This window comes from Moschus berezovskii, chromosome 4, assembly GCF_049115385.1.
Source record: "Moschus berezovskii isolate FMDL1 chromosome 4, NW_MosBer_1.0, whole genome shotgun sequence".
Lineage (NCBI taxonomy): Eukaryota > Metazoa > Chordata > Mammalia > Artiodactyla > Moschidae > Moschus > Moschus berezovskii.
Window position 1 is genome coordinate 119,658,728 of NC_142463.1, and position 144,179 is coordinate 119,802,906.

The window sequence follows — 144,179 nt, forward strand, 5'->3', positions numbered from 1 at the left end:
GGAGTCATGCCACAGTCATTGATGGAAGATAGGTTGCAAATATAGAGCAATCTAGTCTAAACAAGAAACTTGCTATCAGAGGCAGGGGAAGTAGAAGTCAAAAGTGGAGACTGATGTCCTGGGCTAGGTGGGGACAGTCCAACTAATCCATACACTCACAGTGAGTTCTTTAATTTACATAGACAACCATAAACATTCTCATTATTCGTATCAGCCACCTCGGAACCTGTTTTATTCACTCTAATCATGCTTCCTAATTGATCTTGTTTCCACTGAACAGGAGTCATCTTCCTAGAGCTCTGAAAATTGTTTTAGTGTTTGGCTGGTATATCCTAGACTCTAGAGACAAAGGACTTCCCAGGTGACACTAGTGGTAGAGAACCTGGCTGCTAATGCAGGATATATAAGAGAAACAAATTCAATCCCTGGGTCAGGAAGCTCCCCTGGAGGAGGGCATGGAAACCCACTTCATTATTCTTGCCTTGGAGAATTCCATGGACAGAGGAGCCTGGTGGGCTACAGTCCATAAGGTCACAAAGAGTCGGATAGACTGTAGCAACTTAGCACAAGCAGCAGAAATCACATGAGAGGCACATGCTGTGGCTGATAAAAGAGCATGAAGCATGTCTTTAGCAATGATTATTAACGGATCTTAGAGATATCATTGCATGGTCAGCAAGAGTGGTCTACACTTCAATAGAGGTTCTTGGTCAATGCGTGAAGAGAGGAGAACCTAGAAAATGTTTTCCCCTGAAAGCTGATTCTTATTCAATGTGAGGAGATCACTGATAGAGCCTAAAGACTGGCTTAGTTTTAAATTTATTGATTATTTATGCTTTCTACCACCCTTTGGTTTAGATTGCCTTTGAATTTATAGCAATAAAGAGAAAAGCACCATAATATTAAATACAATAAGTACCCCAGATCTGGATGTCACTTATATTTATAATTATGAGTGAGACCTTTATATCTTAGTGTACATTTATACAGTTTTCTGGGGATTTTTTTTTTTTTTTTGTTACAAAGCTATGTTAAAGTTTCACTATATGCAAAGAGTTGGACACGACTGAGCGACTGAAAAAAATATGCAAATATATGTGGTGTGTATGGTGCATTTATTGTTTTAAATCCCACTGGGAGTCTGCTGATTTTCTGCTCTCTCTCTTTTTTTCACCTTTCTATTAATCTGTTGCTTGTGTGTTTTTTTTTTTGTTTTTGTTTTGTTTTTTTCTTCCTCCCTTCAGTATGTTTATGTATTCAGAGACGAGTCTTCTAGGAAAATAATGGAAGGGAAAAGCTTGTGATTTATCATTACACTGTAATGGGTGCCCTGCTTCCGTTGAAGGAGGTCAACGTCTCTTAGAGATACCACAGTCCCTCCTTATTAACGTTCTGTTCCCACTAATGGCTTGGGGTAGGGCAGCCAGGTCTTACAAGGAAGGCATTTAAGAAAAGCACTTTGTTTAATGGAAGCTGGGATGTTTTACGGGGACAAACACAGCACCAGGCTCTCTGGTGAGAGTGACACAATTCACAGATAAAGAACACCTTTTCCCCTCCCTGTGTGATAAAAGGAAAAACACAAAGAGGAATGGGCTTTTAAAAAGTCTGTGTGCCCTTTCCTCTCACTCCTGTATTCCGTTGTCTCCATGTCTCTCTGATTCTTATTCTGAAATACCGCTGCAATTATTTCTGCTTTCCATTTTCACCAGCCTTCATCATTTCAGGCTCTCCATCATCTCTCTTTTGTTTTATAATAAAATTCTTTCTCCAGTCTACTCTACTGCCAGTTCATGAGTCCTTGGCTTCATCACATCACTGCCATGTTTAAACCCTTTGCACTTATAATAATGTTTCACTTTCTTTAGTGAAGCCGTTTCCAGTCCCCGTCTTCCTTGAACTACCTGCTACCTCTTAAAACTGAAGTCCCAAAGATAAGAGCACAGTTGAAAAGTGTGAGGCAGAATAATCTAAAAAAAAAAAAAAAAAGCAGGATTAATTGTGTAAAATGGCAAAGAGAATAAATACTAGCTTGCTGTTTAGGAATGTTTTTTGAACTATGTGGAGATACAGACTATTTAAGAACTGTTAATCTTTATATGTGCACCCTTGACATGGTGATTGGCCCATAGTTAGCATTAAAAAACATATCTAGTGAATGACTGAGTGAATTAGTCAGTGAAATTTCAAGTTAAATAAGAATAAGAAAAGAATTGTGTAAGGAACCTTAATTTCAAAGTATAGAATCTAGGGATAAATAGTTGTTTTTTTATCTCAATCCTATGTAAGGTGTATAACAAGCTTCAGAAATTGGTGCCAATGACATTGTCCATTTAATATCATGCAACTTCATCTTATTATTCTCTTTAATATAAATGATGCATTATGAATGCAAACTGTGTTAAACGTCACACGGTGATGTTTATAAGATGATGTGATTTATTATCACTTTCCAGAAGGGAGTAGAAAGAGGCAAAGCCTCTCCAAGGTCACAAAGGAACTGTGCCAGTGTTTATAGACAGGAAGCAGAGTGATCATTTTTGAATTTTTTTTCCAATTATCAGCCTTAAATGTTGCAGTCAGTTGAATCACCTCTGTTGCTATCTTATTTGACTACTAGGGAAACAAAGAACATTAATTCTCTTGTTTTCACACTTGTGTTTATTATTACATGTGCTGTGCTGTGCTGTGCTTTTCGCTCAGTTGTGTCTGACTCTTTGCAACCCCATGAACTGCAGCCCACCAGGCTTCTCTGTCCATGGGGCTTCTCCAGGCAAGAATACTGGAGTGGGTTGCCATTCCCTCCTCCAGGGGATCTTCCCAACTCAGGGATCAAACCCCGGTCTCCCATCTTGCAGGCGGATTCTTCACTGTCTGAGCCACCAGGGAAGCCCTTATTATCACATAGCTCTGGCCTGTTATTTAGCAAACAGTGTCTGTACTGTCTGGCTCTCAATTCAGCATTGTGAATATTAAAAAAATTCAACTGGCTTGTATTACAAAAAAGCTGGAAACATTCTACGCATCAGTCATCTGCAAGTTAGTTAAATCAGTTCAGTTCAGTTTAGTCGCTCAGTCGTGTCCGACTCTCCGCGACCCCATGAATCACAGCACGCCAGGCCTCCCTGTCCATCACCAACTCCCGGAGTACACTCAAACCCATGTCCACAGAGTCGGTGATGCCATCCAGCCATCTCATTCTCGGTCATCCCCTTCTCCTCCCGCCCCCAACCTTTCCCAGCATCAGAGTCTTTTCGAGTGAGTCAACTCGTCGCATGAGGTGGCCAAAGTATTGCAGTTTCAGCTTTAGCATCAGTCCCTCCAATGAACATCCAGGATTGATCTCCCTTAGAATGGACTGGTTGGATCTCCTTGCAGTATAAGGGACTCTCAAGAGTCTTCTCCAACACCACAGTTCAAAAGCATCGATTCTTCGGCGATTAGCCTTCTTCACAGTCCAACTCTCACATCCATACATGACCACGGGAAAAACCATTGCCTTGACTAGACGGACCTTGGTTGGCAAAGTAATGTCTCTGCTTTTCAACATACCATCCAGGTTGGTCATAACTTTCCTTCCAAGGAGCAAGCGTCTTTTAATTTCATGGCTGCAATCAGCATCTGCAGTGATTTTGGAGCCCAGAAAAATAAAGTCTGACACTGTTTCCACTGTTTTTCCATCTATTTCCCATGAAGTGATGGGACCAGATGCCATGATCTTTGTTTTCTGAATGTTGAGCTTCAAGCCAACCTTTTCACTCTCCTCTTTCACTTTCATCAAGAGGCTTTTGAGTTCCTCTTCACTTTCTGCCATAAAGGTAGTGTCAGCAAATAAATGGTGCAAATTCAAAACAGAATATTATGCTGCTATTAAAAAGGTAGTTAAATAGGAAAGCTGCATTTCAGGATTTGAAAAAATTTCAGAATATCTTTATTGATAATTCTTTTGTGTAATTTATTTTTAAAATTTGACTGTACTGGGTCTTAGTGGCAACATGCAAATTCATCTGTGGCATGTGGAATCTAGCTCCCTGATAATGGATCAAACCTGGGCCCCCTGCATTGAGAGTACAGTGTCTTAGCCACTGGACTACCAGGGAAGTCCCATGTGTAAATTTTCTACAACTGCTTTTATAGCCTTCTCCTACCCCTGTCCTCCCCCAACTCCCCACTCCACTCCAAATTCAAGAATGCAGATTAAAAATTGTTAATCTGTACTTCTGGAGAGTAGGACTTGGTGAAGATACATTATCTCATTATAAAATATTATTCATATTTTGATTTCTTTTCAGGTGCAGTGTGTGCTCAGTGTGTTTCTGACTCTTTGTGACCCTCTGGACTGTAGTCCACCAGGCTCATCTGTCCATGGAATTTTCCAGGCAAGAATATTACAATGGGTTGCCAATTCCTACTGCAAGGGATCTTACCAATCCAGGTATCAAACTCACATCTCTGATGTCTTCTGCACTGACAGTTGGATTCTTTACCACTGTGACCAGTTGGGAAGCCCAAGAATACCCTTAATTTTACTCTGAAATATTAATTAAAAATTCAGAAGCTTTACAGAAGAAAATGAACTTAGGCCTATAAAATATGAAATTTGCATTTGGCCCTCATAATAATGGCAGGCATAGATAAAGAGGGTGTTTTGTCATATGACTAATGAAAGAATTCTAAGGAAGATTAATTCCTTAGGAAGATCGATCGTCTGTCTAATCTATCATATCTATATATGGTGGTGGTTTAGTTGCTAAGTTGTGTCCAACTCTTGAGACCCCATGGACTGTAGCCTGCCAGGCTCCTCTGTCCATGGGATTCTCCAGGGAAGAATAGTGGAGTGGGTTGCCATTTCCTTCCCCAGTAGCTATATATACATAGAGTTAATTTTCATCACATGATTAGAACTTGCTCCATCTGTACAGGGTTTGTGTTTACCTTCCACTCTTCCATTTATAATTTGCCTTCTTCTTCCTCCTATCTCTCTTTCTACTCTCTCCTCTAGGACATTTTCATCAGTCATACTTTGAGACTGTACTCACTGTACTGAGTGGAGAAGATTCTGTGGCAACCCTTCCTGCCAGAGGAGAGCATAGACCTCTGTCTGAGGTTTCTCCTCCCACATGGATGCACAGGCCTGTCCCACATGCATGACCATGCAGTGTACTGACAGCGCCAAGAGGAGATTCAGTCTTCACTTGGGAGACACTGCAGCTAGATGAATTTTAAGATCCAGTCCAATTCTAGTGTCCATGATTCTCTAAGGACTACTGTTATCAAGGGTAGAACCATTAGTGAAGAAAAGACGGAAAGTTTTCCCAACGTGGAAAAGGAGAATTTGTCCATGAAAATACTTCTTGTGACTGGGAAATGCTTAAGGGAATTATGTCTCAGCCTGTCTGGCTCATCAGTAATAATTAATTGCAAACCCCACTATTTATTAGCCTTCACCAGACTCACAAAGGAATTCAGGTTACATGTCATTCTCTTGCTTGCACCCCTACATGATGGGGAAGGACCCCTGCTTTACTGCACTGACAGAAGCCAGGCAGGGTTTATGTAATATTTTTCAAACCCCACCCCCACCACCCCCAGGGGGAAAAATGTTTACAGGCACAAAGCTGTATTCTAACCCATTTTTTTAAAATAAAAAATAAATTATTTTTAACAGACTATTGTTGTATATGATTTATTCATTTTCTTGATTTAATATGGATTTTTATCCCATGTAGTATTGCTTGCTGAGTGTGAAGTTCATCTATTACTTTTCAATCAGTTATTATCTTATTATTGAATAGAAAACAATTAGTTGGACACTTAAGTAATTTATTCAATCATTGTAGTTGCCAAAAAAACATAAACTATTCATCTTTGCATATAATTAATAACTGTATACAACAGAAAATAATTTGACATTATTAAGCAATTACCATTTAATTATTTCAGTTAGCAAAATCCATTAAGTGCCATTCAATTTTCCTACTATTATGTTATTTAGTAAATTATATTTAATTCACCTTAGAAATCAATGTGAATTTGAAAAATCAATTTTCCTAGCATAATCATAAAAAATTAAATAGTTAAATATGTTAACATTTTTTAAAGATTGGAACTTGAAATAAGGTAAAATTTGGCATTTAAAAAATTATAATTTCTGACAGATCTATGTCACTTTGCACTTTTCATATAGTAACCACAATAAAATATCAAATCTTCCTTGAAATGATGGTGTTTATGCATTTAAAAAATATTAACTTGAGCCAATTTCAATTAAGCTTTTCCAATTTTGATTTCTTCTATCTCTGCCACCCACAGAATTTGTCTTTTGCTCTACATTTTGGCACTGATTTCATTCAATTTAATATTTTATCATATAATACTCTAATTTTCTCATGTATACAAACCCTTCTATCAAAATGTTAACTTCCTTAAGAGCAGAAAACAGTGTGTGTGTGCGTGCGCACACAAGTATGTGTTTTCCATTTATTTGACAGATTATTGCCCATATGATAAGAACTGAATTTAGTGGAAACAAAATGAATTGGGTTGATTGTTGGCATGGAGTTTTGGCAAAGGCTTCAGTCAGTTTAATTCAGTCACTCAGTCGTATCCGACTCTTTGTGACCCCATGGACTGCAGCATGCCAGTCTTCCCTGTCCATCACGAACTCCCAGAGCTTACTCCAACTCATGTCCTTCGAGTCGATGATGCCATCCAACCATCTCATTCTCTGTCATCCCCTTCTCCTCCCAACTTCAATCTTTCCCAGCAAGATTGAAGACAAGGCTTAGGGAGTTCTTTCTGAAACAGCTAAATCTTAATGATCCTTTAATAAAGATTATAAAAGCAACTATATTCTACTTTTTGGATTAGTTGTTCAATCAGATCTCTGCCTCCAAAGTCTATTTTATTTTTTAAGAAGAAAGTAATTGAAAATTGAAATAGTCAATCCTGCCATTTAAGTCCCTTGAAAGGATCTATGAATGGCTTGTAGTTAGATATAATAAAATAAACAACTTGGAAAAGAAAGGAATCAAGTCATGATCCTTTTGGTTGAGTTTAATAAGCCTGTCTTTTGCATTACCCCTTTTAGTTCTTTCAGTGATTTTACTTTTAAACTTTATTTTTGTTTGTTTGTTTTTCTCCTTCCTTTTATTTATTTATTTTTAAAATTTTCTTTCTTTCTTTTTTTTTTGAGAGTTCTTTTTTTTTAACTTTTTTTTTAATATTATTTTACAATATTATATTGGTTGGTTTTGCCATACATTGACACGAATCCGCCCCGCAAAGTACCTCAGTCTGCTTTTCTCTCTCCATCAGGTCCAACAGTTCAAATTTTACATTTTTTTTTTTTTTTTTTTTAAGATCTAGCTCCACTGTTTGGTCCTTTTGAGGTTTTTATAACCTACTTCAGAGGAATTTTTCATCTCCATGCTAGAGGGGATCACTTTCTGTCACTCTTTACTGAAGCATTTATCACTTGGAAGGGCAATTTATAAGGTAGACGTCTCTCACTTCTCAAATGCAAGTTCTTTCAGAAGAACAAACACTTTCTATTTTATCCATAACATAAACATACTAAATACTTGGTATTTGCCGGATGAATTTAAGTAACACCTCAAGGACTGAAAAATAGTAAATGTAGAGCAATAACTACACCCTCGTGGACACAGTGAAGCCTCATCTCAGCCTCTTATTGGCTACTGTCTCTTCATACATAATTGATAAAAATGGGAGTAAGCATGGAGGTGGGATCCAGTGAAGCGGAGCAGAGTGCCCCAGTCTCTCCATCTTTTACATCATTCCTTCCCATTGCTCTCCTAAAACTCAGATTGCCACAGCCGGTATACCCAGCTCTGATCCTGGCTCTGTTGCTCTGGAGTGCATCATCTCAGATTTCAAAATCTCTCTGTCTTTTCCCAACACCCCACCCATCCCAATTTGATGAAGTCAGGTTTAGAATTTGTCCACAGCTGTGCAGATCTGAAGAGTGCCAGTGGCCCTCCTTGTTTCAATCTGAAAACTTCTTTTGTTTTTCAGTGCACGTGTTGACTTGTCAACATTGATGGGGTTGGTTTGCTTCCCGCTCTTCATTCAGCTAGCCAGGAGCTGCAAGTGAGTTGTAGCTGTAGGCTAGTTCCTCTTGCCATTTCTAAGACTGTTGTAAGGTACTCTGATTACCACTGGAGTCAAAACTCAATAATTGGCAAAAACTGAAATAAAACTCTCTCTACCCCACTAATCGTCCTTTCTAAGTTGAAAGGAAAGGAGGTTTCAACCCATTTGCATTTTAAATTCAAAATTTGTATTTAAAGCACTTAACAGGGTCCTTTGCATGTTAACAGCTTCCTTTTTAACTTACCTTTCCTCTACTGGGCTCTGTAATGTGTTGTGTCTTAATTTGCAGAATATGTGCACTGGCATAATGTTTAATTAGGCTTTGGAGTCAACTTTAAATCTAATACCATCAGCATCTAATGGAAAACCAGAAGCACTTGGCTTCTGCATGACAGAAATCTTGCAAGAAACCTACTTCCTCTGACTGAATCACAAAAAGAAAATGGGAGCAGGGAGGGCAGCCAACAAGAATAAGTGAATAAGTGAACACAGTATCAAAGATGAGATGCTCCTATGGTCATAGTCACAAAACAGAAGAATATAGAGTGGAGATGACTATTAGGGGAAATCAGATGCACTTTCTCTTATGTAATGAGCACATTCTGAACAGATGGGTGTGGATTAAATTTCTACATATAAAATTATTTTCTCATTGGCTAACATCATGGTTTCAGGTGGGTTTCATTTTTAATTTCATTTGAATTTAGAGACTCTGATAAGAAGTGGTTGGAATACAGGAGGTTAAGATACAAACTTTGCCTTCAAGAAGGCTACAACCTAATCATTGGGGTAAGACAGATACAAAAATAAATAAATAAATAAAACCAGAAATGTTATTATCTGTTGGCCTTGGGGAAGTTTCCTAGCTTTTATTAACCTCGTTACCTCTTTTATAAAATGTTAAGAGCACTAATGTCAATGCTGAGGCTTTATCAGGCAGATAAATAGTAATAATCATATGTAAATATTATACTTAATTTAGTGCCTGGCACACAGTAAGTGCTCAATATAGTTTAGATATTATTCTAAATTACCTGTTGGTAATTTTTAAGAGAGTAAAAATTGATGAAGCCAGTATATATATGTTTCCTACTGATGCTGGGCAATTTGTCACATACGTGGTGACTTAACACAAACTTATCTTACAGTTTTTGAGTTTAGCAGAGCAAAGTCAGTTTCACTGGGCTAAAGGCAAAGTATTGGCAGTTCTTGTTCTTTCTTAAGGGTCTGGGGGATTTCCATTTCCTTGCATTTCTAGAGTCTGGAAACTGCCTATATTCCTTGATTTCTGGTCTTTTCCTTACATCACTCCAACCTCTTGCTTCCTTTGTCATCACATATCCAACTTTCTTTTAAAGACATTCAGGGTCCATCCAAATCATCCAGGGTATTGTGTCTATATCAAAATTCATAACTTAATCATACTTGAAAATTTCTTTTGTAATATAAGGTAATATTCACGGGTTTCAGAAATTGTTTCCTGTTATTTGTGGGGTTATTATTCATTTTATCATATAGTTATAATTAAGGAAGATTAAATGGGAGGTGGTGTGCAACTCTACTTCACATACAAACCTACTCAACCTCATGTAATTTCTTAGGAGTTTCCCAGGTGCCCTGGTCTTTTCAGAGCAGTTCATTTCTTAAAGATAAAGTTCACTGACATGTTAGAGAAATAACTGAAGCAGGTAGAATTTCATAGACCTTATCTATCACATGGGCTTCCCTTATAGCTCAGTCAGTAATCTGCCTGCAATGCAGAAGACCTTGGTTCAATTTCTGGATTGGGGAGATCCCGGGGAGAAGGAAATGGCAACTCACTCCAATATTCTTGCCTAGAGAATACCCACAGCAGAGGGGACTGGAAGGCTACAGTTCATGGGGTCGAAAGAGTCGGGCATGACTTAGCGACTAAGCCATCACCACCACCACCTATCACACAGTGTAAGTTTAGAGAGCAGGGATGCCCTTGCCACAGGTTCAGTTCAGTTCAGTTCATTTCAGTTGCTCAGTTGTGTCCTACTCTTTGCGACCCCATGAATCACAGCACGCCAGGACTCCCTGTCCATCACCAACCCCCAGAGTTCACTCAAACTCATGTCCATCGAGTCGGTGATGCCATCCAGCCATCTCATTCTCTGTCATCCCCTTCTCCTCCCGCCCCCAATCCCTCCCAGCATCAGAGTCTTTTCCAGTGAGTCAACTCTTCGCATGAGGTGGCCAAAGTATTGGAGTTTCAGCTTTAGCATCAGTCCTTCCAATGAACACCCAGGATTGATCTCCTTTAGAATGGACTGGTTGGATCTCCTTGCAGTCCAACGGACTCTCAAGAGTCTTCTCCAACACTCACAGTTCAAAAGCATCAATTCTTTGGCGCTCAGCTTTCTTCACAGTCCAAATCTCACATCCATACATGACCACTGGAAAAACCATAGCCTTGACTAGACGGACCTTTGATGGCAAAGTACTGTCTCTGCTTTTTAATATGCTATCTAGGTTGATCATAACTTTCCTTCCAAGGAGTAAAAGTCTTTCAATTTCATGGCTGCAATCAGCATCCACAGTGATTTTGGAGTCCAAAAAAAACAGTCTGACACTGTTTCCCCATCTATTTCCCATGAAGTGATGGGACCAGATGGCATGATCTTAGTTTTCTGAATGTTGAGCTTTAAGCCAACCTTTTCACTCTCCTCTTTCACTTTCATTAAGAGGCTCTTTAGTTCCTCTTTACTTTCTGCCATAAGGGTGGTGTCATCTGCATATCTGAGGTTATTGCTATTTCTCCTGGCAATCTTGATTCCAGCTTGTGCTGCTTCCAGCCCAGCGTTCCTCATGATGTACTCTGCATATAAGTTAAATAAGCAGGGTGACAATATACAGCCTTGACATACTCCTTTTCCTATTTGGAACCAGTCTGTTGTTCTGTCCAGTTCTAACTGTTTCTTCCTGACCTGCATATAGGTTTCTCAAGAGGCAGGTTCAAGTGGTCTGGTATTCCCATATCTTTCAGAATTTTCCATAGTTTATTGTTGGTTTTGGGTTTATATGATCCAAATGAGATCATCGATATTGTTTGGAAAGAATAGAGATAATTCACAGGACTCTGGGTGTTGTTCCAGTAATTCAGTGTTTACTAATATAACTTATATCTCTAAATCCTAGATCTTAAGAGAACCTATAATGATTATAAAGTTTATTTTTCTTTCTTATCTTTAGACCCCATCCAAAGCAACTGGTATTCTCTTTCCTCCAAAGTTGTACAATTTTAGGTGTATTATGCATTTTTATGCAAGATGAATTTATTTGGATAAAAGTAGATTTTCCTACTTAATTCATGAGAGCTATTCTTATTTCACCAGAGAAGATTCCTTACTGGATTTCACATGTAAAATAGAGTTTACCAACCTGTGTTCTATAAATGAGTTGCTGAATTATAAATGCTTCAAGAGTCTGGATGACAAGGAGAGCCTTTAACATCTGATCCTTGCAACAATCATTATAATCCTATTTTACAGATAAGGAAATGCAGGCTCAGAGAAGTTAAGTGATTAATGCAAGTCTGGGCTACAGAAGAATAGGAACTTAAATTTTGGTATTTCACTTTTTTGGTTATATCTTATGTATCATAAATATATTTAGATACTCAAAAATCACCTTTTTTCCCCTGAGAGTTTGAGAATCAGGATACAATATTTCAATTCTGATGCATGTATTTAAACATGCTGAGAGAAAACTAACAAATCAACTTAATATTGGTAAAGGAGTGGCATACGGACTAATATGTCTCCTTCAGCCTGGATACTATACGGAAATTAAACGGAGCTATGATCAGCTGTTAAAATTATAACTCTCTGGTCCCTCAGGAGTCCCTGCAGCAGCAACAGTCAGGACGGTGCCACTTTGCCAGTTATTTGGGGTTGCTCTTATTCTTGGTGAGCACGTGCATGCACACACACAGACACACACACAGACACACATACACAGACACACACACACAGACACACACACACACACACACCCTCTGTTCAGTTTCTGGCAGGTTCCTAGTGCTCTCATGCACCATGCTACAGGACTCACCCTAAATGTTCAGCCCATCTGCTCAGGGAATGATGCCTTCACCACAATGATCTAATCATGTTACAGAAAATATAATATACAACATGAATGACAAGGGTGAGGCTGCTCAACTGAAAGGAAACAGGAGGATTCGGCACAGGCTTCATGCCAAACAAGTGTCCTAAGTGTAAAATACACAACATATATCTATGGAAAGCAATGGAAGAATAATAAAAACCAATATAAAAATGGATCTCACATCCTCATTTACTGAGAAACATCTTAGTTCTGAAAAGAAAAAATGTACAAGATAAGCAGGTGTCTTGGGGAATAACCATGGATATGTAATTGCCTCAAATTTACAAAGCACAGATTGCAAACTGGTGACCCACTTTTTTTTTTTTTTCTGTCCAGTGCAACCCAGTGTATTAGAAACTGAATTTGAATGTCTTTAGACAGGGCATGCTCTTTCTGTTTGCCGGTAACTATCTTTATCCTGTTATATCAGCTCTCTCCTACATTTGGGTTGACTTCCTGGAACCTGGATATATGTGTTTGCAACTGCAGTTCCAATCTATACTGTATCTTCTGTTGCCCTGTTATTTATCATCTGTGAACTTGAACAGCTTCTATGATCATTCCCAACTGTTGTCTCACCAGGGAGAGGCCAGACTGGGTCAAGTCACCCTCCAATCTCTCAGCTGCAAAAGATTCATGCAGTGTGTCAGACAGGACAGACGACATGATTTACAGGGCTTAGGACAAAATGAAAATATGGGATTCCTTGTCCAAAAATTATTAAGAATTTCAACAGAGCATTAAATGAAGTAGTGGGTGCTTCTAACTGTGGGAAACTATCTCTCCACATTTAAAACCCATGAAGTTCGTCTTGATGCCCAGGGCTAAGAGAACATTCTCAGCTTACACTTTCCAGCAAACCGAGACTTCTCTACCACCTAGTCACTCCAGCTCAAATGGAGTGTCCATAGAAGGGGAGAAAATTGGTGCTGTTATGCATATTTTATCTACCCAGAAGACTGCACAAATGTGGTGAACTGAGGTTTCACTTGCTGGGGAAAACAAGAGCAGCAGTCTTTATTTTCAATGATTTCTGGCAAACCTCCTGATTTGTTGAGACAAAAACCCTAAACAGATTATCATCATCTAAAAGACAAAGTGTGTAATACATCACTTATTTTTGTCATTTCAGTGGCAACATTTTAAAAAAGCCTTAATTCCATGGATCTCATATTTTATATTTGTTATAATAATTGGGATCTGAAATAAGTCAGAGAACAGTGAGCTGTGCTATGAAAAGAGATTCAGCATGGTAGAAGAGCTCAGTAGCCTTTCACATTATCAGAAATCTCAACAACAACAACAACAACAACAACAACAAAACTCTACCATGGAAAACAGATAAAAGGATCTCCAAGTAAAGCTGGAATATGGATTGCAGATGATTTCTGTTCCCTCGTGAAACTTTGCTGTAATTCTATGGAATGATTTTTAATAAGATATGTTGATAAATTCAAAAGAAGAGAGAGGATGGTAGCAGATAGAGATAGCATTTTGGAAAAGAGAATGGATATGGACTGTATGTAACTTAACAGAGCAAAAATATCCAAACCCAAGCCTTCAGAGCAAGGACCAAGGAGAAGCAACCTAATTCAAGTTTTAGAACTCTGGAAAGGCACCTGATATCTCTGAAGAGGGGAAGAGGAAGGGATGCAAAGGGACTGAGGCAGGAAGGTTGCCTGAAAGAATATTTGAAGTCCCGCTGATCCCCCATGCTCTCTTCTACCCTGTTAGGTAGGTGATGGCATTCTCCCCATGTTGCAGGATATAAGACAGAAGTCATTTTCCAAATATAGATATTGGTCTCTTCCTCACTGGGCTCATCCCCATTAGGTCCATAGTAGCTTGACAGGGTACCAGTGAGAAAGTCAATAGAATTGCTAACATGGGCACTGAAATCATATTGGGTGCATGCATGATCAATCAGTTCAGTTATGTCCAATTCCTTGTGACCCCATGGACTGTAGCCCACCAGGCTCCTCTCTCCATGAAATTCTCCAGGCAAGAATACTGGAGTGACTTTCCATTCCCTCCTCCAGGTGATCTTCCCAATCCAGGGATCGAACCTGCGGGTCCTGCATTGCAGATGGATTCTTTATCCACTAAGCCACCTCGGAAGTCCACGACCAAGATATATGGTCACCCTATTTAGGTTATCTTTATATTGACTATTTTTAGATTAACATCAAAATAATAGCATAAACATATTTTAAAATTCTTGTGGAAGATTCTTACAGAAAATCTACATTTGGCAAACAGCATTATAGAGGTTATTGCAGCATTAAAGAAAAGTGGATGAGAAATTTTGAGATTTAATTATCTTGTGAGTGAAAAATAGAAAGCAATTGAATAAGTTTAGGAGCACAATTTTTAAGAATATACTCAGCTAAGATATGGTGTTCATGATAGCATTTTCCTCAATACATCCAGTGATTTGTACAAATAATTCCATGTCTATATCTGGGTGTTGGGCTGAGGTCAAGACCTCTTCCTTCTCCTCCGGCCCTTGATTCTCCACTATATATTGTTCTTTTTCATGACCTTTCATCTTTGTTTAAAGGATCAGTTTACTCTCCCCCACCAAGCCCACTTCCTGCATAAAGCTGGGACCCAAGGGCTGCAGAAGGGCCAGCACCTCCTAACAGGCCGGTTGAAGGGGCTGCCAGGTGATGAATGGATGCACGCAGAGCGAGGTAATAAACCAGCACCCCAGTCATGTAATCTTCCATTAAAATGAAATGCATACCAGGCATGCGGCGTTTCTGCAGCTTGTACCCTCTCCCATAGAAGATCATGAATAAAAGAGGGAAGTGTACTGCTGACAGATGCCAGCATGCATAAAGGACACTTCCTATAAAGGAAAAGCTCCGGCTAACAGATGGACTAAAGATGTGAGATGCAGAAAGATTTACCAATCTAAATAATTCAAGACAATGTCGTATGGCAAGCTAGCGCTTTTCAGAGGGAGCCAGCAGAAGGTGCAGATGGAAAGGCAGGCCAAGCCTTTCCCATAAACCCATTAAGAACAGTCCTTGTCTGAGCGACAGTATGTCGCAGAAGGCCCAGGGAGAGGACAGAAAATGAGAAATTTGCTTCCAGAGTTTGTCCCGCAAGGTCAAGAGCATATTTAATAGTGAAGGTTGTGGCATTTAATGAGAGTGAAAAAGGGGTGTTGAATGTTTCACTGCTTGTCCTCCTGCCATCTTCAAAACTCCCCCATTCCTGAGTTCTTTGTCTTGTCAGAACTAAAACGGTGGAGAGTAAAGACGCCCTGGTGAGAGGTCCAGCAGGCTCCACCTTCTTAGTGCTCAGACGGCCAGATGCACATTCTGGGCCTAAAAGCCAAATCTTCAATAGCAATACTTCTCCCTATAAATGTTTTTTCAGAAACACACAACTATTCCATATCCCCATGCCCTGTTGATACTTGCTGTCTGCCTACTCATGATGTGTTCAGCCCTCTGTTGTCACACATTGTTAGGTTTATTTTCATGCACTTGACCTCACTTCCAGACTGCATCATGCTCAACTGGAAAGAAAAAAAAATACGACGAAAAAAACTTAAAACTTCTTCCTCTCTTCTGAGATTTGCTCTGAGCAGGTACCCAATAAATACTTCTTGATAGTGAAACCCTTTTAACTGAAAGGAGTCCTTTCTTAAGAGCCCCCACATCCTGCATAGCTGTGCCAAAATGTTAGAATCTCAGGCAAAGAGATGAGTGATAGGAACACTGTACAGTGCATTGGCCAGGAGAGCTGACTGAAACTCCATTCAAGCCGCAGTTCACTAGCTACCCTAGGCCAGACAAACTTTACTTTCTTAACTATAAAACGAATAGTTTAGCAAAGCAATTTCTGAGTCCATTTCTAGTTCCAGTACTTACTTATATCAGGATCAAACAGACTTTCAGGTATCTGGTAATGTCTGGATCAGTAGTTCACGAGCTTTCCCCAATAACCATTGCTGTAATATGCACAAATGTTAACCTGCATGTCCCAAGATGAAAAACCTAAAGACTGTGGGTTAAAATCTTTGTTTTAATTTATTTTAAGCTAATAGAGGACTGCCTTTTATTTGAGACTGTACTTATTTTTTTCATATTTCGTTATATGAAATGAAATAAATTATTAAGATGGTACATTTGGCTTTGTTTAAAGTCTCCATTGTGAAAAAAGGAAAATTGGTGATCCTGTGTCTGCTCCCGCTACCCACCTGCACACAAATCTTTTCTTGCTAGCTGTCTTAATTTTATTATGATTATGAAATTTAAAAGTGTTAGAACTTGGTGTAAACGAAGGAAGAAAACAAGGATTTCCTTTCTTCTGACAAAATATCATTCATGTTCACAACGGATAACCTTTGAGAAATAAATACTGATTTTACGTGCTTTTTGTGAATGTAGTTTGCCAATTACAAAATATCATCTTTTTTAAATGTCACTTAAAAATCAAATTATTGAGACTTCTTTTGTGGTCCAATGGCTAAGACCTCACAGTCCCAATGCAGGGGGTCTAGGTTTGATCCCTGGTCAAGGAATTGGGTTCCACGTGCCACAACTAAAGATCCTATATGATACAACTTAGAACTGGCATAGCTAAATAAGTACATAGAAACAACTGTTTTTAAAAAGTCAAATTGTTGCCAATGTGTTCTGTTTCCAAGTTTCCTATTCCTAAATTATCTATTCAAACTGTTTTTTTTTTTATTTTTTTTTATTAATCTCCACCTGGCAGTAGCTGCCCATTCTCTTCTTCCCTCAAACCCAGCTCTGTAACAATTGCATCCATTAATAATCTAAAACATGTCACAAGCCTTAAGAAAAGCAACCCAAGAAAGGAGTTTCAAGACTGATCCTTCTGTAAGGCAGAGAATCTTTTTAAGTCATCTTTCATTTGTTCACTTTGGTTATAAATATCAGTTACCTTGTAGAAAGCTCCTTTATTTTGGATTATATTTGAAATCAGTTGTTAGTTTGCCTGTTAACGCCTGTGCCACTTACCTTGAATTCTTTCTCTGTTAACACTAAGGTATGTATATGTGTGTATGTGTGTGTGTGTCCAGCACTGATCTGGGAAAGTTTTTTATTTTTTTTTTCCATTTATTCATGTATTTTAATCCTTTTTGACCTTGACCAATTTAGAGTATATTCCACTGGCGACAGAGACGCAAGGTTTACAGCTTTGAAGTCAGGGTCATAGTCACCCTCTCTGTATCCTTGGCATTGGGAATGGCACAATAACTCCATCCATCTCTGATGTGGTGTATTGCCACTTTGGTGACCAACAGTGCTTGTGTTTTATGGTGTCAGTATGAGTTGATATCCAACTGTTCATCACATTCCACAAAGAGATTCTTACTGGCAACAAGGTACAATGTTCAATTTTTTAAATGCTCTGACAGTTCTTAGTATTATAAAAGGCTTTTATTCCAACTTCATCAAATCTTCTACCAGTTCTCATTACTTGATACCCTAATGAAGGCAGAAATGGCAGATATCAATCTCAGGACAGCTGTTACGGGTGAAAAGGGAGTTCATTTCTCATTTTTTAAGAAAATCAGGGCACTCTCTGTTTGAAGTCACAAGGGCAGCTCCATTTAATAAATTACTAGAATTAGAACTCTGAGTGGTCTAAACTCTGAAGACTCCTGCGTACTGAAGAAGGTGCTGCATTTTTGTTTGTTTTCTTTTCTCCTGCCATCACCAAGGCACCAGGAAATAGATGTGCAATTATAAGTGAGTTACCTGAGTATAACCTGTCCTGGACTCATGGAAGTCCCCCACGTTTTGGTTATTTTAAGAATCTTGAAAGTATTGCTTCACATTAGCTTCCATAAATCAAATGAGAACCTGTGAAGACAAAAAACGACTAGTTATCTCATGTAAGAATTCAGTTGTTACTGCCTTATAAGGAGCACTTTTTGCTAAGTTTCTGTCATGAAGATTATGACAGATTATAACTTTTCCAGTTTTGCATTTAGATATTTCCAATGAAAATCTCAAAACCAAATATATAAAGACCTATTACTTTTAAGTGTGAGAGTAAAAATTAAACAACAAAAATACATTATTTATAGATGCCAACTTTGTTTTATTTTCAAGGACTCTGTAGAGTTTCTGAGGAAATGAAGGCAAGAAATGAGACATGGAGGACTCCCTTCTGAAGACATGCACCAGGGCCACAACCAATAGCACCTCTGTGAGGGCCACAAGTCTATCAGCTTTATCCACAAACAGATTTTTTTTGTATGCCCGTCTTGAAAATGAATGGCTCAGCAGAATCCAGAATCACTAGACATTTGAGGAAAGCCCTTAACAGGAAAGTTAGTGACCAGTACATACAAACAGGAAAGAAAGACAAAAGAAGAAAGGAAGAGAGGAAGGAAACAAGGGAGGGAGAGACGGAGAAAGAAACTTGGAGGAAAACGGGGAAAACCACAGCGGACAGAAGAAGAAAATACTGTAATTCATATCCAAATAGATAACAATTCTGTGAATAATGTAAGAACAGGATTTTACTTACAGGAACTTTCAAAGAATAAAAAGCCCCCAAAATACAAAATAAATTAAAATGTCGAATAAAAATCAGAGAATTTATCAAATTTGAAGATCAATACCTAGAATCTAATATCTGAATAATACGAGTTGTAGAAAGAGAACAAGAGAAAAAGAAGACATCACCAAAATTCTAATATAATATAGCTCCCCAAAGTCAAGGCGATAAGTTTAAACTTTGAAAGAGCTAATTAGGAACGCATCACAGGAGAAGGAAACAGATTTCCATCAATGTCCACTATGCTGCAGCTGAGAACACCAGAAATGACCCTACAGTTTCTGGAGAGACAAAAATGGGTCTCATACAAGAGGTTGAGAATGAAGGTGGCATTTTATATCCTACTGAAAGTCAGATCCCAGTGGAGAAGTTAGAAGACAAAAGAGAAATGCCCTTAAACATCCACCTAGACTTCTCACTCAGCTGAACTGATAAGCTGCTAAGGAAGAATAAAGAGCCTGTTATGAGCAGAAGGTCTCAGTATTTTATTTCCCATATACACTTTCTCAGAAGCTTCTGGAAGATACCCTACTCCCCCCACAAGAGGGAAACTAAGAAAGAAGATATGACAACCAAGGAAATGGGCATTTAACACAGGGCAGGAAGCAATCTGAGGTGATGCTGGTGTGCTAGTCCAGGAGAGTAATCATTCTATGGGGACTGGGGGTGGCATGTCTTAGTAAGAATGTCCCCCAAACAAACAAGATAAAACAAATCAGAATATATAGGCTACTTGTGGCATTTGACCATTCTGGGGGTAGTTTTAACAGTCTGTCAGAGGTTTCAAGACAAATCTGTCATACGATCATAGATGAAAAATAAGGCAATGCTCATTAAGAATAAAAATACTATACCAAACCAAAGTGTATCCACAAGGCAATCTGTGGCTGAGCAGTAATTAAATCATCTTCATAAACACTTCCAATAGATTTTACTAGAATTGTGAAATGCTCACTTTAGGAAAGATGGAGAATGGGCTCTAGGTATGTGAATGTGGGGTCTAAGCAAGTGGGGTCAGTCTCCACTTTATACACAATGTGCATGAATGTGTCCTCAGTCATGTTCAATTCTTTGCAACCTCATGGACTGTAGCTTTCCAGGCTCCGCTGTCCGTGAAATTTTCCAGGTAAGAACACTGGAGTGGGTTGCCATTTCCTCCTCCACAGGTTCTTCCTGACTCAGGGGTCAAACTGGTATCTCTTGTGTCTCCTGCATTGGCAGGCAGATTCTTTATCACTGGCGCCGCCTGGGAAACCCACACACGATGAAGTCACAGGTAATGCCTAAAAGTGGGAAAAAAAAAAAAGGAAAAGAAATACCAGTACAAGTAGGCTATTGACTGAATGGAAATCAGTTCCAAAAGAAATTGCTAAGAAGTTGAAAGTCATTGCTTCTTGGATGTAGTCTTGGATTGGGACTGTGCTGTATGATACTGCTGTCTTTCATCAGATCTTATAGAAATAAATATCAGCTTAAATCATGAATTTTACACGTAAGGAGTATATATTTTGGGATCTATAGGCACACACTGATATGTTTAAAATAGATAACCAACAAAGACCTACTGCATAGCACAAGGAACTCTGGTCTGTGTTATGTGGTGACCTGGATAGGAGGGAAGTTTGGGGGGGAACGGTTACGTGTGTATGTATGGCTGAGTTGCTCTGCTGTGCACCTGAACCTATCATAACATTGTCAATCGGCTGTACACCAGTATAAAACGAAACATTTAAATTTAAAAAGGAGCATTTATTTCAGCATATATACTGCAGTTTATTACACATCATGTGTAGGTCAATATGTTTCACTGTGAAAAACAAGAAAATAATGAGAAATAAGAAAAGCTTATTTTTCAAACATGTAGCGTAAAAACAGAATGGTTCACATTGTAATTTTCAGTGAAGGGACACAGTGAAAAATGTATAAATGACCATGTAAATTTAATTTGCCTGAGAAGCATTAAGATGCATCTCTATCTTATACACAAATGTGATAATAAATACTTGTATTAAACACAGATGCCACTCCCTCACATACACGCAAATGCCTTTTAGTGCACATATTTAAGTAAAACCAAGTAAAGAACTGAGGTTGGCAAGTGACTCACACATATATATTTATTTTTTATTATTTATTCTTGAAGCACAGTTGTACAATTTTTATGTTGTGGGTGTACAAAATAGTAACTCATTTTTTAAAGATTACTCACTTTTGTATTTTATCCATTTCTTCACCCAAAAAAAAAATTATCAAGCAAAGACTCTGTGCTTGGCATGGCACTGCATATTTGAAATTCCAAGATAAAAGAATACTTTCTACAAAGTCTTGATATGAAGAAAAAAATAAAGATGAGAGTCTATCACTGTTTCAAATTCATTTCCAAACCTGTCTGAAGAGGTGTAGAATTTCAGTTTTCCAGAGCACACACTGCAAATGAATGTTGTCTCTGTTGTTAGGGAAGAGAATTGGAAAAGCTTAAATCAGTGCTTACTTTAAAAATTAGAACTAATTTTTTTTTCATGATTTAATTTAAGTCTACTCTCCTGTGACCCCTATTTTTGTTTGTGGAGGAAGGAACACAGTGAGCATTTTAAACGGCTCATAAAAGTTGAGCCTCACCTGTAACTGACAGAGTGAGCACACTTCCTATGTCCTGAATGTCCTTCTAAATTGTCCTTCAGCAATCGGCCCTCACCTTTGCTAGGCTACTGTCCACATTTGGCCTGACAGAGGACAAGCCAGCTCTCTGACAGCATTCTTCTTGGAGCCTTCAGCTGTCAGGCAGCCTGAACCTGAACTGGTCCTTAGGCTAGCATAAGGGGCCCTTCTTAGGCTTCAAAGAACCTCAATCTGTGCTCCAGCTTTTCACTGGCAGTGTTAAAGATATTGGAATCTCAAGCTCTCGTGACAGCAGATGAGAGGTTTTCAGACCCTGCTTCCCCACAGTGAGATTCTACCCAATTACAATGGACACTACTTCATGCTTTGTGATAACAAAAGTGTTGTTCCTCCATTAAATTTCAACTTTTCATGAAGCTTGTTAAAATTCCCTGCATCCCAAACTATTGGAGCAGTGTTGGGAGGCTTCAGACTACAATGCACAATGAAAAAACGTGTATGTCCTGTGCACCATGAACAAAAATCATTGCTGACATCATTCTTCCTAAGATTGAGATTCTCCTCTGGAATTTCTTGATGTGTATGGGGACAGAAAGGTGAAGAGACAGGGACACAAAGCAAACAATGTTACAGTCACTTCCAAATAACTGTTACTCAGTTTTAATTATTTAACAGAATTCTGTGACTTTAGGGCATATGTTCCAAATCTACATAGGAGTGGAATTATATAATAGGAGAGTTTTTGTGGAATACGCAAGTTCCAGTGAAATTCTACTACAGCTCAGTTCCCACCCACTCACAGATTAATCCATTGATCTACCATAGTTACATGACAGAGAACATGACATTTTTGTTAAAGGTTCGTAATAGGGCCAGTTTATTTTTAAATTGTTTTTTAATTTTTTAGGGTTTCTATAAATTTTTTATTTTTTAACTGGAGTACAATTGTTTTACAATGTGGTCTTAGTTTTTGCTGTACAACAATGTGAATCAGCTATGGTTGGTTGGTGGTTTTAGTCGCTAAGTCATGTCCAACTCTTGTGACCCTATGGACTGCAACCTGCCAGGCTCCTCTGTCCATGGGATTCTCTGGGCAAGAATACTGGAGTGGGTTGCCCTTTCCTTCTCCAGGAGATCTTCCTGACCCAGGGCTCAGACCCGGGTGTCCTGTGTTGCAGGCAGATTCTTTACGAACTGAGCTACGAGGGAAGCTCCCTCACAGGGGAATCAGCTATATGTATATGTATTTCTCCTCCTTCTTTAGCCTCCCTCCCACCGCATCCTTGTCCCACCTCTTTAGGTCTTCACTGAGCATCAAGCTGATCCCCCTGTGTTATACAGCAGCTTCCCACTAGCATCTATTTTCCACATGGTAATGTGTATACGTTAATGCTACTGTCTCAATTCATCCCTCACTCTCCTTCCCTTCCTGTGTCCACAAGTCCATTCTCTGATGAAGAAAGTTGTGTCCAGTCTAAGGATTTCATCCAGGGAAGTTTGTGGTAAACTTATCAACAGTTTGTAAAAAGGAATCATTTGGTGCCTGGTTGACAGTGGGAGAGCTTTAAGATTTTATTTTTTTCTCCTGTCTGCTCAGGTTTACCTGGTTAAAAAGAAGCCTCCAAATGTACAACAGCAGGAACACAATTGGGAACTTTACCTTCCCCTCACCCAGACACCACGTCACTGTGTTAACCTCAAAATCTATGCAGAATATTTAAATGCAAACATTATTAAATATGGCAGTTCCTTTGCACTAGTCATCCTTTCTCTTAAAACAAAAAACCACTAGGGAAATTATATGCAAAAAGCTATGTTAATAAAGCACACTCAGATACAAATTTATACTTAAAAAAATTTTAGGAGATACAAAGCCTGAGAGACTCTTAGTCACGTACAAGCCACCATATTTCTCATATTCTATATAAAGCTGTTTTAAAAGCTTAATGAGTAATCTAAAAAAATTATGTACAGTGTAAGTGAATAAATGTTACTGGAAAAATGTTAAGCTTTGATATTTCCAAAGTTTTTCATGCTTCCATCCATTAGCTAAATGTGACAGGCTCAGCTTTTTGGGACCATGTGTATTACAGCAATCTCCTATCCACAGGCTGTAAGATCATATTTCCTCATCAAAGGCAAATGTCCTTCATTTTCCCTTCTAGGCTTACATTTGAGGTAGATTCTCAAACACATTGAGACAGTTCCTCCCACCGGGCTATCTTTACAGTGGGTGGGGTCAGCAGTATAAACAAGGCTGCTTGATGTGAGCTTATAAGAAACCAGCACCTTCAATAGCCTTTTGGCCTGTTGGACCAGTGTCTGAAAAGTCAGTCTTTGATTTAGAATTATTTGTTTCAGCTGGGAAAGGTTGGGGGCGGGAGGAGAAGGGGACGACCGAGAATGAGATGGCTGGATGGCATCACCGACTCTATGGACATGAGTTTGAGTGAACTCCGGGAGTTGGTGATGGACAGGGAGGCCTGGCGTGCTGTGATTCATGGGGTCGCGGAGAGTCGGACACAACTGAGCGCCTGAACTGAACTGAACAGCATTTATAAATCCAATATCCCAGAGAGGGCAACACTTGAAGACATTTCACTTTTTTGTAAATCAGGCCATTCAAAACTCTTGCAGTTATAACCACATGTATAGAAATTCACATCTAGGTAAAGTGAAAAATGAATAATAAAAGTACATAGAGAGGAACCTACCTATAGTGTCCAACTTGAATCAAGTGCTTATGGCAGTGTTCTTGCCTGGACAATCCCAGGGACGGGGAGCCTGGTAGGCTTCCATCTCCGGGGTCGCACAGAGTCGGACACAACTGAAGCGACTTAGCAGCAGCAGCAGACTTATAGATGGAGAAGTTGATGGCACCCCACTCCAATACTCTTGCCTGGAAAATCCCATGGATGGAGGAGCCTGGTGGGCTGCAATCCATGGGGTCGCTAAGAGTTAGACACGACTGAGCGACTTCACTTTCACTTTTCACTTTCATGCATTGGAGAAGGAAATGGCAAGCCACTCCAGTGTTCTTGCCTGGAGAATCCCAGGGACGGGGGAGCCTGGTGGGCTGCCGTCTATGGGGTTGCACAGAGTCGGACATGACTGAAGCAACTTAGCAGCAGCAGTTGTTTTTAGCTTAGTTTTTCTTTTTTTGTCAGCCATTGTTTGTAGTGCTCGTAGTTCCATGATTTAATTTTAGTGAAGTCAAATTTGAATCGACCAAAGTCATATAATTAATGACATTATGTTTCAATTACAGTCACTAATTGATCCTAGCCTGCTCAGAGGACCTCTGGTGGCAAGCAGTCACACTGCAATTTGGGCAGATGGAGGTCCTGCCCGTTTGCTAATTTGTTTGGCCAGCTAGTATATATTACTGTAGCATCTTAGGTAGTTGGCAGTACCTCAAAAATGTGCAGGTCACATTTCCTTACACACCACCATGTTGGGTGTCATGGAGTAAAAATGAGGACCTTGAGGGGAGGTTGCATAGGGAGATGCTCATTAGGTACAGCATAGGGAAGAAGGATCCCTATCAATGGATATATATGGGAAAAGATTCTGAAAAGCTGGACTATGACTGTTTGTTAGGTCATACCTTTGTGTTAGATGACATTCTTGGTCACAATTTACTTATTTTTGATATTCGGTCAACTTGGTTAGTAGCACTTCTTTCCCTGAAAAGTAATTCTAAATTTTCCAAGCTATAAAGGCTAGGCCACAGGCCTCACATGCATTTATAAATGTAGAAGAATGGCAGGTCTAGGAAGCTATTAGGGGAACTGGTTCTCAAAGTGGGATTTCCAGACCAGCAGGATCTGGATCACCTGGAAGCTTATTAGAAATGCAAATTTTTGGACCCCATTCTAGACTTACTGAATCAGAAACTCTGGGAATGGAAGCAAAAGTTTGCATTTTCACAAATTTTCCTGGTGATTCTGATTTGTGATAAAGGCATATGTAAAGCCAGGAATCAAACAAAAGTATCAGAGTCTAGAGTTCTTGCTCTGGGCCACCACTACTCAAGGAGTTGTGAAGGTATCATCTCCCAAATGATGGGAGACACAATAAACACAACTTTCCAAAATCCAAGTGGCTAAAATGGAAACATCATTCCAAAGTTTAACAAAGCTAGAGCAAACATGAAGGAAATAGCCTTCCTCCAAATATACTCCCATCCAAAGGAAGTTAAAATCTCCAGAACTTGAGATACCTGGAAATACAACTCCTGTTTTATATTGTGTGTGTGGTTTTGTATAATCCTGTTCATAGATTTCATTTTTGTCCATGGAAGGACACTTTCCTCTTCATTGCCCTTGTCTATGGGGATGTGGTGGGAAAAGCTATAACTTACCCCCATTGCTTTCAAATCTGCTCTCCTGTACCTCCCTTACAAACCCCCAGAGTGTTCCTACTCAAGACTCCATACCTAAAGACTAGCTTGGTATATAAGTAAGACAAAAAGGGGACTGAAGATGGGAAGGAAGAGAGAGAGAACCAACAATGACAAAGATGAACTGGGGTGGGGAGAGGATTATAAAAGAAAAGAAATAAAAAGGAGAGAGGGAGAAAGGTAATTGAGTTAGAAAAGAAAGGAGAGAAAGAGAATGAGAGAGACACCAGGAGTAAGGAATCTGAGGCAAGAGTAGGGAGGGTGGAGGAGACAGGAACACCCAGCAGCTGTTTGGAATAGATTGCGTGCACCATCCATTCTGAGTGGACTCTTTCCTGTGTTCATCAGCCATCTGCAATGTGGTGATTAATCATTCATGTCAGAATCCCTAATCCTATTCAATGGAAAACAAATGCCATGGCACCCAGCCCTTTGCTTATCCCATGCACTCTGCATGCTTGCCTGGGCAAGGCTGTCTGGGACAAAGATGGTTTTCTGGGGACCCTCAATGTGAATTCTTGGCAACTCCACATGTTGAAGATGTCCTATGATCTCAAGGGCCTTGCCTTTTATGAGAAGAAAAGAAATTCACTAGCAAGAAAGGTCAAGTTGTACTAGTTAAGCAAATGATCAACATTCATTTAACTCTCTTTTAGAGAAAAAAGTAGCCTCGGTTATTTATAAAACTCCATTTTCTAAGGAACACAGAGCAACTCACACCAGTTACTTCATCAGTCCTCCTGGCAGGGGTTAACTCTGTTGTCTCATTTTGCAAATTCTTTCTGAGGTTGTGTAATCTTTTGTCCTACCCATTTGTCTTCTGGTTTCACTTTCTTCATCACTATTTATTTCTTTATCCATATAAACTTTCCATTGGAAGGAATAATGTAGAAAAATAATGTCTTAAGTGGTATTAATACAAACTGCCTTGGAAAATGCCATTTGCACTGTGCAATTAGGATTGGATCAAAACACTTAGGCTCTAGAATCAGAAAGGCTAAGCTTCAAATCCCAGTCCACCACCTGAGTAGCTTTATAGCTCATGGCACAATGATTACATCCATAAGCATCCATTTCTTCATGTGCTAAGACTGGGATACTGGTAAGATGCAAATGAAACAATGCATAATATACAGGAAGTACTCAATACCTGTTGTCTGGTAAGTCAGAGAACTTTCATCACCACTGTCACACTTTTCTTGAGGAAGAATCTGAGCAGGTAGAGATGTGTTTGGGAAAGAGTATTACTTTTTAACACTTAATTGCAAGGCAAAGTTTCTATTACCTCTAGTTTTTGTAACCTACTTCGTGTAGATAAATAAGGAAAGAGGCAGATGAACCAAGTACATGGGAAGCTCAAGAAGATTCAGTCATAAAAATTAGGATTCTTTAGTCCAAGTTCATCAATAAAAAAGAAACTTCAGAGAAGTTGTAACACTGAGTCATTTGGCACACTCATGCAAGGTCAGACATTTTTGAAGTGTTTTCTTGCTTTCCACATTCATGGGAGTACAAGACTGTATGATGTGGGACTGAGATAGAAAGATAAATGGATGGTTGGAGAGCATCTATATGGGTGCCCAAGAAATATTTATTAGATGGACATGTGTTTGCAAAACAACTGAGCATCAGGTGGGCCTTTTGGAGAAAATGCTCTCCTGGGCCTTGAAATCAACAGAGGGCCCAAAACATCCAAGTTTGGGGATTGTAGCAGAGAGGGTAAGGAAAAATTGTGAAATACCAGAGGAAACTACAGGAAGCCTTTAAAAAAATATATAGAAGTTACCTGCCCCCTAACTCCCTCTTGATCTTCTGAAGTGTGAAATCGCAAACACTGACTTTAATTTTCACATAAAATATGCTTTATTAAAATGAATACATATTTAATGACATAGAATGCAAAATTCAGATCAATTATAAACATAAAACATATATCCCTCTCTGAAAATAGTACCAAATTTGAGGGGGGAGGGTCACTATCTTATTCAAGCGCTTCAGTGGAAATGTTGAGAAATAATGGATCAAAACAAGAAAAAGTGAAAAGCAAAGATAAAAAGCAGCAATAAATCCACAATCAGTGGAGTAGTGATGGGTTATACTTTACTTAATGGGGAGAGAAGCTCATAATCTTAATTTTATTGTTATTCTTTCACTCAAATGAAGGACTGCAAGGAAGGCCACCCTATGAAATATAAACAGACTAAATGGAAAACCTAAGAGGACACCAAAGCAGAATTCAATATATATATATATGTTCAAGAGGCGAGACCATTTAAATAATGCTGGTTCATAGTTGGAATTTAAGAAATGCTAGTTGAGTAAAAAGAGGTGAAGTGTGGTAGTGAGAAGTCTGGAATGAAGAGTTGCATTTATTATATGCTTATGCTGTTCTGAGTTCTGGGAAGAAGCAGTGAAAGTCTTGCTGACAAAGAGCTGCCAATGAGGTTGATCAGGAGGAAAGCAGGCCTTTGATGATTGCCCTCAGTGACCCCTCCTTGGTTGTCAGGGACTCTTCTGTCAACAGAGAGCACGTTAGGTGGCCCAAGGGGTGAAGAAGAGATTCAAACATCAGGTGTTTTTGGTCCCTTCCATCCATACTTCTAAGAATGCTTGTCATTCAGTGGTTTAGAATTAAGTTTCCAGAGAACTCTTTTTGTGGTTTGATTCTAATTCAGCATTTTGTTAACGTTAGAATCTAAGATCTATGAGCCAGGTCTTTACTCCTACGCTAAGAATAAGAAAACATCATGGTTATTGTGGGTTTGTTTCCCAGTATAGGTGAATTCTACTTCTTTCCTCAGTCCCTCCCTCAGCGGCCTAACAGGAGTCTGGGCTGTGAATTTATTCCTCTCAGAACTGCAGTTTATCATCACTGAGTGCTCTCTAAATCCACTTTTAATTCACTCTTGTGTCTCAGAGGGTGTGGCTGCATGCCTAAAATGTCCTCCCCCGGAGAAACGAACAAAAGCAACATGCTTAGCCCTGATGGTGTATGGCCACTTGACCCTGATTGTCAGACATTTTCTTTGGGTTCCAGAGGAACAGGAAAATGAATGATAAGAAATCTAAACCATTTAATTCCCCTCCCATATTCCTGAAGGAGTTTAATCTTTAAGCATAGAAGCAGCAGAATTTCATCTTAATCTTCTCTTATAAGAAAATGTAATGACTCTTATTTGGACATCTAAATTCCAGAAACATTCAGAGTGGCAAAAATGGGGGCTCAGTAAATGTGTGGGATTGGTAAACTATAATAGGTATAACCATTTGATTTGGTATTTCGTTTATTCCAGCTAAATTCTCATGGTCACTGCCTTACCAACACTTTTAATTACTTTTCTTCCATTGTCTATTGTTTCTCATCCAAAAGATGAGAATTTCCTTTTTCTTATACTAGTAATGTTCTTTCAAAGAGATAAACACTTAAATACAGACTGAAGTAAGTTAGAAAGAGGGAAATAAATATTGTATATTAGCACGTATGTGTAATCTAGACAAATGGTACAGATAAACCTATTTGCAGCGCAGGTATAGAGACTCAGATGTAGAGAAGAGTTGTGTGGATACAAGGGGTAGGAAGGAGGGTGTGGGATGAACTAGGAGACTGGAACTGACATATATACAATACCATGTGTAGAATAGTTGGTGGAAATCTGCTACAAAGCAGAGAAAGCTCAGTTAGGTGCTCTGTGATGATCTAAGGGGTGGGACAAAGTTCCAAGAGGAAGGGGATATATGCATACGCAAAGCTGATTCACTTCATTGTACAGCAGAAACTACACACTATTGTAAAGCAACTATATGCCAATTAAAAAAAAATGTTTGAATAATCCTCTTATTTTTTCTGCTTTTAGGCAGAACTAAATAAAACTACAGTGTTTGGTTTTTCTGTTAGTTTCCTGTATGGACACCAGAACAAAAAATGAGCAAACATTCTTTGCAGTTATTTCTTGGCTCCATGTTCACTGTGTGGGAACAAAAGTGTATTAGTTATTGTGTCTGTAACATAACAAAAGGAGATTCATCTCACTGTGACTCAAATTATTTATTGAATACCTACTATGTTCTAGGTATTTTGCTAGTGATAAAATAGTGAACAGAATTGACACAATCCTTGTGTTTATAAAATTAATATATTAGTGGGGATCAGAGGTGAGTAAATAATGTAATAAATGTTGCAATAAGGTCAAAGCACAAAAGAGAAATATCTAATTCACACCTAGAGGTCCACTGAAACTTTTAAATGAAAGTATCTGACATCTAAACTGAAAGTTGGAGAAGAGTGATAAAGAGAAAAGAACAACAATGTATTAAGGAAGAAGGTGAGAAGGAAAGCGGGAAGTGTTACAGGCCCAGAGACCACTATGAACAAACACCCAGAATCAAATCACTGAGGGGGAGGGGAATGGCAAAACGTAAAACTGAGCAAGTAATCACATGACAAATCAAGGAATATTTTTTAAGTCACATTAATGGGTTTATGGAACTACTGAGGTTTGAAGCAGATTTGCATTTTACACAAAGCTTTCTAGTTACACATTGATATGGGATTAAAGGGTGATGAGAGTGAAGGATTTAGAAGGTTCTTATCATCATCTCAACCACGGTGGAGGTAATGAAGATAATGGTGACCTCCTTCAAAAGATCCCATGCATGTACTGCTACACTCAGTGCCCCCAACCCTGCAGCAGGCCACCGCTGACCCACGACTCTGCTGGAGACTCCTGGACACTCACAGGAGCGGCCGAGAGGAGTTATCCCATGTCCGAGGTCAGGGGTGGTGGCTGAGAGGAGCTACCCCATGTCCGAGGTCAGGGCGGCAGCCGAGAGGAGCAACCCGACGTCCAAGGAATGGCGGCTGTGTGGGAGCAGGAGGGCCGAGAGGAGCTACTCCACGTTCAAGGTCAGGAGGGGCGACCTAGTCCAAGGTAAGGAGCAGTGGCTGTGCTTTGCTGGAGCAGCTGTGAAGAGATACCCCACATCCACGGTAAGAGAAACCCAAGTAAGATGGTAGGTGTTGTGAGAGGGCATCAGAGGGCAGACACACTGAAACCATAATCACAGAAAACTAGCCAATCTGATCACATGGACCACAGCCTTGTCTAACTCAATGAAACCAATCCATGCCGTGTGGGGCCACCCAAGACGGACGGGTCATGGTGGAGAGGTCTGACAGAATATGGTCCAATGGAGAAGGGAATGGCAAACCACTTCAGTATTCTTGCCTTGAGAACCCCATGAACAGTATGAAAAGGCAAAATGATAGGATACTGAAAGAGGAACTCCCCAGGTCAGAAGATGCCCAATATGCTACTGGAGATCAGTGGAGAAATAACTCCACAAAGAATGAAGGGATGGAGCCAAAGCAAAAAAAAACACAAAACCCAGTTTTGGATGGGACTGGTGATAGAAGCCGGAGAAGGCAATGGCAAGCCACTCCAGTACTCTTGCATAGAAAATCCCAGGGACGGGGGAGCCTGGTGGGCTTCCGTCTGTGGGGTCACACAGAGTCGAACACGACTGAAGTGACTTAGCAGCAGCAGCAGCGGTGATAGAAGCAAGGTCCGATGCTGGAAACAGCAATATTGCATAGGAATCTGGAATGTTAGGTCCATAAATCAAGGCAAATTGGAAGTGGTCAAAAAGGAGATGCAAGCGCGAACATCGACATTCTAGGAAACAGAGAACTGAAATGGGCTGGAATGGGTGAATTTAACTCAGATTACCATTATATCTACTACTGTAGGCAAGAATCCCTTAGAAGAAATGGAGTAGCCATCATGGTCAACAAAAGAGTCTGAAATGCAGTACTTGGATGCAATCTCAAAAATAACAGAACGATTTCTGTTCATTTCCAAGGCAAATCATTCAATATCATGGTAATCCAATTGTATGCCCCAACCAGTAATGCTGAAGAAGCTGAAGTTGAACGGTCCTATGTATTGGAGTTTCAGCTTTAGCATCAGTCCTTCCAATGAACACCCAGGATTGATCTCCTCTAGAATGGACTGGTTGGATCTCCTTGCAGTCCAAGGGACTCTCAAGAATCTTCTCCAACACCACAGTTCAAAAGAATCAATTCTTCGGCAATCAGCTTTCTTCACAGTCCAACTTTCACATCCATACATGACCACTGGAAAAACCATAGCCTTGACTAGATGGACCGTTGTTGGCAAAGTACTGTCTCTGCTTTTTAATATGCTATCTAGGTTGGTCATAACTTTCCTTCCAAGGAGTAAGCGTCTTTTAATTTCATGGCTGCAATCAGAATCCGCAGTGATTTTGGAGCCCCAAAAAATAAAGTCTGACACTGTTTCCACTGTTTCCCCATCTATTTCCCATGAAGTGATGGGACCAGATGCCATAATCTTTGTTTCCTGAATGTTGAGCTTCAAGCCAACCTTTTCACTCTCCTCTTTCACTTTCATCAAGAGGCTTTTGAGTTCCTCTTCATTTTCTGCCATAAGGGTGTGTCATCTGCATATCTGAGGTTACTGATATTTCCCCTGGCAATCTTGATTCCAGCTTGTGCTTCTTCCAGCCTGGCGTTCCTCATGATGCACTCTGCATAGAAGTTAAATAAGCAAGGTGACAATATACAACCTTGACGTACACCTTTTCCTATTTGGAACCAGTCTGTTGTTCCATGTCCAGTTCTAACTGTTACTTCCTGACCTGCATACAGGTTTCTCAAGAGGCAGGTCAGGTGGTCTGGTATTCCCACCTCTTTCAGAATGTTCCACAGTTTATTGTGATCCACACAGTCAAAGGCTTTTGCATAGTCAATGAAAAAGAAATAGATGTTTTTCTGGAACTCTAAATGTATGAATTCTTAAATCTCCCCCCAACCCCACCTTCTCCAGTGAGACTCTAATTTAATTGATTAGTGTATAACCCAGAATAAGAATATTTTAAAGATCCCTACTGTCCACTCCAGGTGATTCTAAAACACTGCCATTGTTGAGAGCTCCTGGTCTAAGAAGAAAGTAAGATGATACAAGGATAATAAGACAGCCTTATCTTTATTGAAAGTCTTTGACTATCAGCTTTCGCAGCATGAAGATAATTCCACAAGTCTGTTCAAAATTCAGTGTAGCACTCTTATCTCATCACTCCATTATCTCTTACACAGCATCGGTCTCTTAAACAGCAGCAGACCTTTTTACATTGTCAGTCTCCAAAACCTTCTGTCAATGGTAAAATTCACAAATTCAAAATCTGAATCATCTTTGAGTCTCTTCTTGCTTTATTTTCAATCAGTAACCAAATCCCACTAGTTTTCTCTTCACAATTCACTTATAAATATATATTTTTTATTTCCCCAATTTCACCATCCTAATCCTCCCGGCTGGCTTATTCTGAAGTCCTGCTAATGGGCATCTCCCCTTCAAGCTTGCCCACCCACCCCTTGCCACTGCTTCCTTTTCCCATGTCATGATCTTTCTAAAATATAATTTCCATCATGTCACTTTCCTGATCAGTTTTTTTTTTTCTTCACCTGATATTCATATCCTGGAAATACCTTTCGAGGTTATTATTTAACTAATTACTTTCAAAACAATTGGCTTCAGCAAATCTGGGCCTATTCATTACTTATATATGAAACAGTCCTTCTTTCTCTGCAGTTTTGACATGTTTCTCGTGCTTCTCTATCCATTCAGTTTCAACCCATTCATTAAAGCCTGCTGAATACTCACCTTCTCAACATAGCCTTCCCTAATCATTCCAAAGTGTAATCTTCCCATGAACTCATAGCAATTATTGTTTATACCACTCATTTGCTACTTAAGGTTAAATCCCTCTGTGAAATTTCTCTTAATTTATGCTGCAATTTAATGTCTCATTTTCCCAAATAGCTTATAAGCTGTCGGTATAAGGATAAAACATGGCTCCTATAAGGTTCCTTGAACATAATAAGTATTCAAATTTATTATTTAAAGAAATGAATAAATGAATGAATAATGATCTGGTCTTTACATATTACAGTGACTATGTGTCTTACTTTTGATACCAATGGAAAGACTTATCTTCATCTTCCTCTCCAGATCAAGATTCCTTATACCTATAATTTTTTGAGGGTTGCCATGTTACCCCAGATACATTATCACAGTGCATGATTGTAAGACAGTCACGTGCACACACCAAACCCAAAGATAATGCAGTGGAGTCCACTACTTTTTCCTTCAATTTTCATTTCAGTCCATGTTGACAATACTTGAGGTGTGAATCGGAGTGTCCCTTCTCTCTGGCCTCCTATCCTTCTCTTTCCTTCCCTCAATGTTTTTATTTTATTTTTTTGTTTTTTAAACTCCTCCACCTCTTTCAGACTCAGTCTTCGAGTCTGCTTTGACCTCCTCTCAAACTCTGATCTAGATTTTCCTTTAATGAAGCTGACAGGAAGTGAGGGAGCCTCAGATTCTGTGCTGGATGTAGGGTGGAAGAAGAACCAAAAATAGGCCCCTTCCCAGAGCACACTCTGTGGCCAAAACAAAGTGTGTTATTATGCTCAAGGAATGGCTGTCTGTTTTCTTGGACTTACAAAAGAACCTACTTTATTTATCTTAGTTTGGTAGGAGTCTAGATGCTAGAAGCAGTGGGAGGGACATGTGGTTTGTCCCCAGGAAAAAGAGGGAAGGAAAATGTGGAAGAAGTGATTCTGTACTTGAGAAAGTGTCTTGAGGTACACTGACCACCATTTTCTGCCCCATGTGAAGCAAAACGTTCTCTCCTTAGCTGGCACAGAATAGTGTTTCTCAGGAAGGATGTCATAGCTTTTTCCAAATTGTGTCTCCTTTTTAATCCCAAAAACCATCTGGAACAACCTGGTAGGTAGTCCGGTGCCAAGAAATATGAATGAGTCAGATATCTAAAAGGGGCCATGAATATATTCTCTGGATCAAAATGGTAGGCAGTAAGTGGAAGCTCAATTTAGGGAAAAAACTAAAATGTGTAGCTTTACAAAAATAGAATGGTTTCTCTCCCTCACTGAATGAATTTTCTGTGATGGAATTCAGCCAGCTGAGTTGTCCACATGGTGAGACTGTCCTAGAGTAGTTTATGCACTGGTTGAGCCATTGGACTCCATGGCTGGTAAGGTTGTTTTCAACACAGGGATTCTGCATGTACTGTAGTTAGTGGAAGCTTCTGAGTTGTGGTTGGGAAAACCCAGGATTTGGCCTTAGAAGACCCAACCTCTAGTCTCAGCCTGAATCAGCTCCCCTATTCCTCATGTTTGAACCAAGTAAGTCCTAAGAGCCTGGCAACTGTGGACATACTACCTTTGTGACCGCCAAACTATAAATAACATCAAGCAGAGACTATTTCACAGCCTGAAAGACTGACAGCACCTCTGAAAATGATTTATTTTGATCCACTTAGTTTACAGATGAGAGAACTGAGGTTCAGAGAAGTTGAGTTTTATGCAGCATTTTTGGTTCCCACAGTACTTATATATCATAGGTACTATATATACATATAATGATTCTTAAATTAAGCTGAATTTTCAAAAGATTGGCTTTATTTTCATGAGGATCAGATGGTTATTTGAAATCAGTCTGATATTTTTGGTTCCTGTACCCTCCCAGATTTTTTCCTCATATGCTCAGATAGCCAGCCCCTATTTCTTTCCCATATGGCAGCATTTGATTGTGAGTCTGCTGTTGGGCTCAGTCAAGCATGGCTTGTGATATCTGCAGCCACTCCTGCTGTAGTTCCTAGCTCCCAAGTCTTCCGAGAGACACCCAGGTGCTGGGCCGTCAGGGGAGACATCTCCCTACCTTTCCTTGGCATAGTCCATACATGAAGGAGGCCAGCAGGTACAATAACACCTTCCCCCAAATCCCACTCTCTGCCCTCTCAAACCAGACCCCACATCCACAGGATAGAATTCTGTAATAAATACTAGACTTGAAGTCAGAAAACATGAATGCCAGTCTTGGTTTGTTCAGCAATAGTCTGGGTAGCATGGTCAGACTAAGCTGGGAGTTTGATCAGGGAAATTCAAAGGAAAAAAAAAGAGGTAAAATATTTGAAAATGCTTTATATAATAAATGTTACATACATTTGTCTCTTATCCTTGTACTATTTTTTCTGCTTCTTTTTGTTTGTCAACTAAATACTTCTCTCTATCAGTTCAGTTCAGTTCATTTCAGTCACTCAGTCATGTCCGACTCTTTGCGACCCCATGAATCACAGCACGCCAGGCCTCCCTGTCCATCACCAACTCCCGGAGTTCACTCAAACTCACGTCCATTGAGTCGGTGATGCCATCCAGCCATCTCATTCTCTGTCGTCCCCTTCTCCTACCGCCCCCAGTCCCTCCCAGCATCAGAGTCTTTTCCAGTGAGTCAACACTTCGCATGAGGTGGCCAAAGTATTGGAGTTTCAGCTTTAGCATCAGTCCTTCCAATGAACACCCAGGACTGATCTCCTTTGGTGACATGGAAATGGCTCTGACCTTGTCAATTATTTATGGTGCATGTTCTTGGGCAAGTACTTGACCTTTCTAAACATCAATGTCTTCATTTTTAAGTGAGGTATTACCTTGTGGCTCAACTTACTTCAGAGTTACTGTGAAAATCAAAGGAGATGTTTTGTCACAATGCTTCGTAACCTAAAATTTAGAAAGTTTCTTAATACATGATGACTACTTTTATTGCTCATTCATTTCCCTTATAATTTTTCTATATCATGCCGTCTCAGTTCTGTTTTCTGCCTCTTAACTAAATTCTCTTCTTGATGTAAAATTTTCTTCTACTGCCAGTAAGGAACTTTTGGTCCCACATAGGCATTTGAAGTGAAGTAATCAATTAAAAAATGTGGGGGAAAAAAATCCATCCATGTCTCCAAAACACATTCACATAATCCATGTTTGAGAATGAACTTGCAGTTACCAAGTGTTCAGTTCAGTTCAGTTCAGTCGCTCAGTCGTGTCTGACTCTCCGCGACCCCATGAATCACAGCACGCCAGGCCTCCCTGTCCATCACCAACTCCCAGAGTACACTCAAACTCATGTCCACAGAGTCGGTGATGCCATCCAGCCATCTCATTCTCTGTCGTCCCCTTCTTCCCCCCCCCCCCAACCTTTCCCAGCATCAGAGTCTTTTCCAGTGAGTCAACTCGTCGCATGAGGTGGCCAAAGTATTGGAGTTTCAGCTTTAGCATCAGTCCCTCCAATGAACATCCAGGATTGATCTCCTTTAGAATGGACTGGTTGGATCTCCTTGCAGTATAAGGAACTCTCAAGAGTCTTCTCCAACACCACAGTTCAAAAGCATCAATTCTTCGGCGATCAGCTTTCTTCACAGTCCAACTCTCACATCCATACATGACCACGGGAAAAACCATTGCCTTGACTAGACAGACCTTGGTTGGCAAAGTAATGTCTCTGCTTTTTAATATACTATCAAGGTTGGTCATAACTTTCCTTCCAAGGAGCAAGCGTCTTTTAATATCATGGCTGCAATCAGCATCTGCAGTGATTTTGGAGCCCAAAAATATAAAGTCTGACACTGTTTCCACTGTCTTTCCATCTATTTCCCATGAAGTGATGGGACCAGATGCCATGATCTTTGTTTTCTGAATGTTGAGCTTCAAGCCAACCTTTTCACTCTCCTCTTTCACTTTCATCAAGAGGCTTTTGAGTTCCTCTTCACTTTCTGCCATAAGGGTAGTGTCATCTGCATATCTGAGGTTATTGATATTTCTCCCAGCAATCTTGATTCCAGCTTGTGCTTCTTCCAGCCCAGCGTTCCTCATGATGTACTCTGCATAGAAGTTAAATAAGCAAGGTGACAATATACAACCTTGACGTACACCTTTTCCTATTTGGAACCAGTCTGTTATTCCATGTCCAGTTCTAACTGTTGCTTCCTGACCTGCATACAGGTTTCTCAAGAGGCAGGTCAGGTGGTCTGGGATTCCCATCTCTTTCAGAATGTTCCACAGTTTATTGTGATCCATGCAGTCAAAGGCTTTGGCATAGTCAATGAAGCAGAAATAGATGTTTTTCTGGAACTCTCTTGCTTTCTCCATGATCCAGTGGATGTTGGCAATTTGATCTCTGGTTCCTCTGCCTTTTCTAAAACCTGCTTGAACATCTGGGAGTTCACGGTTTACATACTGCCGAAGCCTGGCTTGGAGAATTTTGAGCATGACTTTACTAGCGTGTGAGATGAGTGCAATTGTGCGGTAGTTTGAGCATTCTTTGGCATTGCCTTTCTTTGGGAATGGAATGAAGACTGACCTCTTCCAGTCCTGTGGCCACTGCTGAGTTTTCCATATCTGCTGGCATATTGAGTGCAGCACTTTCATAGCATCATCTTTCAAGACTTGAAATAGCTCCACTGGAATTCCATCACCTCCACTAGCTTTGTTAGTAGTGATGCTTTCTAAGGCCCACTTGACTTCACATTCCAAGATGTCTGGCTCTAGGTCAATGATCACGTTATCATGACTATCTTGGTCGTGAAGATCTTTTTTGTACAGTTCTTCTGTGTATTCCTGCCACCTCTTCTTAATATCTTCTGCTTCTGTTAGGTCTATACCATTTCTGTCCTTTATCGAGCCCATCTTTGCATGTAATGTTCCCTTGGAATCTCTAATTTTCTTGAAGAGGTCTCTTGTTTTTCCCATTCTGTTGTTTTCCTCTATTTCTTTGCATTGATCACTGAGGAAGGCTTTCTTATCTCTCCTTGCTATTCCTTGGAACTCTGCATTCAGATGCTTATATCTTTCCCTTTCTCCTTTGCTTTTCGCCTCTCTTCTTTTCACAGCTATTTGTAAGGCCTCCTCAGACAGCCATTTCGCTCTTTTGCATTTCTTTTCCATGGGGATGGTCTTGGTCCCTGTCTCCTGTACAATGTCACGAACCTCCGTCCAGAGTTCATCAGGCACTCTATCAATCAGATCTAGTCCCTTAAATCTATTTCTCACTTCCACTGTATAATCATAAGGGATTTGATTGAGGTCATATCTGAATGGTCTAGTGGTTTTCCCTACTTTCTTCAATTTAAGTCTGAATTTTGCAATAAGGATTTCATGATCTGAGCCACAGTCAGCTCCTGGTCTTGTTTTTGCTAACTGTATACAGCTTCTCCATCTTTGGCTGCAAAGAATATAATCAATCTGATTTCGGTGTTGACCATCTGGTGATGTCCATGTGTAGAGTCTTCTCTTGTGTTGTTGGAAGAGGGTGTTTGCTATGACCAGTGCATTCTCTTGGCAAAACTCTATTAGCCTTTGCCCTGCTTCATTCCGTGCTCCAAGGCCAAATTTGCCTGTTACTCCAGGTGTTTCTTGATTTCCTACTTTTGCATTCCAGTCCCCGATAATGAAAAGGACATCTTTTCTGGGTGTTAGTTCTAAAAGGTCTTGTAGATCTTCATAGAACCGATTAACTTCGGCTTCTTCAGCATTACTGGTTGGGGCATAGGCCTGGATTACTGTAATATTGAATGGTTTGCCTTGGAAACGAACAGAAATCATTCTATCATTTTTAAGATTGCATCCAAGTACTGCACTTCGGACTCTTTTGTTGACCATCATGGCTACTCCATTTCTTCTAAGGGATTCCTGCCCACAGTAGTAGATATAATGGTCATCCGAGTTAAATTCACCTATTCCAGTCCATTTTAATTCACTGATTCCTAGAATGTCGATATTCACTCTTGCCATCTCCTGTTTGACCACTTCCAATTTGCCTTGATTCATGGACCTAACATTCCACGTTCCTATGCAATATTACTCTTACAGCACCGGACCTTGCTTCTATCACTGGTCACATCCACAGCTGGGTATTGGTTTTGCTTTTGCTCCATCCCTTTATTCCTTCTATAGTTATTTCTCCACTGAGCTCCAGTAGCATACTGTGCACCTACCGACCTGGGGAATTCCTCATCTAGTATCCTATCATCTTGCCCTTTGTTACTGTTCATGGGGTTCTCAAGGCAAGTATACTGAAGTGGTTTGCCATTCCCTTCTCCAGTGGACCACATTCGGCTGTGGTCCATGTGATCAGATCGGCTAGTTTCCTGTGATTATGATTTCAGTTTGTCTGCCCTCTGATGCCCCCTAGCAATACCTACCGTCTTATTTGGGTTTCTCTTACCTTGGTGGTTGAAAATCTCTTCACAGCCGCTCCAGCAAAGTGCAGCCGCTCCAGCAAAGTGCAGCCGCTCTACCTTACCTTGGACGAGGGGTATCTCCTCAAGGCCGCCCCTCCTGACCTTGAACGCGGAGTAGCTCCTCTCGGTCCTCCTGCGCCCACGCAGCCACCGCCTGTTGGACGTGGGGTAGCTCCTCACGGCCGCCCTCTTTGCGTGGTTCGTTGCGCCGGGGCCGGCGTCTCTCGCGTCGCATCTGCGCCGCTGGGGCCGGCGTCTCTCGCGTTACTTTATATGTTTAAAATCTTTTGTTTTGGAACAGTTTCCCCTTCATGTCTTCATCTGACTCTCAGTAAAAACCAAGGAAGTAGGGGAGGAATCCGTAAACACACTGTGGAAATAGGAACGAAGCCTTGTGGAAGAGATAGCTCCAGGTCACTTAGCAGATAACGTGCTGACTCTAAATCCAGGGATTTGTGTTCAGTCTTTCTCACTATTTACTCATTAACTATGTGAGTTTGAACATACAGGGCTCTGCATTGTTTGATTTTGTTTCTTCTCCTAAACATGGGAATAAACATATCTATTTTATGGATTTTTCCTAAGATGGAAATAAAAAACGACAAGCAATGCTAACCACAATGCCTTTTGCACATGGTAAATACTGAACAATAGTAATTGTTCTTATTAATAAGACCCTGAGTGTTCCATTTTTAAAGCTTTTTCCCATTCAGCGAGGTCCTGATTTTTTTTTTTTTTTAACAGTACAGGCATTTTTACCTCATACATTGTTTAGCTCTAAATTATCTCTGGCACACTAAAACTGGACTTCTTTACCTTAGGTAAGAGTTGATTATTTTGAATGACTATGCAATCAGCCTGCCAAGATTTCAACTTTAGCTGTATAGCTATCTTTGTCTAAAAATGCATTGTATTTGAACATTCCCTTTGTGTTTTTCTTTTATTATTTTATGAAAATGAGAGGGAAACAGAAAAATGAATGTGCTCATACTTGTAGCAAGAAACACAGGTCCCATAAATTTACTGTGGTTGAGACAAAGATGGCAGTCCCTAGACAGTCTAGAATTGATGAATCTGTGTTGAAGCCTTAAGCTGATCAACTGGGCATAGACTTGCAAAGGAAAAGAATACAAGAATGAATAGAGCCCTGGAAATGCATCTTTATAATTCCATATAACCAGTATGGTATATTTTGGAATTATTTTTATGATTTTTAAACTTTTTAGAGACAAGAAAATCACTCTAATCTTTAAGTCAATTCTTTGAATTTCTCATAGTTGATTTCCATGTGAGAAGGGTTAAAAAGTCAGTATCTAAGAAAATGGAGACCTGCTTCCAGAAAGGTCAATGTATAAAACTTATTGATATTAATAATACGCTCCCCTCAGAGTAGCTTTGTTCTAAGCTTCAGGAAAATACAGAGAAAATCCAAAATTGCAAGATAATTTTTGTAAGAAAACAAAAACAAAACAGCAATTCAAACATTGCTGATTGCAGAGGACCTTAATAATATAGCTCTTAAGCATATCTGTTAGTATATTAAGAGAACATTTGTAAGGAAAAACATAATTCTTGTCTCTGCTACACTCAAGGAAGCTGGATACTGCTGACTGGTGTCTGCCCTGACAATAGATGGAACTGGAGATCTATTTCTTTGAAGCTGTATAAGAAGTGTCTATTGAAACCTTTGTGCGTTTCTGGATGACAAAAAACAAAGTATATTTTCTTTAATAGTCTTTGCCTCACTCATTTTTTAATAAAGATGTTTAAGTTAGGTCACTGGAGAAGCTCGAAACTCAGGCCATGTTCCTTTAAACAAAATGACATTTCTTAGTAAAGAGGTTCTTGGTGTCCCCTGCAGAAATGTATCTGATTTCAGAAAAGGATTGATTCAAATAAAAATGTGTTTGTATAAGAAAAATTATTTCTGCTGAGAAAACACATAGTTTGGGGTAAATTTATAGTTCTGGCTAGGTCATTAATATCTGGTTGTCAAAAAGTATTGGTTTGAACAAAAATATGTTGTAATAAAAATGCATTGTTTTGAAGAAATTTATTGGCCCCATGAAAACCTATTCGATTCTGAAAGATATGTTGATTTCAATGAAAAATCTATTTGTTTTAGGGGAGATAGTGCTGGACTTTCAGCTTTTCTATGGGAAATCCTCTCGTGACATTGATATTCACTTAGAAAAATGAAACATAGGCATAATTAGTGGGAAGACTGTGAAGAGAGAGTAGAAGTCCCACTTAATCAATAATACTTAACACAGACATAATGACCTTCCATCTTCTGGGCATATTGACAAACATTTGCCAGTGAATCCTTCCAAACAGCTCAAAGAGCGGTGTGACTGGCTGTGATTTTAGAGGATGAACACACACTGTAAGACAAGTGTCAGGAAGATGGAAAAAGAGTCCCAAGTTGAACCCCAGACATAGTGAGCCTCAAGCAAACCACTGATTTGTTAGATGCCTACAGGAACTCAGCCTACCGACTGGTCTTTCTCTCCTGTCCCTGTCTGTGGTAGAGATAGAGTCTTGAAACACGTAAGAACCAAGTTGTCAGATCCTTTTCTCTCAAAAAATATATTCACTTTTGAAAAAGAGACATATGAAAATGGCATCATCATTGGGCTTGCTCAGGGTGGGCAAAGCAGTCTGTATCTTTTCTCTAAAACAAAAGCCTGTCTTAAAAATATTGATGAAAATCAGTTCAGTTCAGTTCAGTTCAATTCAGTCGCTCAGTCGTGTCCGACTCTCTGCGACCCCATGAATCACAGCACGCCAGACCTCCCTGTCCATCACCAACTCCCGGAGTTCACTCAAACTCATGTCCACAGAGTCGGTGATGCCATCCAGCCATCTCATTCTCCGTCGTCCCCTTCTCCTCCCGCCCCCAACCTTTCCCAGCATCAGAGTCTTTTCCAGTGAGTCAACTCGTCTCATGAGGTGGCCAAAGTATTGGAGCTTCAGCTTTAGCATCAGTCCCTCCAATGAACATCCACGATTGATCTCCTTTAGAATGGACTGGTTGGATCTCCTTGCAGTATAAGGGACTCTCAAGAGTCTTCTCCAACACCACAGTTCAAAAGCATCGATTCTTCTGCAATCAGCTTTCTTCACAGTCCAACTCTCACATCCATACATGACCACTGGAAAAACCATAGCCTTGACTAGGCGGACCTTGGTTGGCAAAATAATGTCTCTGCATTTTAATATACTATCTAGGTTGGTCATAACTGTCCTTCCAATGAGTAAGCGTCTTTTAATTTCATGGCTGCAATCAGCATCCGAAGTGATTTTGGAGCCAAAAAAAATAAAGTCTGACACTGTTTCCACTGTTTCCCCATCTATTTCCCATGAAGTGATGGGACCAGATGCCACGATCTTCGTTTTCTGAATGTTGAGCTTCAACCCAAACTTTTCACTCACCTCTTTCACTTTCATCAGAGGCTTTTGAGTTCCTCTTCACTTTCTGCCATAAGGGTGGTGTCATCTGCATATCTGAGGTTATTGATATTTCTCCCAGCAATCTTGATTTCATCCTGTGCTTCTTCCAGCCCAGCATTCCTCATGATGTACTCTGCATATAAGTTAAATAAACAGGGTGACAATATACAACCTTGACGTACTCCTTTTCCTATTTGGAACCAGTCTGTTGTTCCATGTCCAGTTCTAACTGTTGCTTCCTGACCTGCATACAGGTTTCTCAAGAGGCAGGTCAGGTGTTCTGGTATTCCCATCTCTTTCAGAATTTTCCACAGTTTATTGTGATCCACGCAGTCAAAAGCTTTGGCGTAGTCAATGAAGCAGAAATAGATGTTTTTCTGGAACTCTCTTGCTTTCTCCATGATCCAGTGGATGTTGGCAATTTGATCTCTGGTGACTCTGCCTTTTCTAAAACCAGCTTGAACATCTGGAAGTTCACAGTTCACATATTGCTGAAGCCTGGCTTGGAGAATTTTGAGCATGACTTTACTAGCGTGTGAGATGAATGCAATTGTGCGGTAGTTTGAGCATTCTTTGGCATTCCCTTTCATTGGGATTGGAATGAAGACTGACCTCTTCCAGTCCTGTGGCCAGTGCTGTTTTCCAAATCTGCTGGCATATTCAGTGAATCAAAAAAATCAGTTCTGATATCTTTAGCTATTTGTTTAAAGCAGGAGTTGACAAAATTTTCCTGTTAAAATACAGATAATGAATATTTTAGGCTTTGCATGGGGTAATTTCTCCATTGCTGCTATGAGCCAATGTAGTGTAAACTCAATTGTAGACAATAAGTAAATGAATGAACATGACTGTGATTCAATAAAACTGAATCTACAAAAACAGATAGTGGTGAGATAAGGCCCACAGACCTTAATATGCTTAAAGAATCAACTTTACTTCATAGCTTACCCAAGTAGGTGTGCAGAAATACGTCATTAAGAAAGCTAGCATGCAGGGAGCAAACATGGATAACCTATGAAAAATGACACATGGACAATTCCCAAGAGAAGTGGACTGATGCAGAGAATCCAAAGAGGACAATGTCTTGAAGGAGGAAGATTCTACAGTAGCTTCAAGGAATAAAATGTAATATCAGAACCCTGTCTCATTCCTTCATACTAGATAAAGCTTTATTGTTTAGCATCCTTTTCTTTCAGTATTTGTCAAAAATAAACAATAAGAATAGGATTTAGTTGTGAGCTTCCTTTTTGTAAAATTCTAGAGGTAAGTGAAACAGATTTTTTTTTTTTTTTTATTCTAACTGTGGGCTGCTGTTGGATGTGGTTCTAGGTATGTTATTGGAAAGTGGAGCTCATGGTCAGGTCTCCTTTGCCTTAAAATAGTTGCCTTGGTCAAATGTGGTTTTACTCAGGATTCTATGACAATAATCTAAACATTCTAGAAGTTCTCTGATAGTCATACTGCCTGAAGCTGTACAGGCAGAATGGGCAAAGCCATACCCAGAATGTTGTTGATTTCTGTCAAGATAAATAAAATTCATCACTTCTCTGGTGAAAGAAGTAAAATGTAGTCAATTTGCTGCCAGGTGACCAATTTTCCCTTTGAGAGATGCTGCTATGTGAATGGATGAGCATTAATTTTTGTGTGGTGATTGTCAACAACCACCGGTAGCAATACCTACATCAGCCTTGGTAAGCGGGAGCCCGTGACCTTTGAACATGCATTACCTCCATTCCTGACATCATGGCTACTCCATTTATGTACCTACTGTGTTATCACTGGGATGACCAAGGATACAAACTGACAGAGGGCAGCTATCAGAGTCATTCTGTCTACTTTTATTTAGTGTCTCTTCTGCGTTAAATGTTCTTTAGTGAGTGTTCATATATGACTTGAAGATATTCACACATTTTACCCATTACCAGAGGTCCCACAGAGACTGAGCCATACCTGCCTTTGAATGTTTGAGTGTCTCCTGTGGAGGCATGGATCATCAGTGACCTGCTGTGGGGACAGGGACTCAGGCTACAGCAGACCTGGGTCATCCAGCATGTGGCATAAGCCCTCTTGGTGGACATCACCATTAGTCCCACCATCGAGCCACCAAGCACATGGCCCACAAACTACAGAACAATTATACCAAAGAAATGCTCACACTGTTAAGAAAGTTCTCGGACCCAAAATAGATTTCCCAATCTGGGGACCCAGCAAAGGGACTGAAAACTCGCGGGGAATTTGACTTTGAAGGCCAGTGGAAGACAGCCATAATTTCCTGTGAGTGCTCAAGAGTCTCTGGTGGAGGCATGGGTCAACAGTTTGGCCTCAGACCAAACTGTTTGATGGGAAATTGATGGAAAAAAACCCCATCAATGAACAGAAAATTGGATTAAAGATTTACTGAACATTGCCCTGCCCATGAGAAGAAGACCCAGTTTCCCCCACAGTCAGTCTCTCCCATCAGGATGCTTTCTCAAGCCTCTTATCCTTATTCAGAGGGCAGACAAAATGAAAACCACATTCAAAGCAAACTAACCAAATTGATCCCATGGATAAAAGCCCTGTCTAACTCAGTGAAATTATGAGCCATTCCACGTAGGGCCACCCAAGACAGATGGGTCATGGTGGAGAGTTCTGACAAAATGTGGTCCAACGGAAAAGGGAATGACAAGCCACTTCAGTATTCTTGCCTTGAGAACCCCATGAACAGTATGAAAAGGCAAAAAGATATGACACTGAAATATGAACTTCCCAGATTGGTAGATGCTCAATATACTATTGGAGAAGAGTGAAGAATTAAGTCCAAAAATAATGAAGAGACAGAGCCAAAGTGAAAACAGGGCCCAGTGGTGAATGTGACTGGTGATGGAAGCAAAGTCCAATGCTATAAAGAACAATATTGCAAAGGAACCTGGAATATTAGGTCCATATTCAAGGCAAATTGGAAGTGGTCAAAGGGAGATGACAAAAGCGGACATTGACATTTTAGGAATTAGTGAACTAAAATAGACTGGAATGGTGAATTTAATTCAGATAACCTTTTTACCTACTACTGTGGGCAAGAATCCCTTAGAAGAAATGGAGTAGTCCTCATAGTCAGCAAAAGAGTCTAAAATGTAGCACTTGAGTACAATCTCAAAAATGACAGAATGATCTCTGTTCATTTCCAAGGCAAGCCAGTCAATATCACAGTAATCCAAGTCTATACCCCAATCACTTATGCTGAAGAAGCTGAAGTTGAATGATGACCAAAAAAACCATCTAGAACTAACACCAGAAAAAGATATCCTTTTCATTGTAGGGGATTGGAATGCAAAAGTAAGAAGTTGAGAGATACCTGCAATAACAAGAAAGTTGGGCCTTGAAGCAGGGCAAAGACTGACAGAGTTTTGCAAAGAGAGGGAACTGGTCACAACAAATACCCTCTTCAAACAACACAAGAGACGACTCTACACATAGACATGATCAGATGGTCAATACTGAATTCAGATTGGTTATATTCTTTGCAGGCGAAGATGGAAAAGTTCTATACAGTCAGCAAAACAAGACCGGGAGCTGACTGTGACTCAGATCATGAAATCCTTATAGCCAAATTCAGACTTAAATTGAAGAAAGCAGTGAAAACCGAGCATTCAAGTATGACCTAAATAAAATCTCTTACAATTTTACAATGGAAGTGACAAATAGATTCCAGGGATTAGATCTGATAGATTGAGTGCCTGAAGAACTATGGACAGAGATTCATAGCATTGTACATGAGGCAGTGATCAAAACCATCCTCAAGAAAAAGAAAGGCAACAGGGCAAAATGGTTGTCTGAGTAGGCCTTACAAATAGCTTACTAAAGAAGATAAGTGAAAGATGTAGGAGAAAAGGAAAGACACACCCATCTGAATGCGGAGTTCCAAAGAATAGCAAGGAGAGGAAAGAAAGCTTTTCTCAGTGATCAATGCAAAGAAATAGAGGAAAACAATAGAATGGGAAAGACTAGAGATTTCTTCAAGAAAGTTAGAGAAGCCAAGGGACTATTTCTTGCAAAGATTGGCACAATAAAGGACAGAAATGGTATGGACCTAAATGAAGCTGAAGATGTTAAGAGGTGGCAAGAATACACAGAAGAACTAGACAAAAAAGAGCTCAATGACCTAGATAACCACAGTGGTGTGATAACTCACCTACAGACAGACATCCTGGAGTGCGAAGTCAAGTGGGCCTTAGGAAGCATCAGTACAAACAAAGCTAGTGGAAGTGATGGAATTCCAGTTGAGCTATTTCAAATCCTAAAAGATAGTGCTGTGAATGTCCTGCAGTTGATATGCTAGCAAACTGGAAAAGTCAGCAGAGGCCACTGAAGTGGAAAATGTCTTTTCATTCCAACCCCAAAGAAAGGCAATACCAAATAATATTCAAACTACCGCATAATTGCACTCATCTCACATACTAGCAAAGTAATGCTCAAAATTCTCCAAGCCAGGGTTCAACAGGATGTGAACTGAGAACTTCCAGATATTCAAGCTGGATTTAGAAAAGGTAGAGGAACCAGAGGTCAAACTGCCAACATATGTTGGATCATAGAGAAAGCAAGAGAGTTCCAGAAAAGCATCTGTTTCTGTTTCACTGACTATGCTATAGTGGATCACAACAAGCTGTGGAAAATTCTTAAATATATGGGAATAGCAGACACACCTTACCTGCCTCCTGAGAAATCTGTATGCAGATCAAGAAACAACCATTAGAACCGGACTTGGAACAACAGACTGTTTCCAAATTGGGAAAGGAGTACATCAAGGCTGTATATTGTCACCCTGTTTATTTAAATTTTATCCAGAGTACATCATGCAAAATGCTGGGCTGGATGAAGCACAAACTGGAAGCAAGATTGCTGAGAAAAATATCAATAACCCCAAATACGCAGATGACACCACCCTTATGGCAGAAAATGAAGAGGAACTAATAAGCCTCTTGATGAAAGTGAAAGAGAGTGAAAAATCTGGCTTAAAACTCAACTTTCATAAAACTAAGATCATAGCTTCAGGTCCCATCACCTAATGCAAATAGATGGGAAACAATGGCAACAGTGACAGACTTTATTTTCTGGGCTCCCAATTCACTGCAGATGATTCCTGCAGCCATGAAATTAAAAGACGCTTGCTCCTTGAAAGAAAAGCTATAACCAACCTAGACAGCATATTAAAAAGCAGAGACCTTAGTTCGCCAACAAAGGTCCATCTAATAAAAGCTATCGTTTTTCTAGTGGTCATGAATGGATGTGAGACTTGGACCATAAAGAAAGCTGAGCACTGAAGAATTCATGCTTTTGAGCTTTGGTTTTAGAGAACTTTTGGTTTTAGGGACCCTTGAGAGTCCCGTGGACAGTTAAGGAGATCAGTCCAGTCAATCCTAAAGGAAATCAGTCCCGAATATTCATTGGAAGGACTGATACTGAAACTGAAGCTCAAATACTTTGGCCACGTGATGCAAAAAACTGACTCATTGGAAAAGACCTTGATGCTGGGAAAGAATGATGGCAGGAGGAGAAGGGGACTACAGAGAATGAGATGGCTGGATGGCATCACCAGCTCAATGGACATGAGTTTTAGCAAGCTCTAGGAGTAGCAATGGGCAGGGAATCCTTGTCATGCTTCAGTCCATGGGGTTGCAAAGAGTCAGATATGGCTGAGAGACTGAACTGACTGATTCTCCATATGTCTTAGCCTTTAGGAAACATTCTTCAAGTTCCTAAGTATTAATGTGATTCTGGACCCTATACTCAATGGTCCTCAAAATGTTAAAATATTCCCCAGCTTATATCTCCTGAATAAATAGACCTTGGTCCTTGTTTCATTGATAGTACCATAAGATGGACTATGGGGGATCATTTTACCCTTGCCATGATATTCCAGGGTCCTTCTTGGGGACCTTGCTTATCCTCCAGTTAGTGGAGTCTCAATTTGAATATTGGTTCATATCTGGAAGTTAGACAAGGGACTGTGAAATTTTATTGGCATATCTGACCACAAACCCTTAACTACCCATGTTTTATATCATTTGTTTTTGTAGACTTAAGAATACTCTTATTGGCCCTAACTATAATTCTAATCTTGCCACTCCTCATGATAATTCCACTTGTGTTGAGAACCATCCCATGTCTTCTATGAGTTTGAAAATCTGCAATCCTTTTTATATCAGGGGTGCGGTTCTGCAATGACATGTTTTGCCATCAGCTTTGGCCTGTAGAGGACACCGTCTCCATAGTGCTGGTGCTTTTCTCATCAGCACATTCCTTGCTGCTTAAAGAAGCAATGGATTCTCTAAGCCATAGATGAGCAGAATCTTGAAGAATAGGTAGAAGTGAGACACAAAGATTGCAGGGTATAGGACATTCTAGGCAAGGGGAGAGAAGCGAAATGGACTGAGTAACTGGGGGATTTCATAGGTCCTAAAGGAATACGGTACACATGAAGTAGAGTGGTGAGTCATGGCAGATTTTGTGGGATAAGATTAGACCTGTAAGTTAGACTTATGGGTAACAAGCTCGTTCTGTTGGCAGTGTGAAAATATAAAAAGCTAAAAGGGCTCTACAAAGGACAGAAGACAGAGACCATTCCCCATGGTCTGTGTAGAAGTGATGTGAAAACCAGAGCAAGAAAATGGAAATTGGAGAGCAAGGGAGGAGAAGGTGGCAGTGGCCCAAGCACTCCTGACATGTATAAGGTAAAAGTTTAATGTGCCTTGTACACACAGAGCTGCCAACTTTGTGACATGCAAATGAGCTGGTTCCACTCCAACAGGTAACCATATTATCTGCTGCCCTGGGTGATGGGGCTCCATCAACAACAACTCAGGCAAGGCTCTGATAATTCTCTCCAGGAACCAGGACTTTTTGTTTCCATCACAAAAGATTTTCACAAAGACTCTTGGCATAACTCTACTTGAGACATGTAGGTATTTTGCTTGGAGATTCCCTTGCTGGGTTGTGAAAAAGGATGAAGCTGAGCTAAAGGAATTTATCTCTTTTTTACAACTTATTTTTCTCTGGCCTATCACATACTTGATATTAATTTCCCATATTCATATTCAGCAGCTACTGCTGTTTCTTAGTCATTTCAGTTGTCTGATTCTGTGCAACCCTATGGTCTGTAGCTGCCAGACTGATCTGCCTATGGAATTCTCCAGGCAAGAGTATTGGAGTGAGTTGCCATGCCCTCCTCCAGGGGATCTTTCCAACCCAGAAATTGAACCCATGTTTCAGGCATTGCCAGCAGATTCTTTACCACTGAGCCACAGATACTTGGGACACATCAAAAAGCCAGCTTTGGGGAAAAGTAATATATTCTAAAATTACATAGACAAACTGCAGGAGGCAAAAGTTTCTAAGGAAAAAAAAAGGCATTCAGTTGGCTTTGGATGAGAATTTTAGTGTTGCAAGGTAACTTAATCATCCTTAAGTCCAACTGCCTAAACCCAGTGTTTAAATCTGTTCTGTGATAGTCTTACCATGTGGAATCTCATTTATGCTTAAATGGACTTGCAGCACAGAAAAGTTACTAGATCCAAAGAGTACCCATCCATTTTTATAAAGTTATGTGTTGCATAAAGTGTTTTCTTGTGTTTTCTTGTTTCTTTTTTTTTTTCCAATTTTATTTATTTAATTTTTTCAAGTTGAACAGACTAAATTTCTTGTTTCTTACCTTTTGTCCAAATCCCTAAGGCTTCATGACCCCAGAAGTTACTGAACTTCTGTGTTGGAAGTGAGAAATAAATGCATATGCATATGTGTTGTTGCAAGAGGAAACTGGGGTTTTCAGAACTTGGAGAACATTAAAGGAAAGGCAGGGTTTGTCAAGGAGAAAGTTAGACCCATAGAACCAAGGCTAGAAGGACTGAGATATTAAAAAGGAAGCAACACTTAGGAGGAAGGAACTAATACAAGAGGGTGAGTAATCTCAGCAGTCTGGCTCTATAAATGTAGGGAGGATATGGAAATTGAGGATAGACTTTTGTTTCTAGGAAGGATCTTATGTATACATGTATTAGTTATGATATTATTACATTCACTTTTTGAACTAAATATTCACAGCATCTGACTGGGAGTTTTCAAAAAGCATTCATAGACTCAATGAATGAATAAGTAAATGAATGAACAAATTAACAAAACCCTAATTCCAAGGGCAAATAACAGACGTTATATCTCCTATTGCAGAAAAATATCTGATTTCAAGCCTGGATAGTTTTAAACTCCCTCAACTACACTTGCATTTGAAAAGTATAATAGTTGAATCTGAAGCTTAGGATCACTAATGATGGTATTTCATATGACCCTGGCCTATACCATCTTATGTTTGAAACCACAGAAACTTTTCAGGAAGAGCCTCTTTGACTCTAATTTCAATCTCAAAATCCTCATAAGTTAATTCTGAGATGAGGAGTAGGAAGATGGTGCAAACATCTTCTAATTCAGAGTTACAAACAATTCTCTTTGGAAACAGGTAAAATTTATGGATCTACACTGAGTTTCTTATCCTCTCCTCATTTGTGAAATGTTTGGAAATATAAAAGTCAAGTATGAATCTTATCTTGGGCATTACAAACTTTCAGTTCTCAGGTAAGGTATGTAACTTTTAAAATTCTAGCCTCATCATACGGAGAAGGCGATGGCAAGCCACTCCAGTACTATTGCCTAGAAAATCCCATGGATGGAGGAGCCTGGTAGGCTGTAGTCCGTGGGGTCACTAAGGGTCGGACACGACTGAGCGACTTCACTTTCACTTTTCACTTTCACACATTGGAGAAGGAAATGGCAACCCACGCCAGTGTTCTTGCCTGGAGAATCCCAGGGACGGGGGAGCCTGGTGGGCTTCCGTCTATGGGGTCACACAGAGTCGGACACGACTGAAGTGACACAGCAGCAGCAGCAGCAGCCTCATCATAAGATGAGAACAATGAGATGTGACTCAAAGGGTTGTTGGAAGACTCATAATATAAGTAAATATACCTAGAGCATAATGTATGCATATGCTCAGTTGTGTCCAACATTTTGCAACCCCATGGACTACAGCCCATCAGGATCCTGTCTCTGTCCATGCAATTTTCTAGGCAAGAATACTGGAGTGGGTTGCCATTTCCTCCTGCAAGGGATCTTCTCAACCCAGGGATCCAACCTGCATCTCCTGTGTCCTGCATTGCAGGCAAACTCTTTACCTGCTGAGCCTCGGGGAAACCCACTCTGGGGGCTCAGCAGGTAAAGAACGCACTTCCCATGCAGGATATGCAAGAGATGTGGGTTTGATCCCTGGGTGGAGAAGATCCCCTTGAGGAGGAAATGGCAATGGCAACCCGCTCCAGTGGTCTTGCCTGGAGAATCCCATGGACAGAGGAGCCTGGATGGCTACAGTTCAGGGGATCCCAAAGATCTGGACATGACTAAGCACACACACACACACCTAGAGCATAATAGATTTCATTTCTGAGGCAATGTGTCCTTGTCCCTTTGTAGCAATGTTTTGGAGCTGAAGGTTTCAACTAGGATCAAATCAGAAACCACTCTATATATTTCAAACAGCAGAAATACAACACAGGAAACTGGTTCTACAAGTAAACTGAGAAGACAAAATATAGTGATGCAAACAAGACATTAGGAAAAACAAGAAATCAATGCCACATATTTGGGAGAGCATGTTACCAGATTCAGGACTCAAGATCACTAGATCAGGCTATAACTGTGATATGTTTTCCTGACAGAAACAAAGATCAGAGATGAAGTGGTTCTCTGGTGTAAGCAGAGGGGAGACACAGCCACAACCAGAGACAGCATATGAAGTAAAGAGAGAGGAGCCAAGATGCCCCGGGTATTTTCTTTCACCCACACTTCAATCTTGTACCTGTTTTGGTAAACTCTTGAAGTCAGAGAATAAGAGAGACTAGGGATTGTAGTTGTCTGAGACTCAAAACGGAACAGAAAAAGGAGGAAAACAGATCTAAGTGGGAGGGGAAAAAATGATCAGTTCAGTGTCTAAATATCCCATGATAGCTGTTGGTATCATGTTCAGATATATATTGGACTATTTGGAAAGTTTGGTGTCCAAATATCTCATGATAGCAGATGAAAACTTTTCTTGTTCCCTCACTCTCTATCGGCACAAAGCAACCAACTCTTCTGTCCAACAGAATTCTTGTTGTTTATATTTCCTGAGCAAGGCAAAGCTACTTGTAGTTTCATAAAATAGCAATGACCCAGCTCAAAGATTCTGGAAGAAGCTAAATAGTAGGTAGGATTTGAGGTTCCCATCTAATGTAGACAATCTCAACTCCCTGTGGTAATAGACTCCATGAAACCCATGCACATTTAAAAGCAATGGTGGCTATACTACCCACTTTGATTCTAGGTTATAGACTTTTATCAACTAAAATGAATTTCATTTTTTTTTTTTTACTAACACAATGTATGCAATAGGTGTGTGCTCTACATAACTGAGTTAAATCTGTGTTAATATTCAGTACATTACAAGCATTTGTGATTCAAGGAATTTCACAGCAAATTATCTTGTCAGTGTGAGAGTCTTCTTGCTATGAAAATAATCATTTCCTAGTAAATCTGTTTTATGAGTTCTTAGTTTCCATATATTGGCCATCCTTTCATCAGATGGCAATTCTATATCAGCTTTCTGACATTAGACATTCTATAAAATAGTTGTGTTAAATGCCCAAAAAAAGTACCAATAGAATATTGTGAGAACACAGATAACAGAGGGAGGGAAGAATTAGTTTTCATTAGGCGTATCGGATAGATTCATGAAGGAAGTAGCATTTAGCCCACACTTTAAGAAGTGTAGATTTTTAACAAACAGAAAATGAGCAAAAGGCATATAAATGGGAAAGTATTGAATAAATGATGGAGTAGGACTTGACTGGAGATTATTAGATTACTAGAACTTAGTTAAAATGTGTTTTAAATGCTAGAGGTGGTCAGATTATGAAGGATCTTGCATAACAAGCTGAGATATCTGCACTTTCATTAATAGAGCATGAAAGTCGCTCAGTTCTGTCTGACTCTTCTCAACCCCATGGACTATACAGTTCACGGAACTCTCCAGGCAGAATACTGGAGTGGGTAGCCTTTCCCTTCTCCAGGGGATCTTCCCAACCCAGGGATCGAGCCCAGGTCTCCAACATTGCAGGAGGATTCTTTACCAGCTGAACCACAAGGGAATAGAATGTAGAGAGTCATAAAAGTGTTTGTGTCCTAACAACAGAGTAATACAACTACACTTCAACAAATCAAAGCTTGTTTTTTATGCCTAAAAATATTTTTAAAAGTTTTTGAAAATTAATTTTGATCTACAGAATAATATTATGAGCCAGGTTTCCCAGGTGGCACAAGTGGTTAAAAACCCGTCTGCCAATGCAGGAGATGTAAGAGGTGTGGGTTCCATCCCTTGGTTGGGAAGATCCCTTGAAGGAGACCATGACAACCCACTCCAGTAATCTTGCCTGGAGAATCTCATGGACAGAGGAGCCTGCAGGCTCTAGTCCAAACGGTTGCAAAGAGTCAAATACACATATATAAAGGAAACATGGTTTCTGACATCCAAATTAATTATGCTATTTCAATTTTATAATAGTAGCTTTGCTTGCTGTATATTTTATCTGCTCCTAAAAATAAGGAGTGGGAGTATTTTAAACTAAATTACACCAAATATGCCATCCACCAATATCCTAATAAAGCTATAAGATCAATAATCTCCTATAAAACTGTGAACTGAAATTTCCAGTAACTTCAAATCTTATTTAGAAAGATTTTTTGCTTTCTCCGGAAAGTTAAAAGGTATGCATACTCACACAATAGTTTCATAGATAATTTGAACCAGGTGGTTAAAATAAACCATTTAAACAAGAATTTAAATTTATATCATCCCTAAAGTATTATATTTTCACCTAATCTGAAAAAAAAAAAAAAACTTTTTATCTAGGGGGGACTCTGTTTGAATAACTACTACAGTTCAGCTCAGTTCAGTCACTCAGTCATATCCGACTCTTTGCAACCCCATGAACCGCAGCATGCCAAGCCTCCCTGTCCATCACAAACTCCCGGAGTCCACCCAAATCCATGTCCATTGAGTCAGTGATGCCATCCAACCAGCTCATTCTCTGTCGTCCCCTTTTCCTCCTGTCCTCAATCTTTCCCAGCATCAGGATCTTTTCAAATAAGTCAGCTCTTCACATCAGGTGGCCAAAGTATTGGAGTTTCAGCTTCAACATCAGTCTTTCCAATGAACACCTAAGATTGACCTCCCTTAGGATAGACTGGTTAGATCTCCTTGCAGTCCAAGGGACTCTTAAGATTCTTCTCCAACACCACAGTTCAAAAGCATCAATTTTTCGGCCATCAGCTCTCTTTATAGCCCAACTCTCACATCCATACATGACCACTGGAAAAACCATAGCCTTGACTAGACGGACCTTTGTTGACAAACTGATGTCTCTGCTTTTTATTAGTCTGTCTAGGTTTGTCATAACTTTCCTTCCAAGGAGTAAGCATCTTTTAATTTTATGGCTGCAGTTACCATCTTCAGTGATTTTGGAGACCAAAAAATGTAAAGTCTGCCAATGTTTCCACTGTTTCCCCATCTATTTCCCATGAAGTGATGGGACCAGATGACATAGTTTTCTGAATGTTGAGTTTTAAGCCAGCTTTTTCACTCTCCTCTTTCACTATCATCAGGAGGCTCTTCAGTTCTTCAGTTTCTGCCATAAGGGTGGTGTCATCTGCATATATGAGGTTATTGACATTTTTCCTGGCCATCTTGATTCCAGCTTGTGCTTCTTCCAGCTCAGCATTTCTCATGATGTACTCTGCATATAGGTGCCCAATATGCTACTGGAGATCAGTGGAGAAATAACTCCAGAAAGAATGAAGGAATGGAGCCAAAGCAAAAACAACACCCAGTTGTGAATGGGACTGATGAAAGAAACAAGATTCGATGCTGTAAAGAGCAATATTGCATAAGAACCTGGAATGTTAGGTCCATGAATCAAGGCAAATTGGAAGTCATCAAACAGGAGATGGCAAGAGTGAACATTGACATTCTAGGAATCAGCGAACTAAGATGGACTGGAATGGGTGAATTTAAATTATATGACCATTATATCTACTATTGTGGGCAGGAATCCCTTAGAAGAAATGGAGTTGCCATCATACTCAACAAAAGAGTCTGAAATTCAGTACTTGGATGCAATCTCAAAAACGAATAACTAATTGTCCAGGTTTGATGCATGATACAGGATGCTCAGGGCTGGTGTACTGGGATGAACCAGAGGGATGGGATGGGGAGGGAGGTGGGAGGGGGGTTCAAGATGGGGAACACATGTACACCTGGGGCAGATTCATCTCAATATATGGCAAAACCAATACAATAATGTAAAATAATTAGCCTCCAATAAAAAATAAATAAAAGTCAATAAATTAAATAAAAAACAAAGACAAAAACCATGTTTCAGGACACAAGTTATATTACATGTGAAATAAAATGGCTCTGTTGTTATTACTTTATAGAAGTTTAGAAAAGAGATGAGTCTTTTGAATCACTAGTGTCAATAACTCATCATACGAACTGAAGATGGAGGAACAACATGGTTAATCTAGGATCACACAACTAATTAATGGCAAACTAGATGTATCCACCCTTACCCCACTTAGTTTATTTTTTTTCTCCGAATTATGTTACCATATAATTTATTAGCATTGTGGTACTTGGCCTCCCAGATCTCATCTGAGAAACTGATGTAGGATGGGATAAACAGAGAAAGGGGAAGCGAAGGATTTTAGCTGCCTTTACAAGAAGATGAAATCTATTGGCCGCTTAAAGATCAAACTCAGAAAGTAAATCTCCTTGACTTTTCTTGGAATTTATAGTGTGAGTAATTGTACATGGTTGACTCATGAGTTAAACCCTCACTGTCTGAAGAATGTATGTTCAAACAAAGCAAGCAGCTCAAAGTAAATGCTAAGCCTGGTGAAGACGTCACAGTCTCAGTCTCAGCCAAAATCCAGTGGCAGCAGATACATAATGCATGACCAACAAGGTTTCTTTTTGCTCTTCTGTCTTGGCCATTGCACACACACAAACTCCAATGGAAACAAGTAATCAAATACAGATTTGGAGTCATTAAATCTTCAAGGGGAAAGTTTTTTAAACCTTCAGTTTGAGCAGTGCTCACAAACTGGAGAAGCAACATGAGAAAAATCAATTAGAAATGGGAAGTTGGCTGGGATAATATGAGGAATTATTGTAAATTTTCATCATGATCTTAAATTTTACTTCTGCTATTCTGCAAGTGGAAGAGCTTAGAAAGAGTATTTTCCTGTCCATGCTACTTCTTGAGCTCTCTCTAAGAAGCAAAACTAGAAGGAATCATCCTGAACTTGGGTTTGTCATTACTTCCTAGTAATGTAACTATAGGCAATTTCTTAACACCTCTGAGCTTTCCTTCCTTTATCTGCAAAATGGAAATGATAATATAAAGCTTTCAGTGTTCTTATAAAAGTTGTATAAGAACTTGAAGAAAACTTGTTTGTAACTTATAAAGATCTACATAAAAGTGCAATTTTATTAAACTGATGATATGATCTGTAAGCCCCCCACCCTGGAAATACATTATATGGATAACATTTTTTGCATTGTACATTTTCATAGCTATGGTTGTAAAGAATGGATTCAAAAGAAAGTGAGAGAAACCAAATCAAAATAGTTTAAGCACATAACTTCCCCTGACAAAAAGAAGTGGAGTGGGAAGGGGATAAAGGCAATTTACAGACTAACATAACAGGAGGGCTGAGGGGTGAATCAAGTTGGATTTATTGTTTTACTAGCATCAGTTTATAATCTCTCTGTCTCTCTCCTCTCACTTTCTTTTTTAAGTCTCTTTACATGAATGTCTCATTGTTTCTTGTTTAACTTCTATGCAGAGTACATCATGAGGAACGCTGGGCTGGAAGAAGCACAAGCTGGAATCAAGATTGCCGGGAGAAATATCAATAACCTCAGATATGCAGATGACACCACCCTTATGGCAGAAAGTGAAGAGGAACTAAAAAGCCTCTTGATGGAAGTGAAAGAGGAGAGTGAAAAAGTTGGCTTAAAACTCAAAATTCAAAAAACTAACATCATGGCATCTGGTCCTATCACTTCATGGGAAATAGATGGGGAAAGAGGGGAAACAGTGTCAGACTTTATTTTTGTAGGCTCCAAAATCACTGCAGATGGTGATTGAAGCCATGAAATTAAAAGACGTTTACTCCTTGGAAGGAAAGTTATGACCAACCTAAACAGCATATTAAAGACCAGAGACATTACTTTGCCAAAAAAGGTCCGTCTGGTCAAGGCTATGGTTTTTCCAGTGGTCATGTATGGATGTGAGAGTTGGACTGTGAAGAAAACTGAGCACGGAAGAATTGATGCTTTTGAACCGTGGTGCTGGAGAAGATTCTTGAGAGTCCCTTGGACTGCAAGGAGATCCAAACAGTCCATTCTAAAGGAGATCAGTCCTGGGTGTTCATTGGAAGGACTGATGCTAAAGCTGAAACTCCAATACTTTGGCCACGTCTTGCAATGAGTTGACTCACTGGAAAAGACTCTGATGCTGGGAGGGATTGAGGGCAGGAGGAGAAGGGGACAAGAGAGGAGGATATGGCTGGATGGCATCACCGACTCAATGGACATGAGTTTGAGTGAACTCCGGGAGTTGGTGATGGACGGGGAGGCCAGGCATGCTGCGATTCATGGGTTCGCAAAGAGTCGGACACGACTGAGCGACTGATCTGAACTGAACTGAGAGTCATATCTTGTCTTTATACATTGGGAAGATTGAAGTAGCACTGAATCTACAATCTACAAAAGTATAAAGAAGCAATTCTTTACTTCTAATTCATAAAACTACTTGGAAAGACTATTGGTTTGCATGTGACGCATAAGCACCCCTTGAACCAATTACTGGTTCCAGGGAAGTACAATTTATGATTAGCCTACGCTGAGCCTTATGCTTCCTTCTATCCCACTAGGATCATATGGAATTAGGGAGGATATTTCCACAGAAAAGGCAGGCAAATTAAAAGGAAAAAATATCTAGTACAGTACCTTTTATCAGATTCTCAAAGAAATCCATAGTTTAAAAACTTTTAAAAACTGGTTCTATAAAATTATTAAGAAATGCATCTTATAGAGGCTGATGGAATTAAAGAAATGGGACGTTAAAAAATATCTTTGACAGTATTATATTATTAATCTTATTTTTTGAAGTGGGAAAACAGAAGCTTAAAAGGCAAAACAGCTTGACAAAAAGGTACCAAAAGAAGAAGAGATAGACCTTAAAACAGATCTGATTCTTAAATCAAAAATCCTTCCACTTTATTTATCTGATTAAAAACTATGAAGGGCAGTCCCAACATTCAGATATGATGATGCCTGTGAAGTACACAACATAATTCCATAAACATGAGAAAGACAAAATATTTAGTATTCTCCTTTCAATTTACCCCACAATTTTTCACGAACTTCAACAAGCAGAGTTCAAATTTTGGCTTTTTTTTAAGTCAGCATGTTTAACCATATTTTCAGGCATAATATTTGAGTATGTATGATCATTCTGATATTTTAAGTGACTTTGTCATGCACTTCTTGCCTAAGCTCCCTCAAACATATAGATCAGGAAATAAGAAAGTGCTACAGACATGGCACACTTTAAGTGAAAGGTAAAAATTAAGTCAGAGTTCAGGCAAAAATTTCTGGTCATTGGCCATAAAAAGTATGTTGTCTGTTATTCCCTTTCTACGTAATTCCTGTCAGGCAATGTGAGGTATACCTACCTTGGTTTAAAGCACAAAATCAAATAAAACAACACATGCTGGTTGTGTCTGCATTTAAGGAGATGATGTTTAAAGTTTCTGACCTGCTGTAATAGGTGAACTGGAGGTAGAAACTCTTGTCCTTGACTTCATTAATGCTGCAAATTGAAATCCTGGCATTTCTTAATAAGCAGAGAAATTCATCACTCTATTTCAAATTCCCCACTTAAAAGAAGTCTGGAAGGATTCAGGACTTTAATGAGTTAACGTAATTTTACAAAGCAGAGGTTACCATCAGTGACTTTTCCCCCTAAGCTTGTAATATTAATAACAATATTGTCAGATGCCAAAGAGAGAGGCATGTGGTGCTTGGCTCATGGGCCAGCCAGCAGGGACTTGCTGAAATCCAGCTCCGTTTTGTAAGCCAAATGAAAAATCACATGGCAGCCTCAGCTGGGATTAGGAGTGTAACTGCTGAGCTATCACTTGAAATCCACCCTCCCACACATTTGATTTAAAACAATCACTACATATTTGCTATGGACTTTTCTTTCATTATAGTCCAGCTCTGATATTTAATCAGTGTCCGCTCTTTTCTGTTTGAACAAGTTGATGCTAAACCATAATGAAAAAAAAAAAGGGTCCAAGAAATGTCATCACTGCCATATTATCCCCAATCTGTGAACACATTCATAATGCATTATGGTTTCAATAGAAAGGTTGCTTAGATTAAAATTAACAAAGAATTAAAGCTGTATTTGTGGTTATAGCTTCCTTTAATTTGGCTTTAATCAATTGGATCAGAAAATTAGAAGTTAGAAGCTAGGGGATGGGAAATGGATGGTGAATTAACAATATACATTAGATTCATTAATCATTACCTATTGAGAAGATTTAAGAATCAATTTCTCCTTTAACTTGCTCCGCAGAACGAGATAGCATCATATTTACTGCAAGTGGGTTTATCTCCTTCATCAAGAATAGTGAGTAATAGAGGATGAAGTTCAGGAGAAAAAATATCAATCAGAGTATGACACGCTTGAGGTGGTCAGAGACTTTCAAATCCATTGTGTTCTGAATGACTATTTGTCTCCTTTTCCTGGCTAATGTATCCCATCACTTTGGTGCATCATCACTTCTAAGGAATTCTTACTCCCATTTTCCAACAGGTAGCAAAAAGTTAAAAAAGAAATATGACAGAGAAAAAGAATGAGGTGCAAGTGTGTTTCACTGACATATGACTATAGTTTATGGAGGTAGTACTAAAAACAATCGCCAGTGTTATATATATTTAATGTATACCTAATATATCCTATTTTGCTCACACAATGGTATTCTACAACAGTATTTTATATATAATAAAGTAGCATTATATATAATACCTATTGTATACACTATAGTGATAGATTGTACAACCTTATGCTAAATGAAAGAAGACAGTTACAAAAAACATATGATTTGATTTAAATGAAATGTCCAGAATAGGAAAATTCATAAAGCAGACTAGTAGCTACCTAAAACTTGGGGAGATGGAGGTCATGACAGAGAGGTTCCGTTCCGTTCCATCGCTCAGTCGTGTCCGACTCTTTGCGACCCCGTGGATTGTAGCCTACCAGGCTTCTCCATCCATGGGATTCTCCAGGCAAGAATACTGGAGTGGGTTACCGTTTCCTTCTCCAGGGGATCTTCCCGACCCAGGGATCGAACCCGGGTCTCCTGCATTGGAGGCAGATGCTTTAACCTCTGAGCCACCAGGGAAGCCCGACAGAGAGGTAGAAGGTGGTAATAACTAAAGTACACAAAACTTCTGTTGAGGCTGTTTTAAATTTGTTCTAAGTGTTCTAAAATTGACTGTAGTGATTAATGTACATATCTGTAAATATACTAAAAACTGTTTAATGTTATACTTTAAATGGGTTAATTATAAAGTTTGCAAACTATATATGAATAAACCTGTCTTTTAAAAGAGAAAAATGGGCCTTGGGTCCAGACTGTCTAGCTTTGAAAATTCCCATTCCTTGTTATGTGACCTTGAGCAACTTACTTAAGACTTGTTGTTTCTTTATTATTAAATGTAATAATAATAATGTCTACTTCATAGAATTCTTAAATGATAATTCAGTGAGTTAATTTAAGAATAAATCTGGAATAGTATCTGATACATATAAATAAGTCTCATTATCAGTGTCTCATTATAACCACTTTTATACCCTTATCATTTTAATTGTTTGCTTACTAACTTCTAGGCTTCTGAATTAGGATCTATTTCGTGTCATCTTCAAATTATCATATCACCTAAAAGTGATAGAATAAAAAAAGTAATTCATAAAGATATAGAAGTAAATCAGCTAACAATGACCAACCTGATAGTAATGAGCATCCTTTAAAGTACATCCTTAATTGTTTGGTCAAAACAAAGGAAAAAAAAACTTAAAATACCATTGTCACTAAAAGAAATCAAGACTTCTTACAGGAATGGCTAATTCCAAATCCAAGATAGAAATGTATAAGATGAACTAGGAGTATCTTTTAACAGTAGATGCCAAGGACGCTATCAGACAGAGATCACTACAGTATGTTTAAAGAACTCAGAAGTTAAATTGGAAAGGCTTTCACTGGCTAAAGACTGGACAGTTTGAACTTAAATAAAAATAATGGCAATGTATTAAAATTGGTGAAGCATATGTAAATATATTACTTCAATGTGAATGTACCATGTTCAAATCAAATGATAAGGATCATGAACCTTGAAAACCAGAAGGCAAAAAATAGAACTAGAGGGGAAAGGGGGGGAATCACATTGAGGCAGTAGCATTGACCTTATACACTACCGTGTGCAAAATAGATAGCTAGCAGGAAGCTGCTGTATAGCACAGGGAGCTCAGCTTGGCACTCTGAGGATCTTATTGTTGTTCAGTCGCTCAGTCACTCAAAAAGTCGAGTTTTGGGAAAAGCAGTTGCTTATGGAGATGAATGGCATGGTAATGAATCTGTAGGGAAGAGGGAGGACAAGGTAGCCACCCTCCCCACTGGGAATCAGGCAGTCCCGACTATAGAACTAGGCTGGGAACTACAACACAGCTAAAGGAAGATGGGATTAGAGTCATTTTGTCAGATGTATTCTTGAAGGACTCAGGCAGGGGCGTGCTAAGCCTTTGAACTATGACAAATTGGCAAACATAGAACAGGAGGAGAAGGAAGCTCCTGGTAAATTCCTAGATAAACTGAGAGGAGCCCTTTGCAGATTCACTGCAGTTGATCCTGAAAGTGAAGAGGGAAAAGTGATCTTAAAGGATAAATTTCTCACTCAGTCGGCTCCAGATATCCACCATAAGCTATTAAAATGGGCATATGGACCAAATCAGTCTTTAGATAATCTGTTACAACTGGCTCAGTCTATTATGGTAGGAAATATGAAGAAAAGAAAAAAAGACAAAGGAACAGGAGGAAGCCCTCACAATGGCTGTGAGAACTGTTCTTAAACAGCCTGAGAAAAATGCTGTTACCTGAGGGACCCAGGTAAAAAGGGATGGGCTTGTTATTACTGTGGAAAGGAGGGGCACCTCAAGCAGGATTGCCCTCAAGCATCCAAGCTGCCCCCAGCTCCAGGGAAACTGAAAATTTAGGAAGATATTTAAGGCAGCCAGCTGACAGGAGAATCAAAACATAATTTAAGAAATAAAACAAAACTACAAAACACTTATAACTGTACATTAGAGTGATGAAAAAAAAAATGAGGAAAATTCATCAGTAAAAGTTAACCAGCCCATTTGAAGGAACATCCTTCAGAGGATCAGTGGGAACCTACCTCCAAAACAACAGTTCAGGTTTCCCATTTTGAAGAAGTTGAAGCTGAGCCCTTCTCCCTTGCCACCATATATGAACCTCTCAGCTTGCAAAGTGGCACTTGGTACAGAATGCAGAATGTGTATTACCACATTACCTTGGGAATGACACAGCGTAGAACTTCCAGAATCAACTGGACTCTGCACAGGATGAGTCCAACTGCCACTGTCCAACTGCTACTGTGATTCTATGGACAAGTTTGGCTTTTCAGAGTAAACATTTTATTTCAAAATTTGAATCTCAGGCTCACACATTCTTCTCTGATTAACAAAATAATTTATATGAGTGAAAATGTTCTGTCAGCAAATATAGTTGATAGTGAACATTTTGGGGTGAGGAGGGACAAATCTAACACATTGAGAATAAAAGGGATTCTATTCTTAATTAGAATATCATCTTGGTACTGATCACAAATTTGTGTTCCTAATGGCAAGCCACCCCAGTACTCTTGCCTAGAAAATCCCATGGATGGAGGAGCGTGGTAGGCTGCAGTCCGTGGGGTCGCTAAGGGTCGGACACGACTGAGCGACTTCACTTTCACTTTTCACTTTCACATATTGGAGAAGGAAATGGCAACCCACTCCAGTGTTCTTGCCTGGAGAATCCCAGGGATGGGGGAGCCTGGTGGGCTGCTGTCTATGGGGTCACACAGAGTTGGACACGACTGAAGTGACTTAGCAGTAGCAGTAGCAGTCGTGTCAAACTCTTTGTGACCCCATGGACTGCAACATGCCAGGCATCATTGTCCTTCACCATCTCCTGGAGCTTGCTCAAACTCATGTCCATCAGGTTGGTGATGCTATCCAACCATCTCATGTTCTGTCATCCCCTTCTCCTCCTGCCTTCAGTCTTTCCCAGCACTAGGGTCTTTCCTAATGAATCAGCTCTACACATCAGGTGGCCAAAGTACTGGAGTTTCAGCTTCAGCATCAGTCCTTCCAATGAATATTCAAGGAATATTGAAAAGAAACTCAAGAGTCTTCTCCAACACCACAGTTGAAAATCAATTTTTCTTTGTGGTCCAACTCTCACACCCATACACGACTACTGGAAAAACCATAGCTTTGACTAGACAAACCTTTGACAGCAAAACAGATTTCTCTGCTTTTTAATATGCTGTCTAGATTTGTTATGGCTTTTCTTTCAAGGAGCAACTGTCTTTTAATTTCATGTCTTCAGTCACCACCTGCAGTGATTTTAGAGCTCCCAAAAATGAAGTCTGTCACTGTTTCCATTATTTCCTCATCTATTTGCCATGAAGTGATGGGAAGAGATACCATGATCTTCTTTTTTTGAATGCTGAATTTTAAAACAACTTTTTCACTTTCCTCTTTCACCTTCATCAAAAGGCTCTTGGCTTTCTGCCATAAGGGTGGTGTCTTTTGTATATCTGAAATTATTGATGTTTCTCCTGGCAACCTTGATTCCAGCTTGTGCTTCATCTAGTCCACCAATTCCCATGATGTACTCTTTATAGAATAAGCAGGGTTACAATATACAGCCTTGACATACTTCTTTCCCAATTTAGAACAAGTCTGTTGTTCCAGGTCTGGTTCTAACTGCTGCTTCTTGACCTGCATACACGTTTCTCAGGAGGCAGATAAGGTGGTCTGGTATTCCCATCTCTTTATGAATTTTCCACAGTTTGTTGTGATCCACACAGACAAAGGTTTTGGCATAGTCAATGAGGTAGAAGTAGGTGTTTTTCTGGAATTCTATTGCTTTTTCAATGATCCAATAGATGTTGGCAATTTGATCTCTGGTTCCTCTGCCTTTTCTGAATCCAGCTTGAACATCTGGAAGTTCTCCATCCACATATTGTTAAAGGCTGGCCTGGAGAATTTTGAGCATTGCTTTGCTCACATGTGAAAAGAGTGTAATTTGCAGTAGTTTGAACTGTGGACTTCCCTGGTGGCTCAGAGGTTAAAGCATCTGCCTGAAATGCGGGAGACCTGGGATCAATCCCTGGGTTGGGAAGATCCCCTGGAGAAGGAAATGGCAACCCTCTCCAGTATTCTTGCCTGGAGAATCCCATGGATGGATGAGCCTGGTGGGCTATAGTCCATGGGGTCACAAAGAATCGGACTATATTCATTTTTGTGTCTAATTTTTAAATGAAATAAGCTGATTCAGCTTTACTATCATAAGAAAGAATAGCTTTTAGTCAAGAAGCATTAATAGAGATAAAAAGAGACATAATGATAAGATTGTCAATGCATCAGGAAGATATAATTATAAATTCATGTTTCTAAATATGAAACAAAATTATCAGATTTAAAGGGAGATAGACAAATTTACAACTGTAGAGTGAGTCTTTAACTCAGGTCTCAGCAAGTAACAGAAAAAGTACATGAAGTATACAGATTATTTTAATAATACAATTAAAAAGCTTGACCTAATAGATACATTTAAAACACTATATCCAACAACTGTAAAATATACATTCTTTTCAACTTCACATGAAATATTATGGTACCATAATTTATCATACACATACTGGGGCATAAAATAAAGTTTGGCATGTTTCATAAAAATGAACTTATTCAGACAATTTTATCTGATTATAGTGAATCTAAAATGTAAGCTAAAATTTCTACACTTCAGGTAAACAGTGCTTTAAAAAAGTTTATAGCTTGAAATTTATATATCAAAGAAAGTGAGAAAGGCTGAAAATCAATGAAAAATTTTCTACCTCAAAAACTTAGAAAATGAATATCAAATTAATGCCAAAGAAAATAGAAGGAAGGAAAAGATATGATCAGAGATTAATAAAATAAAAAACTGCTATAAGAAAAGAAGAAAGACAAAGGTTGGTTATTGGACAAAATATTTAAAAAAAAAACAAAATCAATTCAAGCTAGAAAAATCATAGGTTATTAATATCAGAAGTGAAAAAGAAAACATCACTAAAGAGCCTACAGACATGAAAAAGAAAGAAGCATTACATATGTTAAAAGTTCCTATTAAAAAATCACAACATTTTAGGTTGACAAAACAGAGGTAAACAATTTGGAAAATCTTCAGTTATTAATATAATCATGCAAATAAAACATAGCCCAAAATGAAACATACAAGGCCCAAATTGATTCAATGTTTAATATTTTCAAACATTTTAAGAAAGAAAAACTGGCAATCTTATTTTTCTCTCCTGAAAACATTTGTCCTTCTATATAGAAATATTCCTAAAATATGTAAATATAGAAAAATATTCACAAGAATGTAAAGATGGAAAATTCTCTCAAATCTTTTAAACAAAGTAAGCATAATCTTTTCATACTGTTCATGGGGTTCTCAAGGCAAGAATACTGAAGTGGTTTGCCATTCTCCTCTCCAGTGGAGTCAAGTGGGCCTTAGGAAGCATCACCATGAACAAAGTTAGTGGAGGTGATGGAATTCCAGTTGAGCTATTTCGAACCCTAAAAGATGATGCTGTGAAAGTGCTGCACTCAATATGCCAGCAAATTTGGAAAACTCAGCAGGGGCCACAGGACTGGAAAATGTCAGTTTTCATTTCAATCCCAAAGAAGGGCAATGCCAAAGAATGTTCAAATTACCACACAATTGCACTCATCTTACACACTAGCAAGGTAATGCTTAAAATTCTCCAAGCCAGGCTTCAACAGTATGTGAACTGAGAACTTCCAGATGTTCAAGATAGATTTAGAAAAGACAGAACCAGAAATCAAATTGACAGCATCTGTTGGATCATCAAAAAAGCAAGAAAGTTCCAGAAAAACATCTACTTCTGGTTCATTGACTACACCAAAGCCTTTGTCTGTGTAGATAACAACAAACTGGAAAATTTATAAAGAGATGGGAATACCAGACCACCTTTCCTGCCTCTAGAGAAATCTATATGCAGGTCAAGAAACAACAATTAGAACTGGACATAGGATAACAAACTGGTTCCAAGTTGGGAAAGGATTATGTCCGGGTTGTATTTTGTCACCCTGCTTATATGCAGAATACATCATGCAAAATAGTGGGCTGGATGAAGCACAAACTGGAATCAAGATTTCTAGGAGAAATATCAATAACCTTAGATATGCAGATAACATCACCCTTACGGCAGAAAATGAAAGGATCTAAAGAGCCTCTTGATAAAGGTAAAAGATGAGAGTGAAAAAGTTGTCTTAAAACTCAACATCCAAAAATCTAAGATCAGTCCCATCACTTTATGGAAAATAGATTGGGAAACAATGGAAACAATGACAGACTTTATTTTGGGGGGAGCTCCAAAATCACTGCATATGGTGACGGCAGCCATGAAATTAAAAGACGCTTGCTCCTTGGAAGAAAAGCTATGACTAACCTAGACAACATATTAAAAAGCAGAGACATTACTTTGCCAACAAATGTCCATCTAGTCAAGGCTATGGTTTCTCCAGTAGTCATCTATGGATGTGAGAGTTGGACTATAACGAATGCTGTTCAGTTCAGCTCAGCCACTCAGTCATCTCTGACTCTTTGTAACCCCAGGGACTGCAACACACCAGGCCTCTCTGTCCATCATCCATTCCTGGAGTTTACTCAAACTCATGTCCATTAAGTCAGTGATGTCATCCAGCCATCTCATCCTCTGTAGTCCCCTTCTCCTCCCACCTTCAATCTTTCCCAGCATCAGGGTCTTCGCCAATGAGTCAGTTCTTCATATCAGGTGGCCAAAGTATTGGAGTTTCAGCTTCAACATCAATCCTTCCAATGAACCTTCAGGACTGATCTCCTTTAGGGTGGACTGGTTAGATCTCTTTGCAGTCCAAGGGACTCTCAAGAGTCTTCTCCAACACCACAATTCAAAAGCATCAATTCTTCTGCGCTCAGCTTTCTTTATAGTCCAACTCTCACATCCATATATAACCACTGGAAAAACCATAGCCTTGACTAGATGGACCTTTGTTGGCAAAGTAATTGCTTTTGAATTGTGGTGTTGCAGAAGACTCTTTCAAGTCCCTTGTACTGCAAGGAGACCCAACTAGTCAATTCTAAAGGAAATCAGTCCTAAATATTCATTGGAAGGATTGATGCCAAAGCTGAAACTTCAATAATTTGGCTACCTGATGCAAAGAACTGACTCATTGGAAAAGGCCCTGATGCTGAGAATAAATATTGAAGGCAGGAGGAGAAGGGAATGGAAGAGGATGCGATGGTTCGATGTCATCACTGACTCAATGGACTTGAGTTTGACTATGCTCTGAGATTTCGTGATGGGCAAAGAAGCCTGGAATGTGGAACACTGGACAGTGAAGTCCATGGGGTCACAAAGAATCAGACACAACTGAGTGAGCTGAACTGAATTTAGGAAAATAAGCACAAGATAAAGAGATAAAAAACTACAAAACATTCTTGATTGGTATGAAGGAAGATGTAAATAAGTTGAGGAAAATATTATGCTACTGAATTGGACAATTCACTATTGGAAAGTTCTGTACCATATTAACCTCAATCATATTCCCAGTAGATTTTTAATAGAATGACAAGTGAAAATGCAAAATCTAAGAGTATCTAGATAATGTTGAGGAAAAATAAGAAAGTTCAGAGTTCTTACTTTGTCTGATATCAGACCTAAAAAATTAATAGAATTAAAACACTATTGATAGGTAGAAAAATGAACAATCTAGTCAAACAAAATAGAAATTCTAAAAACAATAAAACACATTTTGTAGTCATATGGGATTTTTATTTGTAAAAATATTATCGCAGTGAAATAGAGACAGAAAAATCTCATGTAAATTGTACATATTTTATTGAATAAACATAACACTCAAAAAGGAATGTTGACCTTCACCTCTTCAGTTCACTTCAGTTTAGTTCAGTCGCTCAGTTGTGTCCGACTCTCTGCGACCCCATGAATCACAGCACGCCAGGCCTCCCTGTCCATCACCAACTCCTGGAGTACACTCAAACTCATGTCCACAGAGTCGGTGATGCCATCCAGCCATCTCATCCTCCGTCGTCCCCTTCTCCTCCCGCCCCCAACCTTTCCCAGCATCAGAGTCTTTTCCAGTGAGTCAACTCGTCACATGAGGTGGCCAAAGTATTGCAGTTTCAGCTTTAACATCAGTCCCTCCAATGAACATCCAGGATTGATCTCCTTTAGAATGGACTGGTTGGATCTCCTTGCAGTATAAGGGACTCTCAAAAGTCTTCTCCAACACCACAGTTCAAAAGCATCCATTCTTCGGCGATCAGCTTTCTTCACAGTCCAACTCTCACATCCATACATGACCACGGGAAAAACCATTGCCTTGACTAGACGGACCTTGGTTGGCAAAGTAATGTCTCTGCTTTTTAATATACTATCAAGATTGGTCATAACTTTCCTTCCAAGGAGCAAGCGTCTTTTAATTTCATGGCTTAGTGTAAGCAAAATTCTAGATTAACTATAAATCTAAAAACCAAAAACAAAAAAGCTATTTGAAGATAACATGAAGATATCTTTGTGACTTTAGGGCAGATGAAGATTTTCTTTGAAAAGTACATAAAACATTATTGTAAAGGAAGAAACTAAAACGTAGATTACATTAAATGAAGAATGTATGTGAGCAAAAGGCACTATTTCCTAGACTAATGCCATGAGCCATCCCCCTTTGTTTTCTTCTCAGAAATTTACAGTTTCTGATTTTATATCTAAATCTTTAATTCATTTTGAGTTGATTTCATTGTTCAATGTAAAATAATGGTCCAATTAAATTCTTGTGTATATGAATACATACAATCTTTCTAACTTCATTTGTTGAAGGGACTATTCTCTCCCCATTGTGTATTCTTGGCATGCTCATCAAAGATTAGTTGATAACATGCATGCATGATATCAGCACATGCTTTGGTGTAGTTGATATCATATATGCGTGGGTTTATTTCTAGGCTCTCTATTCTATTCCATTAGTCTATAAGTCTGTTTTTATGTCAGTACCATACTGTTTAATTACTATCCTTGGTGATGAGACTAAAAGCACAAGAACCAAAACCAAAAAAAGACAAATGGGATTACATCAAGCCAAAAGTTCCCACACAGCAAGGGAAACAATCAGAAGAGTGAAAATGAAAAAGAAAAAAAAAAGTATGAACCATATTTCTTATAGTTATCTAATATCCAAAGTATATAAGGAACTATTATTACACAATAGTAAAATAAATAAATAACCTGATTTTCAAGGAACCGTCAAGGAAATTGAATAGATATTTCTCCAAAGAAAACATCATAATGGACACAGGTAAATGAAAAAGTGCTCAGCATCACTAGTCAGCAGAGAAATGCAAACCAAAAGTACAATGAGATATCAGGTCACGCTTGTTAAGATGGTCGTTAACAAAAAACAAGACACGAGTGTTGGTGAGGAGGTGAAAAAATTGAAACCCTTGCACTCTGTTGTGAAAATGCAAAATGACTGTCACAATGAGAAATAATATGAAGACTCCTCAAAATACTAAAAATTGAATTACCATATATTCTAGCAACTCCATTTCTAGGTATACAGCTAAAGGAGATGAAATCACTGCCTGAAAGAAATATCTGCACTCTCATGTTCATTGTAGCATTATTCAAAATAGCTGAAACATGTCCACTGATGGATGAATGGATAAACTGTGGTATATGTATACAGAATATTATTCAGCCTCTGAAAAGAAAAAAATCTGCTGTGTGCAGGAAAATGGATGGACCTTGAAGGCATTATGCTAGGTAAAATAAGCCATGTGTGAGCATGGGTGCTCAGTCATGTCTGACTTTTTGTGACCCCATGGAGTATAGCCCATCAGCCTCCTCTGTCCATGAAATTTTCCAGGCAAGTATACTGGAGTAAGTTGCCATTTCCTGTTCCAAGGGGTCGTCCCACCCCAAGGAACAAGCCCACATCTGTTGCATCTCCTGTATCAGCAGGCAGATTTTTTCCAGTTGAGAAACCAGGTCATAGAACAAATATTGCATGATTCCACTTACATGAGGTGTCTAAAATAGTCAGACTCAAAGAAGCAGAGTAGACTAGTGATTGTCAGAAGTAGGAGTGGGAGAAATGGGGAATTGTTGTTCAAAAGGTATAAAGTTTCTTGTTGGGAAAGGAGTATGCCAAGGCTGTATATTTGTCACCCTTATTTAACTTATGGCATGCAAAATGATGGACTGGATGAAGCACAAGCTGGAATCAAGATTGCCAGGAGAAATATCAACAACCTCAGATATGCCCATGCAACACTCTTAGGGCAGAAGGTGAAGAGGAACTAAAGAGCCTCTTGATGAAGGTAAAAAAGGAGAGTGAAAAATTTGGCTTAAAACTCAGATCACAAAACTAAGATCATGGCATCCAGTCACATCACTTCACAGCAAATAGATGGGAAAACAATGGGAACAGTGACAGACTTTACTTTTTGGGGCTCAAAAATCACTACAGATGGTGGCTGCAACCATGAAATTAAGCCAATCCAGTACTCTTGCCTAGAAAATCCCATGGATGGAGGAACCTGGTAGGCTGCAGTCCGTGGGGTCGCTAAGGGTCGGACATGACTGAGCGACTTCACTTTCACACATTGGAGAAGAAAATGGCAACCCACTCCAGTGTTCTTGCCTGGAGAATCCCAGGGACAGGGGAGCCGGGTGGGCTTCATCTATGGGGTCACACAGAGTCGGCCACGACTGAAGTGACTTAGCAGCAGCAGCAGTAGCAGTAGCAGCTCTTTGTTTTTTGTTTATTTATTTATTTTAATTGGAGGCTAATTACTTTACATTATTGTATTGGTTTTGCCATACATTGACATGAATCTGCCCCGGGTGTACATGTGTTCCCCATCTTGAACCCCCCTCCCATCTCCCTTCCCATCCCATCCCTCTGGTTCATCCCAGTACACCAGCCCCAAGCATCCTGTATCATGAGTCGAAAGTGGACTGGCGATTCATTTCACATATGATAATTTACCTGTTCCAAAGCCATTCTCTCAAATCATCCCACCCTCGCCCTCTCCCACAGAGTCCAAAAGACTGTTCTATACATCTGTGTCTCTTTTGCTGTCTTGTATACAGGGTTATTGGAGTTTCAGCTTTAGCATCAGTCCTTCCAATGAACACCCAGGATTGATCTCCTTTAGAATGGACTGGTTGATTCATGGGGTTGCAAAGAGTCGGACACGACTGAGCGACTGAACTGAACTGAACTGAACTGATACAGGGTTATCATTATCATCTTTCTAAATTCCATATATATGCATTAATATACTGTATTGGTGTTTTTCTTTCTGGCTTACTTCACTCTGTATAATAGGTTCCAGTTTCATCCACCTCATTAGAACTTACAAATGTATTATTTTTAATGGCTGAGTAATACTACATTGCGTATATGTACCACAGCTTTCTTATCCATTCGTCTGCAGATGGACATCTAGGTTGCTTCCATGTCCTGGCTATTATAAACAGTTTGGCAATGAACATTGGAGTACACGTGTCTCTTTCAATTCTGGTTTCCTCGGTGTGTATGCCCAGGAGTGCGATTGCTGGGTCGTATGGCAGTTCTATTTCCAGTTTTTTAAGGAATCTCCACACTGATCTCCATAGTGGCTGTACTACTTTGCATTCCCACCAACAGTATAAGAGGGTTCCCTTTTCTCCACACCTCTCCAGCATTTATTGCTTGTAGACTTTTGGATAGCAGCCATTCTGACTGGCGTGAAATGGTACCTCACTGTGGTTTTGATTTGCATTTCTCTGATGATGAGTGATGTTGAGCATCTTTTCATGTGTTTGTTAGCCATCTTTATGTCTTCTTTGGAGAAATGTCTGTTTAGTTCTTTGGTCCATTTTTTGCTTGGGTCGTTTTTTTTTTCTGGAATTGACCTGCAGAAGTTGCTTGTATATTTTTGAGATTAATCCTTTGTCAGTTGCTTCACTTGCTATTATTTTCTCCCATTCTGAAGGCTGTCTTTTCACCTTGCTTATAGTTTCCTTTGCTGTGTAGAAGCTTTTAATTTTAATTAAGTCCCATTTGTTTATTCTTGCTTTTATTTCCAATAATCTGGGCGGTGGGTCATGGAGGATCTTGCTGTGATTTATGTCGGAGAGTGTTTTGCCTATGTTCTCCTCTAGGAGTTTTATAGTTTCTGGTCTTACATTTAGATCTTTAATCCATTTTGAGTTCATTTTTGTGTATGGTGTTAGGGAGTATTCTAGTTTCATTCTTTTACAAGTGGTTGACCAGTTTTCCCAGCACCACTTGTTAAAGAGATTGTCTTTTCTCCATTGAGTATTCTTGCCTCCTTTGTCAAAGATAAGGTGTCCATAGGTGCATGGATTTATCTCTGGGCTTTCTATTTTGTTCCATTGATCTATATTTCTGTCTTTATGCCAGTACCATACTCTATTGATGACTGTGGCTTTGTAGTAGAGCCTGAAGTCCGGCAGGTTAATTCCCCTAGTTCCATTCTTCTTTCTCAAGATTGCTTTGCCTATTTGAGGTTTTTTGTATTTCCATACAAATTGTGAAATTATTTGTTCTAGACACTTGCTCTTTGAAGGAAAAGCTTTGAATGACAAACTTAGACAGCATATTAAAAAGCAGAGACACTACTTTGCCGACAAGGATCCATATAGTCAAAGGTATTGCTTTTCCAGTAGTCATGTATGGATGTGAGAGTTGGACCATAAAGGAGGCTGAGCACTGAAGGACTGATGATTTTGAACTGTGGTGTTGGAGAAGACTCTTAAGAGATACTTGGACTGCAATGAGATCAAACCAGTTAATCCTAAAGGAAATCAATCCTGAATATTCCTTGGAAGGACTGATGCTGAAGCTCCAATACTTGGCCACCTGAGGCAAAGAGCTGACTCATTAGAAAAGATCCTGATACTGGGAAATACTGAAGGCAGGAGGAGAAGGGAATGACAGAGAAAGAGATGGTTGGATGGCATCACTGACTCAATGGACATGAGTTTGAGCAAATTCCAGGAGATGTTGAAGTACAGGGAACCCTGGTGTGCTGCAATCCATGGGATCACAAAGAGTTGGACATGACTGAATGACTGAACAACATAATATGAATACATTCTAGAGATCTGCCTATAGTGCTAATAGTTAGCAATGCTGTGAACTCTCCAGGCCAGAATACTGGAGTGGGTAGTTTTTCCCTTTTCTAGGGGATCTTCCCAACCCAGGGTTGAACCCAGTTCTCCCGCCTTGTGGGCAGATTCTTTACCAGCTGAGCCACAAGGGAAGCCCAACAATGCTGTACTGTATACTTAAAGGTTTATTAAGAGGGTAGGTCTCATGTTAAGAGTTCTTATTACATTTTTTAAAAAGAGAGATACCATTAACACACTATTAATTGGATATTTATTACAGCCACGGGCATTTGTTTCTCCAAAAATGCTGCAGTCGGTAATGTGCTAACAGAGTGAAGAGGGAAACAACCTATCAGAAGAAGAAATCTGCCATGTGCTATGCCATGTGGTGTGCTCAGTAATGTCTGACTCTGCGACCCCGTGCACTGTCGCCCACCAGGCTTCTCTGTCCATGGTATTTTCCTGGCTAGAATACTGGAGTATGTTGCCATTTCCTCTTCCAGGGTACCTTCCTGACTCAGGGATGAAATCCGTATCTACCACATCTCTCGCATTGCAGGCGAATTCTTTACTACTGAGCCATAGTGGAGGCTCATAGATAATCTCAGAATAAGACTCATAACCCATATAAGTAAAAGACTCCTATTAATCAATGGAAGTACAGAGTTTCAACAAATAATATCCAAACACTTAATAGTATTTGAAAAATCACTTGATCTCAGTAAACATCACAGAAATGCAAATTAAAATCACGATGAACTCAATCCACAGCAGAAAGGCTTTAATTAAAAAAAAAAAAAATCTGGGAATGCTGAAATGTGGAACAACTAGAAATCTCATACACCATAGAGATTTCCATAAGTTGGTCCAATCACTTTGGAAAACAGCTTGGGAGTAACTAATAAAACTAAACACACTATTATATTTCATGTATGATTAGAATAATATCCTCCTACTACAAGATATTAATATATGACAAACAGAATTGCATATTTATGTTCATCCACCTAACACATAGAAATATGTAACCCAAATTTCTACCAGAAATAAAACATAAATTAATATTGGTATATTTGTATAAATTTAGTAGTGGTACATTTATTCAATGGAACATTATACAATAATGAAAAAACAAACAAAATACTGCTACACACAAGAAGAAGGAAATTCACAACCATAAAACTGAGCAAAGGGAGCCATACATAATACCACAATACTGTATGTTCTATTTACAGAAAGTTCAAAATCAGGTAAAAGTAAGCAGTTGTGATAGAAGTCAGGACAGCTACCAGGTAAGTGCTAATTTTTTGCTATGTATTGATCCTGGGGTTGATTGTAAGAGAATGTTCAAGTCTGTAAAATTTCACTGAAGTGTTCATTTTTTATTTGTTCACTTTTAAGTATACCTGTTGTACTTTATTAAAGAATTTATTTCAAATTATTAAATATATGATTACCAAAATTAATATACAAAGGAGCCTATAGAATATGTGAGGGAATATTCAAATGGTTCATAAACTCAATATTGTTTTAGTGTGGGTCTTTTAATTGTAATTTCTATCTCAAAAATATCATTTTTTTCTCTTTTTTTTCCCACTGGAACTCTGGAAAATTTTCCCATTCAGTAAATATTCACCAAAATACAACATTTAAGAGTTGTCTTATACTCTCTTCTCTAGATGCAATTGACTGACTTAGTTGATCCCATACTGTAAGATACCTAGGTTATTTATTTTAAATACTTCTATAAATATTCTGTTAATATCTTTTACACAAATTTAAATTTTAATTGATAATTTTCCTCTTAGAAATAATTTCTAGATCACAAATTATGAATTTTTGAGCCTCTGTAAAATGACAAACTGCTAATTCAACAGATTGTACAAAATTAATTGCCACAAATGGACACTACACTCTCACTAGCACTAATAATTATTCTATTGAACTTTGCCAAATTAACAAGTGAAAACTTTTAACTCATATTTCATTGATTGCTATTATATTTAAGTATGTTAACAGGCGTTATATTTATTTTCCTATAAATTAACTCTGTTTGTCCTTTCCCTCCCCTTTTCTTTCTATTGAGATACCTGCTTTTTTCCTAATGTTCTGTAAATTCTTGTAATAAAGACAACCTATGCTTTGGTATATGTATTGCAATTGCTTTCATTTAACAACTGATTCTCAAATTTGTTTATAATTTTTTAAGATATGGAAAGTTTATGTTTATGTGGTTGAAATAGTTTCCTCTGAGTTTAAATCCCTGGCCTGGCAATCCCGCTCCTGGGCATATAGTCAGAGAAAAACATGGTTTGAAAGGATAAATACACCCCAGTGTTCATTGCAGATCTGTTTACAGTAGTCAAGACGTGGAAGGAACAAAAATATCTATCAGCAGGTAAATGGTTAAAATGTCGTACATATATACAATGGTATATTAATTAGTTAGTTAGTTCAGAGAATCCCAGGGAAGGGGGGGCCTGGTGGGCTTCCGTCTATGGGGTCACACAGAGTCGGACACGATTGAAGTGACTTAGCAGCAGCAGTAGCAGCAGCAGCAGTTAGTTCTGTCGTTCAGTCGTGTCCGACTCTCCGTGACCCCATGAATCACAGCACGCCAGGCCTCCCTGTCCATCACCAACTCCCGGAGTTCACTCAAACTCATGTCCACAGAGTCGGTGATGCCATCCAGCCATCTCATTCTCCGTCGTCCCCTTCTCCTCCCGCCCCCAACCTTTCCCAGCATCAGTCTTTTCCAGTGAGTCAACTCGTCGCATGAGGTGGCCAAAGTATTGGAGTTTCAGCTTTAGCATCAGTTCTTCCAATGAACACCCAGGACTGATCTCCTTTAGAACGGACTGGCTGGATCTCCTTACAGTATAAGGGACTCTCAAGAGTCTTCTCCAACACCACAGTTCAAAATATTACTCAGCTGTAAAAAGATGAAATAATGCTATTTGCAGCAACATGGATAAACCTAGAGATTATCACAGTGCATGAAGTAAATCAGCCAGAAAAAGACAAATATTATGATATCCCTTATATGCAGAATGTTAAAAAAAAGAGAAGACTGTTCTATACATCTGTGTCTCTTTTGCTGTCTCAAATACAAGGTTATCGTTGAGGGTGGGATGATTTGGGAGAATGGCATTGAAAGGAGGTGGGAGGGTGTTCAAGATGGGGAACACATGTACACCTGGGGCAGTTCATGTCAGTGTATGGCAAAACCAATACAGTATTGTAAAGTAATTAGCCTCCAATTAAAATTAAAAAATAAAATAAAAGATACAAATGAACTTATCTACAAAACAGAAACAGACTCGAAGACTTAGAGAATGAATTTATGGTTATCAAGAATAAAGGGTAGGGGGAGGGATAGATTAGGAGTTTGAATTTGACATGTATGCACTGCTATATTTAAAATATATAACCAACAAGGCCGTGCTGTATAGCATAGGGGATTCTTCTTAGTCTGTAATAACCTAAATGGGAAAAGAATTTGAAAAATAATAGGAAAAAATAAAGTGAAATTTAAAAAAAGAAAAGTGGCCATTTCAAGTCAGTTTATTTATTTATCTTTATTTATTTATTTTAATTGGAGGCTAATTCAGTTCAATTCAGTCGCTCAATCATGTCTGACTCTTTGCGACCCCATGAATCACAGCAAGCCAGGCCTCCCTGTCCATCACCAACTCCCAGAGTTCATTCAAACTCATGACCATAGAGTCACTGATGCCATACAGCCATCTCATTCTCTGTCGTCCCCATCTCCTCCCACCCACAATCCCTCCCAGCATCAGAGTCTTTTCCAGTGAGTCAACTCATCGCATGAGGAGGCCAAAGGATTGGAGTTTCAGTTTTAGCATCAGTCCTTCCAATGAACACCCAGGATTGATCTCCTTTAAAATGGACTGGTTGGATCTCCTTGCAGCCCAAGGGACTCTCAAGAGTCTTCTCCAACACCACAGTTCAAAAGCATCAATTCTTTGGTGATCAGCTGTCTTCACAGTCCAACTCTCACATCCATACATGACCACGGGATAAACCATAGCCTTGACTAGATGGACCTTGGTTGGCAAAATAATGTCTCTGCTTTTTAATATGCTATCTAGGAAGCTAATTACTTTACATTATTGTATTGGTTTTGCCATACATTGACATGAATCTGCCCTGGGTGTACATGTGTTCCCCATCTTGAAACCCCTTCCCACCTCCCTCCCCATCCCAACCCTCAGGGTCATCCCAGTGCACCAGTCCCGAGCATCCTGTATCATGCATCAAACCTGGACTGGCGATTCATTTCACATATGATAATATACATGTATCAATGCCATTCTCTCAAATCATCCCACCCTTGCCCTCTCCCACAGAGTCCAAAAGACTGTTCTATACATCTGTGTCTCTTTTGCTATCTCGTATACAGGGTTAACGTTATCATCTTTCTAAATTCCATATATATACACTAATATAATGTATTGGTGTTTTTCTTTCTGGCTTACTTCACTCTGTATAATAGGCTCCAGTTTCATCCACCTCATTAGAACTGATTCAAATGTATTCTTTTTAATGGCTGAGTAATACTACATTGTGTATATGTACCACAGCTTTCTTATCCATTTGTCTGCAGATGGACATCTAGGTTGCTTCCATGTCCTGGCTATTATAAACAGTTCGGCAATGAACATTGGAGTACATGTGTCTCTTTCAATTCTGGTTTCCTCGGTGTGTATGCCCAGGAGTGCGATTGCTGGGTCGTAGAGAATGCACTGGTCATAGCAAACATCCTCTTCCAACAACACAAGAGAAGACTCTACACATGGACATCACCAGATGGTCAACACTGAAATCAGATTGATTATAATCTTTGCAGCCAAAGATGTAGAAGCTCTATACAGTTAGCAAAAACAAGACCAGGAGCTGACTGTGGCTCAGATCATGAACTCCTTATTGCCAAATTCAGACTTAAATTGAAGAAAGTAGGGAAAACCACTAGACCATTCAGATATGACCTAAATGAAATCCCTTATGATTATATAGTGGAAGTTAGAAATAGATTTAAGGGACTAGATCTGATAGATAGAGTGCCTGATGAACTCCGGACAGAGGTCGTAACATTGTACAGGAGACAGGGACCAAGACCATCCCCATGGAAAAGAAATGCAAAAAAGCAAAATGGCTGTCTGAGGAGGCCTTACAAATAGCTGTGAAAAGAAGAGAAGCAAAACACAAAGGAGAAAAGGAAAGATATAAGCATCTAAATGCAGAATTCCAAAGAATACCAAGGAGAGATAAGAAAGCCTTCCTCAGTGATCAATGCAAAGAAATAGAGGAAAACAACAGAATAGGAAAAGCAAGAGATCATTTCAAGAAAATTAGAGATATCAAGGGAACATTTCATGCAAAGATGGGCTCGATAAAGGACAGAAATGGTATGGACCTAAGAGAAGCAGAAGATATTAAGAAGAGGTGGCAAGAATACACAGAAGAACTGTACAAAAAAGATCTTCACGATGAAGATAATCACGATGGCGTGATCACTCACCTGGAACCAGACATCTTGGAATGTGAAGTTAAGTGGGCCTTAGAGAGCATCACTACTAACAAAGCTAGTGGAGGTGATGGAATTCCAATTGAGCTATTTCAAATCCTGAAAGATGATGCTGTGAAAGTGCTGCCCTCAATATGCCAGCAAATTTGGAAAACTCAGCAATGGCCACAGGACTGGAAATGGTCAGTCTTCATTCCAATCCCAAAGAAATGGAATGCCAAAGAATGCTCAAACTACCACACAATTGCACTCATCTCACAAGCTAGTAAAGTCATGCTCAAAATTTTCCAAGCCAGGCTTCAGCAATATGTGAACTGTGAACTTCCAGATGTTCAAGCAGGTTTTAGAAAAGGCAGAGGCACCAGAGATCAAATTGCCAACATCCGCTGGATCATGGAGAAAGCAAGAGAGTTCCAGAAAAACATCTATTTCTGCTTCATTGACTATGCCAAAGCCTTTGACTGTGTGGATCACAATAAACTGTGGAACATTCTGAAAGAGATGGGAATCCCAGACCACCTGACCTGCCTCTTGAGAAACTTGTATGCAGGTCAGGAAGCAACAGTTAGAACTGGACATGGAACAACCGACTGGTTCCAAATAGGAAAAGGAATGCGTCAAGGCTGTATATTGTCACCCTACTTATTTAACTTATATGCAGAGTACATCATGAGGAATACTGGGCTGGAAGAAGCACAAGCTGGAATCAAGATTGCTGGGAGAAATATCAATAACCTCAGATATGCAGATGACACCACTCTTATGGCAGAAAGTGAAGAGGCCTCTTGATGAAAGTGAAAGAGGAGAGTGAAAAGGTTGGCTTGAAGCTCAACATTCAGAAAACGAAGATCATGGCATCTGGTCCCATCACTTCATGGGAAATAGATGGGGAAACAGTGGAAACAGTGTCAGACTTTATATTTTTGGCCTCCAAAATCACTGCAGATGATGACTGCAGCCAGGAAATTAAAAGACGCTTACTCTTTGGAAGGAAAGATATGACCAACCTAGATAGCATATTAAAAAGCAGAGACATTACTTTGCCAACAAAGATCATCTTGTCAGGGCTATGGTTTTTCCCGTGGTCATGTATCGATATGAGAGTTGGACTGTGAAGAAAGCTGATCGCCAAAGATATGATTCTTTTGAACTGTGGTGTTGGAGAAGACTCTTGAGAGTCCCTTGTACTGCAAGGAGATCCAACCAGTCCATTCTAGAGGAGATCAGTCCTGGGTGTTCATTGGAAGGACTGATGATAAAACTGAAACTCCAATACTTTGGCCACCTCATGCTTCGAGTTGACTCACTGGAAAAGAGTCTGATGCTGGGAGGGATTGGGGGTGGGAGGAGATGGGGACGAGAGGATGAGATGGCTGGATGGCATCACCAACTCGATGGACATGAGTTTGAATGAACTCCTGGAGTTGGTGATGGACAGGGAGGCCTGGCTTGCTGTGATTCATGGGGTTGCAAAGAGTCGGACACGACTAAGCGACTGAACTGAACTGAACTGAATGGCAGTTCTATTTCCAGTTTTTTAAGGGATCTCCACACTGTTCTCCATAGTGGTTGTACTACTTTGCATTTCCACCAACAGTGTAAGAGGGTTCCTTTTTCTCCACACCCTCTCCAGTATTTATTGCTTGTAGACTTTTGGATAGTAGCTATTCTGACTGGCATGAAATGGTACCTCTCTGTGGTTTTGATTTGCATTTCTCAAATGATGAGTGATGTTGAGCATCTTTTCATGTGTTTGTTAGCCATCTGTATGTCTTCTTTGAAGAAATGTCAAGTCAGTTTAATGTAATTTTACATGTCAAGTTGACTGGGTCAAAGGATGTCCAAATATTTGTTCAAACATTATTCTGGGTTGGCCTATGAGGGTGTTTCTAGATGAGATTAACATTTAATGCAGTAGACTGAATAGATTTCCCTTCTTGGTGTGGGTGGGCCACATCTAATCAGTTGAACACCAGAAGCACATTAAGGACAAAGTAAGAAAGAATCGTATCTTTCTGCCTTCTTCAAGCTGTGACATGGGTATTCTCCTACTTTCATACTCAGACTTGGTTTGGAACTATAAAATCAGTTCTCCTGGGCCTCCAGCTTGCTGACTACAGATCTTAAGACTTGTTAACTTCCATAATCATGTGAGCCAAATCGTTATAATAAATACTTTTTCTTATATAAATATATTAATAGATTATATGATTATATATAGGTATGTATCTTCTGGGTCTTCTTTCTCTGAAGAGCACAAATAAATGTGTGTTAATTTTTCTCTATTTTGTATTTTTTTAACTTTAATTTTTAAATCTAGTTGGAGGTTTTGTTAAAAAGAGAAAATCAAACTTCCCTTATTGTTCTTTTTTCCGTGAATAGCTGTCCTCTCTCTTCCTTGATCCTCTTAAACCCAGCACAGATGTTCTTCAATCTGTGCCATCACTGTCTTAGGCACTGACCTCTTTTTCTCCCTCTATCTGCAGCTATCCACTGTACTCTGATCAGTTTCTCTAAACACCTAGGCTTCCTTTGACTGCTCCCATTAGGGAATTCCTGCCATCATGACTGCTCACAAAAAGGATGCCTCTATTATTAATCTCACCTAAATCAAATCCATTCTTAACATGTTTCTTTGGAATGTTCATCCCATACCTACTGCTAAGATGTCCAATATCTGAGATTTCTTCTACTTATTCATTATATTCATTATTCTCTCTCTGTCTCTCACCCCTGTTCTGCTGAACCATTCCAGACTTATATAGATAGTGATAATATGCACCACCGTAGAGCCAAACACTAGAAGAACTTTGGAAAAGGGCTTGAATATCAGTTTGTTCATTTGAAAATTACAATAATTCCACATTAAAAATTGTTCTGGACCTCAAGTGAGAAAATGGATATAAGAGAGCATTACCACGTAAAATGTAGGTCACTGTTAAATTTGAATTTCAGAAAAACAACAAATATGTTTTAGTACTTTCCATGCAATATCTGGAAACTCTAATGTGACAACACTCTGTAATGTGGCAAAACATTATTTAACAATAAAGGGAAATAATAAAATGAAAAAACAGGAGGAGAACAACCCATTTTACTGTTTGTGTTTGTCTATATCAGAGGTCATTAAGTTATTATGATCTGAAATAATATCTATTCCAATGATAAAAGCAGTCAAAATTAACAGCAAAGGGTATAGCTAGTAAAGCAACTTTGTTCTTATAGCTTCAAGTAGTGCCTAGAGTCAATTTACAGAGTCAGTCCCTTATCCCTTAAAAATATAACCCTTCCAGGGGACTGAAGTGTGTAGGATACAGGGAAGCAAAAGGGGACTTAGCAAGAGAAAAGGAATAAAACACTCTTTTTTCCCGAATTCTCTGCTGAATCTGATCTTGTGTTGTTCTCTTGCTGATGGTGACAGCTGGGCTGCCCAAAGCGCTGCTGATTCATTCTCAAATTAAAACAATAAAACTTACTAACAACTCTTCAAGTCCTCAAGCTAAGAGATCTATAAACTGTTTCCTCTTTTCCTAAACTCCATAAAATTACTTCTTCATCTCTTTTTCCTTTTTAACTACAGAACTTAAGTAGTCTTATAAAATGTTAGAACTCTATTTCTTCTCGCAGTTGGCTGTTAGCCTTGGTTTTGCTCTTTCCTTTTTAGAACTGTGTGATTCCCTGAAAAGAGAAGAGGCTGGAATGTGACAAACGGAAGCTCTGATCCTCGTTCCCCTACTTAGCAACAGTGAGATAGTCAGTGATGCTCTCACAGCATCAACTGTCTCATCCACACAAATGGACTTTATAATAAGTTGCAGAAATTTTCTGGCAATGCCACAATCAAACATACAGAGTTTACTGGATTACTCAACAACCATTTCAGGTCAAGAATATATACCGTTTCCCACTTCTTTGAAACTCTCCTGTAAGTCTTCTTCAAGAACAGAGAAGAAACATCTATACTTGGGATCTTGTGCATTTACAGCAAAGGAACAAATCAGAAAATCTAAGTGATGGAGAGTAGACATATGCTCTAGAGTGAACAAAAGCCCCATTCCTAGGACTGAGTTTGGAAGGACATATACATACAAATTTATTTAAAGCAGTGTTTTCATGGAATTGAAATTAATGATGAGTAGGCTTCTAGACATATTCAGAGATTTTTCTTGCAGTCACATTTTTGTATGATGAGGACCTCAAAAACATCTCTCTGTAGTTATTCTGGATTGTATTTACATTAGTCAGACTTTTTTTTTTTTTTTAAGAAAATTCACAAGTATAGATTAAGTGACCAGGGTGAATATTATTATTCCTTGCTTAACAAGTGAAGTTAAAACTTGCAGGGATTAAATGTGAAAGACAATACATTCAGGAAGATCCCAGAGTAGGCTATGTGTGTTCAAATGCATAACGGATGCTACAGCTAGAATTCTTGCTTGGGAGAAATTGTCAACACGATTCCTAAGATATTTTAAATCTTTCTGCATTTGTTTGAGGCTCTTTCTCCATCTGCCCTGTTGATGCCATCTTCTGGTTAAGTAACATACTTGATTCCATATTTAGATAAAATATCAGAAAAACTTTACGGCCTCATACAGTGTGAATTAGAGAGCAGCATTATGTACTAGAAACATATTTATAAAATGAGAACTTAGAAATTTGATTTCTGGTTTCATGCTGCTAAGATTGGTTTTGAAAAAGTAATCTAACCCCTTTGCAATTCATTTTCCTCATCAGAAAAAGAATGGGCATGATACATTTGATGATCTTCAAGGGAGAACCCTTCCTCCTGCCCCCATTTCCGTATATTATAAGCCAAACAAGCAAAACATTCTCACGAGTGCTTGCGTGCATACTCAGTTGCTTCAGTTGTGTCTGACTTTGTGATCCAGTGGAGAGCAGCCCACCCGGCTCCTCTGTCCAAGCAATTCTGCAGGCACAAATACTGGAGTGGATTGCTATGCCCTCCTCCAAGGGATCTTCCCAACCCAGGAATCAAACCTGCATTTCTTACGTCTCCTGCATTCACTCAAAAAAATATCTTTCATCTTCAGAGTCTCTTTGCCTCTTTCTATCCAAACTATTATCATTCTATTTGTAGCCTCTCTGTACAATTTTACTGAGGTAGAGCAGGTAATAAATTTATAAACTGTAATAAATTTATAAAGAAACAACAATCACAGATATGGTAATTGCACAGATAATCAGTAGGCTTTGTGCCTTGATGATGTTTCCAGACTTATAGGGAAAATAAGCACTAAGCAACATAGGACAATAACAAATGCTGCTGAAAGGTTTAGAACAATGAATCCTGAAACATTGTACAGAGAATTTCCTAAAGTAGAGCATAATTATCTTGCCTTAAAAAAGAAGCAGAAGCCAAAGTCAAAGATCTCTCTTGGTAGATGTCACATTGCACTTGAAAACATGTGGGTTATTTTGAAATATCTTTTGATATTGATTTCTAACATAATTCCATAGTGATAAAAGAACAGACTCTGTATGATTTCAACAGACCATGAAAATTTTGCATCTTGTTTTGTGTCCTTGGATATGTTCCAGTGTCTCCTAGGTTATAGTGTATGGGAACTTGAATAGAATTTATATACTACTCTTGTGTGAAAATTGTATAAATATTAATTATGTTGAATTGAATAATGGTGATTTTCAGGTCTACTCTATCCTACTTTTCTCTGTATTCATTCTTTTTTGAGAGCTTGATATTGGAACTCCTGCTAAAAATCTTAATTTATTTACTTGAAAAATAATTGTAATATATAGTGGAATTATGTACAACTTTGTTCTGTACTTGCCAAGACCTTTGCAAATGTGTTATCATAATTTTATAATTTAAAAAGTTAAAAGAGAAATAGAATAAAAAGAAATAGAAGCCATACTAGATGTTCAGATTTAGTTACAATATGACCCTCATTGGAAAAGAACCTGATGCTGGGAAAAATTGAAGGCAGGAGGAGAAGGGGACAGAGGGTAAGAAAGTTAGATGGCATCACTGACTCAATGGACATGAGTTTGAGCAAACTCGGGATGGTGAAGAACAGGAAAGCATGGCATGCTGCAGTGCATGGGGTTGCAAAGAGTTAGACACAACTGAACAACAAAATAATATTACCTGGCAATAAAAATGGCTGTTTTCCCAAGTATTATTAAATATTTTACCATTACTAAAAGTTTTACCATTGTATGCATATTAACTTTTTGAGTAAATTTATTAGGCAACACTCCCCACACAACACACATAATAACATAACATGCCCCTTCTTTTCTGAGCAAATCTTCAGAATTGTAGTAAGTAGGTGTCATGTTTTTCTCTCTGGCTATAAACTTTGACACTTGTTTTGAGAAAGGTCCAATATTTTATCACTACCTTACCAAGACAAGGCAAAATATATATATTTTCTGGTCTTCTTTGCAACTGGTGTGCAAATATATGCTCTGAGTTCTGCCTAAAAAGAGGGCTTCCTTGGTGGTTCAATGGTAAAGAACCCACATACCAATGCAGGAGACATGGGTTCAGTTGATCCCTGGGCTGGGAAGAGTCCCTGAAGGAAGAAATGGCAGCCCACTCCAGTAGTTTTGCCTGGAGAATCCCATGGACAGAGGACCCTGGTGGGCTACAGTCCATGGGGTCTCAAAAGAGTCAGACAGGGCTTAGCAACTAAAGAACAACAACACAACTGCCTAAAAAAGCACTTGTTAGAAAATATTGATATATTGAACTAAATTTCAACTTTTCTCTAGGCTTAAAATTTCTAATAACACTGTTAGGGGATGGACAAAACACCTGATAGAGATTCTAATTGAGAGCTGAGCAACTTTTGCTCAGGAAAGATTGAGATCATGTGGAATTCACCTTCAAATGAAGATAGGCATGGAAACATCAAGCTTGGGGCTATCATAAATCACAAGTCAAGGTTGGGGCACAGTATTGGTGGACTTGACACTGTAACATCCTGTGTCAGGAGCTGGAACCAATGTATCCCTCAACAGACCAGCAATGCAGCATGATTGTGGGTGTTCCTGAAGCATAGGTTCAAGCTTGGCTGATCAGCCTTCAGTTCAGTTCAGTTGCTCAGTCGTGTCTCACTCTGCGACCCCATGGACTGCAGCACGCCAGGCCTCCCTGTCCATCACTAACTCCCAGAGTTTACTCAGACTCATGTCCATTGAGTTGATGATGCCATCCAACCGTCTCATCCTCTGTCGTCCCCTTCTCCTCCTGCCTTCTATCTTTCCCAGCATCAGGGTCTTTTCAAATGAGTCAGTTCTTCACATCAGGTTTCTAAAGTATTGAAATTTCAGCTTCAACATCAGTCCTTTCAATGAACACCCAGGACTGATCTCCTCTATTATGGACTGGTTGAATCTCCATGCAGTCCAATGGACTCTGGAAAGTCTTCTCCAACACCACAATTCAAAAGCATCAATTCTCTGACACTCAGCTTTCTTTATAGTCCAACTCTCTCATCCATACGTGACCACTGGAGAAACCAGAGCCTTGACTAGATGGACCTTTGTTGGAAAAGTAATGTCTCTGCTTTTTAATACTCTGTCTAGGTTGGTCATAACTTTCCTTCCAAATAGTAAGCATCTTTTAATTTCATGGCTGCAGTCAACTCCACTAGCTTTGTTCATAGTGATGTTTCCTAAGACCCACTTAACTTCACATTCCAGGAAGTCTGGCTCTAGCTGAGTGATCACAACATCGTGATCTTCTCGGTTGTGAAGATCTTTTTTGTACAGTTCTGTGTATTCTTGCCACCTCTTCTTAATATCTTCCACTTCTGTTTGGTCCATACCATTTCTGTCCTTTATCGAGCCCATCTTTGCATGAAATATTCCCTTGGTATCTCAAATTTTCTTGAAGAGATCTCTAGTCTTTCCCATTCTGTTTTTTCCCCTCATTTCTTTGTGCTGATCACTGAGGAAGGTTTTCTTATCTCTCCTTGATATTCTTTGGAACTCTGCATTCAGATGCTTATATCTTTCCTTTTCTCCTTTGCTTTCCTCTTCTTTTTTTCACAGCTATTTGTAAGGCCTCCTCAGATAGCCATTTTGCTTTTTTGCAATTCTTTTTTTTTGAGGATGGTCTTGATCGCTGTCTGCTGTACAATGTTCCGAACCTCCATCCATAGTTCATCAGACACTCTGTCCATCAGATCAAGTCCCTTAAATCTATTTTTCACTTCCATTATATAATTAAAAGGATTTGATTTAGGTCATACCTGAATGACCTGGTGCTTTTCCTACTTTCTTCATTTTACGCCTGAATTTGGCAATAAGGAGATCATGGTCTGAGCCACAGTCTTGTTTTTATTGACTGTATAGAGCTTCTCTATCTTTGGCTGCAAAGAATATAATCAATCTGATTTCGATGTTGACCATCTGCTGATGTCCAAGTGTAGAGTCTTCTCTTGTGTTGTTGGAAGAGGGTGTTTGCTATGACCAGTGCATTCTCTTGGCAAAACTCTATTAGCCTTTGCCCTGCTTCATTCCGTGCTCCAAGGGCAAATTTGCCTGTTACCCCGGGTGTTTCTTGACTTCCTACTTTTGCATTCCAGTCCCCTATAATGATAAGGATATCTGTTTTTGGGTGTTAGCTCTAAAAGGTCTTGTAGGTCTTTACAGAACCGTTCAATTTCAGCTTCTTCAGTATTACTGGTCAGGGCATAGGCTTGGATTACCGTGATATTGAATGGTTTGCCTTGGAAATGAACAAAGATCATTCTGTCGTTTTTGAGATTGCATCCAGGTACTGCATTTCAGATTCTTTTGCTGACTATAATGGCTACTCCATTTCTTCTAAGGGATTCTTGCCCACACTAGTAGTTATATTGATCATCTGAGTTAAATTCACTCATTTCAGTTCATTTTAGTTGGCTGATTCCTAAAATGTCGATGTTCACTCTTGCCGTCTCCTGTTTGACCACTTCCAATTATCCTTGATGCATGGACCTAAAATTCCAGGTTCCAATGCAATATTGCTTTTTACAACATGCGACCTTTCTTTCATAACTAGCTGCGTGTTGTTTTTGCTTTGACTCCGTCTCTTCTTTCTGGAGTTATTTCTCCACTGATCTCCAGTAGCTTTCGGGGCACCTACTGACCTGGGGAGTTCATCTTTCAGTGTCCTATCTTTTTGCCTTTTCATACTGTTCATGGGTTTCTCAGGGCAAGAGTACTGAACTGTTTTGCCATTCCCTTCTCCTGTGGACCACGTTTTGTCAGAACTCTCCACCATGACGCATCTGTCTTAGGTGACCCTACATGGCATGGCTCATAGTTTCATTGAGTTAGACAAGGCTGTGGTCCATGTGATGAGATTGGTTAACTCACACTAGAGGTCAGAGAAACCTCAGGATGATAGTAGGTGCTGGAGCACCTGTGAGGAGATACCCCATGTCCAAGGGCAAAGGAGAAGCCCCAGCAAGATGGTAGGAGGGGTGAATTCACATTTAGAATAAAAAGCCATTCGCGCCAGGGATGCTAATAGGGCTCAAGCGAGAGTTGGACTGTGAAGAAAGCTGATGGCCGAAGAATTGATGCTTTTGAACTGTGGTGTTGGAGAAGACTCTTGAGAGTCCCTTGGACTGCAAGGAGATCCAACCAGTCCATTCTAAAGGAGATCAGTCCTGGGTGTTCACTGGAAGGACTGATGCTAAAGCTGAAACTCCAATACTTTGGCCACCTCATGCGACGAGTTGACTCACTGGAAAAGAGTGTGATGCTAGGAGGGATTGGGGGTGGGAGGAGATGGGGATGACAGAGAATGAGATGGCTGGATGTCATCACCGACTCAATGGACATGAGTTTGAGTGAACTCCGGGAGTTGGTGATGGACAGGGAGGCCTGGCATGCTCTGATTCATGGGGTCGCAAAGAGTCGGACACGACTGAGCGACTGAACTGAACTAAACTGAAACCTTGTGTGCACCAGGACCCAGGGACCCCACAGAGACTGAGACAGAACTATGTTTGAGTGTCTCCTGTGGAGGTACAGTTCAGCAGTGGACTGCCTCTGGGACAAGGGCTCTGGAATTCAGCAGACTTGGGTATGACACAAGCCCTCTTTGAGGAGGTCACCATTAACCCCACAAGAGAGCTGCCAGAACTTACACAGGACTGGGAAATAGGCTCTTAGAGGGAACAGATAGAACCTTGTGTGCACCAGGACCCAGGAGAAAGGAGCAGTAACCCCACAAGACTGGCCCAGCCTTGTTAGGGAGTGCCCAGAAATCTCCAACAGAGGCATGGGTCAGTGGTGGCCTGCTGCAGGATTGTACTGAGTGTAGCAGTACATGCATGGGATATTTTGAAGGAGGTCACCATTGTCTTCATTGCTTCCACCGTGGTTTGACCCCAGGTAAATAGCAGGGAGGAAGCACATGTCCACCTATCAGCAGAAAATTGAACTAAAGATTTACTGAGCATCCACCCCCAATCAGAACAAGACCCAGTTTTCCCCTCAGTCAGTCTCTCCAGTCAGGAAGCTTCCATAAGCCTCTGATCAGCCCTTCCATCTATTTATTGAGTTCTTTACTATCATTTTAATTAATTCTTTGTCTACTTAATTAACCAGAGTTTGTTTCATTGCTCATAGCTTAAAACACTGACTCATACAAGAGCCAATAACATATGAAGATAAATGCCTACTGCTGATTAATAGATTTGTAAAAATTTGACTAGTGAGGAGAAAACTTATTTATGTTTCAAAACAAGTGAGCAAAGGGTAGAACACAATAGAAGAGAGGGTCCTAGTTTGCTGTGGGATTTCTGGGGTTGGTATCTACTTCCCACCTATATCTTGAATTACTAAAAGCAAGAGACTTCCTGTAGGTAGGGAAAATCACAGTCATCAGGTATTGTCCAAAAGGGGACACTGATGTCCATTACACACAATCTATCCATCCCAAGGAAAAAGTACATGGATTGGAGGAATGTTTAGCCATGTTACAGATACCTGGGGTTGAACAATGTTGGATTGCATGTGGGATTTGGAAGAACTGTTAAATTTAATTTATGTGGACCAGTAATTTCTAAACTATAGTGAGGGTGAGAATCACCTGGAGAGCTTGTTAAAACATAATCTCCTGAAATTCTGCTTCCTGAATCTGATGCAGTAGCTCTGGGGTGATCTGAGATTCTGCATTTCCGAGTTCCCAGGTGATGATACTGACACTTAGGGAATTACTGTGAGTAGCAAGGCGCTAGGCAACTTAAAAGTTATCCACAAGTGTCCATTAGTTTTAGCAGCAAACTAACATTGGTGACCTTGAAGACAGCAGTTTCAGAGGCAGAATGGAGGAAGATGCCAGATTATCCATCTCAGAAATGAAAGAGTGTTAAGAAAATGGGAACACTAATGAACTCTCTAAAAATGCGGGGGAGACAGGATATAAAAATAGGAGAAACTCTAAAGAGCTAATAGGAAAAAGCCATCAGAGAGGGAGAGACTGAAACTTTTGGAAATAGAGGCATTGATCAATGAGCACAATTCTTAGGGAGACTAGAGAGGATGAAAACTAGCACATAAGTTAAGGATTAGTCCTTGACAAAAAAAGGCACCTCTTCCACCCAAACAAGTGGGGAAAAAAAAAATCCAAGAGTGGGATGATGTGTATAGATTAGAAAATTAGGTGTCAGATAATATAGAGTTTCTGTATGCTAGTCAGAAGGGAATGAGTCCTTTATTGAGAGTGAGGAAGTATATATAAGGCTGAGGGAATAAGTTCTTTATTGAGAGTGAGGAAGTATATATAAGGCTGAACTATTTGAAGAAAATGGGGAAAGTTGGAAACAGTTATGTGGATTTAGATCATATAGGAAAATTGATTAAGGATCAGAATTTTGTAAGGTCCAAAAGTGACTCCAAAAGACAGGATTTTTTGCTTTTGTTGTTGCTCTCTTTTCCAGCAGCACTTAGTGATGGGCCCTGGGATATAGGCTCAGATAGTGTAGATAATTATGTTTAATTAGAATTGGGGTATTGCCAAGGTGGATGCAATGGAAAAACCATGGAGCAGAAGAATTTCTTGAAGGTCTGATTTTTGTGTGCTTGTTAAAGTAAGAAGAGAAGTGAGCCCTTTATCTTAATGTGATGTCCAATATTGAAAAGAAATATTAAGATTTTAATTTTTTACCACTTGCAGACTGCTTAGATAATAACGGGTAAAGGCATTCATTAGCAAGGAAAAACTATATAAATTTTGAATTTTGTAGTACATTAAAGCAAAACATCAGTCTGTATTTTAAATTCTTATCAGGAACAACTATTAGAAGAATAATGAAATAAGTCATTTTCATATATTTATAGCACATATTCGTTATTCTCAGTCTCTCAGAAAGAGCTGCCTATACAAATGAATTTAAGTGCTTTTTCATTAGTATAAATAAAATGTTAAGTAGTGTGAGGAATTGCTGTAAATACTGTAGGCTAAAGTACTTTCCGTAATCTTTTTCTTGAACGATGGTGGCAGTTAAAAGAACATTTCAATACTTGTTCTTGGTAATGAACAACATAAACCCAGAGAAGTAAAACCTCTTTTCTTGGAAAACACATGACAGCAACAGTTGAAAGGGAAGATCTTAAAAAGAATCTCTCCTCATTTGATGCCCACAGAATCAATGCATTTCACATGAAGAAGTAGGTTTTAACATTTTCACAGCTGCTCTCCACTGCTCACCTATGTTCCATGTTTGGCCAACATTACTTCAAGGTCTTTTCTCCTTCCATTTTATGTCATCACAATGGAGAATTAATTCCAAAACGATATTAAGGCCAAGGCCCTTCTTGATCTGACACCAAGCAACTTACTCTCCTACTCATTAACTGAATTAAATCTCCGTAAACCTCCTTCCTCAAGAAAGTCAGCTTCTTGAGCTTTGTTCTTTCTCTGGCTGCTTGTGCTTTGGGTTCCTTCTGTCCAGAATACTCTTTCTTCAGACAGATACATTGTTCACTTCTTCACTTCATTTGGGTCTCACTTTAAAAATCATCTCCTCAGAGCTAACTTCCCTTATCATCCTATCTAAAAGTCATCCCCCATTACTCCATCCTTTACTCTGTGCAGTAGAGCCTGCTACTTGCAAAAACTGATCCTTTTTTTTCCCTGTAGAATTAGGCCTGCCCAGTTATTCTATAGAATCTTCCCCTCTCTACAGCTGGCAAACTTTCATTAAGATTCTCTGAAATGAAGATAAATGCTCCATACCAAGCTCCATTCACCCTAGGGATGCTATCTTTTTTGCTATCATTCCTCTTCCTTCTATCTAAGTCTCAGTGGCCACCCAATCACAATTATACAGATAACAACAAGGTACTCAGGCACTGGGAAGCAACAAAGAAACTAGATTCTTAACTGGCATGTGGGGCCTAGTTTTCAAACAACCTAGAACACTGATGTTAAACTATCAAGTGAGTGAGAAATGAACTTCTATATTCTCTAAGTCACTGAGTTTGTAGCAGATTTCTCTACTATATCAACTTGTAGGTGTGCATGCTAAGTTGCTTCAGTCGTGTTGGACTCTGAGACCCTATGGACTGTAGCCCACAAGGTTCCTATGTCCATGGGATTCTCCAGGCAAGAATACTGGAGTGGGTTGCCATGCCATTATCCAGGGGATCTTCCCATCCCAGGGATCGAGCCCTAGTCTCCTATCTCTTGCATTGGTAGGCAGGTTCTTTACCACTAGCACAACGTGGGAAGCCCCATTATAGCTGCTGCAGTCAGTCAGTAAGTTCAGTGGCTCAGTCGTGTCTGACTCTTTGCGACCCCATGATTCACAGCACGCCAGGCCTCCCTGTCCATCACCAACTCCCGGAGTTCACTCAGACTCATGACCATAGAGTCGGTGATGCCATCCAGCCATCTCATTCTCTGTTGCCCCCTTCTCCTACCACCTCCAATCCCTCCCAGCATCAGAGTCTTTTCCAGTGAGTCAACTCTTTGCATGAGATGGCCAAAGTATTGGAGTTTCAGCTTTAGCATCAGTCCTTCCAGTGAACACCCAGGACTGATCTCCTTTAGAATGGACTGGTTGGATCTCCTTGAAGTTCAAGGGACTCTCAAGAGTCTTCTCCAACACCACAGTTCAAAAGCATCAATTCTTTGGCAATCAGCTTTCTTCACAGCTCAACTCTCACATCCATACATGACCACTGGAAAAACCATAGCCTTGACTAGATGGACCTTTGTTGGCAAAGTAATGTCTCTGCTTTTTAATATACTATCTAGGTTGGTCATAACTTTCCTTCCAAGGAATAAGCATCTTTTAATTGCATGGCTGCAATCAGCATGTTGGAGAAGACTCTTGAGAGTCCCTTGTACCGCAAGGAGATCCAACAAGTCCATTTTAGGGGAGTTCGATCCTGGGTGTTCATTGGAAGGACTGATGCTAAAGCTGAAACTGCAATACTTTGGCCACCTCATGCGATGAGTTGACTCACTGGAAAAGACTCTGATGCTGGGAAAGGTTGGGGGGGGGAGGAGAAGGGGACGACCGAGAATGAGATGGCCGGATGGCATCACTGACTCTGTGGACATGAGTTTGAGTGAACTCTGGGAGTTGGTGATGGACAGGGAGGCCTGGCGTGCTGTGATTCATGGGGTTGCGGAGAGTAAGACACGACTGAGCTACTGAACTGAACTGAACTGAATCAGCATCCACAGTGCTATTGGAGCCCAAAAAATAAAGTCTGACACTATTTCCACTGTTTCCCCATCTATTTCCCATGAGGTGATGGGACCAGATGCCATGATCTTTGTTTTCTGAATGTTGAGCTTCAAACCAACCTTTTCACTCTCCTCTTTCACTTTCATCAAGAGGCTTTTGAGTTCCTCTTCACTTCCTGCCATATGGGTGGTGTCATCTGCATATCTGAGGTTATTGATATTTCTCCTGGCAATCTTGATTCCAGCTTGTGCTTCTTCCAGCCCAGCGTTCCTCATGATGTACACTGCATATAAGTTAAATAAGCAGGGTGACAATATAATACCTTGACGTACTCCTTTTCCTATTTGGAACCAGTCTGTGGTTCCATGTCTAGTTCTAACTGTTGCTTCCTGACCTGCATACAGGTTTCTCAAGAAGCAGGTCAGGTGGTCTGGTATTCCCATCTCTTTCAGAATTTTCCACAGTTTATTGTGATCCACATAATCAAAGGCTTTGGAATAGTCAATGAAGCAGGAATAGATGTTTTTCTGGAACTCTCTTGCTTTCTCCATGATCCAGTGGATGTAGGCAATTTGATCTCTGGTGCCTTTGCCTTTTCTAAAACCTGCTTGAACATCTGGAAGTTCATGGTTTACATATTGCTGAAGCATGGCTTAGAGAATTTTGAGCATGACTTTACTAGCGTATGAGATGTCTTACCTTATCTTGCTTTGCTACATTTCTCCTCACAGCCCTTATCATTATTTGACTTGATCTTATATGTATGTATATTTTTTAACTTTTTATTTTATATTGGAGTACAGCCAATTAACAATGTTGTGATAATTTTAGGTAGACAGCAAAGGGACTTAGGTGGTTATGTATATATACATATATATGTATCCACTCTCCCCTAAACTCCCTCCCACCCAGGCTGTCATATAACACTGAGTAGAGTTCTCTGTGCTCTATAGTAAGTCTTTGTTGGTTATGCATTTTAAACATAGCACTGTGTACATGTTTATCCCAAACTCCCTAAATATCCCTTCCCCTCATTCTTCCCCCCTGGTAATTATATATGTTTTTGTATTGTTTGCTTATGTTTTCCTCACTTAAATGCTGCTCCACGAGGGCAGTATCTCTGTGTCGTTCCGTGTTCTGTTCAAACATGTAGAATAGTGCCTTGCATATAGTGAGCACTCAAAAACTAGTCTGGTTGAGTGATGAGTATATGAATAAATGTTGAATAAACTATACTCCCACTGGAGCTCTGCATTCACACTTGCTGTTCTTGCCCCCTCGATGCCTCCTGCCCTCCTATCTGTGCCCCACAGTGTGTGTATATGGGCTGTACAAATGCCTGGACTGAATCAACAGTAGGTCTGGACTTGGTTGCAGGAACCCCAGGCAGCAGAGTTCAGCAAGTACAGCTGAGCTCTACAGAAATGTAGTTCAGTAACTTGGCTTTCAGTGGGTGTATACCTCTGTCAGATACCTGCACGCTAATGGCCATTTCAGAAAGTAGACAGGTTGGCAAAGCAAAAGGAATTGAGCCCTGCAAAAAACTCATCTCCAAGATTAAATCTTTGAAGATCCTCAGATAGCCATTATTTTCCTGGCTCCCTTCCAACTGAGAGAGTCAGCAAAATGATCAGTGTCTTATCTCTCAGGTAAAGGAAGATACTCAGAGCCCATTTCTTCTTGAGTGTACAAAATAAAAAATTCTACTGAGTGGTTACTTCCTGTGTTTGGCAGTTTCAAGATAGACAGTACTTTTCTGGAATGGAGGGGAGTTGGCAACAGCAAGTTTTCACATGTTAAGATAGCTCATCAGCTTCTCCTGGCATGATTGTTAAGTGGCTTTAAGTGCTTCATTCTTTTTTATAATTTACAGAATTGTGGATAAAATACACATTATATTTCATTTATAAGGGTAGCCTGAAGGTTCAGATAATTCAAAGCAAATGTGAGCTAATAGTTTAAAAAAAAAAGTGGAAGAAATCTCTTCACAATTTTACCTTTTAACTGATGCACTTGACAAATTAAATTGTCTACATATACATGAATGTGCACACATACACAGAGGAATTAATTTTATGAAACAGTCTTTCTTATAGTCAAGGCTGGATTTCTAAATGTTTTATTAGTCCCTCTTATTTCTTCTACATAGATTATAAGGTCCTTGAAAGCAAGATTTGAATTTAATATTTTCCCTGTTTTTAATCAGAGAATTCGACACAATATTGTAAATACAATGCACTCTCAATAAACACTTGAGTAAATAATTAGAGCTAGAAGTTAATTTGTAGTTTCAATATATAAAAACCTTCAATAAACTCTAAATTCTATCTATTTGGAGATTATTAAACCCCAAGTAATTAACACTGATCCACAGAAAAGATTCAAATTGAATTAGGCCATTTTGAAGGAACCAACCTGCAGCCATGTACAATTTCAACTTTATCTAAACTGAAGATTGATCTTCCTCTATATCATTTAATTTACCCCTTTAGGATGCTAATGAATTCCAGTACTTCCTTTTAGACTTAGACAAGCAGAGCCATTATCCCAAACCCTGTGTTTCAAGGGACCCAACCTCTGCAGCTATCGAGTGCTTTCCTTGAAATTTCCAAGTCCTCTTCCAATGTCTGGGACAAGCTAGAGCCATCAGTGTCATCCTCACAAGGTGCCCCAAGTGGTGCCCCACTTGGAAAACAAGTGGTCCATGGACCTATTTTCTCTTATGTGTGGGGACCCTATGATGCTTTATCCCCTGTATGGAGTTAACCAGCTGCCCCAAAGTGCGCCAGGACTCATGTCTATGGAATTTTGTTAGCCCATGTCTGAGAACTTGTTCCAGGAGAATGGTCCACCAAGTGAATTGCTGTTCCTGGCAGATGAGATACTTCTTTTACAGTATTGTATAGGAATTGACTGTAAGAATGGTGTTGACCCACTAATTTTGGGTGGCACTCAATCACATAGGAACACGAGTTCAAACATCTGAGCTACCAGTTATTTCTTTCTGACCATTGGGCTTCACCTATATATGAGGGCCTTGCATTAGTTCTGGCAGTAATACTGTCTCTGACATCCAGAACCAGAGGGCGATGAGGATCATGGTAGAAATCTCTTATCCTTATACCCCTTACCACTGGCACTAACCCTGTGGTCTTTGGGTCAGACAATATTCCCTAAATGGTTGTGCTTAAATTCTCTGAGGGTTTTCAAGACAGTTGCTCCATAATACCAATGGATTCTTTCAAACTATATCCTAACTTGGCTCAAATTAATGTAGTAACATCCTGCTTTCCTGGGTCAGTGTTAAGCCATGTTGGATGTATTGGCTAAGGATGCTATAACAAACTACCACAAACTAGGTAACATGAGACAAAAACAAAACAAAACAAAAAAACACATTCTTTTATACTTTTTGAGGACAAAAATACAAAATAATTTTCATTGGTCTGAAATCAAGGTGTCAGCAGGCCAAGCTACTTACAGACTCTAAGGAACATTCTATTCTTTGACTTGCCAACTACTGGTGGCTGTATCACCCAATCTATGCCCCCATGGTCACAGTGCCTTCTCTTCTGAGTTAATTCTCTTCTTCTTCGCTTTTATAAGAACACCTGTGATAGCATGTGGAGCCTATGTAGGTAATCTATTTGTGATCTATTTGCAGATGGTTAATCAGTCTATCGGAGAAGGCAATGGCAAGCCACTCCAGTACTCTTGCCTAGAAAATCCCATGGACGGAGGAGCCTGGTAAGCTACAGTCCGTCGGGTCGCTAAGGTTCGGACACGACTGAGCGACTTCACTTTCACTTTTCACTTTCACACATTGGAGAAGGAAATGGCAACCCACTCCAGTGTTCTTGCCTGGAGAATCCCAGGGAAGGGGAAGCCTGGTGGGCTTCCGTCTATGGGGTCACACAGAGTCGGACACGACTGAAGTGACTTAGCAGCAGCAGCAGCATTCAGTCTATCATATTGGACAAAGGGGAAGGGAACATTCCGTGAGCACATATGTCACTCTTTTTGTTCTTCTCTCCATAGGTGGTGATGTGTGGAAAATAGAAGAAGAGTTAACACTGAAAGAGAGCTCGTTCTAGGGATGCAGTGAAGTCTGCTTGAAGTGTTCAAGAATACATATGTTTGCTAGATCTGTTCATGTTATAAAAGTAATGTCCTGCTGTTTCAGTAGTAAAGAATCCAAGCAATGCAGGAGACACAGGTTTGATCCTTGAGTTAGGAAGGTCCCCTGGAGAAGGAAATGGCTACTTACTCCAGTATTCTTGCCTTGAAAATCCCATGAACAGAGGAGCCTTGTGAGCTACAGTTCATAGGGTCACAAAAGAATAGATGCCACTAAGTGATTAAATAACAACAATGCTATGAAACTCTGAGTGATAAATTTAAACATTATTGTGCCAATTTTCCTGCATATCCTAAATAAGATTTGCATTTGTGGTTGCCATCAATGAGTGAGAATCCTTGAAATACAGTAGTATTTTCAGGTGGCACGATGGACAATGCAGCATCATATATAACGAGGTAACCAATACTGAACAAACGGTACTCTATGGGGAAAATGTGCAGGCATGAAGACCAATATTGCTTCAATAATAAAAGGTTTCAAAGATTCACATCTCTCACCTTTTTCTCTTGGTGGTAGATATGAAAATACTCTTCTCGTGCACTGATTGGACAGGAAGCACATATTTAAGTACCTCTTTTCTACTCATTATCCTAAAACATCCTTAATAAATCACTATACCTCACATAGGTGCATGCATTTTGGAATGTATTTTTAAAATCAAATGATTTACATATATGGGGCCTCAGAAAAAAATGTGTCTGGGACCCCACAAATATTAAACAGCTCTGAGGTCTTCTATATATTGTCACCATGAGAGGAAAAAAAATTTACTAATGTTGAAAATTCCGGGACAAAATTGTTCACCTATTCTGTGACAAATTATGTTAGCAACCGCTGTGAAATTCTATTAGATTTAGACTCATATTAAAATTAATGGAATTTTTGTAGAGACAAGGGTTTTTAACGTAACTTTTATCTCAACTGAAGTAGGAAACTTCATGAGACTAGGAAGTGACTGTTTTACTTCTTTAATCTGAGGGAGTGTTTTTGCCTGTCACAATGATTGTGGAAAATGATGGACATTTAGTGGGCAGGGTCCTTCAATCTGTGGCACAGTCTAGCACTATAAAAAAGAATAATCCTGCAACCAAAAAGTCTGCTTTAAATGATCTGAGTTTTAAACCAAAATCATATTTAACTTCAAAAAATGATTTTTAAAACTTTTCCCATCCTCATGATCTCCCCACACTTGATAATTAAATATGTGAGATCTTCATGATTAGTGGAATTATTACTCCAACCTGAAATATTCATTGAAAAGCATGTCAAATAAGGCAGCTTCTCCAGATTCTGCCTCAGTAAAATGAATACCTACAAGAAGAGCTCCACTAAACCAGAAGTTTCCCTCAGTTGGTTTTCACAGAAAGTTTATTTTGAAGCTATTTATTATTCAAATGTAAGAAGATTTCAACAAAACAGTGAATCACTATCATTAATTATTCACTGGGATTAAGGAATTGGTTATAATCATGTCTCCCTTTAATCCTGCTTTATTCATTTATATTCTTGGCAAACTCTCCTGCTAAATGGATTCGAGCTCACTGTGAGGACCCAGAGAAAGAATGGAAGGTCCCTAGTGTCAAAGAGAAGCCTTTGCTTAAATTTGATAAAATAAATTAGCATGGGATTATGGGTGCTATTAGCATAAAATCCCCCACTGCTGCTGCTCCAGCCTTCTGGAGAATGTTCAGTGATCATGTTGATTCTTGCCTGATTTTCCATGAAATTTGAGTTTCTCATATATCCAACCCAAAATAGTCAGACAGTGTGAGAAGTTTCTGTTCTTTGAAAATATATTAGTGTGTGTGCGTCTGTGTGTCTAATGTTTGTACATGGAAGGAAGGAAAAAATCTAGGCAGCTTTCAAACTCACAAAAGACCTCCAGGGTCACGAGTGGTCCATCCAGCATTACTCTGGCAGTGGAACAAAGAAGAACAGGGTATTTCCCTTGAAAAATCACTTCCAAAGTTTAGACCTGTGCAGAAGTGTCTCTAACTTTACTTTCACTCTTCTGTGACTTTAGTTATGAATTCTAGCACTTGAGTCATTATTAAGATTAAGCCTTAGGTTTCCCTCAAAAAACAATCAAACAAACAAACAGATTTCTGTATCCTTGATATATACTGGCTAAAGTTCTGCTTCTTCTTCATAGACTTTAAAATTAGCACATCTGGAGTTTAAAGAGTGTTTCCAGTGTTCTGGGTTTTGCTGAACACACCCATATTTCCCCTGTGTGTTCTGTTCATTATTTTAGATTTCAGTGTTATTTACAACTGAATTTCAATTTCTCAGCTAAAGGTAGTGTGTGGAATTTCAATTTCCTGGAGTAGAAAATATCACCCAGGCTACATGGATCCTCTGAACTCTGGTTCTAACAGCCAACCTCTTGCATTTTTGTGCTCTATGTATATATCATGGGCCTAGACATCACACATTCCTCCAAAGACATTAAGTAGATACTTGAATGTACATTATTTTATGAAATATATTCCTGGATTTGCAAATCAATCATGTTTTAAACTAATCGAATCTATCTTTAAATTATCTAACTTGTTTCAGAATATTTTGTATTGTGAAAAATCAGCTTTTTTTTTTTTTCTGACATAAATTCCATCCCTATCTAGAATCATCATTGGTTTTGCTTTTTTAAAAAATGAAATACTAAAGTCAAGATTCTTTTTAACAATTTTATTACTTGTTACCAGATGATCTTGGTGTTCTGGGGATTTTGAAGAAGACAGAGATTTAACCCCACTTTCAGAAGGCTTGGAATTAGAAGAAAAATTAGCTGAAGGACCTTTCCATATACTTATATCTTACCACTGCTTGTCTATGGCTGAAGGACGGTTGTTAGAATATAACAAACTGGATTTGAACAAATTTCTTCTCTCTATTGACTAGGTAAATTTGAACAGGTGGCTTAAATTCCTAGAACCTCTATTTTTGGGTTAAGGTTTAACATAATTATATTCATGAATATAATCACATATGTGTCATACAGGTAATAGGGATCACGGGAAATACTGAATGTGAATTTCTCAACAGAGGGTTGGATGGCACATTGGAGACACCTAACAAATATGATCACCACCTACAGCCCCACTGTCCTATTTGTGAGCAACCATTCTGCTCTTGGGACAAACTGAACTGCTGTCCTTAAACCTTGATAGTACCAGGAAAATGTGTAGCCACAAGGGCTTAGGTCAGAGGTTGCTAGTCTTTTATATATCATGAAACACATAGAAAATCATCGTATTTGTGAGGTGCACAGGAATCTGTAAGAATATGGCCCAAGTTCTCTGTTTCCCCTCTCTCCACACACACACAGGTCAATTGACAGCTGAAGGAATCAATAAATCAGCAGTGCTAGGCCCTAGAACTGTGGGAAGCTGACTTAGGATTCTGGACAATGTCATGTGGGCATCGGAGAATAATGCAGTTTCCTCTATCTGCACCTTTAAAGCAGTGATTCAGTTTAGAAAATGAAGTCACTAGAGGTTAACCAACAAACAAATTGCTCACACTAACATTAAGGAGTATTCTGCACCTGAAATCAGAGGATAAAATAGAGTTCCTTAATACTGTAAGATAAACTGGTCTAAAAAAGAAAATCTTGATTTTTGAACTGGAGATACCATTCAGCCACTCTTCCTTGATTGATCTATAAGTAAAATTTAGTGCTCATCTTGTGTAGTACATGGGCAACTCTTGCCCACCTGCATTTTTAAACCCCGCTTTACATAGATAACAGCACTAGAAGGGCCTCCAAGATCAAAAGACATCTCCTCTCTTTTTTTCCCTTTGTTCCATATCTATTGTCCTGCATGCCAATACAGAAGAGAAGACTTTGAGTACTGTTACCCCTAGGAGGTAAAGGACCTCCTTCAGCCCACCACCACCAAACAAGCAAGCTGCTAGGCTGGGACTGAGGTTCTCACCAGTGCCTCATTATCTTGGAGTTACTGCTATCAGCTAGCAAATGAAAAAACCTAAGGTTGCTTTGCAAAAATGAGTTATTTCAATTTATGAAATTTGTATATGGGCTGTTCAAAGTTATTTGATATTAAAAATGTGAGAGTGAAACTCTGCTGGGACTGGCAGAGTGGCAATAACATTTAAATAAATGACTGAACCTGGCATCCAAATAGTTTATTTTTCAATACCCCACCATTCTTCATGATAATTCTCAGCCATAACCATAATGTTTTTGGTACCAACCTTGTTTATTACACCTCAAGAATGCTACCTGTTTTGCCTTTAATCTGATTCTGAGTGCTTTATCTTAAGAACATATTGGACTACCCGCAAGCAAAAAAAGAGAAGCAGGAAATGCTTCTGTACCAATCTGCCTCTGCTTTGCTCTTATTCAGAGGTGTGCAGTCATAAAGCCTGTCCAATCAGAGTCAAGTTCTCCAAAGGTGGAAAGGGTTTCAATGGTCAGTCCTAAAGCAAAAGAACTTCTTTTCTTTCTTTCTTTTTTTTTTTTTCTATTAGAAATTTGGCTCCTCTGGTTATTCTGAGAGCAGGAAATTGGTTTTAAGGACTACTTTTGCTATCAACAGTAGATATTGATTTTTCAGATTCTTTGTCTAAGAAGTCCAGATATTATGTTCACTGGGTCTGAATTTCAAAGACCTGTTGGTTTGAGCAACAATCAATGTTGATTCAGACCCTTCCCATGAAGTCTTTCTTTTTTGTCAAATCTACAGGTGAAAATCAGCTGGAAATGAAGAGCCCACTGTGCCTCTGTGCTGTCCTACCATGTTCACACGAAACCTTGTGCCATAGAGGGGTTCAAAGCCCATTGTAGCATATTCTGACTGCTCAGACCTGCCCTCTCAGTCCTGAGATGGAGAACCTTGGTAGAGTTTGGGGAAGAAATGTGACACAAGAGCCCCCAAATAAGGTCCTGTATCTCATCTAGCTACCAAATTACTTTCCTCTCAAAGATCCATTTCCTCTTTTGCACAATAAGAATATCGGACTAGATTATACATTCTGGTTGGGGGTATTGGGGGTATTATTGCTCCCTAGCAGGCAAAAATAGATTCTTGAAGGATTAGAAAATTCTTATCTACAACATTGGCTTGTGATCTTTCAAAACTCGACCCAACCCCCACAAAATCATGTATTTTAGAATTAATTTTCCTTGTTATGAAAAATTTAAATATAATTAAATTTTTATTCATGGGGTGAGATAATAGAAAAAGAGAAATTTTAGAAACAATGTATTGGATGAGTTGTAAGCTCTCTAGAATACTGACATTGTGAGATTAAATGAAAAACAGGAATTTCCATCAGATGATAAGATCTAGAAAATGAATTTTATGTAATTCTATAGGTTCAAATTTGCAAAATCTTTGTAAACTGTATCTACTACAAGATAGACAATTGTCATTGTTGTTTAGTTGCTTCAGTTCAGTTCAGTCGCTCAGTCGTGTCCGACTCTTTGCGACCCCATAAATCACAGCACGCCAGGCTTCCCTGTCCATCACCAACTCCCAGAGTTCACTGAAATTCATGTCCATCGAGTCGGTGATGCCATCCAACCATCTCATTCTCTGTCGTCCCCTTCTCCTCCTGCCCCCAATCCCTCCCAGCATCAGAGTCTTTTCCAATGAATCAACTCTTCGCATGAGGTGGCCAAAGTATTGGAGCTTCAGCTTTAGCATCAGTCCTTCCAATGAACACCCAGGACTGATCTCCTTTAGAATAGACTGGTTGGATCTCCTTGCAGTCCAAGGGACTCTCAAGAGTCTTCTCCAACACCACAGTTCAAAAGCATCAATTCTTCAGTGATCAGCTTTCTTCACAGTCCAACTCTCACATCCATACATGACCACTGGAAAAACCATGGCCTTGACTAGACGGACCTTTGTTGGCAAAGTAATGTCTCTGCTTTTTAATATGTTGTCTAGGTTGGTCATAACTTTCCTTCCAAGGAGTAAGCGTCTTTTAGTTTCATCCCTGCAATCAGCATCCGCAGTGATTTTGGAGCCCCCCAAAATAAAATCTGACACTGTTTCCACTGTTTCCCCATCTATTTCCCATGAAGTGATGTCCAATTCTTTGCTGTCCCATTAAACTGTAGCCCACTTGTCCTCTGATCATGAGATTCTCCAGGCAAGAATACTGGAGTAGGCGCCATTTTCTTCTCCGGTGGATCTTCCATTCACAGGGATTGAACCCCCACCTCCTTCAAGTAGGACCTAACTATATCAATGTTACAATTTTTCAGGCACAAGTAATTAAGAAACCAACAGCATTTTCTTAAAAATATATGATTCATCTGAAAAAGAAATAATTTTAAAATAGCATAATTATTTATCTAAATTTGATGAAAAGGCAGATGCCATTTAGATTAAGATACAAAGAAATGATAACAATTATCTAGGATTCAATACTTACTTAAAATTTCCAAGCAATAGTAAGAATTGCTTCACTTAATATTTGTCCCAATTTTTTAAAAGCATATTTAACCATATCTCTTTTTTTACTTTTAATTAATTTATTTGCTTAATTTTTTAAATTTATCTATTTTAATTAGAGGATAACTATTTTACAATATTGTAGTGGGTTTTGCCATATATTGACATGAATCAGCCATGTTTGTACATGCGTTCCCCATCCTGAATCCCCCTCCCACCACCCTTCCCATCCCCATCCTTCAGGATCATCCTAGTGTACCAGCCCTGAGCACCTTGTCTCATGCATTGAACCTGGACTGGTGATCAGTTTCAAATATGATAATATACTTGCTTCAATGCTGTTCTCTCAAATCATCCCACCCTCGCCCTCTCCCACAGAGTCCAAAAGACTGTTCTATACATCTGTGTCTCTTTTGCTGCCATCATTACCATCTTTCTAAATCTCATATATATGTGTTAGTATGCTATATTGTCGTTTCTCGTTCTGACTTAATTCGCTCTGTATAATAGGTTCCGGTTTCATCCACTTCATTAGAACTGATTCAAATGCATTCTTTTTAATGGCTGAGTAATATTCCATTGTGCATATGTACCCAAACTTTCTTATCCATTCGTCTGCCGATGGACATCTAGGTTGCTTTCATGTCCTGGCTATTATAAACAGTGCTGCAAGAACATTGGAGTACATGTGTCTCTTTCAATTCTGGTTTCCTCGGTGTGTATGTCCAGCAGTGGGATTGCTGGGTCATATGGCAGTTCTATTTCCAGTTTTTTAAGGAATCTCCACACTGTTCTCCATAGTGGCTGTACTAGTTTGCATTCCCACCAATAGTGTAAGAGGGTTCCCTTTTCTCCACACCCTCTTCAGCATTTATTATTTGTAGACTTTTGGACAGCAGCCATTTTGTCTGGTGTGACATGGTACCTCATTGTGATTTTGATTTGCATTTTTCAGATAATGAGTGATGTTGAGCTTCTTTTTATGTGTTCATTAAGCCATCTTTATGTCTTCTTTGGAGAAATGTCTATTTAGTTCTTTGGCCCATTTTTTGATTGGGTCATTTATTTTTCTGGAATTGAGCTGCATGAGCTGCTTGTATATTTTTGAGATTAACTCTTTGTCAGTTGCTTCGTTTGGTATTATTTTCTCCCATTCTGAAGGCTGTCTTTGCACCTTGCTTATAGTTTCCTTCGTTGTACAAAAGTTTTTAAGCTTAATTAGGTCCCATTTGCTTATTTTTGCTTTTATTTCCATTACTCTGGGAGGTGGGTCATAGTTGATCCTGCTGTGACTTATGTCAGAGAGTGTTTTGATATGTTTTCCTCTAAGAGTTTTATAGTTTTTGGTCTTACTTTTAGATCTTTAATCCATTTTGAGTTTATTTTTGTGTATGGTGTTAAGGAGTGTCCTAGTTTCATTCTTTTACAAGTGGTTGACCAGTTTTCCCAGCACCACTTGTTAAAGAGATTGTCTTATATCCACTGTATATTCTTGCCTCCTTTGTCAAAGATAAGGTGTCCATCAGTGCATGGATTTATCTCGGGGCTTTCTATTTTATTCCATTAATTTATTTTTCTGTCTTTGTGCCAGTACCATACTGTATTGATGACTGTTTCTTTGTAGTATAGCCTGAAGTCAGGCAGGTGATTCCTCCAGGTTCATTCTTCTTTCTTAAGATGCTTTGGCTATTCCAGGTTTTTTGTATTCCCATACAAATTTTGAAATTATTTCTTCTAGGTCTGTGAAAAATACCATTGGTAGCTTGATAGGGACTGCATTTAATATATAGATTGCTTTGGGTAGTATACTAATTTTCACTATATTTATTCTTCTCATCCATGAACATGGTATATTTCTCCATCTATTTGTGTCCTCTTTGATTTCTTTCACCAGTGTTTTATAGTTTTCTATATATAGGTCTTTTGTTTCTTCAGGTGATTTATTCCTGTGTTTTATTTTTTCGCTGTAATGGTGAATGGAATTGTTTCCTTAATTTCTCTGTTTTCTCATTGTTAGTGTATAGGAATGCAGGAGATTTCTATGTGTCGATTTTATATCCTACAACTTTTCTATATTCATTGATTAGTTCTAGTAATTTTCTGGTGGAGTCTTTAGGGTTTTCTTTGTAGAGGATCATGTCATCTGCAAACAGTGAGAGTTTTACTTCTTCTTTTTCTATCTGGATTCCTTTTATTTCTTTTTCTGCTCTGATTACTGTGGCTAAAACTTCAAAAACTATGTTGAATAGTAGTGGTGAGAGTGGGCACCCTTGTCTTGTTCCTGACTTCAGGGGAAATGCTTTCAGTTTTTCACCATTGAGGATAATGTTTACTGTGGGTTTGTCATATATGGCTTTTATTATGTTGAGATATGTTCCTTGTATGCCTGCTTTCTGAAGGTTTATCATAAATGGATGTTGAATTTTGTCAGGCTTTCTCTGCATCTATTGAGATAATCATATGGTTTTTATCTTTCAATTTGTTAATGTGGTGTATTACATTGATTAATTTGTGAATATTGAAGAATCCTTGCATCCCTGGGATAAAGCCCACTTGGTCATGATGTGTGATCTTTTTAATGTGTTGTTGGATTCTGTTTGCTAGAATTTTGTGAAGGATTTTTGCATCTATGTTCATCAGTGATATTGGACTGTAGTTTTCTTTTTTTGTGGCATCTTTGTCTGGTTTTGGTATTAGGGTGATGGTGGCCTCGTAGAATGAGTTTGGAAGTTTACCTTCCTCTGCAGTTTTCTGGAAGGGTTTGAGTAGGATAGGTTTTAGCTCTTCCCTAAATTTTTGGTAGAATTCAGCTGTGAAGCCATCTGGTCCTGGGCTTTTGTTTGCTGGAAGATTTCTGATTAAAATTTCGATTTCCAAGCTTGTGATGGATTTGTTAAGATTTTCTATTTCTTCCTGGTTCAGTTTTGGAAAGTTATACTTTTCAAGGAATTTGTCAATTTCTTAAAAGTTGTCCATTTTATTGGCATATAGTTTCTGATAGTAGTCGCTTATGATCCTTTGTATTTCTGTGTTGTATGTTGTGATTTCTTCATTTTAATTTCTAATTTTGTTTATTTGATTCTTCTCCCTTTGTTTCTTGATGAGTCTGGGTAACGGTTTGTCAATTTTATTTATCTTTTCAAGGAACTGGCTTTTAGCTTTGTTGATTTTTGCTATGGTTTCGTTTGTTTCCTTTGCACTTATTTCTGCCATAATTTTTAATATTTCATTCCTTCTACTAACCCTGGTGTCCTTCATTTCTTCCCTTTCTAGTTGCTTTAAGTGTAGAGTTAGGTTATTTATTTGACTTATTTCCTGTTTCTTGAGGTAGGCTTGTATTGCTATAAACCTTCCCCTTGGCACTGCTTTTACAATGTCCCATAGGTTTTGGGTTGTTGTGTTTTCATTTTCATTCTTTTCTCTGTATATTTTGATTTCTTTTTTTATTTGTTCTGTAATTTGTTGGTTATTCAGAAGAGTGTTGTTCAGCCTCCTTATGTTGGAATTTTTAATAGTTTTTCTCCTGTAATTGAGATCTAATCTTACTGCATTGTGTTCAGAAAAGACGCTTGGAATAATTTCATTTTTTAAAAATTTACCAAGGCTAGATTTATGGCCCAGGATGTGATCTATCCTGGAGAAGGTTCCGTTTGCACTTGTGAAAAAGGTGAAATTCATCGTTTTCGTGTGAATTGTCCTGTGGATATCAATTAGGTCTAACTGGTCCTTGCTAATTTTCTGTTTAGTTGATCTATCCATAGGTGTGAGTGGGGTATTGAAGTCTCCCACTGTTATTGTGTTATTGTTAATTTCCCATTCATACTTGTTAGCATTTGCCTTCATATTGTGGTGCTTCTATGTTGGGTGCATATATTTTTATAATTGTTATATCTTCTTCTTGGAGTGATCCTATGATCATTATGTAGTGTCCTTCTTTGTCTCTTTTCACAGCCTTTATTTTAAAGTCTATTTTATCTGATATGAGTATTGCTAGTCCTGCTTTCTTTTGGTCTACATTTGCATGAAATATCTTTTTTCAACCCTTCGTTTTCACTCGGCATGTGTCCCTTGTTTTAACGTGGGTCTCTTGTAAACAGCACATATAGGGATCTTGTTTTTGTATCCATTAAGCTAGTCTTTGTCTTTTGGTTCGGGCATTCATCCTATTTACCTTAAGGTAATTATTGATAAGTATGATCCCATTGCCATTTACTTTGTCTTTTTGGATTCAAGTTTATTCACTTTTTCTGTGTTTCCTGTCTAGAGAAGATCCTTTAGTATTTGTTGAAGAGCTAGTTTGGTGGTGCTGAATTCTCTTAGCTTTTGCTTGTCTGTAAAGCTGTTGATTTCTCCTTCATATTTGAATGAGATCCTTGCTGGGTACAGTAATCTGGGTTGTAGGTTATTTTCTTCATCACCTTAAGTATGTCCTGCCACTCCCTCCTGGCCTGAAGAGTTTCTACTGAAAAATCAGCTGTTATCCTTATGGGAATCCCCTTGTGGGTTATTTTTTGTTTTTCCCTTGCTGCTTTTAATATTTGTTCTTTGTGTTTGATCTTCGTTAATTTGATTAATATCTGCCTTGGGGTGTTTTGCCTTGGGTTTATCCTGTTTGGGACTCTCTGGGTTTCTTGGACTTGGGTGGTTATCTCCTTCCCCATTTTAGGGACGTTTTCATCTATTATCTCCTCAAGTATTTTCTCATGACCTTTCTTTTTGTCTTCTGGGACTCCAAAGAATGATTCTTTTGAACTGTGGTGTTGGAGAAGACTCGAGAATCCTTTGGACTCCAAGGAGATTCAACCAGTCCATTCTAACACTCAGTCCTGGGTGTTCATTGGAAGGACTGATGCTAAAGCTGAAACTCCAATACTTTGGCCACCTCATGTGACAAGTTGACTCACTGAAAAAGTTTCTTATGCTGGGAGGGATTGGGCATGGGAGGAGAAGGGGATGACAGAGAATGAGATGGCTGGATGGCATTACCGACTCGATGGACGTGAGTTTGAGTGAACTCCGGGAGTTGGTGATGGACAAGGAGGCCTGGCATGCTGTGATTCATGGGGTCGCAAAGAGTCAGACACGACTGAGCGACTGAAGTGAACTGAGCTGGGACTCTTATGATTTGAATGTTGGGGCGTTTGACATTGTCCCTGAGGCCTCTGAGGTTGTCCTTATTTCTTTTAAATCTTTTTTCTTTTCCTCTCTGCTTCAGTTATTTCCACCATTCTATCTTCTATCTCACTTATCCTATCTTCTGCCTCAGTTATTCTACTGTTGGTCCCCTCTAGAGTGTATTTTATCTCATTTATTGCATTATTCATTATTGATTGACTCTTTTTTATTACTTCTAGGTCCTTGTTAAACCTTTCTTGCATCTTCTCAATCCTTGTCTCCAGGCTATTTATCTGTAACACTATTTTGTTTTCAAGATTTTGCATCATTTTTACTATCATTATTCTGAATTATTTTTCAAGTAGACTCACTATCTCCTCCTCTTTCATTTTTTGGGGTGGCCTTTCTGTATTTTGGAAGTTTGTGGTTCCTCTTTCTAGTGGCAGTTCCTCCCCGTGGGTGGGGTTGGATGAGTAGCTTGTCAAGGTTTCCTGGTTAGGGCAGCTTGCATAGGTGTTCTGGTGGGTGGGGCTGGATTTCTTCTCTGGAGTACAGTGAAGTGTCCAGTAGTGAGTTTTGAGATGTCTATGGGTTTGATGTGACTTTGGACAGCCTGTATATTAAATCTCAGGGCTATGTTCCTATGTTGTTGGAGAATTTGTGTGGTGTGTCTTGCTCTGGAACTTGTTGGCTCTTGGGTGCAGCTTGGTTTCAGTGTAGGTGTAGAGGTATAGAATGTAGGTATAGAGGTTTTTGGATGAGTTCTTATCAATTAATATTCCCTGGAATGAGGAGTTCTCAGGTTTTGGACTTAAGCCTCCTGCCTCTTTTTTTATGCCTTATTCTTACAGTAGCCTCAAGACTTCTCCATCCATACAGCACTGATGTTAAAACATCCAGGTTAATGGAGAAAAAAATCTCTATAATGAGGGACACCCAGGGTTCACAGAGTTACATGGAGAAGAGAAAAGGGATGAGGGAGATAGAGGTGACCAGGAGGAGAAGAGGGGGAATCAAAAGGGGAGAGAGCTGTAGTCAGTTCCCTATGTGCTCTGCACAGTCTGGATGCCTCAGAGATGTTCACGGAGTTACACAGAGAAGAGAAGAGGGATGAGGGAGAGAGAGGTGGCCAGGAGGAGATGAGGGTGAATCAAAAGGAGAGAGACAGATCCAGCCAGTGATCAGTTCCCTAAGTGTTCCCCACAGCTTGGAATACCCAAAGAGGTTCACAGAGTTGGGTAGAGAAGAGAAGGGGTAGGGAGGAGATAGAGGTGAGCTGGTGGAGAAAAAGGAGAGTCAAAAGGGGAGAGAGCAATCAGGCCAGTAATCACACCCCTAAGTAAAAATGAGTACTGAAGATTGGATTCTTAAAGTACAAAATTGATAACAAATACCAAGAACAAAGATTAAAAATCTAGAGTAGAGGGTAGACTCAAAAATACAATGTTGAAAAAACAGACAAAAGTAAATCACAATTCTTGTTTCCTCAGTGTGTATGCCCACTAGTGCGATTGCTGGGTCCTATGGCAGTTCTATTTCCAGTTTTTTAAGGAATTTCCACACTGTTCTCCATAACGGTTGAACTAGTTTGCCAGAATTGAAAGAGACACATGTACTCCAATGTTTATCGCAGCACTGTTTATAATAGCCAGGGCATGGAAGCAACCTAGATGTCCATCTGCAGACAAATGGATAAGAAACTTGGGTACATATATACAATGGAGTATCACTCAGCCATTAAAAAGAATACATTTGAATCAGTTCTAATGAGGTGGATGAAACTAGAGCCTATTATATAGAGTGAAGTAAGCCAGAAAGAAAAACAACAATACTGTATATTAACACATATATATGGAATTTAGAAAGATGGTAATGATAACCCTGTATACGAGGCAGCAAAAGAGACCAGATGTAAACAGTCTTTTGGACTCTGTGGGAGAGGGCGAGGGTGGGATGAATTGGGAGAATGACATTGAAACATGTATATTATCATATGTGAAACGAATCGCCAGTCCAGGTTCAATGCATGATACAGGATGCTCAGGGCTGGTGTACTGGGATGAACCAGAGGGATGGGATGGGGAGGGAGGTGGGAGGGGGGTTCAAGATGGGGAACGCATGTACACCCGGGGCAGATTCATGTCAACGTATGGCAAAACCAATACAATAATATAAAGTAATTAGCCTCCAATTAAAACAAATAAATTTAAAATAAAAGTAAATCACAAAGGTTATAAAATATATATATGAAGTTTACTTTAAAAATATGGTCTTTTTTGGCAAGGTAATAGTAGGTTATAGAAATGAAAATTAAAGGAGTAATAGAGGACTTAAAACTAAAAAAAAAATTTAAATGATAATAGTAAAAACATATCTAGGGATATCTCTGGAGCTGTTTCAGACAGTGTGGGGTCAGTTCAGTTTCAGATAGTCCCTTGTTCCAACTTATACTTCTAAAGATCTATAGGCACCTTCCAATGTAGTTGGTGCTAACTACAGGGTTTTAATCTGTTGCACCTGTCACTTCCAAAGCAGTTCCCTCTGTTTATTTTTGCCTCTGCTGTTTGCAAGTCTCTTCAGTGACTAATTTCTGGCCTGAGACAAAGAGGTAAAGGTGGTCACTTATTTAGGCTTACTTGTTCAGTCCTGCTGTGGGGAGGGAGGAACGCTGCAAACAAATATCACTGGCGTGTGTGGGGAGTCCTTGCAATGTCTTGGCCACACTGGGTTTGCCCCCACTCATGGCGTGTGTTCTTTCCCAGTCTACACTGCTCAGGCTCCAGGTTGCTCTTCAGGGGATCTGTCTAAAGCGGGCCCTGGGTTGCGTGCATTTCTCAGGTCTAAGCTGCTCAGGTTCAGGTTCTCGGGTACTCCACAAAGGCACAGATTCGGTTGGGCCTGCGTTTTGTGCCCTTCCCAGGTCTGAGTAGCTCAGGTGACCAGGTGCTTGGCAAGAGCACTCTCCTTAGAAGCCCTGTGTTTTATCACCTCACCCATCCCAGCCACTCAGTTTCCTGGGTGCGCAGCAGGAGACCATCTCAGGTGTGTCATCTGTCTCTTCTGGGGAGCTAATCTCTGGCTGCAACCCTCCCAGTGGATGTCATCCGTCCAGGATCCCAGGAAGACTTGGTTGGCAACTGGGAGTCTTCTCACAGTTTGGTGGAGGGTGCCATCTCTGGCGCCTAGTTGGCCCCTTGCCTTCCAGCTCTGGCTGCCGCCCACCTGCCTCCCTGCCTCCAATGGGGGAAGATCTGGTCTACTGCTGGCTAGCTCTCCTCTGGTATTCACTCAGTCCTTTCTTCTGTGAGCAACTCAGCAGTACCTTAGGTTACGGCTTTTAGCGGGAAAGCTTCCTCTCTTTTTTTTTCTCTCTCCCTCTCTAGCTTTCCCACAGTTCGGGTTGCTATCTCACGTTAGCTCCCTCAGATTGCCCTCAGGGCGTTCAGTCCTGGTCCTTACCCTAAGCAATCCCCCGCGCCTCCCTGTTCAGCCCCCGCTTGTTGGTGGTGGATGAGAGCGTCTGGGCTACCTCTCTACTGAGAGTTGCCATTAGGCATGTAATCTGTGGGTTTTATTTATTTATTTATTTATTTTTCCTCCCAGTTATGTTGCCTGCTGGGATTCCCAAACTCCCCAAAGACCTGCCAATGAGAGGGTTTCCTGGTGTTTGGAAATTTCTCCTCTTTTATGACTCCCTCCCTGGGACAGATCTCTGCCCCTAACTCTTTTGTCTCTCTTTTTATCTGCTGTATTTTGTCCTACTTCCTTCTGAAGACAATGGGCTAACTTTCTGGGTGCCTGGTGTCCTCTACCAGCATTCAGAAGTTGTTTTGTGGAATTTGCTCATCATTCAAATGTTCTTTCAATGAATTTGTGGGGTAGAAAGTGGTCTCCCCATTCTATTCCTCTGCCATCTTCTGACACTGTTTCCACGGTTTCCCCATCTATTTCCCATGAAGTGATGGGACCAGATGCCATGATCTTCGTTTTCTGAATGTTGAGCTTCAAGCCAACCTTTTCACTCTCCGTTTCACTTTCATCAAGAGGCCTTTGAGTTCCTCTTCACTTTTTGCCATAAGGGTGGTGTCATCTGCATATCTGAGGTTGTTGATATTTCTCCCGGCAATCTTGATTACAGCTTGTGCTTCTTCCAGCCCAGCGTTCCTCAGGAAGTACTCTGCATAGAAGTTAAATAAGGAGGGTGGCAATATACAGACTTGACGTACTCCTTTTCCTATTTGGAACCAGTCTGTGGTTCCATGTCCAGTTCTAACTGTTGCTTCCTGACCTGCATACAGATTTCTCAAGAGGCAGAGCAGGTGGTCTGATATTTCCAACTCTTTCAGAATTTTCCACAGTTTATTGTGATCCACACAGTCAAAGGCTGTGGCATAGTCAATGAAGCAGAAATAGATGTTTTTCTGGAACTCTCTTGCTTTCTCCATGATCCAGCGGATGTTGGCAATTTGATCTCTGGTGCCTCTGCCTTTTCTAAAACCTGCTTGTGCATCTGGAAGTTCATGGTTCACATACTGCGGAATCCTGGCTTAGAGAATTTTGAGCATGACTTTACTAGCGTGTGAGATGAGTGCAACTGTGCAGTAGTTTGAGCATTCTTTGGCATTGCCTTTCTTTGGGATTGGAATGAAGACTGACCTTTTCCAGTCCTCTGGCCACTGCTGAGTTTTCCAAATTTGCTGGCATATTGAGTGCAGCACTTTCACAGCATCATCTTCAGGATTTGAAATAGCTCAACTGGAATTCCGTCACCTCCACTAGCTTTGTTCATAGTGATGCTCTCTAAGGCCCACTTGACTTCACATTTCAAGATGTCTGGCTCTAGGTTAGTGATCACGCCATCGTGATTATCTTTGTCGTGAAGATCTTTTTTGTACAGTTCTTCTGTGTATTCCTGCCACCTCTTCTTAATATCTTCTGCTTCTGTTAGATCCATACCATTTCTGTCCTTTATCGAGCCCATCTTTGCATAAATTGTTCCCTTGGAATCTCTAATTTTCTTGAAGAGATCTCTTGTCTTTCCCATTCTGTTGTTTTCCTCTATTTCTTTGCATTGATCACTGAGGAAGGCTTTCTTTTCTCTCCTTGCTATTCTTTGGAACTCTGCATTCAGATGCTTATATCTATCCTTTTCTCCTTTGCTTTTTGCTTCTCTTCTTTTCACAGCTATTTGTAAGGCCTCCTCAGACAGCCATTTTGCTTTTTTGCATTTCTTTTCCATGGGGATGATCTTGGTCCCTGTCTCCTGTACAATGTCACAAACCTCCATCCATAGTTCATCTGGCACTCTATCTATCAGATCTAGTCCCTTAAATCTATTTCTCACTTCCACTGTATAATCATAAGGAATTTGATTTAGGTCATATCTGAATGGTCTAGCAGTTTTCCCTGTTTTCTTCAATTGAAGTCTGAATTTGGCAATAAGGAGTTCATGATCTGAGCCACAGTCAGCTCCTGGTCTTGTTTTTGCTAACTATTTAGAGCTTCTCCATCTTTGGCTGCAAATAATATAATCAATCTGATTTCGGTGTTAACCATCTAGTGATGTCCATGTGTAGAGTCTTCTCTTGTGTTGTTGGAAGAGGGTGTTTGCTATGACCAGTGAATTGTCTTGGCAAAACTCTATTAACCTTTGGCCTGCTTCATTCCAGGCCAAATTTGCCTGTTACTCCAGGCGATTCTTGACTTCTTACTTTTGCATTCTGGTCCCCTATAATAAAAAGGGCATCTTTTTTGGGTGTTACTTCTAAAAGGTCTTGTAGTTCTTCATAGAACCGTTGAACTTTGGCTTCTTAAATTTTACAAATCATTTTGGGGTCAAATAATCTTAACACCCAGTTTATGGATATAATAGATGATATTAATTTTGTATTCTTTAAATTCCTAATTAACTCTCTCAGTTCAGTTCAGTCGCTCAGTCATGAACGACTCCTTGAGATCCCATGAATCACAGCACACCAGGCCTCCCTGTCCATCACCAACTCCCAGAGTTCATTCAAACGCATGTCCATCGAGTTGGTGATGCCATCCTGCCATCTCATTCTCGGTCGTCCCCTTCTCATCCCGCCCCCAATCCTTCCCACCATCAGAGTCTTTTCCAGTGAGGCAACTCATCGCATGAGTTGGCCAAAGTATTTGAGTTTTAGCTTTAGCATCAGTCATTCCTAGATATACTGTTTTCTCCTTTCTTCGTTACACAAAAGAAAAACAATTTTCTAAAATGAAATAAAAGAAAGAGGAAAGAATGATAGGAAAACCCCTGGGCATTATAATAAAAGCTCAGACTTTAAATTTCAGTTAAAATGTTTCACCTTGGAAAATTTTCACACTGCCTTTAGTCTCAGTTTCTTTGTAAAACATCTGAACTATAAATATTACAACAACTCAATGGGTGAGTATATAGAGAGCCTTTATAGAATTTGCACATAATAGATACTTCTTTAATTATGCTTATTGCTATTATTAAACAGGGCTTAAAGTTATAAATTAGGGTTCTTTATAAGGACTGGAAAAGGTCAGTCTTCATTCCAATCCCAAAGAAAGGCAATGCCAAAGAATGCTCAAACTACCACACAATTGCACTCATCTCACACGCTAGTAAAGTCATGCTCAAAATTCTTAAAGCCAGGCTTCAGCAATATGAGAGCCATAAACTCCCAAATGTTCAAGCAGGTTTTCGAAAAGGCAGAAGAACCAGAGATCAAATTGCCAACATCTGCTGGATCATAGAAAAAGCAAGAGAGTTCCAGAAAAACATCTATTTCTGCTTCATTGACTATGCCAAAGCCTTTGACTGGGTGGATCACAATAAACTGTGGAACATTCTGAAAGAGATGGGAATACCAGACCACCTGACCTGCCTCTTGAGGAACCTGTATGCAGGTCAGAAAGCAACAGTTAGAACTGGACATGGAACCACAGACTGGTTCCAAATAGGAAAAGGAGTACGTAAAGTCTGTATATTGTCACCCTCCTTATTTAACTTATATGCAGAGTACACCATGAGGAACGCTGGGCTGGAAGAAGCACAAGCTGGAATCAAGAATCCTGGGAGAAATATCAATAATCTCAGATATGCAGATGACACCACCCTATGGCAGAAAGTGAAGAGGAACTCAAAGGCCTCTTGATGAAAGTGAAAGAGGAGAGTGAAAAGTTTGCCTTGAAGCTCAACATTCAGAAAACGAAGATCATGGCATCTGGTCCCATCACTTCATGGAAAATAGATGGGGAAACTGTGAAAACAGTGTCAGACTTTATTTTTTGGGCTCCAAAATCACTGCAGATGGTGATTGCAGCCATGAAATTAAAAGACGCTTACGCTTTGCAAGGAAATTTATGACCAACCTAGATAGTATATCAAAAAGTAGAGACATTACTTTGCCAGCAAAGGTCCGTCTAGTCAAGGCTATGGTTTTTCCCGTGGTCATGTATGGATGTGAGAGTTGGACTGTGAAGAAGGCTGATCCCCGAAGAATTGATGCTTTTGAACTGTGGTGTTGGAGAAGACTCTTGAGAGTCTCTTGGACTGCAAGGAGATCCAACCAGTCCATTCTAAAGGAGATCAATCCTGGGTGTTCATTGGAAGGACTGATGCTAAAGCTGAAGCTCCCATACTTTGGCCACCTCATGGGATGATTTGACTCACTGGAAAAGACTCTGTTGCTGGGAAGGATTGGGGGCGGGAGGAGACGGGGACGACAGAGAATGAGATGGCTGGATGGTATCACCGACTCAATGGACATGAGTTTGAATGAGCTCCTGGAGTTGGTGATGGACAGGGAGGCCTGGCATGGTGTGATTCATGGGGTTGCAAAGAGTCGGACACAACTGAGAAACTAAACTGAACTGAAACTTTAAACTTAAATTGTCAGACATCTTATGTGCCTTATTCTTTTCTTTGAACATCCCAATAAGTATTATTCAAAGTAGAAAAGCAATTAATTTACAGTCCTCCTAAGAACTTTCCAAATACTGTTAGGAATATAAGATGAAGTCTGTCAAACTATGGATCCCAGAAGGTTAGGAATTGGTCAGCTGTTGGATTGACAATTCCCTTGTTATTCAAAATAGAAGTTCTGTTCACTTCTAGAACTCTTCCTCTAAAGTTGCTGAGAACTGCTTTACATTGTCTAAAGGAAAAGTAACATTCTCTTTGGAACCCTTGCTTGTTTTCCCTCAGTAATGTTTGGCCTATTTTATTTTCACTTTAGCACAATTACTTTAAGACAACAACACATCTGGCCAAGAGCTGCTACCATGTTTAATGCCCTATGAAAAATTAGGCATTTTAGAGGAGTAATTGCTGTGTCGGGCAGCTGGTGGTCAAACTCAAAAACAAAGTTGATCCATTAGTGGTATACCCCACCCTTGGGCAGAATGTCTGTATGTGTGTTCGTACCCTGAAATTTGAAGGCAGTGTCGATTGTTTCTCTACCGAGGTGAGCCTGAAAACTAAGCGTTAGATGACAAATAAGCTGGAACTCTTTGTAGTAATACCAGCCACACTGTCTGCCTTTAACTTTTAGTATGAAGTATTTGAGGGTTGTGATATGATAGATGGATTTTATAAATATTAGTACTTTAATTTCTGAAAAAGTAGATCTCTATATGATGCTTTTATTGCCAGTCTCCAAAGGAAAGGGGTCTGTTCTTCTACTTCTGAAGGTAAGGTACTTCTACTTACTAAGGTAGACATATAATGTATCATCTGTAAAAATGTTCTTTTTCCTCCTCACTCCCTGATTTCAGAATAATGACTTTTGATGTCATATGGGTAAAGAAGCATAGGATATTAGCAGTGGAGGAAATGAAGAACCTTATCTAGTTCAATTTTATGGTTTTAGTGAGGATGAAACTTGAGGCAAAGAAATATTCTGGCCAGTGGGTGAGTGTGGGTGAAAGAGGTCATTACTGGAGCCCTGATGTCCTGGGTGGTATTTTTCCAATTGCTCTTTGTTGCCCCCAGAGAATTATATTGATACTCAGTAGGAAGGTCATAGGTATGTGAGTGGTATGCAGTCCATTTTGCATAAAGAGGGCTCCAGGTCCTTTGGAAAGATCAAAGCTGAAGGTGGATCTTCAGCACTGTGACTGACTCTGCTTTATTTACACACAGAGAGGCACTCAGTAAATGCTATTAGATTGAGGTTAAGTCAGGCATGAGGGGGAAGGAGGAGATTGAAAAAGCCGACCTAAAACTTAATATTCAATAACTCTAAGATCATGGCATCCAGTCCCATCACTTCTTGGCAAATAGAATGGGAAAAGGTGGAAGCAGTGACAGATTTCCTCTTCTTAGGCTGGAAAATCACTGTGAATGGTGACTGCAGCCATGAAATTAGAAGTCGTTTGCTTCTTGGCAGGAAAGTTATGACAAAAATAGACAGTGTGTTAAAAAGCAAAGACATCACTTTGCTGACAAAGGTCCATATAGTCAAGGGTATGGTCTTTCCAATAGTCATGTACGGATGTGAGTCCTGGACCATAAAAAAGGCAGAGTGCCAAAAAATTGATTCTTTCAAACTGTGATGCTGGAGAAGACTCTTGAGAATCCCTTGGAAGGCAAGGCAATAAAACCAGTCAATCTTAAAGGAAATCAATCCTGACTACTCTTTGGAAGGACTGATGCCTGTGCACCACACAGAATAGCCCTGCTCACTACAACTAGGGAGAGCCTGAACACAACAATGAAAACCCAGCACAACCAAAAAAAATAAATCAATAAAAATTTTTAAAATAGTCCAGGATTGAAGCAGACATTAAATAAATATTTTTTTAAAATTTATTTGAATTGCAGAAATGGTTTGTGACCAGCAGTCCACTGAACACTCTTGCTCCTTTCTATAGTAAGTAATTGTGAGTGGGATACAACTGTCCCAACTGAGACATTACTTCCCAGCTCTCCTTACATCCGGCTAAGGTCACATGACACGTTTTCATGACCATGAGGGGAAGTGATGTATGTCACATCAGGGTGGGGGTCATTGAGAATTAGTTTAGCTGTCCTCTTATTTTCTTTCCTCATCTACTAACTGAAAGCAGAACATTCCCAGGCCTCAGTGAGAAGGGGTAACAAATTTACAATATTGGGCATCTGAATCCCCAAATCTCCAATGTGGAAAAAAGCCAATTGTCAACCACAAAGGTCTTCTTTGACTACTACCTGAATGGAAGTAAAATGTTATTGTGTTAGCCCCTGACATTGAAGACTTTATATATTTAGAGTCAGCTTAAAGCATAGGTCAAAGTGAAAATGAAGAGGTTCGATCCAGACAAAATTTACTTCATGAGGAGGCTGTGTGAATCCATGCTCAGTTGAGTCTGACTCTTTTGTGGCCCCAGGGACTGTAGTCCACCAGACTCTTCTGTCCATGGTACTTTACAGGCAAGAATACTGGAATACTCTTTCCTTTTTCCAGGAGATCTTTCCAACCCAGGGATCAAACCTCCATCTCCTGTGGCTCCTGCATTTGCAGGCGGATTTTTTACCACTAAACCACCTGGGAGGCAAAGAAGAATTCCACAAAAGAGACTTTGGACACTGAATGGTAACAAATGTTGTTGATATCAAACAAAGAGTTGTGTAGCTAATGCTCCATCTCTGAGTTATATATACTTCAAGTCATGAACTGGGGATAGTAATCAAAAGGTCAGATATATAAGACTAGCTACAGAGATAAGATTTCTATGACTGGTTAATGGATACTCCACTATCAAGCTGTAATTTTAATCATAATCTCATTACTTGTGATTGTTGCACTCACCTTGCAAGAAGAATTTGGTTCTGTTTCAGAACTTAGAATGGTCTCTATGACCAGTGGGGAAGTGAGTGAGATAGCAGAGAAGACAGACATACAGAGAGAAGGAGAGAAGGAGAAGAAAGGAGCGAGAAAGAAAGAGGAGAAAGACACACACAAGAATAAGTGAGTGAAGAGATTCAGCAAAGTACTGTTAGAGGGAGTAGGCAGAATGAGTGTTGGAAACTTAATGTGGCATCTGCAGATGTCTCCATAAGACCAGGAGGAAGTCATCCCAAGCCAATAAGCATGTCATGGGGAGAAATGAGGATTTAAACTTAATAGCAAATAGATCCAGCAATGCAGCTTTGTAAGAGCTGTAGGGGAGTTTGGTTCTTAGCCCAGAGAGAGCTTAATAGAAGTCAATAATGAAATCATCAAGATGCAAGCATTAAATGCTTAAATGTGCTGTCTTTGCCTTTCATTACAAAGGGTTTGTTTCTCTCCAAGCACAACCTAAAAGTACACAATAGAATCCTTACTCAAAAAAAAAAAAAGTACTCACTTTACAAAAATACAAGTCATCTCGTTTTACCTCTTACTTTCTGGAGGGAAAATAAAAAGAAGCAAAAGGAAATAGTCAAGAGATGGGAGCAAGTAAAAGCCCCAAATGTTAAATTGAAATTCACATTTAAATAAGTTTTCTCTAATTGCATTCATTTAAAAATATTGCTCTTTACCATGATCCTTTCCCTCTCAAAATCTAACAGCAGTGATGACCAGTTTTTAGCACATTTCAATGGCTTATCAACATTTATTTATTAAACTTCACTCCAGATAGGAACATAAATAAATTTTACTTACACAAAGCTAAGACCAAGGATAATTTTTAGTTTAGCATACCTCATGCTAGTGGAAATACTAAGAATAGATCCACTAGTAATTCTCCTGGGAGAATCATAAGGAAAAATATCTCTGTAAAATTACAGATATACAATGCTAACCCTGTTATTACTAGAATTATGATAATATTGTTTTTTAGTAATATATAGGACACTTTTAAAACATCCATTTTATCCATCCATGTATTCATTCAATCAGCATATATTGGAAATCTCCTTTGAATAAGTCATTGCTCTTTGTGTGGTCATTATAGAGATGAATATGAAACAATCTTTGCCATCAAGAAGGTTAGACAGAATCATTTCACTCTCTTTTAAAACTAAACTTCTAAATAAAAAAGGAAAAACCAAAGACTATGGATTACATAGAAGACTACATTATAGTTTACAAAATAAAAAATAATAGCATTTGCATTTTTGAAAATTGCTAAAAGAATAAATCTTAAAAGTTACCATCACAATAAAAAATGTAACTATATATGATGATGAATATTAACTATTGTGATGATCATTTCACAATATATACAAATACTGAATCATGATGCAGTACCCCTGAACTAATATAATGTTATATCTCAATTATGCTTCAAAAAATCAAAATACTTGCTTCCAATAAAAGAAGAAAGAACAGTAGATTTTTTATTTGAATCCACATAAAGATTAGAAAATGAAAGGTAAAGTAAGGGTTTTCATTTTTCATATCTTGTAAAATTATTCCTTTTGAATATCATGGAAAAGTGCTAGGCTGTATCTATTCCTCTTTCAGAGTCCCTTCATCTCCCCCAAGAAAAAAGAACATGAAAGAGAAAAGACACATTAGTAATGTACTTTAAATATAATATACCAGGTGAACAAAGTCAGAAATGGGAATTAAAAACCCTCCTGCTTTACTTGTTTCCTCTTTCCTGGGATTCTAAGGCAAGCATTCAAAAATGAACATCAGGTTCCAAAATGATAGCCACCTGTAAAATTCAAACTACTGATTTTCTCCTTCTATTGACTGGTCAAAGGAGACCACCTGTTTGAACTCATTTATTCCACTATCTGTAGTTCATGAAACTAAAGGGGCGGCACTGAGAAAGAAATCCAGATCACTGAATGAAACGTAAAGTTTGAGAACAAGGTATTTTTTCCCTTTATTTCTACTTTAATATTTTAAAATAGGCATGCAATTTATGTGGAGGAAAGAGAACCAATTTTAAGTGTACATTTTAAAGTGTGTGTGTTAATCGCTTAGTCATGCCTGACTCTTTGCAACCCCACGGACTGCAGTCTGTTAGGCTTCTCTGCCCATGGAATTCTCCAGGCAAGAATACTTGAGTGGATTGCCATTCCCTTTTCCAGAAGATCTTCCCAACCCAGGGATCGAATCGTGGTCTCCTGTATCACAGGCAGATTCTTTACCATTTGAGCTACAGGGAAGTCCTTACAGTTTGATGAGTTTGGATAAATGCTTGTGTTCATATAATCATATAATCTCCCTGATAAAATACAGAACATTTTTATCCCTCCAGAAATTTTCTTTCCCTATCAATGCTTCATCTCTCAGAGACAATCACTGTTCTGATCTCTCTTGTGATAGGCTACTTTTGTCTATTCTATGACTTTATATAAATTAAATCATGTGGGATGTATTCTTTTATGCCTGGCTTCATTCACTCAACCTGATGTGTTTCTGATTCATTTGTGCTATTGCAAGCATCAGTAGTCCAATTCTTTTTATTACTGGGTAATACTCAATTCCATGTCAAGAAGCAACAGTTAGAACCGGACATGGAACAATGGACTGGTTCAAAACTGGGAAAGGAGTATGTCAAGGTTACACATTGCCTCCTTGCTTATTTAACATATGCAGAGTACATCATGTGAAATGCAAGGCTGAATGAAGCTCAAGCTGGAATCAGATTGCCAGTAGAAATATCAATAATTGCAGACATACAGATGACACCACCCTTATGGCGGAAAGCAAGGAGGAACTAAACAGCCTCATGATGAAGGTGAAAGAGGAGGCTGAAAAAGCTGGCTTAAACTCAACATACAAAAAACTAAGATCATGGCATCACTTCACGGCAAATAGATGGGGAGAACAGGAAATGGAAACAGAGACAGACTATATTTTCTTGGGCTCCAAAATCATTGTGGATGGTGACTGCAGCCACTAAATTAAAAGATGCTTGCTCCTTGGAAGGGAATAAATCTAGACAACATATTAAAAAAACAGAGACATCACTTTACTGATAAAGGTCCACATAGTCAAAGCTGTGGTTTTTCCAGTAGTTATGTACAGATGTAGGAGTTGGACGTAAAGAAGGCTCCATGCCAAAGAATTGATGCTTTTGAATTGTGGTGCTGGAGAAGACTACTGAGAATCCCTTGGACAGCAAGGAGATCTAACCAGTCAATTCAAAGAAAATCAACCCTGAACATTCATTTGAAGGACTGATGCTGAAGCTCCAATATTTTGGTCACCTGATGCAAAGAGCTGACTCATTGGAAAAGACCCTCATGCTGGGAAAGATTGAGGGCAGGAGAAGAAGGGGACGACAGAGGATGAGTTAGCTGGATGGCATCATCAACTCAAAGGACATGAGTTTGAGCAAACAGAAAGATAGTGAAGGACAGGGAAGCCTGGCATCTTGCAATCCTTGGGTTGGGGAAGAGTCAGACACAACTGAGTGACAACAACATCAAATGCTCAGTTGTAGAAAGAGCACAATGCTTCAACTTTCAGCAGTTGATGTATGTAGAAGTAACTTCCGTTCTTTTTACTATAAAGAATACACCTCATATGAAAATTCCTTTTCAAGTACTTTTGTGTACATATATTTATATTTCTCTTGGCAGTAGAGTTGCTGGGTCATAGGTTAAATATATGTTCAGCTGTACAAGAAACTGCTAAAGATTTTTCCAAATGGGAAGTGATTTAAAATTCTCACCAACAGTAAATAAGAGGTCCATTTTCTTGTATGCTTGCCAACACTTGGGGTTGTAGTTTTTTTTTTTTATTATTATTTTTATTTTAGTCATTTTAATGTGTATTTAATGTGTATTGAATGGTATTTCACTAAGGTTTTCGCTTGCATTATCATGGTTAATAATGATGTTGGCCATTTCACATGGCCAATCCTCTACCTCCTATCATGAAACATATGTTCAAGCTTTTTGATAATTTTTAATAGGATGTTTGTCTTATTTATCTTATTATTGACTTACAGGTTTAAAAAATATACTCTAAATATGTGCCCATTTTCATATACATGTATTGCAAATAATTTTCTCAATTTGTGGGATGCTTATTCATTTTCTTAATTATGTCCTCTGACAGAGATTTTTTTTTTTATTTTGACAAATTCCAATTTATATATTTTTAAGTTGTGGGTCTGTTGCTTTTTATGTCTTAAGAAATCTTTACCTAATTTAAGGTTGCAATGGGATTCTCTTATGTTTTCTTCTTACAGTTTTATATGATCCATCTCAAATTAATTTTTGTGTATGGTGTGAGGTAGGGTGTCAAAGTTAAAGGGAAATAAAGCCCTTCTTCTGATCACTGAGAACTGAATTCAATATATGTTAGGTGTGAACTCACATATATAAGTAAATATATAAAATATTATGATTTATTGCTATCTTTGGATACATGTAGAATCAAAACATTTAATCTATCACAGCTGATAAAATTTCAGGGGTACAAAAATCATTAGGTTATGACCACTTCTGCCAGGAGTGAGGATAAGAGGTCAAGGTTAATAAGTAGTTGGGAACATTTTTGACATGCTAGTAAAAAATAATATCATCAGATCAATAACCTGAGAAGCAAGAAGAACAAGCTGGCCATACAAGAAGACTTCAACCTACTTAGATTAAAGGGTTTGGCTAAAATCCCAAGGAATGACCAATTCATCTCCATAAATCTCTGGGAGGTAAACAAGGAAAAAAAAATCATTAGACTTGAATTTATGCTTGGAGAAAATATGTTGCATCTAATAACAATGTGATTGTTGGGTATAATCTGGGTATGATGATACCTAGACATATGATTCTGGGTATGATCCCAGATTGGAAATATAATCAGGCAAAAACAACATATTAGCTCTGAGTTCAATATCATATAGGAGGATAAAGCTATAATGTACGTATACATAAAAATCTTGTAAAAGTTTTTTAAAAAACAAGAATTATTTGAGCATATGTTGTAAATAATTATTTATGGTCTTAGGTTGGAAAGGCTAACAGAGTTTTTGTCAAGAGAACACACTAGTCAGAGCAAATACCCTCTTACAACAACACAAGAGACAACTCGATACATGGATGTCACTAGCTGGTTAATACCAATATCAGATTGATTATATTCTTTGTAGCCAAAGAGGGATAAGCTTGATACAGTCAACAGAAACAAAACCAGGAGCTGACTATGGCTCAGATCATGAACTCCTTCTTGAAAAATTCAGACTTAAATTGAAGAAAGTAGGAACCACTAGGCCATTTAGGTATGACCTAGATCAAATCCTTTATGATTATACAGTGAAAATGACCAATTCAAGGGATTAGATCTGATAAACATAGTGCCTGAAGAACTATGGATGGAAATTCGTAATGTACAGGAGGCAGTGATCAAAATCATCCCCAAGAAAGAGAAATGCAAAGCAAAATGGTTGTCTGAGGAGGCCTTACAAATAACTGAATAAAGAAGAGAAGTGAAAGGCAAAGGAGAAAAGGAAAGATATACCCATTTGAATGCAGAGTTCCAAAGTATAACAAGGAGAGATAAGAAAGCCTTCCTTAGTGATCAGTGCAAAGAAATAGAGGAAAAAACCAGAATGAGAAAGACTAGAGATCTCTTCAAAAAAATTAGAGAAACCAAGGGAATATTTCATGCAAAGATGGGTACAATAAAGAATAGAAATGGTATAAGCCTAATAGAAGCAGAAAATATTAAGAAGAGTTAGCAAGAATACACAGAACTAGACAAAAAAATCTTAATGACCTAGTTAATCGCAATGGTGGGATCACTCACCTAGAAGCAGAAATCCTGGAGTGTGAATCCAAGTGCGTCTTAGGAATTATCACTACTAACAAAGCTAGGGGAGGTGATGGAATTCTAGATGAACTATTTCAAATCCTAAAAGATGGTGCTCTTAAAGTGCTGCACTCAATATGCTAGCATACTGGAAAACTCAGCTGTGGCCATAGGACTGGAAAAGGTCAGTTTTCATTCCAATCCCAAAGAAAGGCAATGCCAAAAATGTTCAAACTACTGCTCAATTACACTCATTTCACATGCTAGCAAAGTAATGCTCAAAATTCTCCAAGTTAGGCTTCAACAGTATGTGAACTGAGAACTTCCAGATGTTCAACCTTGATTTAGAAAAAGCTGAGGAACCAGAGATCAAATTGTCAACATCTGTTGGATCATAGAAAAAGCAAAAGAATTCCAGAAAAAGATCTACTTCTGCCTCATTGACTATGCTAAAACCTTTGACAGTATGGATCACAACAGACTGGAAAATTCTTAAAGAGATGAGAATACCAGACCCTCTAACCTGACTTCTGAGAAACCTGTATGCAGGTCAAGAAGCAACAATTAGAACCAGACATGGGACAATGGACAGGTTCCAAATTGGGAAAGGACTATGTCAAGGCTATATATTGTCTCCCTGCTTATATGACTTATTTGTAGACTAAATCATGCCAAATGCCAGGCTTGTTGAAGCACAAGTTGGAATCAAGGTTGCCAGAAGTATCAGTAACCTCAGATATGCAGATGACACCATGCTTACAGCAGAAAGTGAAGAGGAACTAAAGAGTCTCTTGATGAAGGTGAAAGAGGAGAGTGAAAAAGCTGGTTTCAAATTCAGCATTCAAAAAATTATAATCATGGCATCCGGTCCCATCACTTCATGACAAATAGATGGTAACAATGGAAAGAGTGACAGATTTTATTTTCCTGGACTCCAGGATCAGTGTAGATGGTGACTGCAGACGAAACTAGAAGATACTTGCTCCTTGGAATAAAATCTGTGACAAAACTAAACAACATATTAAAAAGCACAGACATTACTATGCTCAGTAAGGTCCATATAGTCAAGGCTATGGTTTTTCCAGTAGTCAGGTATGAATGTGAGAGTTGGACCATAAAGAAGGCTGAGCTCTGAAGAATTGATGCTTTTGAACTGTGGTGTTGGAGAAGACTCTTGAGAGTCCCTTAGACAGTAAGGAGATCAACCCAGTCAATCCTAAAGGAAATAAACCGTGAAAAACAGATGCTTAAGGTGAAGCTCTAGTACTCTGGCCACATGATGAGAAGAGCCAACTTATTAGAAAAGACCCTGCTGCTGGGAAATACTGAAGGCAGGAGGAGAAGGGGATGACAAAGGATGAGATGGTTGGATAGAATACTGACTTGATGGACATGAATTTGAGCAAGCTCTGGGAGATGGTGAAGGACAGGGAAGTTTGCATGCTGCAGTTTGTGGGGCTGCAAAGAGTTGGACAGGACTGAGCAACTGAACTAAACTGAAGGAGTGACACGGGCCGCAAAGGGACAACTGAGTGACAGAACAGCAACAACAAATTCACGTCAGACTACTAATGTAGGTGTGTAAATCAATTCTAATTTTGTTCTGAAACACATTTTACTCTACTATCTGTTCATTGCTATGAGACTACATCATGATCTATATATTTCCCTCTATATCATTATCCAGTTTGTCTATACCAACTGTACCACTACACCTTACCCTGATTTTTGTTTTTGTCTTTTTCTTTCTCTTGGGAAAAACATGACAAAATGATTTAGTAGAAGTTCCTCTAGTTTGCTGAAATATCTTCATGAAATTATTTAAAACTGTAAAATAAAATAATTTAAAGGATCTAAAAGGTCTCCTAAAGTAGAATTCTCATAAATGATATAAATAGAATATTCATGCTTAAATGAAGTTGGAATGTCTATTAAATACAAATAAGTGGGATTTTGCATTAAAATATTTCAGAGACATTGAAATGATACTATGTCTTAGGTACAGTATGTCTATGTTTCTCAAATATATTTGACCACAGATCATTTTATTAGCATAGTCTGGACTAGCCTATTATTTACATTTTCTGGAACAGTGTCCTTAGGGGCACAGTTTGAGAACTGATGTTCTGGTCTAGACCAACGTGTAATATGCCTGAGTCCCCAGCTTTTACAATCTGTAATGCTCACAGAAATTTTAATTTTCCCTTACATACCTTTTTAGCCATCATACAACACTAATGAAGAAAGACCCAATGAAATTTGATGATTCCATAGTGAATTTTGGTGGGCTTCATATTGGTTTATAGCAAACTTCACTGTTCAAACCTCATTCAGTAGCCCCTAGCATAATAGCTTGTCAAATCACAATGTAATTCATTCTTTTTCCCCCCTTGAACCTGCTGGAAGAGTTAGTATGTAAATTTCAACCTATTTTTAAGGGTTATTTTCACTCAAGTGAAATCTATCAAGGAAGGAGGGTTATTTTTACAGCATACAGCAACTGCTGATCACCATGGCAACCGGCCTGGTGAAATGCAATAAAGCATCCCTCTGTTATCGTAAACACAAAAGGGAAACACTGAAATCTAAAAGAAAGGCAATTATTGTAGGGGAAAGAAACAACACGCCGATGGAACATTTGCAATATTGTGTGACTTCACCCAGCAAGACAATATTTCCAAAGCTAGCCATGTCCAGACTTTGGGCTCTTCTTGTTAGGATTGAACAAAGGTTAGGCAGAGTCCTTGAAAGAACTAAAGATGTTTTCATTTCTAAATGACAAAATCCCACACATTATTTCAAACCAATATAAACTATTTTTTTTCCTTTTCTCGTTTCTTAAAACATGAAATAGTCTTAGAAAATATAGACATTAGGGAGGAGGATAAAATACGCATATCAGTCTGGTTTTCTTTGGGGAAATATTTTCTTCTTGGCTGTGGAATTGTGTATAGAGAATAAAAAGAATAGTCTGCAGAGATCACAACATTTCTTTAGTAGAACTTCTCCTCTTTTAATAGTCTTTTAATAGAATTCCTAGTAACTTTCAAGCAGATGAAAGAAGAGCCACTAAATTACTAAAATTTAGATTCAGTAAGCTCTGAGAATCATGTAAAATCCAGGGAGTCAAGAGTATTGGAAGACATATAAATTGAGATAGGTTGAAACATAAAATTTTTGTGCCTATATTGTAGATTGGGGAATTGAGATCCATAAATGTTTGTGTTAAATATGAGCTGATTACAAAGAGTGGCCTGGAATTGTAGAAGGAGCACCAAGAATCAAGAATTAAAAGAATTCAATATCAAGAATTAAAAGACTAAAAAAACAAGTCATTTTATATTTTGAAGATCTGTTTCTGCACCTACCTGTATCCCTAGAATCAGTTTTCCTCTTCCCCACAAGGATCACCTTCAACTAGTCTATTTAGGAATGAGGGAGGATCACCTCGTCTTGGGCTTCCCTGGTGGCTCAGACTGTAAAGAATCCACTTGCAATGCAGGATACCCGGGTTCAATCCCTGGCTAAGGAAGATCCCCTGGAGAAGGGAAAGGATGCCAAGAGTTGGACAGGACTAAGTGACTAACACTTTCACTTGGGGCTTCCCAGGTGATGCTAGAGGTAAAGAACCCACCCGCCAATGCAAGAGACAAGAGATACGGGAGGGATCCCTGGGTCTGGAAGATTCTCTGGAGGAGGGCATGGAAACCACTCCAGTATTCTTGCCAGAAGAATCACATGGCATCCTTGGGATTCCATGGAGCCTGGCTGAGTACAGTCCATATGGTTGCAAAGAGTCAGACACAACTGAAACGACTTAAAACACATGCACGTATGGACGTCTTTTGTCTACTACCAGGCTATGATGTTGACCACTGCTCCAAAGCATTTCTGTCGGCACTATTCACTTCAATATTCATGGCCTGGAGATCCCAGCACATGCTCTCCCCTGACACAGGTCTGCCCCTTCTATGTGGAGCTTTGTGGAGGTGGGCAGGGAGTTTTCCTTCAAATGACTACCACTCAAGAGTTTGGGTTTATTGATTTTACTATTTGCGTAAAACTAAAGGGAATTACATCATGTGAAACAAGACCGTAAAACTGGCAAGTCATACATTTATAGTTCAAAGAGAAAGTACCCAAGGTTAAATGCTTCGTGTGAACAGTTCAGTTATGAAACTTGCCATGTGGCCTGGAATTCTCTTTGGAAAAAATCACCTTTATTTTTTGTCTTCTAATTTTCACCATGTATCTCCAACCTCTTTGCAAGGTCTACTTCCTACTTATTTAAGCTGGCTCATTCCAAGATCCTTCCTCCTGCCTCCATCATTATTCATTCAAAAAATAGTAAGTGCTTACTATTTGCCAAATAAAAGTCCATATCTTGGTGATACATCAGTGAAAAAGATAAAAATCCAAGCCTCATGAAGCTTGTAATAAGGTAAATGGGCAAAACAGAAATAAATCAAATGTGTAGCAATTGGTGAAAGTAAATTGTATGGGGTAAAACAAAGCAAGCAAGAAAGCTGGTGAATACAGAGGTAGAGGGGAAGATAAAAATTTTAACAGGGTACTTAAGGGAGGTCGATCCTGGGTGTTCATTGGAAGGACTGATGCTAAACCTGAAACTGCAATACTTTGGCCACCTCATGTGACGAGTTGACTCACTGGAAAAGACTCTGATGCTGGGAAAGTTTGGGGGCGGGAGGAGAAGGGGACGACCGAGAATGAGATGGCCGGATGGCATCACCGACTCTGTGGACATGAGTTTGAGTGAACTCTGGGAGTTGGTGATGGACAGGGAGGCCTGGCGTGCTGTGATTCATGGGGTCACGGAGAATCGGACATGACTGAGCGACTGAACTAACTAACTAACTAAGAAAGATTATGCAGAGAGGGTGACTTCTCAGTTAATACCTGAAGGAAATGAGGAAGCAAAGCACATAAAAATAGACCAATGAATATTCTAGATTAAATGAACAAAATTGCAAGGGTGTTGAGATAGAAGTCCTAGGATGTTCTAGAAGGCTCATGTGGCTAGAACACAGTGAGCAAACAGAAAAACTGTTCATGTGATGAAATGAAGTAGATGAGCAGCTTCTGCGTATTTACATATATCATGTGTGTGTCTATATAATGTATATCATTGTATATGATAAGCGTATTCATATGCACATATGATACATACATATTAACAATAAATATGTCATATATAATAAATATATATGTATATATAAACCCTATACGTGCTTAGGTTTTAAAGGTAGAAGCAAAGTCATCTGCTTTATTTTCTAATGGGACAACTTTGACTTTTGTTTTGAGAATATATTGTAGAAAGGCAGAGAGTCTAATTTACAGGCTCTTAGAATAATCTGAGAGACAGCATTGGCTGGATAAAGAAGAAAGTGGAGAAAAGGAGGAATAATTTTCTTTTATAATTATGTTAGTGTACACCTACATGTGTAAAGCACAGACTATAGCATTTCCTGATGGCTTTCTAAGCCTGTGTTATAGTACCTAAAATAATGTCTCAGTGGTTCAGGCAAGATGGTCTAGCTTGACCTGCTTGCGTTAAGTTCCATAACTATTTCAGAGTGGGAGATAGCACTTCAAATCTAGTCATCTTTTAAGTTTTCTCACTAATGGGAAAATAAAATTTACTTAATATATTTGTTTTTAAATTTTAAAACATATTTCTTTATTCTAAATATTAGGTCTCTTTTTCTTACACACACACACTAACCCATCCACCTCTATGTATACATCTCAAATGCACATGGACACACATACATGTACACACCCTCACAAGGACAGACAGAAATCCAGAGATATGATTTGCTATAAACTAGTGCATTACAAAGTGTGTCCACTGATGATTGATGGTCTTCAGAATATGACCTAAAGGTGGACAGATGCAGGAAAAAAGGAAGGAAACAATTTTCTTCACTTGCATTTCACAAATTTGAAATGTAAACTTGTGATATTTTCAAAGCCTTTGATAGATACTTAAAACAGACACTTTTTTTTTTTTTAAGAATCTGAACATACATTCAGGATCTGCTTTGGGAAGTTCAACCCCACTGAAATTCAGTTAAAAAGGTATAGTTCATTTCAGGCAATATATTGTCTTTGTATTTCCATGTTAATGCTTACTTTTGTTAGATTTGCAGTTCTTTTGTGGTGCAGTGTGCCCAGAATTCTCAAAAAAATGGACAAAAGACTCAGGTATGTCTTTTGGAAACAGGAAAGATTAATAAAAGTAGAAATTCTGAAGAGTAGAAGACATAATTAGGCAAACTTGAACAGGATTTCAGTATATACTGCTACAAGTATATCTGTGAGTGCAGTGATATTATTTTGAAGGGGCATCAGCATAAAAAAAGCAAACACCAAGCACCAAGTATGATGATGAATTTCTGGAAAATGGATCTTATTGGACTGCAGATGTTATTCTCAAACAGTAGTATGAAGACATTGATGTTTTTGCATGACTACAGAAGGAAGCATAGCAATTTTTCTAGGAAAGTGATTGATTATTCTCCCCCTGAACAAAATTAAATAATATTTTTTAGTAAAAAAAGAAGAAAATTTTTGCTTATGTGGAAAAGAAGAAAATGCCAGAGGTATGATTCAAAGTGACACCCCTTGGATCAGTGCACATCCTGTGTGGGTTCAGGTCATGTTTTTACTGTGAAACTTGTGAAATGTTAATGACAAAGTGATTCCTTAGAGATAACTCAGAATAAAGCATTAGCAATTTTGAAATCAAAAGGCACCATCTGGACATTACAAAATATCAGTGACACAAAGTGAATGAGCAAATGCCATCATTTATGTCTGGGGCAGGTATTTGCTTTATATGTGGGTGAAATGACAGGTGTGCAGAGTCTGAAACAGCTCCTGACACATACCTGGTAAAGGAGAAGGATTAGGAAACGATTTTTTGTAAGCCAAAGAGGATCCATGAGACAGCAAATATAATGGTTTTGATTACTTTGTGAGATAGAATATAAACAGAAAATAATGCATTGTGATCAATAATAGCAGAAAAACAGGTATGCAAATAAAATAGATATATCCCAAGGCCATTCCACACAATTTTATTTCCAGAATTACTTGTTGGCCAATCTACAACTCATTATCCTAATGTGTTTTTGAAGGAAATAGGGAATTGCAACTATGATCAAATGACATGAACTTCCTTTTTTGCCTCCAGCATGTCAGTATAGACCATATCTAAAATTTCATGTGCCTTGTTCTAGTGGTCTAACTTAGTATAAAGTGTGTGACTATCACTTTGGATGAAAATATTTAAATTTTTTAAATGTTGAGTTTAAGATATTAACAATTTTAAAAAAGAAATCCAAACTATGGTGCAAACATTTCAACCACCATGTTTTTACTTTTGTCACTGTTTGATATTTATCACTTAAAGACCAGATCAATTCACCATTATATATAATATTTTGAAATATCAGAATACTGCAGTAATTATGGGAAGGCATAATTTCCAGAGTTCAGCAAACTGAAGACTGAAACATTAAACCTCCCTGCATTTTAGTGTGATGGGTTCTTCACCTTAGCACACCTTTAATGCTATGGGTCCTTTATCTTCACTATAGTATCTGTCAAGTATTATAAAATAATATATCAGTTTCTGGGCCTTTGTTTGATTTGAACATCCAGAACTCACTGACAGAACCACCAATATATGTTTACTCTTCACAGTAATCTTATATGTGTAAATTAGCATTTTTTACATTAATAGAAGAGTAAGAAAATAAATAAGATGTGAAAAATTACATAACTAACATATTGAATAGGCATGGACTTGTTTTGACTTTTCACTATGACTTTAATATTTATTGTATAAAGAAAATATTTCCTCCATGAACTTGGGTTTAAAAAAAAAAAAGTGTATGTGTGATGGAGGTGGGGTAGGAGGATTTAGTTCCATGACTCTTATGTTTTCTGTTTACTAACAGAGAACCCTTGGTTTCTGTAGCTCATAAACACCGTCTCAGTTCATGAATAAGTCTCTAAAGTCTAAAATTTGTTTCATGACAAATCTCTCCACAAACGGCCTTCCTGTATACAGTCTGCTTACAGAGCTAGAGAAGTTAGCTGGTTCTTCTATTTCCTTGGTTAACATTGCCTCTCCTGCTTCTACTTGATACTTGTTTCAACCATCCCTGAGGGAAAGAAAACTGAAGGAAAAGCCCCAGTTCAACTTGGGCAGAGCAGTTGTCTTCCAGCTTTGGGGCTCTTTATGGAAAGAGGATAGACGGAGGACTGTCTCTTGGATCTGTTTTATAAAGACTACTTCCCTGGGTGTGACTTTTGGCTGCAGCTTTTGTAACTGGGACAGAACTCCCCTTAAGGCAGCCTTTCTCTCCTCATCTCCTGGTTTACTCCATACCTAGAATCTGTCTGTTGAAACTTCATTGCCATTTCCAGGTGATCCTGAGGAGCAGGATGTAAAATTTCTCCAAGTTGGTGCTTGTTTTCCTACTGCTGGTCACATGTGTCCCACCAAAAACACTCATACATTACGGCAACTTACTTTGAAAATTTGCAATTTGTTCTGGCCTCACACTTCGGATTTCGGCATGTATTTCATCTTGGTTTCTTGGCAAAGCTTCAATTGTAGCACTTCCTACAATTTCAAATAATAATTTTCCTTTAATTCATGGCCACTAACCTCAAGCAGACTGTTAGGGTTATTCAGCTGTCTTACATTTCTCTTGTCAGTTCACTGTTCAGTGTTCTAAATAAATATTTCACACCTCCCTCACACATCTCAAACTATCACAATATCTCTCCCCTTCATTCTCAACTGATGACATTTCTCCTTGGACCACTGAGAAAATAGAACCAACCGACTAAGAACTTCTACCGGTGGACCAAATCATCTCTCTATATACCGATATTATGTTTTGCTTCCCTAACCATTAAATGAATAAACATTTTCCACCCTTATCTTCATTTATTTTCTGTATTTCAACTCATCTGCTTCTTTCTTTTTTCCCTTAAATAACTTCATATTTAAATAACTTTTCTGGGTTAAATGTTTTTAAAAGCCTCATAAAAATTAGCAAGAAGTCATTATTATACATATAGATTTTTATTCTTCCCAATTATTTTAAAATTATACAGATTTGCTTGTTTATAAAAGTTTTGAAATTGATGTGCATGACACAGTAAGTCTGGCTAGTGTTAAAGTTAAGGAGAAATACCCACATTTCTTTAAATTTCACAATTATATTTTGGGGGAGATTTTTTTCCTAGTTATTTTGACTTGTAAGCTTTATGTTAATAATTCAAGACATCCATAGCAGAACAACAGAGACCAGCTATGCACAAGGTCTAAGATATTAATTAGTTTTTACATATTATTAATATAAGGGCATAAGTTAGTGAGATCTTTTTATTGAAATCATATGATGACATCTATTTCAACCCATCTACTTCTAAAATGACACCACTCTTCAATTTTCTATCCTCTTTCCAGTGCTATCTAAATTTTCCACCCATCTAGGCATGCTTAACAATATACAAACATGCCCCTTCCAGCTTTATGTACTGCTTTACTATTTTTTTTTTTTTTACCCCTCTCTGCAGAAGCTTCTTAAAAGCGATTTTCCATACTTTCTGTCTCACTTTTGTTCTTTCCAGTTTTTCTTGAATCAACTCCAATTAGGCTTTTATCACTCCCTTCCAACAAAACTGATCTTAGGAAGGTTACTAATAGCTATGCCTCTAAATTATTTTAACTTGACCTAAAAGCATTTGACACTAGATTTGTCCTACCTCTATGAATTACTCTCTTCACTTGGCCTCATGATATCACTCTGTCTTGGCTGTCCTCCTTTTCCATTGGCTGCTTCTCCTCTGTCTCCTTTATTGGCTTCTCCTTGTCTTATTAACTGTGTGTGACCTTGTGCAAGTTACTTAACCCTTCTGACTGTCTTCATCTGAAAAACAGGATGAACAGTAATATCTGACTTATTAGATTGTTTTGAGGATTAAATGAACTAAGGTATTTAAAGTGGTTAGTGCCTTGTACAAGAGCACTGTGTACGTTAGATTTTGTCATATCACCGTCAACATCATTATCATCCTGACCACTTATGCCACAGTGGCTCCAGGACTTGGTGCTCAGAACTTCTTCTTTTTCCTAGCCCTGTCATTCTTTAAGTGATTGCATCAACTTTATGACACTAATTACCATGAAGCACTTGATAATCCCCAAAGTCATGCTTCTATTTATTTCTCCTATGATTTCTAGAATCATATATTTAAATTTCTCTCTACTCAACATCTCCACGTGATGCTCCTAAGCCATTTCATGCAAATTTCTGATTCTTGCCCCAAACCTAAATCTGCCATGAATTGTACCTTCTCCCTAATTTGCAACTCTATTCCATTGCTCAGGCCAAAACACTGAACTATTCTTTGTGGCCTCTCCAACTACATTTTTTTTAGGTAAATAATTTACATTAGAATGCTAAGCATAATTAGTGGAATAATACAAATATTCCAGTTATGTTAAACTTGAGTTTTGGAGGTGGTAAGTTAACATAATATCAAGAATTCCCAGTCATGGCCTAATTAACCAGAAATTTTATCAGTCAAAAACCTCTTCGCAGATCTGATCACTGCAAGTCCTTCTGTTATCCTCATCTTGTTGGCAACCAACGTTTGCTGATTGACATACTGGATGTCAAGTGCGATTTTTTTTTTTTTTTTGGTGACTCTAGAAACCTATTCATTTGCATCACAATGTTAGAATTTGGCTGTCCTTTGTGAACTTAAAACATTTAACATACAAACATTGCTTAACAGCTTAGAGGTTCCTTTACCCTTGAAGACTGATGTTCTGCAGCACCTAGGAATGGGTCCGCTGAGGTTGGATCTCCACGAAGGCCCAATCCTGCCAGTAATTTAAGATTTATTTTTCTTTCTTCTTCTTCTTCTTCTTTTTTTTTTTTACTGAAGTATGGCATCCGGGCCCATCACTTCATGACAAAAAGATGGGGAAACAATGAAAACTGTGACAGACTTTATTTTGGGGGGCTCCAAAATTATTGTGGATGGTGACTGCAGCCATGAAATTAAAAGACCCTTGCTCCTTGGAAGAAAAGCTATGACCAACCTAGACAGCAAAAAGCAGAGACATTACTGTGCCAACAAAGGTCCATCTAGTCAAAGTTATGGTTTTTCCAGTAGTCATGTATGAATGTGAGAGTTGGACTATAATGAAAGCTGAGCACCAAAGAATTGATGCTTTTGACCTGTGGTGTTGGAGAAGACTCTTGAGAGTCCCTTGGACTGCAAAGGGATCAAACCAGTCCACCCTCAAGGAAATCAGTCCTGAATATTCATTGGAAGGACTGATGCTAAAGCTGAAACTCCAATACTTTGGCCCCCTGATGCAAAGAACTGACTCATTGGAAAAGATGCTGCTGTTGGGAAAGATTGAAGGTAGGAGGAGAAGGGGACGACAGAGGATGAGATGGTTGGATGGCATCACCAACTCGATGGACATGAGTTTGAGCAAACTTGGGGAGTTGGTGATGGACAGGGAAGCCTGACATGCTGCAGTCCATGGGGTCTCAAAGAGTCGGACATGACTGAGCGACTGAACTGAACTGATAGTTGCTTTACAATGTTCATGAACTCATTTGTTAATCAGAAATAGAGACACAGATGAAAAGAACAAATCTATGGATACCAAAGTGGGGGGAGTGGGATGAATTGGAAAATTAGGATTTACATATACACACTATGCGACGAGTTGACTCACTGGAAAAGACTGTGATGCTGGGAAAGGTTGGGGGCGGGAGGAGAAGGGGACGACGGAGAATGAGATGGCTGGATGGCATCACCGACACTGTGGACATGAATTTGAGTGTACTCTGGGGGTTGGTGATGGACAGGGAGGCCTGGCGTGCTGTGATTCATGGGGTCGCAGAGAGTCGGACACGACTGAGCGACTGAACTGAACTATGTATAAAATGATATATATGATAACTAATGAGAATTTACTGTATAGCTCAGGGAACTCCACTCTGTGGTGATGTAAATGGGAAGGAAATCAAGAAAAGTTGTTGTATATGTATCTGTATAGCTGATTCACTTTGCTCTACAGTAATTTAGTACTTTTGATTGCAAGATTCTACTACAGTGCATAGAACCCTGCCTTCTGCTTTGGAAAAATTGTCCTTCTGCCTAGAGTTAATTTTTCTTAGCATATGAGAATTGTACTTTATTGAACCTCTCTGCATGGGTCTAGGAAATATTTTGTGCCTCAGGTCAAGAATGTTTGGTCAATGAAATGGGTGCACTATAGAATCTGGTCTGAGACTTTTGTTCATGATAAGCAGATATCATGTGAGGTTGTGAAAATACAACTATTCCTTCACAACTTTAGACTTTTGTTATTGTTGTTGTTCAGTTACCCACTCATGTCCAGCTCTTTGTGACCCCATGGACTGCAGCATGCCAGTCCTCCCTATTGATTCCCATCTCCTGGAGTTTGCCCAAGTTCATGTTCATGGCATCAGTGATGCCATCCAGACATCCCATCCTCTGACACCCTCTTCTATTTCTGCCCTCAATCTTTCCCAGCATCAGAGATGTTTCCAATGAGTTGTCTGTTCACATCAAATGACCAAAATATTGGAGCTTCAGCATCAGTCCTTCCAGTGAATATTCAGGGTTAATCTCCCTTAAGATTGACAAGTTTGATCTCCTTGCTGTCCAAGAGACTTTCAGGAGTCTTCTCCAGGACCACGGTTTGAAGGCATCAATTCTTTGGTATCCTGCTTTCTTTACGTTTGTCTTCACTTTCCTGCTAAGAAGCAGTTGTCTTCTGATTTCATGGCTGCATTCACTGTCCACAGTGATTTTGGAGCCCAAGAAGAGGAAATGAGTCACTATTCCACTTTTCCCCCTTCTATTTGCCATGCGGTAATGGGTCTGAATACCTTGATCTTAGCTTTTTTAATATTTAGTCTTAAGTTGGTTCTTTCTCTCTCCTCCTTCACCCTCATTAAGAGGCTTTTTAGTTCCTCTTCACTTTCTGCCATTAGAGTGGTATCATCAGCATATCTGAAGTTGTTGATGTTTCTCCCACCTATCTTGATTCCAGCTTATAACTCACCCAGCCCAGCATTCCTCGTGATGTGCTCAGCACATAGGTTAAACAAACAGGGTGGCAGCAGACAGCCCTATCATACTCCTTTCTTGATCTTGAACCAATCAGTTGTTCCATACAGGGTCCTAACTCTTTTTTCTTGACCTGAATACAGGTTTCTCAGGAGACAGGTAAGATGGTCTGGTATTCCCATCTCTCTAAGCGTTTTCCACAGTTTGTCATGATCCAGACTCAAAGGCTTTAGTGTAGTCGATAAAACAGAGTTAAGTATTTTTCTGAAATTCCCTTGCTTTCTCTATAATCCAGTGAATGTTGGTGATTCGATCTCTAGCTCCTCTTCCTTTTCTAAACTCATCTTGGACATCTGGAAGTTCCTGGTTATGATGATGCTGAAGCGTAGCATGCAAGATTTTAAACAAAACTTTACTAGCATGGGAGATGAGCATAATTGTCTGAAGGTCAGCACATTCTTTGGTACTACTCTTCCTGGGAATTAGGATTAGGATTTTCCTTTTCCAGTCCCGTGGCCACTGCTGGGTCTTCCAGATTTGCTGACATAATGAATGCAAAATCTTGATGGCATCATCCTTTAGGGATTTGAATTGTTCTGCTGGAATTTTATCGCATCCACTAGCTTTATTAACAGCAGTGATTCTTAAGGCCCACTTGACTTTGCACTCCAGAATGTCTGGCTCTGGGTGACTAACCACATCATCATAATAATCCAGTTCATTAAGATCTTTTTTATACAGTTCTTCCACGTATTCTTTCCATCTCTTCATGAGCTCTTCAACATCTACTAAATTTCTACCACTTTTATCCTTTACTATGCCTTCTTTGGGTGGAATGCTCCCTCGATGTTTCCAATTTTCCTGAAGAGATCTTAACCTTTTGTTGTTTTCTTCTGTTATTATGCACTGTTCATTGAAGTAGACCTTCTTGCCTCTCCTAGCTGTTCTCTGGAATACTGCGTTTAATTGGAAGGACCTTTCCCTCTCTCCCTCGCTTTTCACTTTTCTTCATTCTTCCACTATTTGTAAAGCCTCCTCAGGTAACCAGTTTGCCTTATTGCTTTTTTTTTCCTTTGGGGTAGTTTTGTTCGCCACTTCCTGTACAATCTTATAGACTTCTGTTCATAGTTCTTCAGGCACACTGTTAATTAGATCCAGTCCCTTGAATCTGTTTGTTACGTCTACTGTGAATTCATTTGGAATTTGATTTAAGTCATACCTGGCTGTCCTAGTGTTTTCCTGGTTTTCTTTAGTTTAAGTCTGAATCTTGCTATGAGAAGCTAATGCTCTATGTCACAGTCAGCCTCAGGTCTTCTTTCTGCTGACTGTATACAGTTTCTCCATCTTCAGCTACAAAGAATGTGATCAATTTGATTTTGCTATTGACCATCCGGTGATGTCCTTGTGTAAAGCAGTCTCTTGTGTTGTTGAAAAAGGATATTTGCTGTGACTAGTGCATTCTCTTGGCAGAATTCGGTTAGCCTTTGCCCTGCTTCATTTTGTTCTCCAAGGACAAATTTTCCTGTTTCTTCAGGTATATCTTGACTTCCTACTTCTGCATTCCAATCTGCAATAATGAGTAGAAAAAAAAAATTAGGTGTTAGTTCTAGGAGGTTTTCTAGGTCTTCATAGAACTGATCAGCTTCAGCTTCTTTGGAGTCAGAGGAAGGGGCAGAGACTTGGATTACTGTGATGTTGAATAGCTTGCCTTGGAAACAAACTGAGATCATTCTGTCATTTTTGAGGTGCACCCTAGTACTGTTTGCATTCTTTGTTCATGATAACCAGGTAAATTGTTTTTGTGAGGTTGTGAAGATACAACTCTTCCTTTACAACTGTAGGCTTCTTCAGTGGTGACATTTACCTACTGAGAATGACCTAAATATTCAGTTCAGTTCAGTCACTCAGTCGTGTCTGACTCTCCGCGACCCCATGAATCACAGCACGCCAGGCCTCCCTGTCCATCACCAACTCCCGGAGTTCACTCAAACTCATGTCCACAGAGTCGGTGATGCCATCCAGCCATCTCATTCTCTGTCGTCCCCTTCTCCTCCCGCCCCCAATCTTTCCCCAAACTAACTCAGATCACTTTATAGCACTCCTTCTCACACACTCCTCACTTTGTCTCTTGAGAAATACTCCACCAAGCATTGTGAAGTAGAAACTACTTTCTTCACAACTATAGCTCCAGAACTTAAAAATGAGTTTGGCATATAGTACGTTCTCAATGTATTTTAGTTGTTAAATAAATATTTCACCCCCATATGTGTGTTAGTCACTCAGTTGGATGCAACTCTTTGTAACCCCCATGGACTGTAGCCCTCCAGGCACCTCTGCCCATGGACTTCTCCAGGCAAGAATACTGGAGTGAGTTGCCATTCCCTTCTTCATGGGATCTTCCCAACTCAGGAATCAAAACTGGGTCTCTCACACTGCAGGCAGATTCTTTACTGACTGAGCTGCCAGGGAAGCCCTGGTAGTCTGGTGTATCATATGTTCTCAATGTATTTTAGTTGTTAAATAATTATTACACATCCACATGAAAAATATTTAATGACTGTTTTTTTAATTACACTGTTTTATTTTCATTAATTTTTGATATATTATTCAGATCTTATGTCTAAAGCATTGAAACATGTATATTATCATATGTGAAACGAATCGTCGGTCCAAGTTCGATGCATGATACAGGATGCTCGGGGCTGGTGTACTGGGATGAACCAGATGGATGGGATGGGGAGGGAGGTGAGAGGGGGGTTCAAGATGGGGAACATATGTACACCCGGGGCAGATTCATGTCAATGTATGGCAAAACCAATACAATAATGTAAAGTAGTTAGCCTCCAATTAAAATAAATTTGAAAAAATAAAATAAAATATTGTTATTTTATTCCTTTTTCAAAATATTTTATTTTGTACTGGAGCATAGACAATTAACAGTGTTTTGATAGTTTCAGGTGAACAGAGAAGAGACACACCATACATATACATGTATTCATTCTCCCCTAAACTCATTAATTTTAAATACTTTCTTGAATCATTTTTAAAAACACTTTCTAAAATTATTATTCTATAGGTATACCCAATATCCCTTAGGTAGATTTTAGAAATGCTTAGCTTCTGAAGCACTCATCTAACACTCAAAGTAGAAGATAAATATTTCCCCAATCTACCTACAATTTGCAAGGCTCCACATTTCCCCACGACACTGGTATTTTTCCATTCCCAAATAAAGTCACATTAAATTTCATTCATTCAAACCGCTCCCACTATATGCTGGGTCTGCCAG

The 144,179-nt window shown here is 39.1% G+C and overlaps 1 pseudogene; it reads right to left on the bottom strand.

The window, feature by feature from the left end:
- Positions 1-15,207: 15,207 nt before the first annotated feature.
- On the bottom strand, positions 15,208-96,509 carry LOC148778245 (protein CFDP2-like; annotated as a pseudogene).
- Positions 96,510-144,179: the final 47,670 nt, after the last annotated feature.